Below are 144179 nucleotides of genomic sequence, written 5' to 3' on the forward strand. Positions count from 1 at the left end.
AATATGAAAACTCGGCACGATCACAAGCGCGTACATTGCAGCGAATATTACAGCAGATACGATTTTCTGAACATTACGCTATTTTATATTTTGCTCTCTACATAAAAAACTCCTCTACTTCTCGCACGTCCATACTTTAACATGATATCAAGCATGGCCAGTATTACATCATTAATTTTCTATGCCTACTTGAAGTACTAGTATAGGACAGAACCAAGCAAGTAGGTGGAATTTCTAGTACAGTGGTATCTAAAGTTCACTGTATTCTTCGTCAATAAGCAACAGATATAGAGTACCCAAGTAATGACGTCACAGTCTTTTGTTATAGCTTGGTTTGGAACCAGATGCGAGCATATAACACTTGGGCCAGGTGAGGTTGTCCAAGGAACCTCCTTGGCTTGTCTAAAACCAAGTTTCCATGGCAATTACAGGGGCATTCCAGACGGTTTTCATAATGTCATATCATGTACTACATAAATCAACAGCTCCATATATTTATTTGTGGAAGTTATTATGGTCCTTGAGTAGAGAAACCAATACTCTAAAAAAAATCTTAAACAAATTACACTGAACTGTGTTGATGACATAGGAGCCTCATATGATATTTCACAAAAAATGTAGCAATGCAATTCCATTACAAAACTGCTTGCTAAACAAGTTCACCTGTATAAAAGCTATACATGCAATTTTCCTTTGTTAAACTTCATTGAGCCCCAACTCATGCATTCTTATGGTGAGGCTGCCATGTCATCATCCTTGTTCATTGCAATTTGTTATAAATTTTGAAAACATTCTTATTCCTCATCCCAATCACTATAAATTCTGTGACTATGTACTCAGTATACCTAATCTACTGTTGTTCAAATGTAAAAGTCTGAAAATCATCCGGAGGTCTCCTTAAATCATTGATGGCTATGAGATCACACTTTGGTACTCTATACCAGATTCACATTCTACACTGCATAGAAAGAAATCTCTCTTCAAATTCAGTTGAAATACATAGGTGTCAAGTATACACACTATGCACCCGTACATAATTTTTGCACTATTCCTACATGTATATAAGCTGCAGGTATTTATCACGTATGCGTGGATTACACTCTACCCTGTGTGGATATCACACTCATGTAAAGCGTAGATTCCATTGCACATGCGAAAGAATCTTTTAAAAAAAAAAAGAAAAAAGGTGTGAAATATTCATCAAATATGTGCTATACCAATATATGTACAATATATATACCTTTGGATTCCATCTTTGAGAGATATTAGTTGTGTGGTCATAATGTCAAGGATTCATTAGACCTTGAGGAGACAGATTTGTGTCTCCTTAACACTTTCAATTTTATGATATCCCATTCAATACATGCATTATTGCTGACAAAGCTTAGTACACATTTCCAATACACTGTCTCACTAAAGCTGGATCCAGAGTTATATATATTATAAGCATGTTATTTATGGGTCATTATCTCATCAAACATCAATATACAAAATGGAAAACAAAATAAATGAACCAAAACCACTGCAAATACAAAATACTATCATGTGCTATTATTTCCATCGGCTCCTATACAGAAAAGCTGCATCAACACAACTAGCTCACCATTCAGGCGAAATAATGTAGAATTTCTTCAATCTGCTCTTATCGCAAGGATCTGCCTGGCAAACGCACACAATAAAGTCACAAATTATCTAATTATAAAAAACACAGCCTCCACGTTTCTAGTAGGACATTATGCAAGCTCATCCCGATCATGATTGGATGGACTTGTAGAATTTGAAACCTGTGGAAGCTTATGTACACCAACAAGCATAAAAATATATGAGCTTATAGTTTATACTTATAACTGGAATGACTGGATTTTGCATTAAACTTGAAATTTCTGTTGAAGTTTAGTTGAAATCTATATCTTGTCTCTATCTTTTTCTACAACATGCTAAATGCCATCTCCAAGAATATCACTATGAACACAAAGACAATGTAATATACTCTGGTAAAGTTCCCTGAAACTATGGTATACAATGGTTGCAGGGTTATTCAAATAGCAATATGGTCAAGTTCTTCATATGTGAAGCAGTGAATTTTATAGGCTGTAAAGTATGCAAGCAAATGGCCATGAACCCCTAGTTGCTAATTACTAGGTAAGTTCCTCTGACAAGTTATGAAATCATAAATTTGCCCATCATTCAATACAAGTGGAAATGACATGTATTTATGCCCTATTATTACAATGATAAATGTTTATTAAGCTAATTGAATATTCTGCACGGTCACCGGGACAATGTTCATCACAAAGAAAGCAAGAAGGGAAATGCATATAATTGGCTTTAAAAAAGTATCAGCCAAGTTACACCAGAATACTGATTCCCAGATAAATAGTATATATACTATTTACAAAACACGCCTCTATAGAGATACAGTTCTGTGTTTAGACATCAGAACTTAACTATTATGATTGGCACCAATATAATATTAAAAAAATCCCACACACAATACTACAGTATTTTTGCTTTTACCTGTTTTACAGTGGGGTTTTTTCTTTCTCCAAAATACCATTATCAAAATTCTTTCCACAATACTGATGTTGCTTGAATATAGTCCATGTATCGCCCTTCTTCTTTCTGCGATGTTGACAGTCGATAGCAATAGGCTGAGCTGTAGTAGCCATCTTATCATCACACTGCATAATTACATCAACAGCTGTTGAAGGATTAATGATTCATTTGCTGCAAGAAATTATTGCTTTTGTTGCTTCGACATTAAAGACTAATTTGCTGCCTTCATAGTACAATCTCCATGGCTCTCAGGAACCTGAACCACCCCCCCCCCTTGCTTCAATGTGAAAAACAAGCGCATTTATTACTACCCTTAATAGGCCAAGTATTGCTAAGATATAACTATTATCAGTTGTTGCATAATGCTGCCTGAGTAATTTTTTGATGTTAATTGTCAGATATATGTGTATACTTTCAGATATTTAAGTACTTTAGCAACCTATTTTTGAGGGCATTACAACACCTATCATTGAAGAAAATACAAAGTATTCCTATTTTCTATATTTAGACAAATCTAAAATCATTTTTTCTTCCTTGTGTCTTGCATTAAGTGACAAGGATCAGTCTGCACAAAGCATCAACCCCCAGTATTTGCCATGATTCCATGGATGAATGAATGAATGAATGAATGAATGAATGAATGAATGAATGAATGAATGAATGAATGAAAAATGAATGAATAAACAACTAATAAATGCAAGAAGTATCAATGTATTATCTGTAACTAAATAATACAAACTTAAGTTATTGCTGGAGAGTGGATATCCACTCTGCTGCCCTCACCATTTTCCTAGCGTTATTGGTACACTGATTTTGGAGGGAAAGTAACATTGTCAGTCAAATTTAATGACCTTTGACATTTGACCGACATCCTTTGATGGGGAAGAATCAAAGGTCAATCAAGTCTAAAACGATGTTTTTTTTTTACAGGAAAGCAATGACATATTGTAAAATATTAAATGTAAGACATGTTTCAGTTATCTCTTACACACTTTTGCTGCTCTATGAAGAAGCACAGGAGAATATGCAGAATGCAAGTATTTCAATTTTTTCCAGGTTTCACAACATGCCTTGTCATTATCTAGCATGTGATCTAATAGCATGATGTTCTGAACAGCTGCACTCACATTACTACATCAATAGGACAACATTCACCCAATGAGTAGACAAGGGAATACACAGAGAAACATACGAAGAGTTTGTTTGCAAAAACCAATAAGTCCATTTTTGAAGATTTTGAAGTACGGTCTCTGTCATAAAGTACAAAATAATACCTTTTAAATGATATATTGGTCACTACATATAAAGGCATATTTTTGAAGTTATGGTCAAAAGAAGCAAAATTTTCTTATTATTCTCTTTATTTTGCTTGACCTTTAATCGCAAACATCTCCATTTGACAAATATGGACCTATCGATTTGTGCAAACAAATGCTTCATATATATTCATCAAAACAGTTTGCAAGCTACACTGGACAACATATATACAATATACATACAATATTCAACTTTTCATTGCAAGCAAAACAGCAATATGGTATCACTCATAAAATAAACAATTTCACATCCATATACATGTACCTTATCTCCAATATAATTTTTGATCATAGAGAAGAAAAGCATTAAGAATAAACCTCTGATATCTAACTCAGATATAAACTTCTGATGTTGTCTACAGTGTTATGCTTATCATTTTGTGAACTTTGCACGATGCACAGTACCTTACAGGTTCTTCTAAATTTTGGTGCCATCTAGGAATGAACCGAGTTACGTAATATTGCAAACTAATAAAAAAAAGGTCTTCACTCTCCATGCTAATATCTAAGAAGAGAATCTAAACATTGCTACTACGGAAAGCACAACATGTACAATGTATTAACCCTATTTTAACTGGGCTATTTGAGACCAAGATTTCACGGGGGGGGGGGGGGGGGTCAATTTGACCCCCCCTTCAGATCTCGGCCGCCAATCGCGCGATCGCCACGAAATTTTGCCTAAAGATAGAGCCGCATGTCAACTACAAGATTACATGGTCATACAATAGAAAAATATTGCCTTTCTATTTTTAATAAATTAATTATGCAAATTTATGCATGAAATCATATTTTCACCTATAACTCCATTAAAAAGACTGAAGGATTGCTAAATTGTGGTGTCAGAACTCCTCAAGACACATCAAACAATTTTCTTGTAAAAAAATAGCACAATCACAATCAATTTCTTTTGTTTTTTATTGTTTTGTTAATTTCTTATGTATTTTATTGTTTTTTCAACCTTTTGTTTTCTATTGTTTTTTTTTAACCAAAATTTGTTGCAGGCACTATTTCAAGCTTATCTACACTAGAATTGGTTAATTTCAATGGTTAAAAGTTGAAATAATCTAATTTATATCAATAAAAAAAAACACAATTTGCATTGGATTTGCACACGATATCATGAATTAGAGCTGTTTTCGGGTTGACATGCATATGCAAAACATTATGTAACTTCAGAACGGTGTACCTGGACGTTGCATATTTGGTCTCAAAATATGCGGGAGACTTCAATGAAAAAAGCCAGGAAACGATGCAGCAAAATCTTTGCGCGTTGTGGAATCTCGCCACGAAACGTCGAGGGGGGGGTCACTTTGACCCCCCCCCCCCCCCGTTAACTCTTTATGTGCCATGGTGAAAACCCCCTGTGTGCCACGTTATTCCAAAACACGAAGGTGGTCATGCTTTGAGAAAGAATTCTGTTTTTCTAATTTGTATAACCTTTACAAATTTCTGTTAAGATGGGCATAACAGTAGGCAAAGTTAAAGAGGAATGTCAAACTTTGTTTCGATATAAATTTTATGACGAATTTATCTTCAATTTCACTTTCAAATGACCAGTTGCTACATTACTGTAAAGGCATGACTTTTGCACATAAAACCGTGACAGAAACTTAGAATGTACGAGCAAATCTAGTTGGGAACACCGCTTGATAGTCAATCACCACATAGAATGCAAGTCTTTTATGAGAGGAACAAAAGCACGAAAAATGCTTTCATTGAGCCGCGGGGGATTAGCAGTGATTAGCGATTTATCGATCGGTTTTGGCGGCTTTGTTTGTTGAGCAGAATATGCGAAGTTGGCACGCCGTCAGCTGAGCCGGACGTGCGAACGTGGCACATAAAGAGTTAAAATAGGGTTAAATATACTGCTTGCAAGATTAAAATAATACATGATACATATACATAATACATAATACAACAGGGAATTACACTTTTGTACAAAGTCAAAACCATTATAATTATTAGTATTATTGTCATCATTAAAATTACAATAAATACTAATTTTAATCACCATTGCTACTACATTATAGAATCACAGCATAAACAATGTACAAATTCAAGAGATAAAAACTACAAGGATATATTTCTTCTTTTATCAACTCCAACCTTTCCCGTCTATGTAGGCAAAAGACCCTGGGGCTAAAGCAATTCAATAATGAACTTTTATCATGCAAATTTAGCATGTGACCAACACTCCTGAATATGATGATGTACGGTAAATGATGCTAGGGTTTCATATCATATAAAGCCAGGTACCTATTTTCTCTTTAACATAATCAAGTACACAAATAAGTGAATTCTTAGTAAGGATGTATAAATACCAAGTAATTCATTAAAGCTTCTTTTCTCCCTGAAAGAGAAGCAAACATTCACCCATACATTCCTCTAAAATACTGCATGTTCACCTAGGCACGCAGTATACTGTATACATATATTTCGCAGTAGATGGATATATCTTTAATTTCATGAGTCAGCATCACATTCATGATGTAATAACACACTAAAATATTGCCTCCAGTAACACAATGCACTGTATATCACAATGAATGTGTTGAATTGCTGATTTTGCTTCTTAAAACTGATATCTATTTCTGCAGCTGTCTGCTGTGAGTGTAATTTCGCATGAAACCATCTATGTGCAAATAACACTTGTTTAATACATGGCATTCAATATGATTCATGTCACATAAGTGCTACCTATGACTCACACCGCCACAGCCAGCCATACATTCTTCTCCAACTGATGTACCTCATGACACATTGTCTTGCTGTAGTTGTGCCCATGGAACAAGGAATGTACACTATCACTCGGGAACAGTGAAACAATGAGCCACAGAGTAGTCAGAAAATGAGCCTGAAAGCAGATGAACAAGACTTCAAGGTTGGCACTGAATGCATATCTTGAAACATCTATACTAATCATTTGGCTGAGATATTGCTGGTGTAATACTTGATACATGCATAGGACAAGCACTAATGTAATTAGTTCTCGTAATGATAACAGGTTTCTTTTCTTTCACTTCTCATTATTTTGCAACTGCACTAAATTTGTTCTTGGATGACCAGTGGGTTTCAATAACCCATTGAGAATAGACTGATTTTGCTACAGCACTCATTTCGCATAGACACCTGCCCAAGTATTCTTGGGACTTGTCTTCAATGGGTAAAGCACTTGCAAGCAGACCATTGAAGCTCTTTTCACTTAATAACCTGTTCCCTTCACTTAACCCATTCCATATGGGAACCTGGTGACCTGCGTATTAAGTCTATGGACATTTCAGAATTAGGTATGGAATAGGTTAACTGCTTTCGTTCACCACTAACTTTCTCAGGGAGGTATATTCTACCCTTTTAGTGAAGACAAAGATAAATTCATAATATAAAACACTTCAAACTTCTAGACCTCATGATGAACAGGTGGTTTTCTCTGTATAGATGGAATATTTGGAAGATAATGTTATAAAAATGGCGGACGTCGCATCTCTATGAAAGCAAATAAATTCATAGTAATAGCAAAACAATTTCAGAAACCTGATAAAAGAAAATATAAATATGCAGCAACTCTCATTTACAATAAGAATGAAGTATAAATGATATAACATAAAAACAAAAGCATACTGTCTTTGAATATCACCAGAGACACCAGTACAGATATCACTAACATAGTTAGAAACATTACACACACATTAAAAAAAAAAAAAAACTACGTACACCTACTCATTAAAAAATTCTGCTGAAATTACAGTTTGCAGACATTCAATGATATAAAAACTCTAGCATCTGACTTTTTACCCCTACATGACACCAAGATACCAACACAGCACTTGTTACACTTAGAATTTAAGAAACTTGCAAAAAATGGGTTAAAGGAGGAGAATTTCAGAATGCTTTGGCCCTTTTGCTAATTTTGGCAACAGATACAACAAAACAAAAAATCTAATACGAGATCAAATTCACAAAATGTACTGTTAACATAAATCAGCCTACCTGTAGTTGGACCACAGGTGAAATGTGTATGTGACAGATGTACAACGAGGCTGACATTCTAATGCTTTGATAGCACACAGGAATACCTGCTAACATCAGTTTAACCCGTTGAGGACGAGTCCCGAGTATACTCGGGCAGGGGTCTATGGGAAATGCGTGTTGTAGCAAAATCAGTCCGTCCTCAACGGGTTAATGATAATGATTTGTATCTAAAATGCTGTTGACCATGTAAGAGCACACTTTTGGGGGGAGGGAGGATCATGCTAATTAATTGTAAGTTCTGTGTGCATGTGTATTGTATGAATTAGACAGGGGACCAAATTACTATCATGCCCCAAAAATCTTTCTATTATATTATCAACTTTGGTTGCTGGAAACATGTGACTGTCTTAATTCATAATTTTAGACACATGGACATCAGAGCAATTTCTAATAATGAATTCTTTCAAGCAATTTGATGATAAAATGTAAAAAGCATGAAATTTCACCATAAGAACCACATGGCTGTTGACATCAGGGTTATTTCATTGCCCTGATCTTTCCCGGCAATACATATTGAGAGATGAAAAAGACTTTTATGATATGATAGGTCTGCTGCTTTGCTATTTTTAAAGGCTCTTGAGACAGGAATAGTTTTGAGGAGGGATAATTCACTTACAAGTGGGTTTATTGCACGATCAGTAATATTTCAGCCTTGACCTGCATCCTTTCTGACCAAAAGTGAAACTAAACAAATGGCTGGAGCATTATTTCACCCTAAGTGGATGAACCTGTATTCATGTTAAATGGTAGAAATTGATTCACAGTTTGAGGTTGGATCCACAATGACACAGCACAGAAATCATGTCAGTCCCATCCACTGGGACTGATGTAGTTTTCTGATCAGTGACAGGAAACTTAGGCAAAGAGTGGTAATCCCAAAGTTTAATCAACAATCCAAAATTGACACCATTATAAAAAAAAAAAAAAAAAAATATCTCAAAAGCGACTCCTACTACAATATTGCTTATATCATCATTTCTTGTTATGCTGGTGCACTTATAATCATTTTCTTTTCACGATTTTCATCAGTTCTCAGAACTAATTTTGAGGAAAAAAAATACAGCTATGCGAACTTCCTTGTTCAAGACAGCTTGAATATTTAACTCTTCATTCAACAAGGACATAACAATTTAAATAGTGGCATGATTGTATATCCATGTGCATTTTAGAAGAAGCTAAGTATTGCAATATTCAATAACAATCATCATAGTCAACATAACAACTGAAGTAAACAACAAGAATAATTATGTAACAAAACATAGGGACAATGACAGAGCTACACATTTGCTGCTATTTTTGTTGCACACTGATATTTGAATGCAGAGTATTACTCTGACAGCCATTATTGGAGAAAGGTTGCGAGAAATTACTCTTGTCTTAATACATATCAACATGTCGATGCATTAGATAATCCTAACTGTGATAGACTATGTAAAAAACTGTAGCCACCTACATGTTACACCAGAAACCAACAAAGTAGAAAGCTATGAAGGCACTACACTAATGACCTAACCTTTTAATAATCCTCTTTTCTACCAAATCAATGTTTCAATCTTTCCCCCGCAGGCACAAATTGAGCAATGTGTCAATTTTGAAGATTTTACGATACAAAAAGTTGCCTTCAGGGACTGCAACACATTACCCTCTATGGTGCCTTTTTTACATTTGCACAATGTCATGCTTTCTACTTTTTCTATATTGGTGCTAGACACAGATCATCATGAAAATGCAAAAATGCAAACATTATACACCTGTTTTGTCTTATTCTCCTGCAACAACCTCTCCTTTAGAGGTTTGGATGAGAAGAGATATCAGTTGACATGTAGTGCAGCATTTTGGTCCTTTTTAAAATCTGTGTTTGCTTGCTTAAAGCAGGTAAAATATAACACTAGAATCAAAGAATGAAAAGACATGTACCGCGCATTACATGGAGGAAGTAAGCAGCACATTCTATTTCAAAATACAATCATTCACCCTGTCTTGCAGAATTTTGCATGGGTAGCAAGTTTCCATATCATTCAAAGGAAATAAATAAATGAAAAAAAAAGGACTTTCATATAATTCATTTGTATACCTCAATCATGTTTATCTCCCAGTTACTGGGACAGCTTTAAATACACGTAACAACATCATCGCCCAGTTCATATACAGTATCTCCAGTAATAGTATATAGTACACAGTATAATATGTTGGTCATATAACATCTTGACAAAATATAGATAATTTTGCTATCAAAATTCAAATGTTAGTCTTTGCCTATAATGAGTACTATCATAGATATTGCTTTGTATATACAGACAGCATGATCAATATAGAAATTTTAGATTGTGAAGCTATAAGCTCTTCATAGACTTAACACTGATACAGGCATGACTACCACGCATGACTAAAAATAGAAGAATATATGATGTGACGGAATAAAAAAAAAGAGATAAGGTGAATCACAAAACAAGCAAGTGGCTGGATTACCAATGACCTGCACAAAAACAAAATATTTTGCAATATTTTGGCATCATGGAAAGAAAAGAAGGACATTTTTTGTATTTGCTAGTCCAAATAGAATATGAGGATATAAAGACTACTCTACATGGATATAGAAATTATTAGGGGTACAGTCATCAAAGAGCAGAGGATCTCCAACTAAAAAAAAAAAAAAAAATTGTGTTTACAAAATTCATACATCCTGTAGTTGTGGCTACATCAAAGCTGCTATGCCTATGCAAGGCTGACCGGTCTTCACAGCTACAAGACAGTTGATCCTGACAGCCGAAGTTGGGATGGAGTGTGTACGTGGACTTTTCGCTGCTCCCCCGTCACTTGGCTCTCAGTGACATAAAGGCTGCAGCAAGCCCTGCGACTGCCACAGGGAGCAGCCAACTGATGTACCCCCACAATCGACCCTCCGCTGGTGGACGCGACTGCGGCTCGCTGCTCCTCCCTAGTTGATGATGGCCATTCTGGAGTCTGGTGTGACCGTTACCTGTGACAAATCACAGAGACAGTGTTTGGAGAAAGAAAAATATTCAGAGCAATATAATAATACATGATGATAATAAAAAGGTCAAGTTCTGTAGTCTGTGCAGTCTCACCTGAACAGTTCAAGGAACTCTTAATGACCCTTGTGATTAAGCTCACACCCTTCCTCTTATCGTGCACACAAGTCATATTCATCTTCGTGATACGCTGCATTATGTAGCCCTTTGAAGATTACAGAAGAAGGAGAACGTCTTCTTTATCCAGGGTAGCCTCTTCATTGTTGTCACTGCTCTACCAGAGGGCCCTGCCATTATTATTACCCTAGCATTGCCAGGTACCCATTTATACTCCTGGGTCGAGAGGGACAGAGTAAAAACATCAGATTCTTGTCTATGGATGTAAGCACTGGGCGGAAATCGAACTTGGGTCCTCCAATTTGGAGTAAGGAGTCTTATCCACTGTGCCACAGTGCCCCCACTAAAAATTAACGCGACCAGAATGGGAGGAGAGAAAGTTTGTTTGTTGGTTTGTTGGTTTGTTTCACTTCCATCTGAGAGGATGACTGGATAACCCATAATATTCAGCTGCAATAGCTGGTCTTCCATGGGGTCCAGTTAGACATTAGAGGCGGGACCACTTCTCCAAGTTAAACACCCTACTCTTTGCAATGAATAAATGAAGCTGGATCTTTTAAGTGCATGAGTTGTGACTCTCTCAAACATGGGACCTCCATTTTATGTCCTATCCGAGAGACAGAGTGTTTTGTCTGTTACTAGAGGGGATGGTATGATTACATACAACATTGCAAAGTTGGACTCAGGAATGGAAACAGGGTCCTTTGGATCATGAGGCAGACGCGCTATGGACTGAGCTATCTATTTCTGTCACTAGACAGAACTAGAAATGTCGCTTTGGCGACTGGTATGCCTCCGCCATAATGCATGATTTTCCCAATAGGTCTAGATAGTACATGTGGACAATGTGTGATTACATTTTCACACAATTGGCAAAATACTGAAATGACAAGTTTGTCACAAATGTGTTGAATGTTCACCTTCCTTGACCTAGGTTTAATTGGATGAATAGGAGAGCATGTATCTAGGGATTTAAGGACTTTAACTCTACTTTGACCCATTCATACATTTAGGCATTGAGTAATTTTCAAGGTACAGCAGAGGGGTGAAGGTTAAGGTGTGATTTTTTTTTTTTTTTGTATACTTCTACAAATGAAATTTGTAAGGTTGCCATTGCTGATCTATCATAGATCAGCAATTGCGATCGTACAAATTCCATTTGTAGAGGAAGACAAATTGAAGAAAATTCACACCTCAATGAACATACTTGTATTTATTGTTATTGAACATATGTTGCAACAAGGATTGTCGCCCCTGGCTCGGGGCGACAATCCTTGACGGAGTTGACGTCAAGGATTGTCGCCCCATCAAAGATTGTCGTCTGGCAACAATATGTGACGCTTGTGCAGTTCCCAATTTTTGACCTCGATGGCAAAAATCTATGATGACAAAAAAATTGTTACATCATCGCATATAGTGACGAGCCACAGTAAACCTACTGTACAATCACGTCCCATAACAAGATGCTCTCTCCTAATATATCACATGAGTGATGAATGTCACAAAACATGTTAACATTTTACTATCTGGTGCTATGAGCATTTTGTTTTCTTTGGGTTGTGATTAGTTTTGAGGTATTGAGGTGGGGATTCGTGTTTTGAACATTCCTAAGTGAGATAATGAGAAACTTCTTATGAAATATGAAAGAGCATGTAATTTTAAGAAGGATACAATGTTTATTTTATGAAAATTGGTTTTCGAATGGCTGAGATATCAAAAAAAGTGATAATAATAAAAGGCGACAGGCCACGCCTTTTGTTAGGATCTCTTTGTTTCACCTTGTTTTTGGATATCTCAGCCATTTCAAAACCGATTTTCATCAAATAAACTTTTGATACCCCTTAGAACTGCATGCTCTTTGACATCTCATAGAGTGGTTTCTGAATATCTTGCAAAACGTTAAAAGCTAAATCCTTACCTCGACCAGAACTGTACACACCCTTTAAGCCACTTCTGCTGTGAGACTACTTTTGCATTTCAAAATGCTATCATACTCCCAGTGATATAAAAATTACTGCTATGGAAACAATTTATTTAAAGTTATAAGTTATTTCAGTTGAAGCTCTTTTCAATTAATATTATTTCATACTTCAGTTCATTTTGTCCTTCCCAAAACAATTCATCAACCTGCTTAAAATTCAATTTGTCATTATGTCTTATTTCTTTCATTGGTTTTCATTGTGTGACTACTCTGTACTCTAAATTTTCATTAAGTCACTGAAGGATGGGTGGATTGATTGATAGGTGGATTGATTGACTGATTAGTTGGTTACTTTTTTGGTTGGTTGGTTGGATGATTAATTGATAGATAGATAGATAGATAGATAGATAGATAGATAGATAGATAAATAGATAGATAGATAGATAAATAGATGAATAGATAGATTGATTGATTGATTGATTGATTGATTGATTGATTGATGGATGGATGGATGGATGGATGGATGGATGGATGGATGGATTGATTAATTGATTGATTGATTGATGGATTGATCGATCGATTGATTGATTGATGGATGGCTGGATGGATGGATGGATGGATGGATGGATTGATTGATTGATTGATTGATCAATTGTCAAACAGTGGTATACCTATACCATGAAAAAACATGCAGAACTGGACATAACTGTCACAACTATCGTAAATCATGGTATTAGCTCAGCAGCAATAGCCATAGGGCAGTTGGAAATCCTGGAATGACAGGCTACTACTTTCAAAGAATGGACAGAACTACCAACAGACACATGGTGCGCCTACATCCAAGCAGTATTTTGGACCAAAGAGTGTGGGCCAAAGTTTTAATATATGTGAGGTTCATACCAGATGGTCTAGTTGCTCTCATCCATTTCCCTGGTAACACATCATTAGATCATGTTCATCCATTCCACAGTCTCCATGTCCCCCCCCCCCCCCCCACGGTTTATTGTCACCTCGTCTACAGCCACTTTGTCTATTTTCCAATTGGTCTACTGGCATATCGTCTATTACCGATTAGTCCAATACCCATTTGGTCTACATCTCGTTTTGTCCAGTACCCATATTGTCTAATAGCCACTTTGCCCACTACCCGTATTGTCTAATACCCAACTCGTCTAAGAAGCATTTCGTCTACAAATCAATTGATCTAATAGCCAAATCGTCTACACTCACAATGTCTATTTGCCATGTCGTCTAATATTTATTTTGTCTACTACTAGTTAGTCTACTCCCACCTCGTCTACAAGTCATTCAGTCTACATTCACTTTGTCTAGTTATCATATCGTCCAACCCTAGTTTGTCCATACCCAATATGGTCTATACCCATCTCGTCTACTCCCAATTGGTCTACTCCCAATTGGTCTACTCCCAACTGGTCTACTGCCAACTGGTCTACTCCCAACTGGTCTACTCCCAATTGGTCTACTCCCAACTGGTCTACTCCCAATAGGTCTACTCCCAATTGGTCTACTCCCAACTTGTCTACTCCCAATTGGTCTATACTCGTCTATACCCAATTGGTGTACTCCCAACTGATATAGTTTTACTCTCAACAATTTACCCAAACTGATCATTTCCATCTGGTCATGCTAATAATGAATATACCACTTTGTCTAGTGTCCAGTCCGTCTCACTGTCATGAACTATTCATATTAAACCCTGCCCTTGATTAGCACAAAAATCAATATTAGACTATTCTAGTTGTTAATTATTCCGCACATGCTGAATATAAAGACATACTAATCAATATATAGTGAGACATGACTATCCAGTCTACATTCTGGCCGTAAAATAACTAAATAATGATAAACTAGCTCAGTTACAATCCTCCATCACAAACGAATTGTCAGTCATACGAAACAGAATTACATTTCGACCGACCACCCAGTCCACCCGTACCTCCGTGCGCACGCATGCCAGTTTGCAGGCACAAACCCTTGTTGGTCGTAAAGGAGTCTGCGCCAAGACTACTATATGCACCACTTCAGCACTGTCCCATAGGCCCTGTGTTGTAGCTTCTCCCAACAAGGGTTTGTACAACCAGGGAGGTGTTCTTCCACCTCCCTGGTACAACCTTTGGGTCCTTTTCATGTTTATAAGGCGGAGCTTCATTCTGAGAGGATTGTCATGGTAACCGTGATTGACATGTCCTATGGGGGCCTGTCTGGCTGACCCCCACTGAGATAAAGGTCAACCTGAGTAGAAAGCCAGAAGGTGGTTTGAACTGTTATGTAACACCTTGGAATGTAGAGCAAGAAATGCTCCCTTCTGTTCTGTCTGCAATAATGAGTGACCACCTCCTTGCATGAGGAACCAAGGAACATATCCCTGCCATTCCCTTTCTGTTTATTCGTTTTCTTTTCTTCTTTTCTCTCTTTTCAAGCTCTCACTATAGATCTTTTTTCTTTCTGTCCGTCTGTCTACTCTTCATAATTACTGAATCATGTCAAGACCAACATGATTTTTCCCTCTATTTTCACCTTTCTCTCAATAAATCTCTTTATGAAAGAAATACTAAAACAGGCCTAAATCATTAATTCTCTGTTTCTGTACATTGAAAATGCACTCCCCATCATTTGCATTAAAAGCTCAACAAGTTTGTAGGTGTTTTTATGCCTCCGCCACGAAGTGGTGCCGGAGGCATTATGTTTTCGGGTTGTCCGTCCGTCCGTCCTTCCGTCCGTCCGTCCGTCCTTCCGTCCGTCCGTAATGAATTTTGTGGACAAGGTAACTATCAAAACCTGTGGAGGTATCCTAATGAAACTTGGCATGTATGTGTATTAGGGGGTGAAGTTGTGCCTATCAACTTTTGGGTGCACATGCTGAAGGTCAAAGGTCAAAAGGTCAAGGTCAAATACATAAAATTTCACCATTTCCACCATATCTATTGAATGCCTGAAGGTATTTTCTTGAAACTTAGTGTATACATGTATTACCCAATTAAGATTCTCTGGTGATAGTTTGGGTCATGAGGTCAAAGGTCAAAGGTCAAAAGGTCAAGGTCAAATACAGAAAACTTCACTATTTCCACTATATCTATTGAATGCCTGAAGATATTTTCTTGAAACTTAGTGTATACATGTATTACCCAATTAAGATTCTCTGGTGAAAGTTTGGGTTATGAGGTCAAAGGTCAAAGGTCAAAAGGTCAGGGTCAAATACATAAAATTTCACTATTTCCACCATATCTATTGAATGCCTGAAGATATTTTCTTGAAACTTAGTTTATACATGTATTACCCAATTAAGATTCTCTGGTGAAAGTTTGGGTCATGAGGTCAAAGGTCAAAGATCAAAAGGTCAAGTAAAAATATTAAAACTTCTTTTTTTTTCTCCGTACCTTGGAAAATTGTTCAAGGTATCTTCATGGAACATAGTATATACATGTATTGACTGGAAGTGATTATCTAGAGAATGTAGGGTTCACGGGGTCAAAGGTCAGGGGTCAAAGGTCAAGTGCAACACTTCAAAATTTTACTATTTCCCTCATATTTATGCAATGCCAGCAGGGTTATTTTTTTTTTACATTTGGTGTATGCTTGTGTAACCTAATAGAAATTCTCTGGAAAGTTTTTTTTTTCTTCTTTTTTTGCCTCAAAGGTCAAAAGGTCAAAGATCAAGTGAAAGTGCTGAACTAACTTTTTCCTCCATATCTCGGAAGTGGCTCAAGTTCTCTTGAAACTTAGTACATATTATGCATGTTCTACCTGAAAGTGATTATCTTATGAATTTTAGGGTCAAGGGCCAGATGAAAATGGTAACAATTTACTATTCTATTCAGAAATTGCACTTTTTCTCCACACCTGTACCTTGAAAATTACTCAATGCCTAAATGTATGAATGGGTCAAAGTCAAGTTAAAGTCCTTAAATCCCTAGATACATGCTCTCCTATTCACCCAATTAAACCTAGGTCAAGGAAGGTGAACATTCAACACATTTGTGACAAACTTGTCATTTCAATATTTTGCCAATTTTGTGAAAATGTAATCACACATTGTCCACATGTACTATCTACACCTATTAGGAAAATCATTCATTATGGCGGAGGCATACCAGTCGCCAAAGCGACATTTCTAGTTTTTTTTCTATATCAGTCTACCTTACATGTATAGTTTTCTTGGCCTCTGGCGTACCACTTATACAATGTGTCATAATATAACTCCTTCTTTCATATTTCTATAATATTTCATGAAGGGCTATACATGCCTAAGTCGAGATCTTAATCAAGATTGTACCAAACGATAACGAGCCTAAACTTTATCTGTTTAAGAAAAAAGATGATAGCTATAAATAAGCTTTTACATTGTATGTGACATTTAATTGTAAATGCGAGTTTACTTATGCATGTTGCCTGCTTATCACGCATTTCATCAAATTTGCCTTCTTGGAAGTTTGATGATAAATCTACTAGGGCTTATTCATCTACAGTAATAAATGACTATACTTAATGATTGGTGACTTTTCCCTTCAGGCCTACGTAATTTCTTGCTCGTGCTATTGCTAATGTGTTGTACATGTACCAAAACAAAATCTCAACGAAATACTTGCCAATAGGCCCATAACGAGCTGAGATAAAAGATTAGCTAACCTGGATCAATCCATTCAAGTAAAAATCTGACACCAATGTCAAATTTATAATTGTCCTGCATTCAAACTGTTTAGCTGAATTAGTCAATAAATATAGGCGTTCATGTATCTTACAAATATTGTGGATAATATTATAGAGCTTAATAGCAAAGTTATGAATTTTTGAAGTTTAAACTTGCTCTTTATCTAACTTTCCTCAAACGGTCACTGATATGTTTATTGTTCTAATAATGTTGCTGAATTCTCTCAATCCACATGTATTTCATTGTGAACTTGACTTTTACGATTTCATCAAAATATTTCTTGCGATTGTTTGATATTTCAATTAAACAGTGTTATAAAGCCATGACCACATAACTGTAGTATGTTGTAATTTTTTAAAGAGTAACAGAAAAGAGATTAGATATGTTTTGATGATATCATAAAAGTAATATGTACTGCGCAAGTTCACGTTGAAATCATGTGGACTGAGAGAATTCAGCAACATTATTAGAACATATCAGTGACAGTTTGAGCAAAATTAGAAAAAGAAAAAGTTATGAATTTTTGAAGTTTCTATAGCCAGGTCAAAATATCAAGGTCCCACACATACTGTAATGTGGGCTACATTGCCAAGGAATATACGCTTTTTTTTTATTTATTTTTTACAGAGAATATTACAGTTTAAAGAACAATAGCCTACCTACATTTCTTTCAAAAACAACAGAAGTTCATTGAAATGTAAACAAACAAGCAAAAACGTGTTGCTCAGAAAATAATGAGAATGTACCACAGAGGACTGGCAGCAACAATACATGCAATACAGATTAGAACTATCACTACAAAATGTGATTAATACCCCATGGACCTCAACCTGAGGGAGTTAGCTCAATACACAATGTTTTTGTATGCTTTTTATCAGAAATAAAAAGTTGCTACCATGGCAATGCATTATTTAACATTGACAAAGATGTGTTTTTCAATATGCATATCTGTAGTTGTAAGAAAATACTCATGTCATGGCAACAGACAGACTGAAAACCACACACACACACACACACACACACACACACAAATGTCTTGCTAAAATGACATAGTAGGCCCTATTAACATGTAAGTAAGAGTGATCATTATAGTCTCTCAAATTGCAAATCAAATGTTCAAAATATGGGCAGTTTGTTCAACAAAGTTTTGTATGTTTTTTTTTTTTTAATGAAAATGCTGCTACCATGGCAAACACTGTTAACAATGACAAAAGCTAAAATTCTACAATGGCGGCCACAATGTCATGTGCCAAATTTCAAGTCTTTTCTATCGAGGGAGATAGATCAGTTCATGTGATTTTGTATTTATCCATAAAAATATTGTTTAATGGAAAGAGGCATATTGAAAATTCTGTATGTATCATATCTAAGTGTTGTGAAAAATAACATTACTATAGAGTGGTCATAATTCCCAAATTGCAACTAAAATGCTAAAATAAAACTGAGCAAAAAGTTTGATCCACAAAATTGTAAATGAGTAAAAAAAATATGAATGATGTTGTAAATCATGGCAAAACATTGGACGACAGTGCCAAATATTACGTTGTTGCCAACATACTGCAGGCTCATTTCCAAAAAGCACTTAATTAGATTATTACATTTACGGCACAGTAGATTCAACTCATTTTGAGTGAACACATAACAACTAAGTATTAGCTCTTTCAGTGTTTTGCAATCAATAAAGATGGAAAACAATTGATCGCAACCGGCCTTTTTTACGATCAGTGGTGTAACTTTTGTACTGGGGGGGTCAAAATTTCAAACCAAATATTTTTTCATTATTCTGTTTGATTCCTGTTTGAAAGTATTCGAATTTTTGAAAAAATAACGTTTCAGACCTTAAAGCTGAAGGGTTATTCGTGTAATTTAAGGAAAACCCTGGCACCTGAAGTAAATTTAAGCAAAACTTTGCTTTCATGAATTGCACCATATTGACAAAACTCTGAAGTCAAACTTCACCATGCAAAGTTTATATGGTTAACAACAATATATAGTTTGTGAATCAAAACTATTTGGGGGTTGAATATAAAGTGAATTTTTAAAAAAAAATACATGAGATTTATAAATTTTTGCTAAAAATACCAATTGACATGTAATTTTTAAGATTTTAACTATTTATTGGAGGGCAGGCCAGGTCAAACTCTTACTATAACAAGTCTTTAAGTAGGGCTACCTTCCTATGTAGGTTAAATGAAATTCCAATAATTTCTTAAAAACTTGGATTTTTCACACATGGATGTTTCGGAGGTGACAGTTAACATATTAGAATGTTTCGGAGGTGACATTAATATTAACACTCACTTTTTTGAGAATAAGTGACAATAACACAAAAACTTCTTCTTTTTATCAATGTTTTTAATAATTATAACTCGAGAACAAGAAATTAGCCCCTGTTTCAAGCAGATAGACCACACAGAACAAGTGTTTTTTTACACTTCATTAATTAGCATGGGTACCGGTAGTTTCCCTTCCATTTGGACGAAGGATGTAAGCTAAATATTGTAATCTGAAGAAACATGGCATTCCATTTTCTACCTTGAATTGAGATGAGGGTGTAAGATCATTTTAGTAATGTTTCTTTGTTCTCGGAACATTTTATTCCACAACACCAGGGAAGAATCACTTCGTTTCGGAGGTGACATTCAATGTTAACATTGTGTTGAAATGTTCATTTACAGTAAGAATATGATGGACATAAGCTAGATATTGTAACCTGAAGAAACATGGCATTCCATTTTCTACCTTGAATTGAAATGAGGGTGTAAGATCATTTTAGTAATGTTTCTTTGCTCTCAGAACATTTTATTCCACAACACCAGGGAAGAATAACTTTGTTTCGGAGGTGACATTCAATGTTAACATTGTGTTCAAGTATTCATATAGTATGTCCTCCCCCCCCCCCAAAAAAAAAAAAAAGAAACATGGCATTCCATTTTCTACCTTAAATTGAAATGAGGGTGTAAGATCATTTTAGTAATGTTTCTTTGCTCTCAGAACATTTTATTCCACAACACCAGGGACGAATAACTTTGTTTCGGAGGTGACATTCAATGTTAACATTGTGTTCAAGTATTCATATAGTATGTCCCCCCCCCCCAAAAAAAAAAATGCAATTAGACTTTTGCATTGATAGCACCCAATTAAATCAGCTAAATTCTACTTTGTTTTAATTATAACATCTTAGCTCTATTTTGCAGAGAGCCCCAGTCAGTTTTGTTAAGTGATCTTAAAGAAATGTAGATTGTTATAAAGGATGTCAGGAGTCTGATTCTTCCAAGTTCAGCACTTGGATGCTCTTGGAACTGCATATTAATGTGTAAACACAATATACAGAACTTGGAGGGAAGGGATTCCTCACATGCTCTACAAAAATCCTCAATTCTCTTTGACCTCTGAAGCAAATTGAATGGGGTTTTCTGTAAGGTGTGGGCAATGAGTTATAGTTTCAATCCCTCAAATTGTATTTTAGAATGATTCACTATCTTTAAAGTTATCGTTGCGGAGGGTACCACTGTGATTATTTGGTGGGGACATACGGTATGAATAGGAAAAGCAAAAATTTGACTTTTGTACGTTTTTGTTTGCAAATAGTTTTATAACCTAGATTAATTCAAGGATGTTCATGAATTCTTCATTATCCTTGACAACCACCATACAACTGTCATAATACTGGTGAAAGGTGTTTGGTTCATCTGGGATAAATTTTCTATTTACACCAGATTCATTTAAACTGTTGACATTAGTAAAATATATTTTACGTATCTTTCTGAATTGCTTGAAAATTACCTGCAAATCATGCATATTAATCACTTTTGAGAGTAAAAAGTATAAGATAAGTAAAACCATTTTGTTGTTTTTGTGGTGACACAACACAGAGACAACCCAACTTCTCAGGTGTTAACTATTTAGTGAACATTCATGTCTTTCCACATGGCTTTAATTTTCAAATATAAGCTCTTTCTTTCAGTTCTTACTTGTTATTTTGTTTAATTATTCTCTTTCATTATAATGGATACCAGCTCATATTTTGTTTGAGATTGTAGTTCATACTAATCTTTAACAGGTTTTTACAGTTTGGTTAAGACAACAGTTTGTGTTTCCCAGCTGAAGAGAGCAGCATAATGCTTTTCTGTGAACTTGAGGGGAAAATTTGTTTTTGTTCAGTAATTTCCTCCATCAACTTCACGGAAGGTCACGGACACAAACTGGTCTCAAATAAGCCTATAAGGGACCGAAACTGGAAAAGGACAAGTTCACCTCAATAGACATGAGGGCTGAGTAAATACAGCAATATTAGTAAAACACATCAGTGAGAGTTTGAGGAAAGTAAGGCAATCCGTTCCAGAGTTATGGATTTTTTAAGTTTCTGCTCAGTCAATGCTGAATGAGAAGACTTCTATACATGTAGCTTGTGATGTCACATGTGTACGAGGATATAGAGAAAGTATCAAGAAAATTCAACATACTGTATTTTCACTTTTCTTGCATAACAAAAGAACACATGACTTCTCTCTTTTAGAAGGCAGGATGAATAATATTGCCCTAAAATACATCAGTAGCAAGTTGAAGAAATGTGCACTTTTTTCAAAAAGTAAAATTTTGTGAAATTCATTATATTTTCCTTATATCGTTGTATGTGACATCATACACTGTCATAGTCGTCTCATCCAGCAGTGATTGCGAAGATACGTAAAAAACCCATAACTTTTGAATGGATTGTCCAATTTCCCCAAAACTTTCAATAATGTGTTCTACTAATGTTGTGGCATTCACTCAATCCACATGTATATGAAGGTGGACTTGTCCTTTAAGAAACCATTTTCTTTTCCTTGAAATTCCAGTACTAAAAGCCAAATTCTAAGATAAAACATAATAACAAAACAAGGTAAACACCTCATCAAAATTATATTGAGATAGAACTACAAATCTTGTTTTTGGATCTTTCCCTTTCCAGTCCTGGGGACTTGTTCCTCTGTTCACTTTAGTTGTCACATAACTTCAATAATCGTAAAAAATACAACATTTGTCATAAACAGTTGGTTCAACTTGGAAAATGTAATAATTATTGTCATATTAAAAAAAAAAATCACATAATTTTGTTTATGACTATACCACGTTGTACATGGAAAAACAACAACTAAGAATTCAAGAACAAGTGGTGCACCAGCTATAGGCATGTGGCCTTTTTGTGGAGTGTGATTATTTGATAATTTTTTTTTTTTACATTTTTTTTTTAGATTGTGGACTAGGGCATGCATGAACTGCCACATGTATCACTTTGGTATCGAGGGAATTCTGGTGAGCTATGTATACAAAAGTCACTTCTGTTGTGATGATTTTGTAGATATTAAATGTATTAGAAAATATTGATAGATAGTGAAAAGGAACTGAAGTCTTGCCTTTCACTATCATATAACAATATGGTGTTAACAAACAATGTCACCTCCGAAACACAAGAAATAGTAACCTACATGGAAAGCTGTGATTGGTAAATCTTCACAAATAATTTGCTTGTTGGAAATCAAGCTTCTAAGATGAAAGCATCTATATGTTTACTTAACTAAAGCAGGAGAATTGATATTGATTACAATGTTATATATACAACAGATGGGTGTATTTTGTGCATTCTCATTGTTAAAAAGAGTGAAAAAATGTAAATTTGCCCTAAAACGTGCTGTCTAGTAATACAAAAAAGAGTGAGAGTGTGTTAGTTGATTTCTCCACTTTGAGACTTATGTTACTAAAATAAATGAAACCATTGGTGTACATGATAATTATGGTTTCTCTTCAACAGAAATGAGCAAAAAATCTTGTTAACAGTGTTTTGTCACCTCCGAAACAGTAATTCTTAGTTTTTATTAGATCTTTTATTAATCTCTAGATAATTCTCATTTCCTGTTGCCATATTACTATTTTCATCCAAAAGAGATTCCTGTCAATTGGACAGAATCAAACAAAATTGCTTTGTCTTCGAGAAATTATCAAATATAATATGCTTGTTGTTTCGGAGGTGACAATTGTTTCGGAGGTGACAAGTGTTAACGGAAAATTGTAAATTGCTCCGAAATGAAAACAACAGGCTATATTTCTACTACCTTCCTTCAGAGATAATGTGAGGGGATATGTTACATTTTTGCCAATGTAATGTATAACTGATGTCAAGAATAAAAAAATCAAATACATAAATCTGTTGTCTCGGAGGTGACAGAAATGTTAACGGAAAAGTTACATAAATTTATAAATGCTCACCAAAAAATGATAAACTATTTGAATTAAATAATCTTTGGATCAAAGTTAAGTCAGATTGATTACTATTCTGTTTTGATGGAAATTAGCAAAGTTGAATTTCATAATTGTGAACAAGAGCTAACTCAAAAGAGGGGTTAATTGTTAACGGAAAATGTCACCTCCGAAACATAAAGTTTGGACAATTTCAGTCTTTAAAGAAGACAAAGCAGAACCTGGTAAACATAATAGTTCTTAATGTTGGATACCTGTCTATCACAACAACAACAAAAATAATGAAAAGGAATAAACAATTTGATATGCTAGCTCTGACAAAAATACTATGTCAGAGTGAGTACACCAAAAGTGTTGGATTTCAAGCATGTAAGTGCCTGCCACATCTGAAAGAAAAAGAGAGGAAAGTTCATTAAGGTACCCAAGGTAGACACTATGGGTGGTAAGTTTATGAGAAAAAATAATGCATATCTGTCAGTGTATAAGAAAGTTATACACCAATTAGTGCAAACACTGTGTTTTACACCACTGATTGTAAAAATGGCCAACCAGCAAATGATCTTAACTAGTATAGAATAGAGAATTGCAATCAATTGCAAGTTATGATCAACTGCAGCATCCAGGAGATTTTACATTGATATCTATCAGTATCACAAGTTTTAAAAGATGTATGGATACATTCACTTTGGAAATGTATTGTTTTATCAGACCAATAAATAGGGAGGAATTTACCAAGAGTGAATTTGAAACACTGTCGGAACTTGCATAAGGAGAGAGATCAAATTAGGGAGAGAAGTTATACAGAAGACCATCTCTGACTCCACTTATTAAAAATTCCTCATAGAAGTAGAAAACCTCTTAGAAGTAAAATGTGTTTCTGGGACTGGTTCCTGCATAGGCACAAGAACTGTTCTTTGCTTTTCAGCATTGATTTTTCCAAAATTAAGGTTTCATTCAGAACCTACACATAATGATATTAAAGGGTATTAGTTTTAGATTGTCATAGAGGCCTAGGTTGGTACATTTACAATGAACCTAGGTTTGTGTTTACAGTATACCAGCGAGAAAAAGAAAAAATGTAGGTGTTAAAGGATTGTAGTTTTGGTTGAGATGGTGATTCAGCTTTTGACTTTTTGCAAGATAGAAACTACTCGACATACTATTATCAAACAGGAGTTAAAATTCTATTTGATGAAAGTCAGATTTGGAAATATCCAAAAACAAAGTAAAGCAAAATGGTCCATATACAAGAAAATTCCCACATTTCATTAGGACCACTTTGTTTTGGGATATCTCAACCATCTCAAATTTGATTTTCGTCAAACAAAATTTAATTCCTCGTAATACAATAGTATGTAGGCCTATGCTTTTGATAGTCATATAAGGGGAATCTCATTAATTGTTACAAAAAGTTGAAACATGCCTTGAAATCTTGTTCAGAAAATAAATAATGCCCCCAAATATCTCATTACATTTTAGTCATTTCATGGTTTACACGTGAATGAATCCACATTATTATGTCTGCATATGTTACTCCATGGTTTACAGAAGAGCCAGATACTGTATAAGGGGGACAGACGATTGTACTGACTACTGTACTGACTACTGTCACCTTATACACCCCTTGGAATTTGGTGCACTGGTATCCATGGAGGAAGGGTTGTCTGACCAGTGTTGTTTTTATTTCACCCATGGACTGGTGATATCTGCCTAATCTGTTTCCCTAATTATCCAGTTATTGGGTGTTGCCAGGCAAGTCCCAATAGATGGTGATGGACATTGGAAAGCAATTAATCACATGGGTAGAGGGTGGAGTTTGATTTTCACCGTGAGAAACTGTTTTTAGAAGTCTGTAGAAACCTTTGTTGGGAGAGGCTGCAGTGCAGTGGTGCGTGTATTAGTCTTAGCAAATGCAGACTCCTAATACAACCAACAAGGGTTTGTGCCTGCAAACTACATGCATGCAGCGATCTTGGCGGGATCCCGAATGAGGAATTATCGAGTAATTTGATTTTCATTGCGTTTGGTACACTAGTGAAGGTACTAACGATCCGCGCGATGTGGGCGTGTAGTTGGATGGATCAGACACCGGATGCTCGCGTGTACTAGTAATGTGTTCCGTTTGTGTATGTGTGTGTGTGTGCGTGTGTGTGTGTGTGTGTGTGTGTGTGTGTGTTTACGTTTACATGTATGTAGTGCTGGGATGTGGTTACAGTAACTGTGAGAGAGATGCAGTAGGTTGTTTCCTATTTCACTGGGAAAAAAGAAACTGGATGAAGTAGACTTAAATAACAAAATATATATATATAACTAGTAGTAGACCAGTTGGGAGTAGTCTAGTTGGCAGTAGACTAGTTGGTAGTAGATGAGTTGGCAGTAGACGAGTTGGGTGTAGACCAGTTGGGTGTAGACTAGTTGGGAGTAGACGAGTTGGGAGTAGACCACTTGGGTGTAGACGAATTGGGAGTAGACCAATTCGGAGTAGACGAGTTGGGAGTAGACCAATTGGGTGTAGACCAGTTGGGAGTAGACCAATTGGGAGGAGACCAGTTGGCAGTAGACCAGTTGGGAGTAGACTGACTGGTTATTAGACTAATTGACTATTAGACAATGAGTTGTAGACCAATTGGCTATTAGACAAAATGAGCTGTAGACTATTTTATTCATAGACCTTATGATTAATAGACGAAATGGTCAATAGACATAATGGGTGTTAGACGAAATGTGACTTAGACAAATTGGAAATTAGATAAAATGGCTAGTAGACGAAATGACAATTAGACTAATTGGCATATAGACAAAATGGTTGATAGACGAGTTGGTAGTAGACGAAGTGAGTTTAGACAAGATGGCATTAGACTAGGTGGACAGTGGACAGGGTGGGTGTAGACGAGGTGCCAATTTACCCCCCCCCCCCCCACCCTCCCTAGTAAAACACCCTGGTGACTTATGCATGACATGATGTACAATCCAGGTCTCCCTGTTCTAGGTCTAATAATAGCTGCACAAACCTCTTTCCTTTTATTTCATTTTCATTTTCACACACACACACAAACACAAACAGGTAAATGCACAAAAAATATATATATCAGGAAAAAAAAAACATATTCTGCATATGTCAAAATATAGTATAATCACAAAATGTAAAGGGTTGTAAAAGCAAAGATGCATTGTATGGTATCTACTGGAAATAATGTTGAAAATGGGGAGAAGATACAAAGCAGGACTTGTAATAAGCATTCCCCTTAAGAGCAATTATTAATAATCTCTTGAGAAGTCTCATCCTTATTACCCACTCCTATTTATTGACAGGGCATCTTGATTGTTTGTTTTTTCTTTAACCTGGCTGTAGAAACTGATTGGTTTTCACTATCTATAAATTTCATTTAGTGGATAATGATGTTTTCACAACAGCTGGCTCCTCCACTCTTATTTTGACTAAAAAACTGTTGAGGGGTATGACAACACAACCTAATGATATACTTCCTATCCACCCACCGTCTTGCCTCTCGTATCGCCGTACGTTAAAGGGAACGTAAACCCAAAGAGCGATGTGAATTGAGTGAAAGCAGCAACATTAGTAGAACACATCTGTGAAAGTTTGAAGAAATTCAGACAATCGATGCAAAAGTTATGAATTTTTAAAGTTTTGGTGTTGAAATCCGCTAAATGAGGAGACTATTAGAGGTTATGACGTATGAGTGGATAACAATATAAAGAAAATATAAGGAAAATTCCACAAAAATTCATTTTTCATGAAAATTACAAATTCCATCAACTTGATACCGACATATGTTAAGGGTAGCAATTACTCCCCTGCTTTCTGAAAGCGATTAGTCAGGTGCTCTTTCATATTGCTAGAAAAGTGAATTTTTGTTGAATTTCCTTTATATTTTCTTTGTATTGTTGTCCACTCATACGTCATAACCTCTAGTAGTCTCTTCATCCAGCGGTTCCAACACCAAAACTGTAAAAATTCATAACTTTTGCATCGATTGTCCGATTTTCCTTAAACTTTCACTGATGTGTTCTACTAATGTTGCTGCTTTCACTCAATCCACATTGCTCTTTGAGTTTGCGTTCCCTTTAAGCATGTGCATTAGTACTCACGGAAGTGGTATTGGCAACAAAAATTAAACGTTCATTCCAAATGATTTTCATAATTTCACATCATGCAGTACATAAATCGACAGCTCCATGTATAGACTTGTGGAATTCATTGTGGTCTTTGAGCAGAGAAACCAATAATCTGAAAAATCTTAAACAAATTACACTGAACAGTGTCAATGACACAGGAGCCTTACATATTTCAGAAATGTAGCAGCGTAATTCCATTACAATACTTCTTGCTTAACAAGTTCACCTGTGTAGAATCTATGCATGCCTTCTTCTTTTGTTTTGCTTCCTTGAGCCCCAACTCATGCATTCTTATGGCGAGGCTGCCATGTGATCATCCTTGTTCAATGCAATTTGTTTTAAATTTTGAAAACTCTCTTATTCCTCATCTCAATCACTGTGAATTCTGAAACTCTGTACTAAGTATTACTTATTCATAGTTGTTCAAATGTAAAAGTCTGAAAATCATCCCGAGGTCTCCTTTAAAGCAGCTCAATGCAGTTTCAACAAACTGTTTATCTGAAAGAGAGCTGTATGACACTTGCTTTCAGAAAGTGAGTGTGGAAAGGATGTATAGGAGGGGCATATGTTTGCTCAAATCTATATATCTTTATCAATTAACATCAACAGCCTATAGCAGGACAAGACTTCAGGAGAGCTTTTGCATCTCATTGAAGAGATGTTGTTATTCAGATTGCCATCAGATGAGGAAAGGCTGTGCACAGCTGACAAGACCAGGAAGTTTTTGATGTAAGACTAACCTTGAATTAACTCCGAGCGGGACGGTTTCCAGACCTCCTTCCTGGCTGCGTTCTTCTCCCTCATTCTCCGGAGGAAGGCATCCCAGTCTGGTGGGTCTCTTGGCAGAAGAATCTGCACGTGGTTCCAAAACCTGTGGAGGAATGGATATATTTCCTATTTCAATTGAGTCAAAATTCCATCCATGGCTGCAGTATTGTATGCAATGATCCCCAGTCTATGGACGGAACATCTATAAAGTATTGTTCTCATTTCCCAATAAGATACCGCATTATCCATATTTGTTGAGTCTAATATTTCACGAATATTAGGGACAAGTCAGACAATTTCACATGTAGTAGTATTCCTGATTGAGACCTACTTTGAGGAAATGAGAAATAAAGTATTTCTTCAAATGAAAAGTAACTATTAAAATATCCTACCTTGGAGGGTAACATTTTTAAAATCAATTCAAGAAAATAAAAACACCTGGAAAAATCCCAAGAATACAGTCTTACAAATTGCACATAGATAATTGTCACTCATTCCATTCATAGCACACTACATTATGAAACCAGACATTTTCCTATGAATGAAAGTTTCAAGAATTTTGAGAATGGTCACAATTCCTCAAAGTTTTATCTGCACAATCCTGTACATGTAGTACACTGATAATTTCTTCATGGGTAGGAATATGCGAGAGCTTCATGCCATGAAAAGGGCAGTTGGCTGCAATTCCCTAAAGTTTCTGGTTTTACAAACGTTTTCTGAATTTTAGATCGGCAGCTGAAGTTCTTTGCACATGGAATGAAGTGAAAGGTTATACACACACCATTACAGGACGTGACATTGGCAATAATGACTCAAAACGATCACAAGAAAACAATACATGTTATCCTTACTTTTCTCTTCTTAATTATCATCATTTCAGTCATAGTAGCAGTAGTTGCCATATTATTAATACCTAATATGATTATCATTTCAGTGGAAATGTCTGCAGAAAACTTTCATCAGCTGGGGAGATCATACAATAGGAGATTTAGGCTTCCACCAACCTCCAGTGACTTGCTGGCTAGCTTCTGTCCACTCCTGTGGACTTCTTCAGGCCAGCAAGTTAGTAAAGGTTGGTAGAAGCCTAAATCTCCCATTGAAGTGGAAATATCTGTTGCTGCAAAACAGTGCACTGTGAACACAGTCACTGTGGTGAAATGATGCCGGCTCCAAATCATAGGCCTACTGAGTCATCACTGCTATACAGGCAGCTCCTGGTTAACAATTAAGTCCTCATGACCGCCATGTTTTCTTTCATTACACATATTTCTTTATAGCCAAACAAATTGAAGTATGAATTAATGATGATCATTTCAGGCCCTAAATTTTTACTTCATTGTAACAAAATGTTGTTATATAGCCACGTTTGTTTCTGAATTTGTTCATAATTCATATCTCAAAACATTTGTTCAAACATAAAAAAGAAAAACAAAACTTCGTATATATCACATTACAGAGAACATAAAAAGACAAGTACTGCACTATTGTGTATTGCAGTACTGCACTGACTGAATCAGAAAAGTTTGCCTGAGAGTAAAATTAATAATATATAAGAAAAAAAGATCAAGAATTGGAGATAAAATTAGCAATGAACATAAAAAATCATATTCTTTACTCAAACAGAAGCGCACCGCACTGTACTAGAATTTCAATACTCAAATGAGTTCTGCCCTAAGGGTATTGAATTGAATGGAGCTTTCTGGTTAACACAGACAAAGGTCCCTGGAATTTTACCTTGAGGTAAAGTGAGCTTGTTATCAAAATGCATACCAGTCTTACATAGCCAGTCAGCCCCGTGAACACAGTTCTTATTTTTTTTCTGTTTCTCCCTTTGTCATGTTTGTTGCTGTTTATTGGGTCTTGCATAATGGAGACTTACAGATGATGCACATGGCTGTGCTTCAATACTCTTACATTTTATGTACAATGCTTTCATCTGAAAAATATTATTGCGTCATTGAATTCGCATAGCGAGAGCTGGGAAGTGGATTGTACGCGTACATGAGAAAGCTTGTATTCACACATGAATGATTGAATGAGACTTCTTCATGCTAGACTTGGTGTGGAACCAGTTTGAATGCTCTAAATTATCTATTCATTTCAGTTAAAGGCATATATCTACCATTTGCAGATGAAACAAAAACCCAGCATTACTGCTTCAAAATAGTTCTAAGATGTGAGTTAGGGATAGAAACAACCAAAATGTAAAAATTTGAACCAGTATAATCAATATTAAGGATTGTTGAATATAAAAAATGTGAACAATAGATACAGTAAAACTGTTTCTAGACTAAACCATCTACAGTTATGGCTTATTGAGAAAAAACAGTGATATCTCCTTTAACAAGAGGCTCTATTGCAAAATTTTGATATGGTAAAATATTCTGTGTTACAACTGACCTACACATATGCATCGATATGTGATATCTTGAACATTATTTTCAAATCACTGCTCCCCATGGTAAACAATACCTTTGATTAACCCATTGAGGATGAGCTGGTTTTGCCAAAACACACATTTTCCATAGATACCTGACTATGCTCAGGACTAGTCTTCAACGAGTTAATCATGGGGGTGTTACAGAAGGGGTGGAATCTCTTCACAATTTGGGCAAATTTGGGTGCCGGGTTAAAGAGCATGACAATTCTTATGCGAACTATATTTCACTATAGCTTTGATGTTCCATGGTCCAAGTCAATCCTCCCTATAATGTTTGGATGTGGTGACCAAAGTGGTGCTCAATTCTCCCCCCCCCCCCTCCAGATCTCGGCCATCGACCGCGCGATCGCGACAAAAATTGGCACACACATTGCCTATGACGTAATCTACGGTACCACGAAGTTAAATTTTTAAAAAAATCATCACTTATGCTAAATTATGCTAATTTATGCATAATGATGCATGAAATCAGACAATTTGGTATAAATCACTAAATAAAGCTCAAAATGGGCACATTTTATTTTTTGTGTAAATATTCTTTTTAGTGTTCTGAGCAAATATAAGAGAAAAAAATTGCGGCATCAGAATTTTAGTATACATCAGTATTCTATTGTTTTTTTAATTTCTTATCTATTTCTTTATTTTTTCGACTTTATGTTTTTCATTTTTTCTATGAAACTTGTCTGCAACATTGTTCCGCACAAGGAAATATGCTATTAATTGATTTTAATCAATAAAACCCCCAAATAATCATGCTTTTATGAAATTTGCCTGTAAGTACTGCTATGCAGTTTGCATTGAAATTGTACACAAATTCCCGTTTTTGAGCAATTTTTGGTCTGACATGCACGTACATATTTATGCTCAACTTCGGAACCGCGCGCCTGGGCATCGCAAATTTGGTGTCAAAAGATGCGAGAGACTCAAAAAAAAAAAGTCATGAAACGTTGCGGCGATAGCTTTCCGCATTAGCATTAGCCCCCCGGCCTAGTTAGGGTTAACCCTAACTAGGCCGGGCTATTTAGGTAGATCATAGAGCCTCCCAGGCCCCCCCTCCAGATCTCGGCCATCGACCGCGCGATCGCGACAAAAATTGGCACACACACTGCCTATGATGTAATCTAAAGTACCACAAAGTTAAATTTTCAAAAAATTATCATTTATGCTAAATTATGCTAATTTATGCATCATGATGCATCATGATGCATGAAATCAGACAATTTGGTACAAATCACTAAATAAAGCTCAAAATGGGCACTTTTTTTTTCTTTTTCTTTTTTTTTTTTCATGAATTTGAATGGGCACATTTTTTGTGAAAATATTCTTTTTAGTGTCTTGAGCAAATATAAGGACAAAAAATTGTGCCATCACAAAAAAATTCTGAAGTATTTTATTGTTTTTTGAATTTCTTTGTTTTTTCGACTTTATGTTTTTCATTGTTTTTTTGATGAAACTTGTCCGCGACATTGGTCCGAACAAGAAAATATGTTATTAATTGATTTTAATCAATAAAACCCCAAAATCATCATGCTTTTATGAAATTTGCCTGTTAGCACCGTTTGCATTGAAATTGTACACAAATTCACGTTTTTGAGCAATTTTTGGTCTGACATGCACATACATATTTATGCACAACTTCGGAACCACGCACCCGGGTATAGCAAATTTGGTGTCAAAAGATGCGGGCGACTCGAAATAAAAAAGTCATGAAACGTCGCAGAGATAGCTTTTCGCGTTAGCGATATATCGCGCGGAACGTCGGGGGGGGGGGGGGGCCTCAGAGGCCCCCCCCCCCCCCCCCCCCCCCCCCGGCCTAGTTAGGGTTAAAGGGATGGTACAGTATTGGTGGGGATGAGAATTGGGCTCTTAACCTGTTGAGGACGTACGAGTCCCGAGTATACTCAGCAGCAGTCTATGAGAAATGAGTGACTAGTGTTCTAGCAAAATCAGCCCGTCCTCAGTGGGTTAACTTTTTGCGAGATACCACAAAAACACTTATGATATGGTACAGAGCATATCATTTTAACCCGTTGAGGATGAGTCCCGAGTATACTCGGGCAGGTGTCTATGGGAAATGCGTGTTGTAGCAAAATTAGTCTGTCCTCAACGGGTTAAGAGGAATTCAAAATTTATTTGATGAAAATCGGGTTTGGAATGACTGAAACATCCCAAAACAAAGTAAAACAAAGGGATTGTAATAAAGTGTGGGCAGTCCCACACTTTATTGCAATTGCTCTTTTTTGGATATCTCAGACATTTCAAAACCAATTTTCATCAAATAAACATTGAATTCCTCATAGAATTACATGCTCTTTCATATTTCATTAAAGAGTTTTCTCATCATCTCACCAAAAAATGTTAGAAACCTGAAACTAGGTCTCAACCAAAACTATACGATCCCTTCAGCTGTACTTCAGAGGAAACATTGAAATGGTTGTGGAACTTGGTGGTAATAGCGTACAGATCCAATCCTTCAAGATTTCCTTCCTTCTTTAAATGTGCCATGGTTGAAACATCCTCTGTGCTGCATTATTCTGAGATAGCAACATAGTCATGGTTTAGTATGTTCTGTTTTAAAAATCTATGTAACTTTGATAGATTTCTGTTACCATGGACATATAATGAGCAAAGTTGTCAAGAAAATGCCAAGCTTTGCTTTGTATATATTGTATGATAAATCTATGATTATTTTCCTTTAATATGACCAGTAGCTACATTACTGTAAAGGCATGATTTTTACACACAAAGCAGTGACAGAAACTTAGAATTTACTCGCAAATCCAGTATGGAGCACTGCTTGATAGTCAATCACCACATAAAATGCAAGCCGTATGCAAGAGGAAAAAAAGCGTGAGAAACGCTTTTATTGTACCGCAGCATTAGGAGATCTATCAATTGGTATGTGTGGGTTTGTGCATTTGAGCAGAATATATGCGAAGTTGGGGCATCGTCGACTGAGTCCAATGTGCGAACATGGCACATAAAGAGTTAACCCAATGAGATTGGGCTGATTTTGCTCGAACATGCATTTCCCATTGACACCTGCCCGAGTATACTCAGGACTTGTCTTCAACCTAGGATCTCCTTTATATCCTATCCAAGATGTAGAGTATGTGACCTGTATAATCCGTGTTAGAGGCTAACATATCTAGAATGTGTTTAACCCGTTGAGGACGAGTCCCGAGTATACTCGGGCAGTTGTCTATGGGAAATATGTGTTGTAGCAAAATCAATCCGTCCTCAACGGGTTAAACTACCTAGTTGGATGACTCAATAAAGTGAGATACTACGGTGAATTTGAAGTTTCACTTCTAGCTGTTTATTCTGCCATTTTTGTTGTTCACTTACATTTTAGCAACAGGGGGCGCTAGACCACAGTGGTGGTCTACTACATTGCACAAGGGACAGAGTGTTTTGCCTCTTACTAAAGGGGACGGTAGGGCCTATAATTACACACAATATTGTTCAGTTAGACTTAGGAATTGAACCCGGGTCCTTGTGAATCTAGAGGCAGATGCATTAGTGTCTGAGCCAAATTACTGTCCTGTGTCAAGAATGGTTGACAATTTTAACCCGTTGAGGACGAGTCCCGAGTATACTCCAGCAAGTGTGTCTATGGGAAATGTGTGTTGTACCAAATTCAGTCCATCTTCAATGGGTTAAGGAGCAGTTCCAGTCCAGTTAAAAGTTAGTCTGATAAGAAAGAGTAAATCTTAAAAGTACAACACTGAAATCAGATAAAAACTTAACGGGATAGTACAGTATTGGTGGAGATGAGAATTGGGCTTTTAACTTTTTGCGAGATACCAAGAAAACACTTAAGATATAGTACAGAGCATACCATTTTATGAGGAATTCAAAGTTTATTTGATGAAAATCGGGTTTGGAATGACTGAAACATCGAAAAACAAAGTAAAACAAAGCAATTGTCAATAAGTGTGGGTCCCACACTTTATTAGAATCGCTCTTTTTTGGATATGTCGGCCATTTCAAAACCAATTTTCATAAAATAAACGTTGAATTCTTCACAGAATTACATGCTCTATCATATTTCATAAGAGGTTTCTCATTATCTCACCAGAAAAATGTTAGAAACCTGGAATTAGGTCTCAACCAAAACTATACGATCCCTTTAATAGGGAAGTTATGATACCGGTACTGAGAAGTTTCAGTATAAGTTCTGCAAAGCAGTCTTGAATAGTTGATATGAATATATGCAAATGAGTGAGCTAATGATGTCACCAGCTCACAATTTTCCACTGATTGTGCAAAAAAAAAAAAAAAAGCAAATATTCAATGTTTCTGTTTACACAAGTGTAAACCCTTATATAATGTGTTTTTTTTTTTTTGTCATTGGTACCAGTAACTGTTGATAATTCAAATTTGAAGAGTTTGTTCGCAAAAACCGATGAAGATTTTGAAGTACGGTCTCCGTCATAAAGTACAAAATAATATCTTTTAATGATATATTGGTCACTACATAATATATATATATAGGTATATTTTTGAAGAATTTTGAAAAATTTTCTTAATATTCTCTTTATTTTTCTTGACCTTTAATCGCAAATATCTCCATTTGGCAAATATGGACTTATCGGTTTTTGTGAACAAACTCTTGATTTGTTTATATGATGCTTTTTTTCATTTCAGGGAGAGTATATAATGTTCATTAGGCATATACCATTATATCACATATCAGATTATTTTTTGATACATTATTCATATTTCTTGTTGTACTCCCATCAATATTTGTGAACATTCACTACATTGTTCATTTGACTGTTTGTAAACATGTGATCAAATGCAGTTTAAGCATGACGAATGTACTTCTATATAATCAGTAATGCTGTGTGGTGAGGGAATAAGAATTTGTATGTGTCTGCATGTGTTTATGTGTTTGTGTGTGTGTGAGTCAATTATTGGACGTGATGAAGAGATGATTGTGTGTATGTGTTTGTGAGTGTACCTGTGTTTGCACTTGTGTGTAAGTGCGTGTGTGTTTGTGAGAGAGAGGGAGGGGGAAGATGTTAATAGAATGTGAGGAAAGGAAGTAACTGGGTCCCTTTTATTCAGTTTGAGTTTTTTGTCACATACAGTGTGTTGAATGTAGTGAATGTATAGATTCTATAATGAATAATGTTGTAAATGATATCAACTGTTATTTTTTTAACAGTGATGAATAGCTTGAAATTTGTAAATATTTTGTTTTTTAATCAATTTGTATTGTAGTATTAGGTCTATATGAGCAAATGTTGCAATTCAGCCTTTTGGCTGTGAGAACATTTTATCTAATAAATCATAACATACCATAATTCCTGGGTGAATATCTCAAAAATAATCAGAATAGATACATTAGGATTTGAGATTGGGGCATATTTGCTTTTGAATGAAAAGAGAGAAAATGTAACATTTTATGTACAAACAATATGGCAAGGTATGAGGGCATGACCATCATCACTTTACAACTTGCATATACATTCATATTGACTGTTCAAGAACTGATTCCAGAATAATTTGTGAAACTTCAAAATGTCTAACTTCCTATTATTCATTCAATTTTGATCCAATTTTCATTGTTGGTGCTCCAGAAATTTACTCTTTCTTTTCAGAATAACTTTCAAAACTACACTGGAATTCCCCTTTAAGGGAAGTAGGAGAGAGATAAAGAAGATTGAAAAGAATGAAATTCTTGAGACTAACTCACTGGTAGTGGAATGTGTCTGGTTCTCTTGATATTTGATTGTTGAAGCCAATGTACAGGTCGTCCCAAAAGAGGCCTTTAAGCACAGTTTGCCGATGAACGCCGATCCGATTTCGTATCTAGCAGGAAGGGCAGGAATAAATAAAACAGAAAGAAACCAAAACAAGATCATCAAATGTCAGGGATGTTGGGGGGGGGGGGCATGGTCACAATCGCGCCACTGATGGCTGAGATTTCAGGGGGGATGGGGGCAGTGTCAGCCAATTAGACAATCATCATTTGTGAAATTGTAACGTAAGTTTTCCATACATCATGGGGCATATAATGCTTACAAACAGTATTTGTTAGCCCCTGCTTGTTCACAAAATACGGGCAAATATCTATGGTCTAGTGCTATATTCCATGAGGCTGGAGGCCGAATGGAATATGGCACCAGACTGTAGATATTTCCGGTTTTTCATAAGAACAAGCGGGGGTAACAATTTTTTTCTTTTTAAGTGTATAATCTACATTTTTGGGCATTGTGCTAACCTCCTTCTCGCTGATTTCCTCTCGTAAATGATGTTGAAATCGCTGGCTGTCAGCCATGTTGACACACACCTCGCAATCTGATTATGCGTGCATACGTACACGCGCAGCTAGCTGTGTAATATCACAACGTCATATCACGGCATACAGAAAATATTCAGTGGCGGATTTAGCGCATGTGCACAATATGACCTTATTCACGGAATACAAGAAATATTCAGTGTTTGGTCTGATCGAGTAACACACGTCAGGTAATACGGGATTTGATCAATGATGTGATTGACCAATGATTGAGATATCAGAATTCACGATCACTAAAAGATAAAAAGAAATATAGAGTGGAAACTGATAGATAGCTGTGGATTAGTGTGGACTAACTCATAAACCCTTTGGACAGGATGACAGCAGGGGCGGATCATGGAATTAAAAGGGAGGCGCAGCTAATATTTCTGGTGCTACTTCCGGGAATTCATTTCATTTTATTTCTTTTTATTTCTTTTGTTTTCAAAGGAAAATAAAGGGGGGCGTGCGCCGGTTGTGCCCCCCTCTGGATCCGCCACTGTGACAGTATAGTATGTGACCCTGCATAATCTTTACCAAGCCGTGCTAGCTGTGCGATATGAATGGGACAAAACAAAAGATGTAAACTACCGGAGCATCACCAATGAAGACATTATCAAATTAAGCTGAAATTGAGCATGGTCTATCAATACATTCTGTCCATGATTAATGCCAACTTTCAAAGCAGTAGCATCATCTTTTCAAAGTTATAACAGTTGAAAGTGAATGAAGAGTGTGCAAGGGATTTTCAAAAAATGAAAAGGGGCCTCTTAGACATACTTGATCATTTTTACTCTCCCCCCCCCCAAAAAAAAAGGCTGTAGAAAAACTGCTGAGAACAAATTTTGCCTTTCATGTTATGATCCTAAACTTAGGAATAATGTAAAAGGAAGATAGGTTTTTTTTTCAGAAAATATAAAAAAGTCAAAATGTACTCAGTTGACCCATTTCACCTTTTCTGAGTTCTAAAATCAAGGAGTGTGACTTTTTGTTATGGTTTTGTGATGCACGGTCACTCACTATACACATAGGACTTTGTTCAATCTCACATAGATGTAGACTAAGACCCCGTTTACAGTGCGAGGCTCGGCCGCGGCCGAGCCGCGCCCGAGCCCAGCCCCGCTTCAGTGTAAACGCGCAAAAGGCAAAATGCGAGGCCAAAATTGGCCTCGCATTTGGCCTCGCTCTGGAGGTGGTCTCGGCCGCGGCCGAGCCGCGGCCGAGCCCTGCCTCTTCTTGGTGTAAACGCAAACTGGGCCAAATGCGCGGCCAATTGCGCGGCCAATTTTAGTCTGGCTTCCAAACCCTCTGGTTTCAGGATATTAACCCCCTCAATGTCGAAAACTAGTATAGTTTAAGGTGGTTTTGTCCTGCAAAGGATTTTTTCCTTCGGCAAAGGCCTTAGCCCGAACGGCGATCTTCGTCGCCACGGAATTCATTTGGCAAAGGGTCTGAAAACCAGATTATACCAAATTGCGTTTGTTTACAAGCAGAGCGCCACTACGACAAAATATTGAAAGGTTTGAATCAAAAGCGCGACCGAGCCCAGCAGTGTAAACGGACAAAATTGCGAGGCTCGGCCGCGCAATTGAGGCCGGACTCGGCCGCGGCCGAGCCCGGCCCCGCACTGTAAACGGGGTCCTATTCTGTTGGCTGTGAACTTAAAAAAAACATAATTCCAATCCAAACCACTGATCTCTATAGTCACAGGAAGGGAGGCAAGGAACTGTGGAATGTTAGTTCACAGTTTGTGAATTAGAACAAGATTTATAAACTGACTTCATTGTCCAAGTTATTTCTGCGACAGATTACTGTATACGCCAAACATTTCGCGAGGTTTTTATTTTCATGAATTTGGCGAGTCAGCTGCTATTCGCGAAATTGAAAACACGCAAAAATACTGACTCTGATCCCGATATGAATGTGACGTACGCATACACATTTCTCCGTTCAGTACAGGACTCCACAATCGCGAATTTAACCACTCGTGAAATCGTCAGGAAATCTCGATTTGCGAAAATTTAGACTTGCGAAATATATGGCGTATACAGTATCCTGTAGACAGGTGTTTGCAGCATCTGCACAAACTACGGAATATCTACTACATCTGCAGATAGGCCTATGGGTTGATTTGAGGTTACTTTGAAACATCATTATTAGGCATAGCACAGTGGCAGTACAAGTCACAGTTAAAGGGACATTCCACACGATTTTCATAATTTCACATCATGTAGTACATAAATCGACAACTTCTTGTATAGATTTGTGGAATTTATTGTGGTTCTTGATTAGAGAAACAATACTTAAAACCTTTTACAAATTACACTGAACAAGGATAATGACATAGCAGGTTCACATATTTAAGAAATGTAGCAGTGTAATTCCATTACAATACCGCTTGCTTACGAGTTCACCTGTGTATAATCTATGCATGCCTTCTTTTGTTCTGCTTCCTTGAGCCCCAACTCATGCATACTTATGGTGACTCTGCCATGTCATCATCCTTGTTCATTGCAATTTGTTCTAAATTTTGAAAATATTCTTATACTTCATCCCAGTTATCATAAATTCTGAAACTTTTTCCTCAGTATAACTAATTAATAGTTGTTCAAATGCAAAAATCTGAAAATCATCCGGAGGTCTCCTTTAAGTAAGTTTCACTAAGTTTCATGAAAATGCATTCAGGGATTGCTACAAATGTAGGGGGAAACACTGAAATGTAGCATTTTACCCCGACCTATGACCTTGAGTATGTGCAGACAAAATTTGATAATTAATCACAGTTTTGTCCATTCATACATACAACAGTACACCATATGTACAAACACCAAGTTTCACTAGTTAAACCTCAAATAGTTCTTTCATAAGTTACATTGTCTACAAAATCCATCACAGATGGATGGATGGATAGATGGACAAATGAACAGAAAACATGAAGTATTCATGCCTCCAGTGACACTCTGGTATACAAATCGTCTACATAACTCATTGCATGCATCGCATATTGTCGCTACAGCACTGCCCCCCCCCCCCCCACACACCTGGCAGATTGTTGTTAAAGGACAAGTCCACCTTCATATACATAAGGATTGAGAGAGTGCAGCAATATTAGTAGAACACATCAGTGAAAGTTTGAGGAAAATTGGACAATCCGTTCAAAAGTTACGAATATTTTAAGTATCTGCGCAGTCACTGCTGGAAGAGAAGACTACTACAGTGTATGATGTCACATGCATACAACTATATAAGGAAAATAAAAAGAGAATTTCACAAAACTTTACTTTTTGAATAAAGTGCACATTTCTTCGACTTGCTACTGACGTATGTTAAGGGTAATATTATTCCCCCTGCCTTCTGAAAGAGAGAAGTCCAGTATTCTTTTGTTATGCGAGAAAAATGGAAATATGTTGAATTTTCTTTATTCTTTCTTTATATAGTTGTACTCATGTGACATAACAAGCTATAGTAGTCTTTTCATTCAGCCGTGACTGAGCAGAAACTTCAAAAATTCATAACTTTTTAATGGATTGTCCGATTTTGCTCAAACTCTCACTGATGTGTTCTACTAAATATTGCTGCATTCACTCAACCCACATGTCTATGAAGGTGAACTTGTCCTTTAAACCTATGCGCACTCACACACCTAACGACATTCTGCTATGCACAGGGAAGCTCTGTAGCGACAATTTGCCATGCACACAACGAGATACTGTTTGGTGATTGGAAATAATGCAATCATGTGATTACTGCAGCAAAGATCAAAATCATTACAATCATACTCCAGTGCTGAAGTCAAGCTTCATATCACTCCTCTTCAAAGGTAATATTAGCATACTGTACGAGCTGAAATTTTCGCGGTGGTTTTATTTTCGCGAATTTCGCGAATGGCCTTTGAACCGCGAAAATAACAGCACGCGAAAATAACAACGCGCAAATAGTTATGTTCAGTTAGACCGTCGCAACCGCGAAATTAACAACACATGCAAATGTCCTCCAAGTAGCAATTCGCGAAAATATCTGAACGCGAAAAATTCAGCTCGTACAGTAACTTGTTTCCCGTGGTAATGGCATAGGTTTGAAAGTCCCAGATGCGTGGGTACTGGTAGGGGAGAGGCACTCCCAACATGGGGAATAATTGAAACCTACCTCCAAGTAGTTGTGTCGCCTTTCTGGTCTCTGCTTCGGGAATGTTGGCTGGGGTCCGATGAAATCGATCAGGAAGTTGTATCCCCCCTCGACCGTCTGGAAGTCGTCATCAGTCTCAATCATCTGTTGATGTGGAATTATTTTGGAATCGATTGTCTTTTAGGTGCTTTCTAAATGAGCAAACCACGGGAAAACCACAAATGTCTGAAGGTCTAGGCGATGAGGATAAAGTGCTTTACCCCAGGGGTAAAGCATTCAAGCACCATGCCACAAATTATATGTAATTTATTTTCATTTAAGCAGTCTGCTTTTATACACACTAAGAAAAGGAATATTGTAATTAGATGAGAACTAATTTTCAGAAACGTAGTGTAACATACAGCTGTATCATGGGGCCAAACTATGAAATACTCTCTCTGTTATGGAAATAGTGCCATCTGTTGGTGAGCCACGGTAAGTACAATATCAACATATGGAATCCTGCTAATATTCATCTGGAACCCATGTCAAGATTGTAATGCCTCCATTATTTTTGCAATGTGTAGTAGTTCAGCTGGGAATGATAACTGCAAGTGATGCATGAAGATCAACTGAATCATGAAAAATGCCAGAATGACTCTGGCTTTTTTTTCTTTTCTTCTCTTTTCTTTCATTTTGGATAAGTGTACATATGATGTATGTTTTGCCCATTTTCTTTTTTTTTTCCCCTTTCTTTTAAGGCTGTCATATCTTCAAGCTATATGCTTATTTGACAACAGTCTTGCATTCACACTCCCATACATGCCCCATAATTCAGTCAGATCATTTGATTCATTATATCGCAAGTGGTTCCCAATTGATGCCTTCTCTTATCCTTTTTCTTCAATCTGTAAACATATATCTCAATTATGTTTGGATGTACACACTCTACGTTTTATTGTCTTGAAAATAAAAAGAAATGACTGTATTTCATTTGTAATATATATTCAATGCAACTGAATTGAATTGAATAATAAGATATGAACAACACAGCAATATAAAATACTCTCCTCCTTCGCCTCATTCTTTCTCATTGAATTCACCCTACAGTTATACAGTGTACTGTTTCTTTTCATGCTTACACTATCTGATGGACTGAATGGAGCAAGAGGGGTGATGGGAAGAAAAAATACGATAGGATTTAAACAATATTTGCAAGGACTCAATTTACTTACAAGATACTAATTTGTAAGGGCCCCCCACTTTCTTTGCACCTGTACATAGGAATACATAGGGTACGTTTCACCATTCGGGCCTCCCCCCCCCCCATTTTTTTTTTTTACCCCGGAAGTTTGATATCATTTGAATTTTCTATGCCATGGATGGTGAATCTCTGTGTTTCTAACAAACAATAAATGTGACCCGCCACAACAAAAGGATCGGAAAGTCGCTGTGGGCTGAGCTGAGAGTTTGAAATCAGATCATCAAAATCGGTCAGGTCGATCGGATTTCATTTTTTGGCATAATTTTGAAGTCTAATGTATCATCTATCATTTTCCGAAATTTCAAACCTAAATGATCAAAGGATGGGTAAGAAATTAGCATTTTTCCAGGCCATGATTTTTCGTCTTTCAATGGAATAGAAACGTGTCCAAAGATTTGGATATTGCGCTGCAGATAGACTCCTCCCCTACTAACAAGGGAATGATCTTATTGGTCAGTGCGCTGCATTCTAGTTACTGATTGGTCGTGCAAAGACTGCTGGGACTAAGCTTGAATGAACATCGCAGAGGTTGCTAGGAGCATACCTTCTATTGTCAAGAGGTGAAACTGTCTTGTCTCCCCTTGATCACAATTGTGACGGAAGGAAAACCTTGAGGCGGTTTTCTCGAAACACTGGTTTCCTAAACAACTCAACATGCGCGAATAAAAGCATTGATATGTCCGCAACCAAGTATGTTTATGAGTCATGTTAGGTATGAAATAAAAGTTGAAGAGTACGGGAATAATATCATGCCATTTTCAGAAAATCAACCTCTCCCGACATTTAGATCCTCTCATATAAAATCACAAATCTTGAATCTACAGCTACCCATACCACACAGACAAATTCTATGTTTATTTTCGTTGATATAGGGCAATGGTCAACCAGTTGCAAAAAAAAAATAAAAAATAGACATATTGACACTTGCATACTGTAAAAGTAAAATTCATACTGTAAAATTCAGCATATTTTCACTTTTCTCGCATAATAGAAGAACACTTGACTTGCCTCTCAGAAGGACAGGGGAATACCTCGTACATCAGTGACAAGTAGAGGAAATGTGCACTTTTCTAAAAAAACAAAATTTTGTGAAATTTTCCTTATATTTTCCTTATATCGTTCTACACAATGCAGCATCATACACTAGTAGTCTTCTCATCCAGCAGTGACTGCAATTTACCCAAAACTTTCACTGATGTATTCTACTAATGTTGCTGCATTCACTAGATCCACATGCATATGGAGGTGGACCTGTCCTTTTAATGTGAACAGTTTAATGCAGTTCAGATTTTTTTTAAAGAAATTCTGCGAGCACTCTCACACCCTTATTATATTGAACTATTAAAGGTCCTGTTTACCTTTGAGAGCAATGATTTTAAAAAACACATTTGATGCTTATGTGTAGGTCTGTTGTGTCACAAAACATCCTACCACATAAGATTTTGCAATAAAGCCTAAAATATAAGGATATAGTGTTTTTCTCAAAAACCATAGCTGTAGACGGTGATAACTATTGTTCACATTTTGTGTATTTAGCAATACTTAGCATCGATTAAATGGATTCAAATTTTTACAGTGGTTGTTCTATCCCTGACTCATGTTTTATAACTATTTCAAGCACTAATACTGTGTTTTTGTTTCATCTGCAAATGGTAAATTATGCCTTTGATTGAGACTGTCCATGCTCATGGTTTGTTTTTACCAAGAGCAGCTAAAGAGTGAAAAATGAAACAGTACTGTTTCATACTCAAATTATATTCAATGACTCTTGATGCTTGAAGGTGGTCTTACCCGCACAATAAGGTTGTAGCCATGGAAACCGACCCACTTGTAGTATGCCTGGATCCACTCGGGGTAGGAGAAGATTTCATGCTCGATGCTTTCATTGACTGCGTTCACATACTTGGCAAAGTCCCAGCTGAGATAGGGAGAGAGTGCAGTGGGTGATCACAGCAAACAATGTTAACCCTAATAAGGCTGGAGAGGCAATGGACCCACCTCCCCCCCCCCCCCCCTCCCTTGGCCAGAAAAAAAAAAAGGAAAAAAGATGCAACCGTTTTGTCTGTCCATGTTGAATGCACCCACGAGCAATAACTATTGCAGGTCTGCCAGCATTCCCACATCCAAATCAGGGAGATTCCACAAAGCAATCAGAGAGATATCTCTGTGTTACATGCATTCCCAAATAAGGGAGATTTTAATATTCTCTTATTCAGATATGAACAGATTTTAACATTTTCAGGGAGACTCCTGCAGCCACTTGGCAGCACTGCTATTGCTGTTTGCAGTCTCTAGCCCATAGGGTCTGGGAGATACAATCGTCAAGTCTATATAATGGCCTAAAGTTACTCTGTATGGCCAAGGCACGTACCATATTTGCACTATGTTATTATGGCTTTATTCATGAAAAGGAGTAAAAGGATGATTCCAGACCAGTTAAAAGTTAGTTAAAAAGACACAATAAATAAAAATAAAATTCTACAAGCAGGACAGTGAAAATATGATGACTTTCAGATGAAAATTTGGAAAGTTATGAAATTTTTACGTTTTTTAATTTTGACAAAAAAAAAAGTATTTGCAAGCAGGCGATATGAATTATTATGTAAATGAGTGGGCTGATTATGTCATCACCTCACAATATTCAATGGCTTGTGTACACAAAACAGACAAAAATCAAATTTTGTGCTTTAAAACTGTACAACACAATGCTATTCCTGTCTGAATGAATTCAAAATAATGATCAGTCAGATATATTAGAATATGAGGTTGGGGCATAATTACATTTGAACAACAACAACAACAACAAAAAGGAAAGGAAACTTCAAGATTTTGTGGACAAACTATACGGCAAGTTGTGCACCTATGACAGTTAAAAAATCTCTCATTTGTAGGCCTTTAATCTCATGGACTGTTCAAGAACTGTTCTAAAAAAAAAAATCATAATTTCCTTAATTCTTGTTGCACTTTGATCAAATTTTCACTGTTGTGCTTGAAAGATTTTAACTCTCATTTGTCAGAGCATTTAAATATTCTCCTTTAATTCTAACCTTCAAGGAACAATTTACCACTATATTACAGTCTATCCTTGTGGTTTATTGTCACTTGGTCTACTATCAGATGGTCTACTTCCCAGTTCGTCTAACACCACTACGGCTAAACTCACTTGGTCTACTATGAATTTCGCCTAATGCCTGTTTGGTCTACTTTTCACTTGGTCTAGTGCCCAGTTTGGCTACTTATCGCTTCGTCTAATGACCAGATGGTCTAATGTTGCAGTCTTGTCTCCTTGGACTTTTTCCCATTTTGTCTAATAAACTGTGGGTATTAGACAAAGTGGGCATAGCCTATCTGGGAGAAGACCAACTGGTAATAAGGCAAAGTGGCAATTGGACTAAATGGTCATAAGACAAACTGGTTTTAGACGAAACAAGATTAGACCATGTGGGTTGAGACTGAATGGCTATTAGACAAAGTGGGAGCAGACCAAGTGATAGATCACCATCCTTGTGACTCTCTAAATTTGAATACAATCACTTAGAAAAATGGTCTCACATGTCCATGCAAAATATTTTTGTAATGTGTTTTTAATTCTGTACTACAAAGATACACTTTGGTGGCATTGTTTACCTGTCTTTCAGGATTTGTGTGTCCGGTGGTGGCTCCTGAATGTAGTCGCTGTGGTACAATCAAGAAAAATATTAGGTGACCATCTTGCTTTTCACACATGAGAGGCATGTAGGGCCTACGATCTCTGATTATGAGCTTTCAAAAATGGGTTTCAAATATTCACATTAGAATAACGTTGCCGGGGTGACAAGACCTCGTATCTCAAAAATGTCAAAATTTTTTTTTTAGCTTAATGGTCAAATAATGGGTCAAGTGATGTCTTGGCCAAATCCTAACTCTCTTACTCCAAAAATGAAGCCACCATGACATGTCAAAGGCTTTCCCATTCACTATAGTGCTTTGGCCGCCATGTTTTTTCGCTCTCCTGAACATCTGACAATTTTGAGATACGAGGTTTTGTCATCCCAACATTGAAGTGTTTCCCCCCCCCCCCCCGATTTTTTTTTTTTTTTTTTTTTTTTTTGGGGGGGGGGGGGGGGTTTCCCCAAAGCAAGACACACAGGGTCTGGCATTGTCTGCAGAGACAAAGTCAACTCCACTCATCCAAGTCATGAGCACAAATTGGAACCACTGGTAATGCGCACGTAAGTGGTTGTTATTTTAAATCATTTCTAAAGAAGAAAGAATGTTGCCACCAGCCACAAAGCAGGAGGCTCCAATTGTGAGCGATTTGAAAATTGCCATCTTCAATTTACCTCACAATGCAGTAGTCCTTGAATGCCAAAAGGCATTTTAATTCTTGACGTATGAAAGAGCTCATGTTCACCACCTTTTGTGAGAGCAAAGAAAATACCCCAACCACAAAAACCCAGGAATTCCGTAAAGGGGAGGCGCCTGTACAAAATTTAAGGGGGGCGCACAACCCCTATTTTTCTTTTTATTTCTTTTGTTTTAACAAAACATAAAGAGGGGGTGCGCGTCCCGTGTGCCCCCATTGGATCCACCACTGAAAACAGCATTACGAGTTTCATTGCATGCCATTATGTTTTCCTCAGTAAATGCACAAAGAGTTCTGCAAGTTTTTGTGTTTGCTTTAGTTTTGTTTCTTCAGTTGGCATCATGCCAGAGATACAAAAGCAAACCCAGGCTTTTCAATATGGTAGAAAAATAGCGGATCAGACAGAAGAGAAAGATCAAGTACTGACACAAAATTTCGAAAATTCTCTCCAAAACTCTTCAAAATCATGCACCTGGTGCACTTCCACTACATCCAGGTGTCAATAACATAGAGACAGAGCTACCAAGTCTCACACATTTAGGGTCTGTCTCATGATCTCACGCATGGCACCCATTTTTCTCACGCATCAGGACATATAGCTCCAAGGATTATGTGATAGTTGCAATTGAAGGTATAATTCCCCTTTGTCTTTCAAAATAAGTAAGAAATTGTCACTAAGTATGCACCAGATCGCACCATTACAAGCTAAAAATTGAAAAAGCCCCCTACCGTTGCAGGTGGGACACACCCCCTTCCCACACCAGGTCCTCCCCAAGCTCGGTCGCTTGATAACATAGACATGAAGTCTAATTACCGGTAATGAAGATTGTCTTCAATGAGTTTGACTTAACAAAAATAATGTCAAGTATCAAGACCCAACACAATCAACATGTTTGCTTTGTGTTCGCTTTGTTGTTGTGCACCATCCTGGAACAGCCCTGTCGCATTGTCAGTACCAGTATGGTGCTGTAAAATAAGTGGAAATTTTTGCGGTGTTGAAATTTTGGCGCATTTCGCGCAACCCGAAACTAGCACGAAAATAAAAGCACGCAAATATTTTTGCTTGCCATATGTTCCAGTAGTTAATGGCTTGATTCCGCAGAATTAAAAAAACGCGAAACTCTTCTTACCCCGCTGAGCGCGAAAAATTAATCGCGCGAAAATATCCACTTTTACAGTACAGTGGACTCTGGGAACAAAAAAAAATAACAGCAATCCTACAGACAAAGGTATGTTTCTTTTCAGGAGTAGTATATGAACAACATGCCTTTCAACATTCAAGTTCATTCTCACAATACAAAGGCTTGGATGTGTTCCAAGAAAAGACAAGACATCTTATGTTCACTGTACCTGTCTCCTTCTAGGGCTTTTTGAAGGTCCAGGACTGCCCCTGGTCTTGGGGTCCAGGTCTTAATCTCAGGTGAAAATTTCCTGATGAGAGCGTTGAGGTCAGCAGGATCATTTTTTGTGTTTGTTTCACGGATGTAGCTATGGAAACAGGACCATAAAGGATTTGAAATATATACATTGTATACATTAATGCATTGTACCATATGTTCCCCCCCCCCAAAAAAAAAAAAAAAAAAAATACAATGGGACCTTTTGCAATGATAACTTTACAAAATAGTACATCAATCCAAAAACAATTTCAGGGCATGAAGCTAACTCATTGCCCACATCTTACAGAAAGCCCCATTTGCTTCAATGGTCAAAGAAAATTGAGGAGTTTTGTAGAGCATGTCAGGAATCCCTTCCCCCCAAGTTATGTCCATTGTTTTCACACATTAATTATGCAGTTTCAAGGGCATCCAAGTGCTAAACTTGGAAGAATCAGACCCGTGACATGCTTTACAACAATCCACATTTCTCTGTGACAACTTAACCAAACTGAATGGGGTTTCCACAAAATAGAGCTAAGATGTTGTATATTTTAAGACCCTGAAGTAGCACTTAGACAATTTCATCATATTGGGAGGTATCAATGCAAAAATCTGATTGTAATTTTTTGGGGACATACTGTATATTAATTGTTATGAGCAAAACAAAGCATCTTCAAACTGTCCACACGTACATTGTACACTGTTGTGTAAATGTGTCTTTACTGCAGAATGCAGCATCTGCATGTGACAGAACAATTAAAGCTCCATGAATTTCCTGTGATGGAAGCCTTGGATGTTTGTGATCAATGTCTTTTTACCCTCCCCATGAATGATAAATATCTTCAGCACATTATATGATACAGCAAGTCCACTATAGCACAAAACACATATAATCCACATACATTAAAGGCACATAGGCCCGGTGGTTTAGTCGAATGCGTACATGGGCGCACGGCACAAGTTTCCTACAGAGACCTATGCTATCAACTCCTCTTCAGCGCTTACGCTGTGACCCATTTCCACGAATCCGAAGAAGTCTGATCCACTGTAGTCAGTGGTCCGATCACAGCTCGGTTCATGATTCGGCTGATGATGACAGCTTTAGCAAACTTCTTCTGTGACTTCATACTAAGAAGCGTGCACCCCAGCTGGCATCACCACTACAGACTGCATGACGCACAAGAGGCAACGAAGGCAACGTACCTACCTAGCAACACCTACCCACTTTACTCTTGATGTCAGCTCAACTTCAGCAATCTTCGTATCAATGCTAGTGGTGATCGGCGGTATCATCCAACAGCGCCCCCGCAACCACCGGGTCTATTTTGTGCTTTTAAATAAGATTTGCACATCTGCCAGATTACAAAACAATTAAGCAATTTAAGTTGACTTTGACAACAATTTTCAGAGCTTAACCAGGGAAGGTGGCCCATATTCACCTGTCGGAGGGATGAGCCTCCACAAAGTACCCAGCAAAGGGACAGTAGACCACGGGGTTGACGTCACGTACCACCTGTGTCTTGTAGTACAGCAGCTTTTTGCGCTCCCGCTTGATGAACTGTTCTTTCCACTCTTCTGCAGGGTTACACAGCATACATGTAGATTTCATATTTTGATATTCATTTGATATCTATTTATTTCTGCAATTTCATGACCAACATAATATGCAAATACATTTTTCTTTTGTACAAATCATAGGATTTTTGAAGATGAATTAGTAAACTTGATGAATACACAATATTGACAATATTTAAAACAAATTACACAGTACATTAATAATAAAGAAAAATAATTTGACTCGTTGAGGACGAGTCCCAAGTATACTCAAGCAGGTGTCTATGGGAAAGGTATGCTGTAACAAAATCAGTCCGTCCTCAACAGGTTAAAGGTACAATCTAAGGGGAGCAATTGCAGAAAAAGCTAGGCTGTATCCTATAAGCTTATGCCCGAGAGCTGAAACAAGCGAGTTGACAAATGTTTATCAAGGGCAAGTATTGGGATGGGAGCGCAGGGGCTGGGGGGGGGGGGGGGGTGCGAGGTGGATCGCATGTGTTGAATTGTGAGTGCAAGAAAGTGTTGAGGCCTTCAGTGTGTTTTGGAGATTTGAAAGTGTTTCAATGACTATATGACAATATTAGGTGATTCTTAAGCTTTGTCTTAAATGTTCTGACCGACTTGGACTGTTTGATGTGATCCGGTAGGCGATTCCATATATCTGGCAGTGCATCAGAATGTAATTTGACCTTGCATCACAAAGCCAACAAAAAGTCGCACACACTGATTTTATCCGATTGGGTGAGAACTCCAAATAGGTGAAACGGGTCAACCTAGTCAATCTTTAGTTTTCCTTGTTTCCTAAAAGAGCAAGTGTTCTTCTTCATTATGCTAAAGTTTAGGATCGTGAAACGAATTTGGGCATTGTGTTTTTAGCAGTATTTCTAGAACACTTTTTTTTTTTGTAGAATAGTGTGGCAAGCTGTCATTGTCTTATAAAGTCCCATTTTCATTTCTTAAAAACCCTTTGCATACTCTTCACTTTCAACAGCACCTGACTTGCAAAATTTGCAAAAATATAAACCTAAATATCTGGCATGTATACAGTAACCTCCTCCCTGCTTCTCAGTCCCCTTGTTCCATCATTCAATCTCAGCAAACCTATCAACGTCTAGATGCTCCTTCATCTGAGTAAAGCCGGTATCACAGTACAGTATGTCCCAAAAAAAAATTACAACGGGGCCCTCCGCAATGATATCTTTAAAAATAGTGAATCAATTAAAATACAAATTCAGGGTATGAAACTATAACTCATTGCCCACATCTTACAGAAAACCCCATTCGATTTGCTTCAGCGGTCAAAGAGAAATACGGAATTTTGTAGAGGATGTCAGGAACCGCTTTTGTCCAAGTTCTGTCTATTATTCACACACAATATCATCGAAATGCTAAACTCGGAAGAATCCGATTCATGACATGCTTTACAACAATCCACATTTCTCTGTGACCGCTTAACCAAATCGAATGGGGATTTCTGCAAAATAGAGCTAAAATGTTATATTTTAAGACCCTGGAGTAGCATTAAAAAGATTTAATCATATTGGGCATTATCAATGCGAAAATCTGATTGTAATTTTTTGGGGGACATACTGCAGTAAGTCGCCCCAAAATTTACAACCAGATTTTCGAATTGATAACACCTAATATGATCAACCTGTCTAAGTGCTACTTCAGGGTCTTAAAATATAACATCTTAGCTGTATTTTGCAGAAAACCCCATTCAATTTGGTTAAGCAGTCACAGAGAAATGTGGATCGTTGTAAAGCATGTCATGAATCAGATTCTTCCGAGTTTGGCATTTCGATGATATTGTGTGGGAATAATAAACAGAACTTGGACAAAAGAGGTTCCTGACATCCTCTACAAAATTCCGTATTTCTCTTTGACCACTGAAGCAAATCGAGTGCGGTTTCCTGTAAGATGCGGGCAATGAGTTATAGTTTCATACCCTAAATTTGTATTTAGATTGATTCACCATTTTTAAAGATATCATTGCGGAGGGCCCCGTTGTAATTTTTTTTGGGACATACTGTAGAACCTAAAAAGTCAAGATTATTTGTGGTCCTTGATGAAAAATCTGTACACATTATAGGCTTTTTTTTCCAGTAATCAATCATCCCACTTCAAAGAAGTAAGCTGAAGTTTTATCTAAAATGTTGACCTCTCACACGTGTCACTTGCAGCCTATTCTTATCATTAGTTATCTTGCCAAAAATGTGTCTTATGCATAACCATGGGTACAAGACTATATCATAGATAATATCATTATTGATCCTTGATAAGCTCCCTTATCGGGTTTTTATAAAATGCTGATTACACAACGTCAGCCTCAAACCCAGTGCTTACAGACATACTATCAAAGATGCTGTATATCATATGTGTCCATGCATCACAAAACGGACAAAAAGTTGTACCCCTTGATTTTATGTGAGGACTCAAAAAAGGTGAAATGGGTCAACCGAGTCAATATTGAGTTTGTCATACTTTCTGAAAGAGTTGTCCTTCTTCTACATTATTCTTTAGTTTGGGATCATAACATTGATGGGAATGTGTGTTTTCAGCAGTATTTCTACAACCCTTTTATGGGGGAGAATAGAATGATCCGGTATGTCCTAGAGTCCCCTTTTTATTTCTTGAAATCATTTACACACTCTTCACTTTCAAGTTTAATAACTTTTGAAAGGATAACACTACTGATTTGAACATTGGCATTAATCATGGACAGAATGTGTTAATAGATCATGCTCAATTTCAGCTTTATCTGATGTAATCCCTTCATTGTCGTTGCTCTGGTGGTTAACATCATGTTTTTTGTCCCTTTCATTGCACAGCTAGCACGGCTTGGTAAAGATTAAGCGCTTGAATAGACTCTGTACTTCAGAGCCTCTTTTCTCAGTTCACACTTTTCCAGAGTGTGTGCTTTCTTTCTAACATTTAGATAGGTTAGTATAGCCCATTTGAATCGAGTTATACATCATTTTAAAGCTTAGAGTCTGCTCTTTAAGAATCTGCCCTTAACTAAAAATCCATGCTTGGTGACTTTTTGTTGGTTTTGTGATGCAGGGTCACATATAAGGTTTGTGGTAACACCATTATGGCTTTAGCACAAACCTGTCTTCCTTAATCCTATTAAAGGTACAGTTTACCTTTGGGAGCACTGATTTTAAAAATGTTCGAGTTATCACATTTCATGCAAATGTGTAAGTCATTTGTATCACAAAACATTCTACCATATAAAAATTTTGCAATAAAGCCTAAAATGTAGGCAGACATCACCGTGGACAGTAGAAAGTTTAGTCTGGAAACAGTTTTATTATAACTATTGTTCACATGTTGTATCTTTAACAATACTTACCATTGATTATCCTAATTAAAATTTTACAATGTTTGTTTCTATCCCTAACTCACATTCTAGAACTATTTTGCAGCACTAAAGCTGGGTTTTTGTTTCACCTGCACATGGTAAATAATGCCTTTAAATGCAGGGGCGACGCAAAGGGGGAGCCCCCCCCCCCCCTTGCACCAGCCTTGCATTTGATATGATTTTTGCTTTCAAGCCAATGAACCCCAGAAAGGTTTACCAGGAAGTTGTTGTTCAAGGCCTTTTTTGTGTCTTTGTTTGTTTGTTTGGCTTTCTTTTTTTTTGCTTGTCAGCCAATGAAACCCAGAAGTGGCATCAAAAATATAAACTGCCCCCCTCCCCACTTTTAAAAACATGGCCCTGAAATGTACAATGACTTTACGTCATACATCATAAAAGCCATCTCTGAAGAGTAAAACATCAATGGAAACTGTTTGACTGGGCAACCGCACAATTTGGCTCAAAAACTAACCAAATTGGATATCCAACAATGACTCATGTCATATATCATTAAATTTCTTGAAAGTCATCCATAAAGAGCATGACATCATTGGAAATTGTTTGACTGTGCAACATCTGGTGTTGCCAAGGAACAAAAACCAGCTCCCCCCCCCCCCCCGCTTCATAATTAATGACGCATAATTACATGTGCCTTTACTGCATTAGCAATTTGTTGATGAGTTCATTTTTTAAATTAGCAGTCTTGCAGAGGTAAAATGGTAGCCATTAATAGAATTCATGCAACTTGCATCAGACAAATTGATTGATTTTTTCATCAATGGAAAATGAAAGAAAATCATACATTGCCACCATTTTGTACAATGCACTGCTGTGTAATGTTCAGAATTGTAGGTCCCTCCATAATTTCAAAAAAAAAAAAATAATAATATTGAGAAGCATAGAATTTGACTTAATTTGAGCCGAAGGAAATGAGCACATCAGTGTGCATTCAATGAGCTGGGATGAGTTGATTTTTTTTTTCTCAATTTTTCTGCCTTTGTTTATAGTGTGTGCTGGTACGTGGGTTTCTTTCTGCTGCAATGATATTGATGTCTGATAGAGTATTGGCATGATGCATTTACATTGATTGATTTACTCGATAGTTTTCTATAACCTGACTGGTATAATTCATGTTACAAAATGCTCCATGTATTTTCATGATGTATACATACATACATTACTTAAATTGCAGGGCACCTTTGGAAAGCAGTTCTGTACAAGTGAGTAAGCCAACCACGCAGGATAAAACAAAGAGAATAAATAAACGGGTAACAATTAAATGAATATATAACATAATGTCAAACAGAGTAAAATGATGTTTCACTATTATATCAGTGTCTCTCTTGGAATCCAGCAACATAATGTCTGCATTAATTGGAGACAACATTTTTAAATGTCAGTGGCCATAATTTGAGTATATTTGATTTTATCATTCTATAGATAGAGATTCAAAATTATTGAAACGTATACTTTATATATATATTGTCAGCTGAGAGCCAGAAGGGTGCTATCATGTTCCATGATTTGATTGGAAATAAAGACAAAACAATACATTTTCATGACATAAAAAGTTCATTCAATCAAAAGTGGGTAGATTTATAGGCGCTGTTCCAAATGTCAGGTAAAATAGTGCCCATGTGGTTCTAATTTTGAACATTTTACTGAAAGTGAAAATAATTCAAAACTGACACAATAATGCAGAGGAGATCCAGCTCAACAACATGACACCAATATCTCAATATCCCCTAAAATGGCAATAATGCCCTCTTGGTTCTAAGCCCCCGATATTTTAAAATGCTTAAAACAATGTAAACGTTTTCTTTGTGATTTGATGAAATCTAAATTGGATAGTTTGTAATTGTGATAAAACAAATGATCAGACTAAGCATTTAAAAAGATTAAATATTTTAAAACAAGTTCAGTTTGCGACATTTGAAAGACAATGAAGCTGGCGTACACTAGAGACTCTCATAAACAGGTGTAGAAAGTTGTGTGTATACTGTCTTGGCATTATCCCTGGAAAACATAGTTTTTGTGAAATACCCAGTACACAAATTGTTAACCCATTGAGGATGGACTGATTTTGCTACAACATGCATTTCCTATAGACACATGCCCGAGTACTCTCGAGACTCTTCCTCAACAAGTTAATCAACAAGGAGTAAAGTAGCTTAAAGTACCCTGGAAACTCCAGACAAAAGTCCAAGTATGAATAGTTCTACTGCAAAATAATACATTAGAGATTCTGCACGGTTTCTGTGTTATCCCTTACCATAGCTATTTTAGTGTATAAATGAATGAATAGGATGGCATATGAATGTAAGCACTTTTGTGTGTCTTTCAATTGTCTAAAGGCTCATTTTCAGATTGCGTGTTATACGTCTGTATATCAGTGGTACATGCGAGACTATAGGTCCTATAATGCAATGTGGGTACTGTGTGGAAATAAAAGGGCTGACACAGCGGCAGTAATACACGTATGGAGATGTGTGTTCATGTGTAAGCGTGTGTGTGTATGAGTGAATACAATTTCTTTGAATGTACAAAGGAATGTAATCTAGCTGAAAACGAATTAGTTGTTATTATCTGATTTCCTTTGTGTGTGTGTGTGTGTGTGTGTGTGTGTGTGTGTGTGCAACTTGTAGAACTTGTTCCTTTGTGAAAATAATTTCTATCACATCCATGTTGCATGTCACGATCAGAGCACAAAAACTTTTCAGTTCCATCTCTTCCTCATGTCCCATTATTTGTCTCAGATCTTACTACAGAAATTTCTGAGAGTTCTTGCATCAAAAGAAAACAACACTAATAATAAAATAGTGGCAAAGCACTGCTTTGGTATTCCTATTGTGATTTATCTTTTCATGCCCCAAGACACCAAGCTTGTTTTTTTTTTTCATCACTCAGCAGAAATCCTTCTAAACTACACCTAGCTGTAAAGTCAGCAATCCCATGCAGGTCTCAGTGTGCCCATAGTTATGTTCACACACACAGTTGCCAAACTTGAAATTTAGGTCGAAAACTTGTAACTGTCCATATTAGCTCCACTCACAATGCGGGTTCACACACGCTCCTAAACTTTAAGATACAACTTACGATCAAATCTCCCTCGATGATTACTGGAAAAATAGTGTCTTTGCTATGACCTTATGCCCACACAAAATAGTGCAGCCGGAGGTTGACCGAGTTAGAGAAATCCAGGATCAGTTTTCTTATGGTAACTTCATGCAAACCCAAGTGGTTAGACAAGTATTAAATGAATTATGAAAATCACTATTAGATAAGTAGTGTTGATGTAAACAACAGTGTGTATACCACACCTAACAACATATGTACATAGCAAACAAGCTAGTCTGATTTTATTCAATGAAATGTTTTCCTTAAAAACAAAATTACCCTGCAAAAAAAGGAGATCAATAAAAGGCAAAAAATATGCAAATTTATAAATATCCATGACTTTTCCATGATATATCCACAATTCTGCTTTTTCCATGACTTTTCCCGGCCTGGAAAAAAAAATCAAAATTCTATGACTTTTCCAAGTTTCCATAACTGCATGAACCCTGTTGAAAAAAAATAAATAAATAAATAAAAATAAAAAAACAACCTACTCACCAGTGTACTTGCCACCAAAGAAATTCATGGGAAAGCCTGAGGCACCCCCAGCAAAGTCACTGAGCATGATGTCCACATTGACAGGAAGACGTCCACCGTTGGGATTGGTACAGTCCACGGTGTTCAGGATCAGGTGACCTGAGAAGGGGAGGGGCAGGGGTAGGGGGTGTGGCAGGGAGTGTGGCAGGGGGTGTGGCAGGAGGTGTGGTCAAGACAAATGTCAAAGATTAGCAATACACACAAGGATGGTATTGGGGGTTCTTAAGTTTGTTTGTTTGTTTGTTTGTTTGTTTGTTTTTAATTGGAAATCAAAGTATTAAGGTGATTTTCATAAATGGAAATTCACAGAGCAAATTAACATTTTAATTCAAATTTTAATCTACAGAATATCATGCCTGCATTCAGTGCATTCATTCATGAAAAAAAAAAATCCTTGATAGTAACATACAGTATGAAGATCAGACAACCTTGAACCTTCACAAGTGGTTCCCTTTATATTATATGTGACCCTGCATCACAAAACAAACAAAAAATCGCACCCCTTGATTTTACATGAGAACTCAAAAAACTTCTTCATATTTTCTGAAAGAACTATAATCCTTCTTCTACATTAATCTTGAGTTTAGGATCATAACATGAATGGAAAAGTGTGTTTTCAGCAGTTTTTCTACAACCCCTTTTGGGGGGATACCTGATCATTCTACAACCCCCCAAAAGGGGTTGTAGAATGATCAGGTATGTCGTAGAGTCCCCTTTTCATTTCTTGAAATCCTTTACATACTCTTCACTTGCAAGTCTAATAACTTTTGAGAGGATAAAGCTACTGCTTTGAAAGTTGCCATTAATCATGGACAGAATGTGTTAAAAGAACATGCTCAATTTCAGCTTCATCTGATAATCCCTTCATTGTTGTTGCTCCAGAGGTTTACATCCTGTGTTTTGCCACTCTCTTGTACAGCTAGCACAGCTTGGTAAAGAATAAGAGCTTAATAGACCCTGTACTTCAGAGCCTCTTTTCTCAATTCACACTTTCCCAGGGTGTGTGCTTTCTTTCCAATATTTAGATAGGTTAGGGGAGTCCACTTGAATTGAGTTATATTACATAATTTTAGAGCTTAGAGTCTGCTCTTTAAGAATCTACCCTTAACTAACAATCCATGTCTGGCGACTTTTTGTTGGTTTTGTGATACAGGGTCACATTATGACCTGACTATATGCCGCTTCTTCAAAGACAAGAAATGTCATCTGTTCACTCCCATAAAGCCTGTACCAATACTTAAAGAGTTTCTCTCCAAAACGTGCTAAATTCACTTATGATGGTAAAGGAGAAAAACCAAGATTTTTGTTGCACACTGCTTCTAATGGTTTTCATGAAATGACTTTATTTTCCATGATTGTAGCCCATTTGGAATAAAGGAAATGTGCCTTGGAAAAACCTACATATCTCCAGTGATTTTTAAAGAATCAATGTTTTTGAATTTCATCGGTTCAGCACCTTCATAGGAAGAAAAACAATTACCACACTGATGTGCAGGAAGTAAAAATACATCAAGTCACAGAAAACATTGTTTTCTTTACTAGCTTCTGTGACTTGGTGCATTTTTATGGGATATTTTTTTTCATCCCCACACATTCCCTTCCTGTTTCCTTCCAAGTATTCTTATACAGAGAAAGGAACAATTTTTACAGCCAGTGATAACATAAGTGGGTCATCTGGAAACCATCACAGGCAGAAAAGCTAGCCAGTCTGGCATAAGCTGGGATCACAGTACATTGTATACATGGGAGTCATCCCACTAGACCGACACCCACGAGTCATACAGCCCACGAGTTTGACATTGAAAACACGTTCATGAGTCATACAGTTCACGAGTCATACAGCCCATGAGTTTGACACTAGGTAAAAACAGCCCACGAGTTCGACAGATACAACACGGCGCGTAATGTGTCGGTCTCATGGGTCTTGCTATATAGCTTAGTGTCGAACTCATTCATGGGCTGTATGCAGCTGTATGACTCGTGGGCTGTATGACTTGTGAACTGTATGACTTGTGGGCTGTATGACTCGTTGGTGTCATTCTCGTGACGTGCACCCGTATACATGCATACAAGCAGGTTTCTGATTGGTTCCTGCTGGATTTAGCACCTTTTGGAACAATTCTAATTTTTCATTGCCAGATATCTCCATTTTCGCATGAAAATTTCAAAATGTTGAAGAGTTTACTCCATGAAAATAATTCTTCAAATTAATACATCTTTACAGTCATTCTAATTTGATCAAAATGGATTTAACACCTTTTGGTAAGGAACTTTATATATGTCTCACATTTCATTCTATCCCTACATTTTTATACCATCCCAAAGTTTTTGTAGGGGACAAAATGTGACCACCCAGCTAAACCCACAAAATAAAGGCCAAAATTAATTTGCATTTTCTTCACAACTTACGAGAGTAAGCTCTAAGCTTTGAAATGATTTATAACTTGTTAACATTGGACCATCCTAACCCATTCAAAAATTGATTGAGATAAAGAGGTGCAGTTTCATCCTGCAAAGGGAGAATAGTGGATTTTAAGATTAGGGTCACGCAGGCATACTGTGCAGAAGTATCAAGGAAAATGCATTCCATTTTCCAGTGAAAGCAGTGCCTGTTAAAAAACAAAAACAAAAAACTAAAACAAAAACAACATGGTCCATAAAAATTGCTTATATCTTGATTTCATTTTGCCTTAAGTTGCCAAATTTTGACAGTAGGTAAAGAATGATTACTCTCTCAGGTATGACAAACTTTAAAAACAAGAGTCAGAACACCCTCTTGACATATTTTGATCCATTACAAAGAATTCTATTCTGCAACATTTTATGGGTTTTGAGCTAGGCTGTCATAGATCATTATGAGAAGGTAGCCATATTTACATGTATAACAGTGAACATAAAACTGCATCCATGTCTGTACTATACAGGTGAAAATTCTTGCTGGGTGGAATTATTTGCCAATTTTGCATGACATTAAACTAGTGTCAAAATAAAGGAGTGTAAATCTTTTAATAGCTGGTTTGATTTTTTAAATCATTATTTCATACACGTATCTTTGATTTCAAAATAGGGATCAAATTGTATCATCAACATTATAGTGGTTTTTTCTCCTTTTTTGTAGTTGGTACAGCTTTGTTTAAAACAGAAGAATACTTATACACAAATACATAATGTATGATACATTTATAATTACTGTATCAGAATAATTATCTAGCAAAACAGTTTTAAACTTTTGAAAGGTTTTTGCATTGTTTTGTAAGAACAGAATCTATGTTGTATTGTAATTTTTTTGATAGTTTATTTTTTCAATGATTTTTTTAAAGTCAGGTAACCTTTCAAACCATTTTACAACAGCCTTGAACTCATGTTTTTCACAAGAATTGTCACACACACACACACACACACACACACAAAATATATATATATATATGTATATATATATATAAGTTGTCACAAGTAGATTGACCAACACTCCCCTCCACTAAGGCATATTGGCGTTGAATTCGGAAAACAAGTACTTGACTATGTAAATCTATGCAGAATGTTTAACATGTTAATAGAAGGAATTTTGGACCGCTCTCCGTAAAGCCAAGGTTGGGGCTACGTGTGCGGAGGAGCAGCAGTTGGATATCAGGCCGTGAAAGGGACATCAAGTGGTGGTGCTGTCTCCCTAAACACCCAGTGTAAATTATCGCCACTCTGTTACGGTGACGTCACCGGGGCCGCTGCCGTCAAAGTCAATCTTATCTCCAGACACCAACAGATAGTGGTAAGTGAATTGCTTTTGAATTATGTAATTATTGTGATATTCTGTCTGTCTGTGATGGAAATAATGCTTTCCAAAGTGAGAGTGAGTTGTGATAAATGGTTCATTTATTGTTATCAAAATCAAATGGCCATTGTTTGCAATCGCATGAGTTGGAACACATTTATATTTCAAGGCAATATGGACATTAATTAGGATAATGTGCTCTAGTGCTCTGGCTATTGAGTGATTTGATAATTTAAATATTTGAAGGGTTTCCCCAAGGGTTAAAAGGCCCACTGCACAAAGCAGAGATGGGAAGGCGACCCTCGATTGTCGACCAGCTCCAAGACCAGGGAGACTGTCGGCCTGCACCACTGGGTATTCCTGGATGCTGAGGAGATATAGTGAAGACTATGTCGAGAAAGCAACCACATGAATGGGACTCGTGACAACTCGCTGCAACAGATGAACGCGACCGTACCAGCACCAGTGTAATGGGGCCCCATCATCATAATCCATCGCAAACAACCACAAACTGTCGTTTTAGTTGAAGACTTGAATCAAGAGCCAGAAAGCCAATGAGCTAATGAGAATTTATGTTCATTCCTTTGCTTGTTTGTTTGTTTTGTTTTGTTTTTGGCTGTAAGAACAAAAGTTCCCAATTAAAGTATTTAAAGGGGAAATCCAGTCCAAATATAAGTTAGTCTGATAAGAAAGAGTAAAATATCACAAGTTAAATAGAAAAATTTTGATTGGAATTGAGTGAAAAATGAAAGTTATGACATTTTGAAGTTTTGCTAATTTTTCAGGAAACAGTTCTTGAACAGTCAATATAAATATGCAAATGACAAAGTGAGCATGTTATCCCCTCACAACTTACCATAGGGAATATAGTTTGTACATAAGCGTCTCAAATTTCCAGTTTTTCATTCAAACACAATTATGCCCGAGGCTCAAATCTAGCTGGTATGTCTGACTGATCACTATTCTGAAGTTATTCAACCAGGAATAACATCATGTTTCAGACTTCAATGACAGAAACATTGAATTTTCATCATTTCTTTGTACACGATTAAAGGAAAACTGTGAGGTTATGACATGGTTTACTCACTCATTTGCATATTCATATCCACTGTACAAGAATTGTTATTGCGGAAATTACCAAAACTTCAAAATGCCATATCTTCCTTAGTTTTCATCTGATTTCAGTCAAATTTCTACCATTGACTTTTACTCTTTTTTATCAGACTAACTTATATTTGGACTAGATTTCCTCTTTAAGTTCATGTAATACACATTGTTTCCTTCTTTTCTTTCTTGTGTGAATTATAGCCTACCAACAGTTCTTAGAGGGTTAATTGTTTGTTCCATTTTATTTCCATATATAGGATGTAAACTGGGTTAATTCTGTGACATCAGTTTACAAAACGTTCATTTTGTGAAAGACTGGCTACATAAATCTCCACAAATCAAGACACACACTTAACATAGTTGGTTTCCTTGGTTTATCACAGAGTGTTGATACAAGATCCTAGTGGGTGTGTCACACTCACAGTCAGGGGGTGATGAGTGTACGTGTCCCCTCGAGACTCTGATCCATTTCAGATAACTGTTCAATTACAGGATGGGGCAACGATGCCTTTTAACAAGTGTGTTTCATAGTTTCAGGAATCAAAATGTCCACAAATGGAAATAGATATGCAGGCTATTTCTGCTCTCTCTCTCTCTCTCTCTCTCTCTCTCTCTCTCTCTCTCTCTCTATCTCTTTCCATCTTCCCTCCCCTTCTTATTGTATGTATATAATGTATAACAATATAAATATATAGATGTACAAATACATATTGTATACATCCCTGAAGTTATCTTTTTTTAGTTGTCATGGCAACACACACACATAACAATAAATCTTTTCAAATCAGAAGTTACAGAATCAGTATGTTTATAAATAGATATGGAGGCTATCCCTGCCTTATATTTTTCTCCCCCCCCCCTCTTTCTTGTATGTATAATGCCTACAGACGAATACATCCTTTGAGCTATTCTTAGTTGTCATGGTAACAACTTGCCAGACATACACATAACAATTTGTTAATACCTCTTGATAATGCATAGACGATCATGATATCTACCATATGCTTAGTCTCAATCATTCACAGAAATCTTTGCAAGCAATGCACTACTTATGACGTTTGCAACAGACTAGCCAATTGAGAATGACCATGCACCTGAGAGAGTGTCCACTGCCTCCTCTTTAGAATGACAATTAAGGTGATGATGGGTTGGAAACAGGTGCACAAACAATGGGAGCAGGTAAAGTTTCCATGGCGATGAATGGCTACGACATCACACTTTCGTACTCAATGACCTCTCTATACTCTTTGTGCATGACATCAGTAAAACTGAAACAAAAAGCTTCATTCTGGAGAGACATACTATAAATACCTCCTAATTAAACCATTTATTGCCATCCAAAGGGTGTAAAAAAAGACAACTCAAGCCATGAATTAGTAATGAGCTGCCATAAATCTCTGCTAAACCACCAGTGGTCAACTGATTTTACCAACGATCAGGTCACATGCCACATGTATGACTCTGAACACACAGATATGCCATGTCCATCAACAATCTCAAGAAATAATGTATACTATGATATCATGTTGCTTGTGGCCACAAGATTTCCACTCCTGTACACACTTGGCACCTGAATAGCCCTCTAAAAGACACTTTATAGATGATATTGTGGGTGTGACCACCTGTTTCGATGAATCCAGAGCAGGCATAAAACCTCTCTGACTCTGCTATACCATGATTCAAGTAGAGCTAGTTCACTCCCGTTATAACGAGCATGATTATTTATAACAAAATTCCGCAAACAACGAAGTAAAAATTCAGGCCGCAACATTACCTGCTCTATGCTTTTTTAATTGTTTATTTGTTCAGCTATAACGAAATTTTGATATAATGAAAGAAAAGTGCCAGCCCCGAGGAATTTGTTATAAAGGGAGCACACTGTAGACCATTCATACGCCTGACTCAAATCAATCAATTCCATTCCAACAGCCCACATAATCAACCATCAGGCAAAACACTTGGCCGAGTTGTTTTTAATCTATTTTGTCATTAGCTGCCTCCCTTTAATATCCTTCTTGTTTTTTCTCCCCTCTTTTTATCTATTTTTTTTTATTTTTATTTTATTTTTATTTTTTTTTTTTTGGGGGGGGGGGGGGTTGATACTCTCTTGAAGCACCAAACCAAACAGTCACTCATAGTCTTATTTAGCATCAGTATCTAAATCCTACAAACCTTTTCAGCCTAAATCTGAAGTTGGCTGTCATGCCAAATCTGCATAATATAAGCAGTGAAAAACTGCTGCATCCTTTCCAAACAGCTATCACCTCGAATACCCTTAGGCAACTGCATTTGGTTACAAGTAAGCAGACAGGCGTAGTGGGACGAAGATCGAGAAGGAGAGAGTGAGAGCATACATTCCTTAGAAGACAAAAACATCTGTCTTGACTGAGGAACCCATCAAACCTGCCACCTTGTATTACGGGGGAAAGATCCTTTCTCATGTGTAAACACATGAAGATCAAGGGCGAGCTTAATTCACTGAGACCATTTTCACACGTGTCAAGAAACGTCACTTCAATGCTGAATTAGTATGTACAGTATGTTGAAATTACAATTACAATTAATTTTCTTCTTTTTTTTGTACACAGAACCGCAGGAAGGATTCGTGGAATCTGCAGTTTTGGAATTCCAGAGCAAGGCGAGAAAGTGAGGCTTGTTCCAACTCCCTATGAATCATTCTTGAGCAGTATAAAGGTGCCTGGTTTTTCTGCAGAAATGGTTGAAAAACCAGTTAGCTCGACCACCCCCCCCCCAAAAAAAAAACAAAAAAAAAACATGCATGATTCGGAGATTAATACCTTATAAAGAGACTGTACAGTACTGGTTGAGGTGAGGATTCATGTTTTGAACATTCTTAAGTGAGATAATGAGAAACCTCTTATGAAATATGAAAGAGCATGTACTTTTAAGAAGGATTCAACGTTTATTTGATGAAAATTGGTTTTCAAATGGCTGAGATATCAAAAAAAGTGATAATAATAAAAGGCAACAGGCCACAACTTTATTAGGATCTCTTTGTTTCACCTTGTTTTTGGATATCTCAGCCATTTGAAAACCGATTTTCATCAAATAAACTTTTGATACCCCTTAGAATGCATGCTCTTTGCCATCTCATAGAGTGGTTTCTGAATATCTCGCAAAACGTTAGAAGCTAAATCCTCACCTCGACCAGAACTGCACACACCCTTTAACTTAACACTATTGTTCCATGCCGAAATTCTGGAGAATCATCACTAGAAAACATCATTTGAAGTCGTCATTTGAAGTGCAATCTGATTTTTCAAATCATATCAACCTCTGCAATTTCACTTTGCGCACACACATGGCCAAATATGGCATTTGAGTCATGATTCTAGTGATGCATCACTAGAATCATGAGTCAAGTGATGCGTTACAAGAATCAGGATTCAAATAACACACACTCTGTATGTGTGAAAATGACCCACGTTAGCATGTGACCCTAAATCTTAGTAGTAATCATTCTAACAAGTTGAGATCTTATCACCCAATCAGAGAGAGGATTCCTGTCAAGTTTGGCTCATGTCTACATAATCTGTTGATCAATGAATATGAGGCAACGACAACTGTCTCACACATGCCTACTCCCTCAGTGTGACCTACATGTACAGTATGTCCACAAAAAAAAAAAATCGATCAGATTTTCACATTGATAACACCCAATATGATTAAACTGTCTGAATGCTACTTCAATGTCTTAAAATATAACATCGTAGTTATATTTTGCAGAAAACCCCATTCAATTTGGTTACGCGGTCACAGAGAAATGTGGATTGTCGTAAAGCATGTCATGAGTCTGATTCTTCCAAGTTTAGCACTTCGATGCTCTTGTGTGTGAATACAATAGACAAAACTTGGAGGGAAGAGATTCCTGACATCCTCTACAAAATTCCTCATTTCTCTTTGACCACTGAAGCGAATCGAATGGGGTTTTCTGTAAGATGTGGGCAATGAGTTATAGTTTCATACCCTGAATTTGTATTTAGATTGATTCACTATTTTTAAAGATCATTGCGGAGCTCCCGTTGTAATTCTTTGGGGGACATCCTATGGTACTTTGGCCACCACTACCTCCTTGCTTTGACCAGCCATGAACAAGTTTACATTGTTTCATTAGTCAGCATTCAGATGTATAAATTCATCATATAGCCATACCATTTATCATATTTTTTTCCCTTTTTTTTGCATCTGAACACCCTGTACATCTCAGTACTTGCCTTAATTAAACAGGTTTGGATGGAGATGTTAAAAGAAAAGAGCTCTCAATCACCATGAGCAGAAATTATTTGCCCTGTCATTTGCTGTTCCGTGACTCACGGCATGCATTGCTTGAACAATTTGATAATATCCACTCCATCTGAAACTTGTTCCTCTCAAATAGAGCTAACAAAAAGCAAAGGAAAAGCCAAAATATAGTTCTTCAAAAAGGCTCAAAATTCATCTTTCACCATTTGGAATTTGCTTGTTATACACTGAGAGACTGAAACTTGGCTGGTTGACTCCATATGCCAAAACAATGAGTTGTTTTGGAGGATTTTGAGATCAAGAGTAAAACAATCTTGACCCTGTGCGTATGACTTTTATTCCTGCAGAACCATTCAGTAGTGGGTGGGTAGAATGTTAAATGACAATCTGGTAGATCATGCCCTCCAAACTACAGCTATAATACTTAACTTCTCACTTGTATGTAAATTACAGTAGTTGGGGACTATTACTTCTGCATGTTAAAATTCCTTGAAATAAGGACATTGAAAATATCTATCACAATGGCCACCACACCAAACCTGTCTACAGCAACCACCTGTCTATAACCACCATATTTTGTGTTTCCCTTGAGTGGTAGCTGTAGACTGGTTTGGATTTGTCTGCATCTAATTCAATTCTTTGGGTGCATTTATGCTCAACTTTCAACATTAGGCAGAATCAACATTTTGAAACACTGATCCAAAACGCTCATTCATAATGCCACTCACAAGGGTAATGTTAATCTTCTATTTTTTTTTTTTTAGCTCGAGAAAGAGCTGATTTTGCGAACATGCACTGAGCATCAATGAAAAACTATAAATCCCTATTGTAGCAAGCTGTTCAGCATACATGATTCTACATTTATGATTCCCAAGTATGTATGTTTAGAGAGAATCACCCATTTTAACTTGTTAAGGACGAGTCCCAACTATACTCGGGCTAGTGTCTATGGGAAATGTGTGTTGTAGCAAGATAAGTCTGTCCTCAACAGGTTTATTACGTGGCTTGCATTTATATTTCTCCAGTAAATCTGATTAGAGAGAATCATCGACTGCAAACACACCTACTCTTACATTTTGAATTATTTAAATTTTTAGTTTTGAAACAGTTGGCCCTATCTAAACTACAGCGAGTTGAACCACAACCATATTTTGCACTGATCGTGTCTCAAAACGATAATCATGGTCCTAAAATGTTCAAGGCTTATCAAACTATCTAACTTGAGAGAGAGAATTACGTTTCAAAATGCATTTCGAATGGTGTTTGCGAACGTGATTTAAAACCTGATTCCCGTGGTACAGCATTTACATGTATCTATCCATCATACAATCATGATTCCAGTGTTGACACTGCGCAGCTGTTTGCGCCGTTCGACCCAGGAAGTAAAGGTCAACTGCATACCACCATACATGCCTCATCATTCACACACAAATAAAAAGTAGAAAATACAACCAAAAACAGCTGGAAGTTGACCTTGAGGTACAATGCGTTTCAAAACAGCATTGCATTTATCTACTTGCAGAAAGGCAATCGTGGTCTCAAATGTGTTTCAAAATGAAGTTTCTCAATGCGTTTGTAACACGGTTGCATTTATCTAACCCTGCCAAATACCTCAAACGCGTTTAGGATGGTGATTCTGCCTCAGAATATTTTTAGATAAACGCACCCTGAAAGGGATAAATGCACCCTTTTCTGACACAGAATCCCTGCAGCTTGATCCCTTTAGGGGTAAAACAGTCCCAACTAGAAATGTCGCTACAGCGACTGGTTATACCCCCGCCAAACAACATTTCATAAGCTTTGGTCAAAACAACATTTCATAAGCTTTGGTCAAAAAACTGAGGAAGTAGTTAAATCCGCAAGATCTTTCCTTGATCTTCTGCCATTAATATGCCGTTACCATGGCAACGTACTTTCGGGTACTGTCGAAAAATGCGTCTTGCACATCTACAACCAAAGGCACACATCTGTACCAAGTTTCATGGAAATTGGGCAAAAACTGAGGAAGTAGTTTGCAACACAAAATTTTCCATCATTTTGGCTCATAATATGTGAGCTGTTACCATGGCAACATACTTTTTGTCACTGTCAAGAAATGTGTCATGCTGACCTATATCCTAAGACAAACATTCAATATGAATTCCATGAGAATTGGAAGAACACTGATGAAGCAGTTTTGCCATGAAGCATTTTGCCCTATATTTTAACAATAACATGCCGTTACCATGGCAACGCACTTTTTGCCACTGCGGAAATATGTGTCTTGCACATTAACATATTCAGATGAACATCTGTACCTAATTTCAAAAAATTGATCAAAAACTGTGGGAGGAGTTCGCGACGCAAGATTTGTACCCATTTTTGCCCATAATATGCCGTTACCACGGCAACGTACTTTTGGGTACTGTCAAAAAATACGTCTTGCACATCTACAACCCAAGGCACACATCTGTGCCAAGTTTTATGGGAATCGGTTGAAAACTGAGGAAGTAGTTCGCGACGCAAGATTTGCAACGGACCAACCGCCCGACCGCCCGACAGCCCGACCGCCCGACCGCCCGACCGTCCGCTGATTCCTATATACCCCCTTCAAACTTCGTTTGGCGGGGGTATAATGAGGAACAGATCCTACTCCATCCTCCCCCCCCCCCTCCAATCCCCAGACACTACTCTTTCCTCCTCCCCTATTCCCCATCCCCATAGAGGAAAGATGTTTGTCTGAAATCTGCCAGTATACATCGACAGGACCAAGGATGACATCATGAGATAGTTCACAAACAGACACGAACCAGATCATGTCCAATTTATGCCAGACAGTAAGAAATTGCATTGAAGGACACGTTCACACAAATATATGCATTAAGTGAATACAGCAATACATGTATTAGGGTACAGCACATCAGTGACAGAGCATGGAACATCGGACTTCCATTCTAGATTTATGAATTTTTAAAGTTTTTGTGCAGCCATCGCTGAATGAGAAGTCAAAAGTTGATACACAACTTCACCCCCTAATACACATACATGCCAAGTTTCATTAGGATACCTCAAAAGGTGTTTTTAGTTATGCTGTCCACAAAATTCATTATGGATGGACGGAAGGACGGACGGAAGGACGGACGGACGGACGGACGGAAGGACGAACAACCCGAAAACATAATGCCTCTGCCACCACTTCGTGGCGGAGGCATAAAAAGTGGGGGGCCCAAACCTCACCGCTCCCTGAAAGGTATGCACAATATGCAAAATTGAGCACTCAAAAGTAGGCTTGAGGGCAAATTGTCTTTCATTGTTTTTTCCACATGAACTTGCAAACATAAGAAAAAAGGACAAATCTAATACAGCAGAGAAGCCTGAAACCTTTATCTTTGTGCAGTATTCAAGGTGATCAAAGGAATGAAACCTTGTATCACACATCCAAAAAAAATAATAATAACTACATTCTGACTAGTTGAACATGCAAGAGCTGCAACCACACTGAACACAGATGATAAAGAGTTCCTTAATCCATAAAGTATGGGCCTACTTACAGATATTTGTGTAGGAAAAGGAGTGGAAAAATCTAATAAAGATGCATAAAAACTGTCTACACAATCAGCAGTATGCTTGGCCTTTATCAAAAAGCAGGTGAGTTTCGTAAAAACAGACACACTCACTCATATTATACCCTTCATGTAATCTTGTGCCACACAATGTTCATGGTCTTGAAAAAAGTAGGCCGACACATTTTTCTTCATACCCTGACATGACCAGGTGTACGTATACCCTGCGAAATTAATCTACTGAATTTCATTGCAAAAGTATTCTTTAATCCATGTTTGATCAAAGTCTACAACTTGCTTCTCATAGCTCCAACTCTTCTTCATCTAAAAATTCATGATGTTTCATGAAATTTGTGATGTCAGACCTTTTTTTACCTTATAGGTCTACAAAAAGACTCCATGATATGGCTTTTCAGTCATATGCTGCGTAATGATATCATTACACCTTTGAACCTGATTGACAAATTGCCCTACATCGACGTAAATAAGCACTGAATTGATCAGAGTTTTAATAGTAGCCATGTTAAAAAAATCATGGGCGTACATACTCGAGCAGGATTCGAACCAACGACCTCCTGATCTCCGGACAGGAGGTCGTAGGTTCGAATCCTGATCGAGTATCATGTACACCCATGATTTTTTATCATGGCTACTAGTAAAACACTGATCAATGCAGTGCATATTTATGTTGATATAGGGCAATTTGTCAATAACATCTTGACGGAATAATTTCATGAATTCGAATCATCACACCTGTTTCTCGGAATTCACTCTTCATGCCTTATAAACAATATCTGAGCTTGACTTGCTAGCTGGAAGCTCACTAATCAATTGCCAAATGTGACCAGCTAAACACAGTCACCCAAATTTGTCTGAAATGGATATTTAGTCATGGGCAGAATCTGAAATAGTAGACTCTAAGCTTGAACTTGATTGAGGTATGATTCAATACAAATGGACTTTCATTTAAATTTATGCTTACTTAGAACAGAGGCTTTAAAGTTCAGCATCTTTTCAAGTGCTAAGGTCATGTAATCTCACCAAATTGTGCTTTGTACAATGGATGGGACAAATTTAACACACAATATAAAACTCTATAGCAACAACAATAAAGGGATTATCAGATTAACCCGTTGAGGACCAGTCCCGAGTATACTCGGGCAGGTGTCTATGGGAAATGTGTGTTGTAGTAAAATCAGTTCGTCCTCAATGGGTTAGTAAGCTGAAATTTTGCACCCACTATTAGTACATTCTATTCATGACTGAAACTAAATAACAATGCACGAGCATCTGTCATCTTTCAAAAAATCATGAGAGTTGAAAGCTAAATTGTACACACAAAAGAGTGAGTAACGGGTTTTAAGAAATGAAAATAGATTTCTCAGAGACACCTAAATACACTATTTCACTAAAAAGTGCTCTAGAAAAGCTATAAAAAAACCCACACAATTTCCCATTTGTTTTATGATCCAAAGCTTTAGAATTACATAGAAGTATTGCTCTTTCAGAAAATACAAGAAAAAAAGAAGACTGACAAAGTTAACCCATTAGTTGTTTTTAGTCCTCACGTTAAATCAGGGAGCACAACTTTTCTTTTCTTTTCTTTTTTTGGGTGGGGGGGGAGGGGGGTTGTGACACAGGGTCACCACTATAAATGGTCTTACTTTGTGATCCATTAATTGCATTGACCTCAGTGGAGTTGACTTTGTATCCAAAAGCAAAGCTAGACGTGTTCATGCTTCATGCTTCATTGTGCAGTGTTCGTTGTTAAAGTTTAAAGTGTTTTTTGTGTGTATTAGATATTATTTCAGTAATTTTGTGTTTTATCCTATTGTTTGTTAATAATAATTTACTTTAAGATATTTATACTTTAAGTTTTGATGGAAATGTAATTCTATTTTTGGTAAATTGATAGCCTTGCCTATTTTGTGTCTTGCCTATGATATGTAATATACATTTGTGTAGTTTTATGCAGTTTTTATTTTGCTTCATATCTCTGATGATGTATCATGTTATGTATACTATTTTTTATTGCACGGACTAAATGAAAAACAGCCATGGCTGATGTTAGTACCATGATTACACAAAATGAATGAAATAAAATGAATGAATTCCACAAGTTAAAACTCAAGCAGGAAAAAAATCGTTTTCACACTATGCATCATGTATTTGGAATCAGCTCCCCGCTGAAGTCCGAAACGCCACCTCTCTTCAAGCGTTCGTAAGAGCATACATACAAGCGTATCTCACTTGGGGTAGAATTCAGGTATTTTTGATATTCCTGTTTAATGTTAAGGTATCATTTTTTTTTCTCAAATAATATGAGTTTGTGTTATTATTATCGAAAAGGATTAATTTTGCATTTCTTCATTTATATAGAGTATTGATATTGTGTTGATGTTATGATGTAAAAAGGAATGTCCTTGATTTGTTATTTTGTGTTTGTTGAACTGTTATATTTTGTCATTCTGTTGCAGGGCCCCCTAGGATAACAGTGTTTAAACCACTGATGGGGCTACCCTGGGTAAAGAAAACTGAATAAATAAATAAATAAATAAAAATTACAAGAAAAAGTGGTCACTCATCTGTTTTCCACTATTCAGGCTGGTTTCACCCTTACTAGCAAACCCGACTAGCTCTGGTTTTTTTCAAAGGGGTGTGGCTGCAAAACGGTATCCCTGGGAAAATTGGTTTTCAAATGACTGAGATATCAAAAAAAGTGATAATAATAAAAGGCGACAGGCCACACCTTTTATTAGGATCTCTTTGTTTCACCTTGTTTTTGGATTTCTCAACCATTTCAAAACTGGTTTTCATCAAATAAACTTTTGATACCCCTTAGAATTGCATGCTCTTTGACATCTCATAGAGTGGTTTCTGAATATCTCGCAAAACGTTAAAAGCTAAATCCTCACCTCAACCAGAACTGTACACACCCTTTAAAGCCAATATTTTTATCTGTTGTGAGTTGTGAACATGCACAAAGTTTAAGCAAATATGTGCGATTAAACCTATTTTTCATCTCTCGCAACAGAAATGAAAACCTGGACTGCCAAATAATGTGAACCCTGTGAAAACAGAATGCAGTACCAATGTAATTTTGCATCAAATGTGACTTCTGTTTACTTGAGTCCTGCACAGAAATGTCGAAGAAAAGTTGGAGGGCTTGGTCTTAGCCCTTCTGCTGATATGCATACCACAATTGTGAAAGAAAAACTAAAACAAAATAAAATAAAATAAAAAAATATCAGGCTCCCGCCTAAGTCAGCATAAGAAAAAAATACATAAGTTGCTAGATAGACACTGCAGTCTTTTTAAAAGCAGACCAAGGTTAAAGGCATTATTGACCATTTGTAGATGAAACAAAAACTCAGGTTTAGTGCTTCAAAATAGTTTTAGAAATGTAATTCAGGGAAAGAGACAACCAATGTAAAAATGTTAATAAGCATAATTAATGCTTGGTATTGTTGAATATACAAAATGTAAATTACAGTTATATTAAAATTGTTTCTAGAATTATCCATCTGCATTATGGTTTAGTGAGAAAAGTACTGATATCTCATTACTGTATCTATGCAGGGAGGTGATCTATTTGAAACCAGCTGAATAAGAAAAAGAATTAATATGAATTAATATATGTATATATATATATATATATATACATATATATATATATATATATATATGAAGAGTTTGTTTGCAAAAACCGATAAGTCCATTTTTGAAGATTTTGAAGTACGGTCTCTGTCATAAAGTACAAAATAATAACTTTTAAATGATATATTGGTCACTACATATAAAGGTACATTTTTGAAGTTATGATCAAAAGAAGCAAAAATTTTCTCATTATTCTCTTTATTTTTCTTGACCTTTAATCGCAAATATCTCCATTTGACAAATATGGACTTATCGGTTTTTGCAAACAAACTCTTCATATATATATATATATATATATATATATAGAGAGAGAGAGAGAGAGAGAGAGAGAACATGCTATTGGAAAAGAAAGAAAATGATAATTATGTAATCATGGCAAAGAAACAGGCACATATTAGCATTAATCAAAAGTTGTACATGACTGAGACAGATACACTCTTAGCAGCATCTGAAAAATGCTATTAAAGAGATTTTGGGTGATTTTGGATGAGCCCATATCAGGGGCAGATCCAGGAATTCTGTAAAGGGGAGGGGGTGCAAACAATATTTCTGGTGCTACTTCCAGGTTTCATTTAATTTTTTTCTTTTTATTTCTTTTGTTTTAATAACAAATAAAGAGGGGGCGCACCTGGTGCACCCCCCTCTGATTCCGCCACTGTACATGTTTACCTTTGTAGTCTACGAGGATACATGTGTCCATGTCTGGATGCACACCATCCATCATGATCATGAAGCGAGTGTCTTTGTTGATCTGCAGATAAAAAGAAACATATATGTATATGTATATATATATACATATATATATATATATATATATATATATATATATATATATATATATATATATATAAAACCCTGCATCACAAAACCAACAAAACATCACCAGACATGAATTTTCAGTTAAGAACATATTCTGAAAGAGCAGAATTTAAGCTTTGAAATGATGTATAACTCAAATCAAAAGGACTCTCCTAACCTATCTAAATTTTAGAAAGAGAGTAAACACTCTGGAATTGTGTGAACTGAAAAAAAAAAGGGGGGGGGGTTCTGGAACAGAGAGTCTTTTCAAGCGCTTAATCTTTTTAGAACCAAGCCGCACTAGCTGTGCGATGAATGGAACAACAAACAAGATGTTAACCACTGTAGCAACAACAATGAAGGGATTATCAGATCAAGCTGAAATTGAGCATGCTTTATTAGCACATTCTGTCCATGATTAATGCCAACTTTCAAAGCAGCAGCATCATTGTTTCTAAAGTTATTGGAGTTGAAAGTGAAGAGTGTGTACAGGGTTTTTAAGAAATAACTAGAAATGTCGCTTTGGCGACTGGTATGCCTCCGCCATAATGCATGATTTTCCCAATAGGTCTAGATAGTACATGTGGACACTGTGTGATTACATTTTCACAAAATTGGCAAAATATTGGAATGACAAGTTTGTCACAAATGTGTTGAATGTTCACCTTCCTTGACGTAGGTTTAATTGGATGAATAGGAGAGCATGTATCTAGGGATTTAAGGACTTTAACTTGACTTTGACCCATTCATACATTTAGGCATTGAGTAATTTTCAAGGTACAGGTGTGGAGAAAAAGTGCAATTTCTGAATTGAATAGTAAATTGTTACCATTTTCATCTGGCCCTTGACCCTAAAATTCATAAGATAATTACTTTCAGGTAGAACATGCATAATATGTACTAAGTTTCAAGGTAACTTGAGCCACTTCCGAGATATGGAGGAAAAAGTTAGTTCAGCACTTTCACTTGATCTTTGAGGCAAAAAGAGAAAAAAAAAAACTTTCCAGAGAATTTCTATTAGGTTACACACGCATACACCAATTGTAAAAAAATAACCCTGCTGGCATTGCATAAATGTGAGGGTAATAGTAAAATTTTGAAGTCTTGCACTTGACCTTTGATCCCTGACCTTTGACCCCATGAACCCTACATTCTCTAGATAATCACTTCCAGTCAGTACATGTATATACTATATTCCATGAAGATACCTTGAACAATTTTCCAAGGTACGGAGAAAAAAAAAGAAGTTTTAATATTTTTACTTGACCTTTTGACCTTTGACCTCATGACCCAAACTTTCACCAGAGAATCTTAATTGGGTAATACATGTATACACTAAGTTTCAAGAAAATATCTTCAGGCATTCAATAGATATGGTGGAAATAGTAAAATTTTATGTATTTGACCCTGACCTTTTGACCTTTGACCTTTGACCTCATGACCCAAACTTTCACCAGAGAATCTTCATTGGGTAATACATGTATACACTAAGTTTCAAGAAAATCTCTTCAGGCATTCAATAGATATGGTGGAAATAGTGAAATTTTATTTATTTTACCCTGACCTTTTGACCTTTGACCTTTGACCTCATGACCCAAACTTTCACCAGAGAATCTTAATTGAGTAATACATGTATACACTAAGTTTCAAGAAAATATATTCAGGCATTCAATAGATATGGTGGAAATAGTGAAATTTTATGTATTTGACCTTGACCTTTTGACCTTTGACCTTGAGCATGTGCATCCAAAAGTTGATAGGCACAACTTCACCCCCTAATACACATACATGCCAAGTTTCATTAGGATACCTCAACAGGTTTCGATAGTTACCTTGTCCACAAAATTCATTACGGACGGACGGAAGGACGGACGGACGGACGGACGGACGGACGGACGGACGGAAGGACGGACAGACGGACGGACAGACAACCCGAAAACATAATGCCTCCGGCACCACTTTGTGGCGGAGGCATAAAAAGGGGACTCTTAACAGACACAGCTAATCACACTATTCTTTAAAAAAAGTGTTTGAGATAAAATGCTAAAAAAACACACTTTCCTGTTCGTTTTCCGATCCCAAATTTTAGCATAATGTAGAAGAAGAATTGCTCTTTCAGAAAATATGAAAAAGTCAAGATTGGCTAGGCTGACCCATTTCACCTATTTTTAGTCCTCACACAAAATCAGTGCATGCGATTTTTTGTTCGTTTTGTCATGCACGGTCACATATATACAAGTATATCAATCTTAATAAGACAAAGCACAAACAGTGTACATTAATTTGAGGCATTAAAAGGAACTCTAACGAGAAAAGTTGCTTGATATTCATAAATAACTCAAAGGCAAATTTTACATTTTTGGAAAGCTTTAATAGCCCTGTTGGAATACAAACAATGATGTTTAAAATCTCTCCCAAAAGATTGAGAGATGGCATCTTGATATCCCTTTGTACTGAACGCCGGAACCCGAAATGACGGCAATTCTAGTTTGTGGGACTGAAATTATAATGTCATTCTAGAGACTTGTTGTTCAGCTGCAGAACCGATACATTCAATTCCACATCAACATCGTGCAGGGAGGTGATGTATGCTTGTGATGTTGCAAGCTGTGATCTTGAAGTCGATTGAATATCTTCTTCACAGATTCAGGTAAATAAAAATTGTTCTTTTATTATACCACATTTGCCCGTGTAACAACCCCCCTCCCCTCCCCCCCCCCAAAAAAAAACAAACAAACAAACAAACAAACAAATGGGCATGCGATTTTATACATGGTTCAAGGGAAAAATCCAACATTTTTTCATGTATGGATAGTAAAGTTTGCAAGGAACCAAGGTGGTATTGATTGCATGCTATCTTTAGAACATCCATCTTGATAATTGTTTACTCTTGAACAGAAGTCGTGCATGCGAAGTTTCGGAACAGTATCACTTCATAGTGGTTTGTGTGTGTGCAAGGGAAGTGTTATTTTAACTTGCCATACAAGTTTTTCCCTAGTCCAATTTCTAGTTGTTGTTATCTTTTTTTTAACTCTCCTTTGCTTCTGATTCTCAATATGAATCTAGGTTTGTGCTAATCATAAAGGGCTCTTTTGTTTGAATTTTTAATGTACAGTTTTTCTAGATTCCTGTTCCTCCATATATCTTACAAATCATCTTTCTTCAAGATATCCGAACGATTTGTATACTGAGTATTGGAGGGCATTTTACACTCTATATAATCCCAAATTCTGTTAAAACCCATTGAGGACATGCTGATTTTGCTATAACATGCATTCCCCATAAACACCTGCCTGAGTATCCTTGGGTCTAGTCTTTTAGGGGTTAAATTACATTAAAGTCTCCTCCTAACTTAAGACAATATAATGTACATTTGTAAAAGAGCAAAGGTCTGTATTACATGCATATATCTCTTCCAAGAACTCTATTGATTTCTTTATTCTAACTCTCGTTGGAAAATGGTCATTTATTCACCTAATGACTGGGAATCAAACATACTCCCCTAAAGTATGAAAAATTTAGCACTCTTCATCTCCCTACTTGTGTGTGATTGATTTTGATCTTAGTGCTGGGGGGGGGGGGGCAGCAGCTCCCTTTTACCCCTCCACAAATGCAAGGAATTTCCAATGAATTTCTTTTCAGCTTTCTCTTTCAATAGAAATTCAATGTAAGGAATTTCACATTTTTTTCAGCTTTTTGTTCTCATAGAAACTGAAAAGAAAAGACAAAGTGGAAAAATGACAAACACACACACACACAAAAAGAAATGCCTTAAAAAGGCATTGTGGAAAAGCAATGCAACAGGAAGACTTGAATAGACCCCTGGGTGGGAATGAGATTTCGAAACTGTCCCTACGTATATGGAAGGAAAAAAAAAATGAAATGGCATGGATACGACATATAGAGGATTAGTGCGTTTGAGCGGAATATGTGAAGTTGGCATGCCATCGACTGAGTAGGACGTGCGAACATGGCACATAAGGGTGGAATTTCACGGAGCACGCGAATGATTTGCGAAGGATGCGAATGACAAAATCCAACATTTGGAGAAGTTTTTCTCCGAATGTTTTCCGACAATGAAGCCGAAAACTATTCTTGCGCAATTTGTGCGAAGTTTCCACGACGTATGTGCGAATGTCGTGTGTATCATTGCTAAAGTACAGCATGTTACGTACACGAAGAACACGCGAAGGAAATGCGAACAACGAAAAATTTTCAATAATCATGGGAGAAAATGTACCCAAGGAGAGGTGGAAGCTGTCTTGAGTTGATTTTTTTTTTCTTTCCTCTATTTCTCCTTTCTTTTTCTCTCATTTTTCTATTGTGTGCTTGCCTACATTTTTTTCCTAGGACGTATCTCCACTAGTAAAGCATATGATCTTTTTTTGTTTTGCAGTTCCTACAACACATAATCTCTATACTTCAAATGAAATTTTACATACTTTAGATTAATTTTAACTGTATTCTGCGATTTTTTTTAATATCAAACATTTCTTTCTCTTTGCTAGTCTTTATTTTTTTTTTGTTACTATAGTTGTTAGTAATTGTTTGATGTTTAGGTGTATGCTACGATTTTTATTTGTAGAAAACGTATAGGTCATACATCCCCCAAACGTGCGCTAAACGATCGCGAGAATGTCTCAAAAGGTACGCGAACAGTTTGCGATTACGTTGTAAAATGATCGGAAAAACTTCGCAGATTTCGCGTAACATACGCGAGACATTCTCCAAAGTTTCGGAGTCTGTTTGGGTTTCACGAACATTTTGCGAACATCGCGCGTGTCTTGCGAAGGTCTTGCGCATATGACAAGGCTTTAAAGACACTTTCGAGAACAATTCACGACCAAATCACGACCAAGTGTGCGGAAAAGGTTCGCAGAAAATTTCAAACTTTTTTGAAATTCTCGCCGAAGTAAAAACGACATTCGCGAACAATTGACGACGCTTCCGAACCCTCACGTTCGTTTGGCGATCTTTTGCAGACCAAAATGCGAATACTGGATTTTGCCATTCGCGTCCTTCGCAAATCGTTCGCGTGCTCCGTGAAATCCCACCCTAAAGAGTTAAGCGCTTGAATAGACCCTGTACTTCAGAGCCTGTTTTCTCAGTTCACACTTTCCAGAGTATGTCCTTTCTCTCCAATTTTTAGATAGGTTAGGAGTTACACCTCATTTTAAAGCTTAGAGTCTGCTCTTTCAGAATCTGCCCTTAACTAAATATCCATGTCTGGCGACTTTTTGTTGGTTTTGTGATGCAGGGTCACATATGAAAGGAAAAACTGAATATGGTGGTACGTAATAAAGAAAGAATAGCATATAATATGTGACCATGCATCCCACAATCGACAAAAAGGTGCATACCCCGATTTTATGTGAGGACTTGAAAAAAAGGTGAAACAGGTCAACTTAGTCAATCTCGAGTTTTTCATATTTTCTGAAAGAGCAAATTTTCTTCTACATTACTCTAAAGTTTGGAATCATAAAACGAATTGGAAATTGTGTTTTCAGCAGTTTTTCACAAACACTTGTTTTTTAGAATAGTGCACATGTGATTAGATCTGTCTTTGAGTCCACTTTTCATTCCCTAAAAACTCTTCACACACTCTTCACTTTAAACTCATTCAAATTACCTTTGACAGTATGATGCTATATGAAATTGAAAGTTGGTATTAGTAATGGATAGAATGTGCTACATACAGCATGTTTAATTTCAGCATAATCTAACAATCTCTTCATTGTTGTTGCAATTGAGTTTTACATCCTGGGTTTTTGGTGTTTTTTTTTTTTTTTTTTGTCCAATTCATTTCACAGAACATGGTTTGGTGAGATTGAGTACTTGAATACACCCTAAAATTCAAAGCCTCTTTTCTCAGTATGCACTTTGACAGAGTGTGTGTTTTCTTTCCAATACTTAGGTTATAGTAGGAGAGTCTATTTGAATTAAGTTATACATCATTTTAAAGCTTAAAGTCTGCTCTTTCAGAATCTGTCCTTAACTAAAAATCCATGTCTGGTGACTTTAAGTTGGTCTTGTGATTTAGGGTCGCATATGTACAAAATTAATTCTGAAGAATACACAGCAAAAATTATTGTACTGTACAGGGCAGGAGGAACATAGCATGTTGCCAAGGGTCATAAACACTACACTTGAAAAGATGAAGTAAATAGTGTAAGTGTCCCTTTGGACCAAAAGTGTCAAACAATTTACTTTGCAAGTTCGCACGTGGAAAGCTCTGTCAATTTGACTAGTTACTGTAATATCTTACATGGGAATTTATACTGTCCTTGTTTGATTATTCATTGTAATAATTGAGGTAATTCTAAAAAGGCATCATATTACACCATGTACTATCAAACTTAGATTGTTTATACTTCACATGTCGCCACAATGTGCTGGATTTTGTTTCCTCATATTGTTTTATATGTGTCATGTCTAATGTAACATTTAAATACCCCCCCCCCCCCCATCATTTAAAGTTTGTACGGACAGATGTTCCAACACGAGACAAAAATCCTGAAAATACTGAAACTGTTCATAAAAAGTTCACATCTCTGATTTACAAGCATATTTCATGTGTTTTCTGTCGTTTTCATGTTTTTGTTTTTCTTTCTTTCTTTCTTTCCTTACCTCATGCCAGACGCCGAACTGAAGGACATGAATGTTGTTGAGTCGGACACCGCTTTGGCTGAGCTTGCAGAAGACAGGCATAGATGTATCACCAACGTAAATGGGAATGTCAGGATTCCTGGCCGACAAGAGCTCTAGCGTGGGATAGCTGGAGAGCAAGGGATGAGGTGACAGCATTACATAGGTCAAGGTCCCTGCACCTTCTTCAAAAAATAAACTCCATGCCTACCAGGAAAAAAAGAGTCTTTCCAAGGGGAAACAAGTCAAACAGAGATTTGCTGATTTCCAGATGATATCACAAACCAGAAAAAAAAAAAAAAAAAGAATTTTCATGACTTTTCAATGCATGTCTTGTTACTCTTGAATTCATAAGTATAACAGGTCTGGCTTTCTAAACTCTTTTTGATAATTTCCAGGATGTCTTGAGGTTTGCCATGACAACTGGAATCCCCACTGGGTACTTGGCTCCAAACACAGAGTGAAGTCACGCTGGTTTCCATCTTACAGCTCTCCCGCTGGTGTTCTTGTTAAAGGTGCATCCAATCAAACACAGACAGGATGAATCATTTGGGATTTGTTCTGGAAGCTTTGTTGAGACAAGACAAATGATAATGATACTCACATGGCAATCATGCTTTACTTGCTTACTTCCTGGAGTTTTGAAACAATCTTCACTCTGGGAACATTCTCCACTGGATAAATCTTTTGCAGGGATCATGCAAATAAGGAAATTCCTATTCTTTCTTCGTAACCATTGTACTACATGATACCTTCACGTTTGTACAGTTTTGGTCCTATTCATTTAAAAGAAAAAAAAACTCTCTTCTTTCTTCGTTTCTATTTTTATAAATTCCACCAGATAATTACATTTATTTAGCCAGCATTATTTTTTTCTGCATCACTTTATACTACAAAATGATCATAGAAAATATGCACACACTTGAAGTATATAACATTTACGTAAAAGCCATGGTAAAGGTACCTGTTCTGCTAGTCTCAAGAACTATCTGGCAGGACTTCTATCAATCCTAACTTTCACACTTTATTATCCTGATTTTCATCCTGATCATCATTTTCAGCTGACCTTTAAGTATGGCTAGAACTGGACATAACTTCAAGGAATTTAGTCAAATTCTCCCTTTTGGAACATTTATGTGTCCATATACAGCTCTGATGAGGCCGATGCACATGTAACAATATTGCCCACTATGCTTCCAATATAGGGCCTACATGTAGTCATCAACAGTTTCGCTCACAGAAGATTGCACACACTCAAGAGAGGGATAATTTACAGCATCAATTCAGAACATGAGATGGAGGATATACGCAACTAAAATAAAATATTTCTAGATCCAATTAGGGCCTAGAAAAGGAGGAAGAAGAAAGACGTACACAGATAAAGCATCAGATGACTCAGGAGGAGGAGCTAACTCGGAGCATTGCCATCAACTGAGCTGTGACACGCAAATATCTACAGAAACTGCGACTTGTTGGCAATTATGGCATATACTTCAAAGTTTGCTAGTTGCTCATAAAATGGGCCAAAAACTTGGACCTCCATCACCACTTGAATATATAACATAAAGTGTTTCACTTTTCTCTGCCTGCAGAATTAATCAGAAACTAACTTTAGATGTATTTTATATTGACAGCTGGGATCATAAATCAAAAGTATATTGGTTACTAAACACACTCCTATATCATGCTTAACTTGGCTTGAATCATTTTTGTTTAATTACGGAGGAAGTAAAGTTAAGAATATGCCAGAAGTTTCATTAAAGCCGGATCTTAATTTAAAGCTCATGGAATTTATGACTGTCATATTTTTCACGCAACAGTTTGAGTAGCAACCACATCATGTAAACCACCCTAAATGATGATTATATGGACCAGCAAGTCTCCTGTTAGCCTGTAAGACAATAGACATACAAGATCTTCCCTAACCTTCCTCTTTTGATGAGTACCAGAAATAAAAAGCAAAAAAAAAAAAGGAAAAACATTTGTCCTTAACATCAAGTCTCTGTTATGTTAAGATGATTTAGAAATGACTGGGGGGAGGGGGAGTATGCAGCTGATATTGACTGGGCCAAAAACATTGCTTTTTAGGATGTCTTTATGGTGGGTGGTGTTCCTTATTCTACAGGTTCAAAAATAATCTAAAAATGAAATAAGGTTTGTTATTCCAAAGGTTTATTACTTTGAAACACACAAATTCCTGGCAGGCTATAGACTGTTCTCTAAAATCATGTCTGTTGATAAAGGCCTACATGTATGTATTTAACCGAATGGATACTCGGAAAAATAAGAGTTTATAGGTCTACAGTGAACAAAGTCTTTATGGTAACACTTATCAAAGGAGAAAATCATCAAAAGTATAATGTACAAAATTATTGTGCTTAGCACATATCATTTATGATTTTTTTCTTTCTTTTTTTGACGAGAGACCTGGGGGCCTCTTGAGTATTGGATGTTCACCTTCTTAAATTCTGGGCACTGAAAGAAATAAGCCCTATATCATGGTCTTTGTAGAAAAGTGTCATTAACAAATCTGAAATGAAGTTTCTGACTAGGCAGGCATGGCATGCATGCTCACAGGTCCACCGACACAGGAAATGCCAAAGAAGAAGTGTCTGCAAACTGAAAACATTGTGTGGGAATTTCCATGAAACAAGAATATCTTGAGGCCAATGCACACATTCCAGCGAGCCAAAACTATCAGGCCAAGTATAAAAAAAAAAGGAAGAAAGTAGTTTCTCATTCTTGCGTGCATGCATCCAATTTTGTTAGGCTTCTTTTACTATTTACTTTTTTTTTCAAAATCCCAATATAAAAAATACGCAAACTTTGCATTTCTCATCCCCGTCCACATTCTTTTGCTAATTTGATATTCACTACTTGTTTTGCTGCAAAAAAAATAAAAAAATAAAAAAAATCAGAAATTCACCTACCATCATGACATACGTAATGCACAAATTGTATGAGAATCTCCTCTAGTAATATAGCGCATATTCACTGTTAATCCACTGAGCAAGAAAGGTCTACAAACCAGGCATTGTACTGTAATGGGCCTAGATGCTGTGCATTGTTGAGAAAGCATCAGCATGTACTTCGTGAATGGACAAGTTATTTCCATACATTTATGTAGGGCCCTATGCATGAGCCTGTATTAAAGAGGAAATATACCCCCAAAATAAATAAACTCTAAAAGAATTTTTTGGGGAAAAAAATCCCTACACAATGTTTCAAAAATTACAAACATCAGATAAGAAATGACAAGATATGACATTTTGAAATTTCACATTTTTTTTTAAATATTTCTTGACCAGTCCTTATGAATATTCACATGAGCAAGTTGATGATGTCATGCTCACACAATTTTTCATTTATGTTATATATAATATCAAATGCAAACAAATTGTTATTTGCAGCTAATGCAGGCAAAAGCATATTCCCATACCAGATTATCAGAGTTAATACTTATTCTTATTTATTTTGGGTGGTTTTAGAACAAGTTTTATATATATATAGCTGAATTATGACTTTTTTGTCATGTCTATATAATTAAATGCATAAGAAATTGTCCGAACATGACATCATCAACTTGCTGATTTGAATATTCATAAGGACTCTTCAAGAAGTATTTTCTGAAGAAAAAAAATTGAAATTTAAGAATGTCATAGCTTCCTTATCCAATTTTGATCATTTTTGGCACTGTTTTTTTTTTCTTTCTTATGACAGTGATAACACTTGGGAGTGGATTCATTCATTAACATTGGTTTCACAGATTATGTGGATGCCCAAGCCAGCTATTGCCCTGGGATGCTTAACCTATTGAGGATGGACTGATTGTGGTATAACACATATTTCCCATAGACACCTGCCTGAGTATTCTTTGGACTCTTCTTCAATGGGTTAACTACACTGACCAGCACCTCACTTTAGATTGGAAAAAATGGTAGGATATCAAATAGTAAGGACCAGCATGAAAAATCACCTTCCTTCAAAAAAGAAACTACTTTCTGTTTTTTGACTAGGCATTATGGATACATTTACTGACAGCCATTAAAACACCATTATGAAAACAATATATCAATTTTAATACAAAAATCATATGATGCCACTTTTATCACTACAAACACACACACAGTCATATGCATTATGTTTCTTTATCATTGCAGGGAACCAGTACAGAAATGCACAAATTTTGGATTGACGGAAAGCAAAAAATGTAGCAGAATACAAACAAGTTTGACGAAAATCAGACAATCCTTTCAAAAGTTATCAGTTTTTTTAAAGTTTCGGTGCCAACATTGCTTGTTGAGATGAATACCACAGTTTGCAGTATCACTGGAAAACATGAAAATAAAAAGATAAAAAACATAAAGAGAATTCCATCCATTTTCATTTATCAGGCATAATTAAAGAGTACATGACTTATCTTTTCAGAAAGCAGGGAGGATAATATTACCCATAACATGTGTCGGTAACACGTCAGGAAATGTGTCGGGTTTTTTATGAAAAATGAAATTTTGTGAAATTCTTTTGATATTTTCTTATTGTTGTCCAGCAGTGACATCACAAATTCTTGTAGTCTTCTCACCCAGCAATGGTGGCATCAAAACTTTAAAAATTTGTAACTACACTCTGTACAGATGGCCAGATTTTCCTCAAACTTCACTGATGAGCCATACTAACATAGCTGCATTCACTAAATCCACATTTTGTGCATTAAGTTTAGAATACCACTACACTTTAATTATAAAGAAACATTATGTGTATGAATGTTTGTGTGTGTGTGTGTGTGTGTGTGTGTGTGTGTGTGTATGTAGTGACAAAAATGGCATTATGAAATTTGTTGCAATGTCTTGTTTTCACAATGGTGCGTAAATGGCTGTCTGTAATGTACCCATTAGGGTAAGTAAAAATAAAGGAACTCAGTTTCTCGTCTGGACTTCCCGATGTAAGTGATGCAGGATGCAGGTCCATTTCCCTTGAAGTCCATTCCTCTTCAATGCCATTTGCTTCACACAATGTTTTCTTTTTCAAACATGATCAATTTCAATGCAAACAATTTGTCTCCAGGCTGGTACATGGTCAACCACTTATCCAGCCTCTCAGCAGTTTTATGATCTTGTACAAATATGTTGGTAGACTGAAAACTAAAACAACATGGGGCTCAAATATTATATTAAAGCAAGGCTCTTTTTATCTTGTGCTGATATAAATGTTCCTCACACAGATGAACTGATTCACAGAAGATGACTGCACTCAATATCACATCCCAATATGACATTTGAATGTCATTGGAACTATTTTCCTTATAAACTGAATTAAAATACACATCTTCGCTTCAGTCTTTTACAATGAAAATGACTTTTTTTTTCTTAACTGTGCTGCTGAACTGTTTTACTACTTTTAAAAAGGATTTGTAACAAAGCTACTTCCTTGTTCTTTAGGCCAGAGTTCACAAGGCAATTAGGCCTATGCAAGTAGCCTCAGTGCTATCAAGAGATTTACAAAGACAAAACACTTCAAGTTCAAGATGACTCAGGCAAGATGTGCAGAACTGTTTCATCTTAAAGTGGTGATCAGGAATGCTAACCTCATGAATAGCATTGCAATATTTTGAAAGCTGTAAAGGTACACTTTTTGAAGAAAAACAGAAACAAAAGTAGACAACACAACAGTAGACATTAAAAAAAAGGAAAAACAAAACAAAACGACAGGTTCAGTGGGAACTGCCAATTTGAAAATACTTGCATGTTCTTCTACACTTAATTTAATAATTTATTTAAATCAATATTTGGGCTGGTATTGTGAGGTCTCAATGAAGTGTGCAATTAACTTTGCAATCAAATCGGGAAGTTGATAGCACCTTAATGTTGCACAAAATCGGTATTCTGATAACTTAAGTACATATGAATAAGTCCCTTAAAATTGTCCTAAGTTTCTCCTATCTAACTCCTATCTAACTGTTATTCCATGCTATCAGGCAGTTTCTATGCACGAATACTATGATTACACTTACATTATGCCCCCTGTGCACACTCCTCCCCACCCCTGTATACAACCACAGAACTCTGCATCCATAAGTCTTTGACTACAAACCTGCCCCTGTGCACACAAAGTTCTCATCCTCTTTAAGCATCTCTCATAAATTGATTAAATTCCTTGAATGGGGCCAGTAGATACCATTTAATTTTTGATTAATTTTTACCACTAATCATGTACTCAGAAATACCAATTTGCCATTATCTCTGTCCTCTGTTGAATGGGGCCAGTAGATACCATTTAATTTTTGATTAATTTTTACCACTAATCATGCACTCAGAAATACCAATTTGCCATTATCTCTGTCCTCTCAGTGGTAAATGGGCATTGATAAAAGCAAGTGCGCAAGACCTTCCCTCCGAAATACTTGTTGTCATGGTTGTTAATGAACCTCCTCGTACTTAATTGAGCTCTCAGAAAAGGATATCACTGGCTGAGTGCTGATTTAACTCTACTTATCTCTCAGAATACCCCCCTCAGGACGAATAACACTTATATACAAAAAGGAAAAGATTCATACAAGAACAAAAATCAACAACCATTTACTAGTGCGAGCACATTTGCACACATGTTGTGATTGGTCATACTATACCCTTCATGGAGTATGTTTTTACCCTTTAAACTCATCAAGAATCATATCTGCCATATAAGGATTGGGTAATTATGAATTCTTCAGGAGATAAATCAAAAATAAATTTTGGCTAATTCTTAACTGAAAATGAGAGGAAAATTAGCCTCAAACTTCAATACCGATAACTCTCAGAATGCGCATAACATATCGATATCAACAAAATTCCCTAAAAATACAATCTATGAAGATTGATATGGTATCTTAGTTGCAGTTGACGATTTTGACATTTTGATGTTAACGTTTACAATTTAACGAAATAGCCCATTTTTTTTTTTACATTTTTTTTAATAACATAAAAAAATCAACTTTGTCACAGATGTGATTTTTGATGAGTGAGAAGGGAAAAACATAGTCCATGAAGCATATAATAGTTTGTATTATTTTAAAAAAGCATTTTTAATGAAAAATTGTCATAATGACTAGAATCTTGAATCTTAATTGATCTTGCTTGAAGTGGAAGGAGTCACTTTATTTACCTGAGGTGGTCTGAATGGACATGGCTGATGTAAATGAAGTCAGCTTTGGACAAGCGGTCAAGCCAGTCAGCTGGAGGTTCATGCAGTAGCCACCAGCCTCTGGCAAAGGCTGGGCCGGTCAGCCACGGGTCGGTGAACATGATTGTGCCGCCAAGATTGAGCTCCATGCAGGCATGGGTGAAATATGTAAGCTGATAAAAACAAATGAAAAAAGTGCACGTCATAACAATAATCCGGAGAAATACACAACAAACAAACAAATAAACAGAAATCAACAACAATGCTGAAATCCCTCCCCCTTAAAAAAAAAAAGAAGAAAATAAAATCAATCAATCAATCCAATGAAAAAAAAGAAATCACTGGTAAAATATTATGCATATCACCCCTGATCTCTCTGATTCAATTTTACACTCTTACACTCACAGGAAAGAAGTTACTTTCAAAGCTTGTGATTATGTGTTAAAGGGGCATGACTTCAGGTAAAAACAAAGTCTTTTAGGTAAATCCTCTCTGTGACGTACATCTTGTCTTTATATAAAACTGGTGGCTAATGAAGTGCAAAAATGGCTAAGAGAGAATGAACAAGAAGTGAGACAGTTGGCATTTGTTCAAACATTATCTGGTTCCAGGTTTAAGAAAAATGTATGAAAAAATATTATTCATGATGTTATTTTGAATCGAAATATAATGGAAAATGCAGAAATAAAACTCAACAAACAAAGAAAATCTATAGACTGTAAAACTACATGTTCATGTTCTTTAGTAAAATACATTTAATATTGATTCCTCATTAATAAATACTAATATCTATGAAAGAAAAAAATCAAAATCATTTGATATCACCTTAATATAAGCAATGGGAAAAAAGAGAAAGGAAAAAAATGTTTTAGTTGTAATGACTGGGATAACTTTAAAAGATCAGTTAGGTAAAGAAAATACCGGTTTTTCAAGCAAGAAAAAGAGGAGATTGATGACAAATAGCTCATGGCATACTGTAAAATTTGCTTAGGACTTTAATATGTTGACTTTCCTACATTCTCAGCTTTGCTTGGAACTTCAATATGTTGACTTTTTTGCATTCTCAGATTTCTGTTTTAAACTCTAATGCTTTCACATCTATCGAGTATTAACTTGAGAAAAGGTGGAGAATGAAAATCAAAACTAATCAATTTACATTTGGGTTAAAAACTGATTGCAACTGCTAATAAATGATACTGGCTACCTACTGAAAATACAGTACCAGATGTCTCAAAATAAACATACTGACAAATTCTCACAAAGAAATAGCTTACATGAGGGGATTGTATTGACCCTAACTTTGAAACTACAGACGCTGAAAGGTGACAAAAATTCCAGAACAACTTGTTTCCAACTGAAATTTGAACCAGGCTTTTGTATTGACGTGCATATCATACTTTAAACCGTAAGTGTGCTTTGTTTGCAGTCTGACAAAAGTGTCTAGAAAACTATAATGGTCAATAAATAGAGATTATCTAATCCCCATAATCCCTGTTCTGTAGCCATGGCCTGCCCTGTTCAGGGGCAGATCCAAGAATTTCCATGAAGGGGAGGCGCCTTCGCAAAATTAAAGGGGGTGCACGGACTGTCCCCTCATTTTTTCTTTTGTTTTAACCAACAATAAAGAGGGGCGCGCATCTGCTCCCACTGCCTGATGGTCGCAGGAATGACTGAGGAAAAAGTTTGCCAGGATACATGAGGGGTCAATCCTTACCATATTTTCCTCAATATGAGAGCAAGAATGGTGTCTTGGCTGAAAACATATCTAACATGGGATTTAATTAATGTAACTAACTCAAACTGAAGATTTAAAAAAAAGTACTTTAACAAGCATGAGCAATAAAAATTGAGCTACAGATGTAATCTGTAGAAAAAAAAAGTTGAAAGATGAGTAACATATTAAACAACCACTTTTTCATAAAAACAAAAGAGTATGAAGAAAAACAACCAGTGCCATCGTGTAACACCTGTCATTCAAACATGAGACTGGATGATATTGATTTTCAACATTCTCAAATATCGGTTTTGAAAAAAAAAAAATAAATAAATAATGTTAATACTTTCAGACTTCCAGACCTGAGAAAGGGTGGAGAATGTAAGCCAAAACTAATCAATCTCAAGTTTGGGTTAAAAGCTAATTGGAACTGTGAATCAATGACATATACGGGCTACCTACTGTAACAGAGCTACAGTATCAGATGTCATACAATACAACAGACTGAGGAATTCTCATCATGAAGTGAGAGTCTCGTTTTCTGACGTACATGCCTTGACTGTTGCCTACAGCCCATCCATTGCTTTTTTCCCTATTTCTCTTTGAACAGCAATGTATAGTATGTCACCCTTCCCCCCCCCCCAAAAAAAAAAAAAAAATACAACCAGATTTCTGCATTGAAAACTTTTAATATAATTAAACTGTCCAAATGCTATTTCAGGGTCTAAAAACGTAACATCTTACCAGTATCTATATTTTGCAGAAAACCCCATTCAATTTGGTTAAGTGGCCACAGAGAAATATGGATCGTTGTGAAGCATGTCATAGGTTTATTTCTTCAGAGTTTACTGCTTGGATACTCTTGGAACTGCATATATTGGTGTGTAAACACAATGGACAGAACTTTGAGGGAAGGGATTCCTGACATGCTCTACAAAGATCCTCATTTCTCTTTGACCACTGAAGCAAATTGGATGGGGTTTTCTGTAAGATGTGGATAATAAGTTATAGTTCCATAACCTGAAATTGTATTTGGATTGATTCACTATTTTTAAAGTTATCATTGAAGAGGGTCCTGTTGTATTTTTTTTTCTTTTTTCTTTTTCTTTTTTTTTTTTTTTTTGGGGGGGGGGGGACATACGGTGTAGGATTGTGAAAGACTCATTTTCAGGGAATTCTGTAGGCCTACTCATTGAAGGAGCATAACTTCTAAGTTTTATACCCAATGAAGACCGAAACCATACTATCTGAGATTTAAAGGCATTATTTACCATTTGCACATGAAACAAAAACCCAGCAATAGCACTTTGAAATAGTAATTAGATATGAGTTATGTATAGAAACAACCACTGTAAAAATATTAAGCATTGTTAAATTTATATAAAATGTGAACAATAGTTATAATCAAAATGTTTCCAGACTAAACCATCTACAGTTACAGTTTACTGAGAAATATACTCACATCTCCTTATATTTGAGGCTTTATTGCAAAATGTTTACATGGTAGGATGATTTGTGATACAGCTGACCTACACATATGCATCAAATGTGATATCTTGAACATTTTTAAAATCACTGCTCCCAAAGGTAAACAGGACCTTTAACATGCCCGAGTCTATACCATTGTTATGTTGGTTTCTATAAGGTATATACCTTCATTCAGACAAACAAAACACTGTACATCTTAAGCTTTCTAACAAAGTGGAGCCATGTCTTGAGACATTTATTCCAAATTGAAAGAATTTTATTTGAATAATATGCAGATTTTGAGTGGATTTGTCAGAATCTGGCAAGTTTTTAGGAATTATTTTTCGCATTTGACCCATCCAATATCTAATCATGATGCAGTGTCAACAATCATTGGTACAGGGGGAAAAATAAGAAGAACTTTTGAACTTCAGCCAAAATTAAAACATTACCTCTTTCTGTACCAGGACTTCGAAGTGTATGCAAAACTATAATGGGTTTTCTGTGCCCATCAACACACACAAAGGGTTAACAAAACACTTGTAGAATTTTCCCATCTTGACAATTTCTAGATTCTGGACTCCATCTACTCAGCATGTTACTCTGACAGCTTGATATTGCATTAGATCCAATAAAAGAACATTAAACATTTTTCTAGGCAACTCCAGAAAAAAGAAAGTAATTGTAATGTGACCTACGACAAATGCTTTTGGCAGATGTTTCCTGATTTCTACTCAGTAAACTAGAGTATCAAGGAAAGTCCCTTGAAATTCAGTTGTTCACTTCAATCAGGAAACAATTTTGACAGATGTCTTTCCTGCCATACTTTTAAGGTGAAATCGTTTTTTTCTTTTTTCTAAAACATATCGTCGCTGGGGCAAAAAGACCTTGTATAGACCTACAAAATGTGAAACGTTCAGGAGAGAAAAAAAATGGCAGCCAAAGCACTGTAACAAATGGCATAGTCTTTCCTTTGACATGCTGTCATGTCTTCGTCTTTGGGGTAAGACAGCTCGCCAAACCAGTGACGATATACTTCTTTCACAATTTACACTTGAAACTACGTACCGGTATACACTCAGCAAGAAAAAAAAAGAGAGTTCTTAAGGCAAACACTTTTTCAAGCTTATATTTCTCATAGACTATTTGGTTAAAAGTTAATGTATCATATACCATAATAAAGGTAATATAATTGAATATCAGCCTGGTAAGTCAATAAAAAGGGAGACATTACACAAGAGTGAACACCTTTGTTTTTCTCTTCCAAGGCACAAAAGTAAAAATTGCAAAATTAATGAACAAGTTGTCATTCATGTGTAAGTGCGCGTCCATATAACAATAGGAACAAAATACTAATTTAACACAATTACAAATTGTCAATACATAATCTAAGTTGCAAAAATAAAACTTTGATCTCTATAATATCTTTTAAGCCCAAAATATCAATAAAGGCAAAAAATAAGGAAAAAATGAAGAATCTTGGGTCAAACCCAAATTCAAATGAAATAAGAGAAGAAGCAATATAAAAATAGTAGAAATTTCAATTTTTTTTCAAATTAGGAAAATTCTAAATAATATTTGGTTCTCAAATTTATCTCATGAATTCTTAAATTATTAAATAAAAAGAGTGAAATATAGAAATTATGTTTATTTAATCATCTTTATGCCATTATTTCCTATGTCATTTAAAGTTTAAGCTGACAGAAATTTCTTATTTTCCCCTTTAGTTTAACACTTTCTTTTTGTTTGAGGTTATAAAGGGCTAAAGAGAACAAAAACTTGTTTTTGCCATTTCATTCATGTCTCTTATCATGTTAAACTACAGGAATGTAGCTTTTTGTTGTCATTGTTATCTTGACTGGCATTGCCAAATGAAAGACAGCATGTCAAATTTGCAATTTTAACTTTTGTGCCTTGGAGGGCAAAAATTAATGTGTTCACCCATGCATAAAGTTTCCCTCTGTGTTAACCTACTAGCTTAATAGCCAATTAAATTACCTTTGATATGGTATATGTGACCCTGCACCTCAAAACAAACAAAAAGTTGCCAGACATGAATTTTTAGTTAAGACCATATTCTGAAAGAGCAGACTTTAAGCTTTAAAATGATGTATAACTCAAATCAAATGGACTCTCCTAACCTATCTAAATATTGGAAAGAAGGCACACACTCAGGAAAAGTGTGAACTGAGAAAAGAGGCTCTGAAGTACCATGTCTTATTCAAGCGCTTAATCTTTACCAAACCGTGCTGGCTGTGCGATAAATGGGACAAAAAAAACAGGATGTAAACCACCAGAGTAACAACAATGAAGGGATTATCAAATTAATTGAAATTAAGCATGCCTCATTAACACATTCTGTCCATAATTAATGCCAACTTTCAAAGCAGTAGCACTATCCTTTCAAAAGTTATTAGAGATGAAAGTGAAGAGTGTCGACAAGGTTTTTCAGAAATGAAAAAGGGATTCTAAAGACACACCTAATCACACTATTCTACCAAAAAGGTTCGCGATAAACTGCTGTCACATATAACACATTGATTTTCATTAACTTGAAAAGTGTTTGTTTTCATTTTTTGGCTGAGTATATAAAACAAAATGAAAAGTTTGTTGCAAAAATAGGAACCAGATAAAATACCCCTCAACATGAATTGGTGTTACCAAAATTATACAGTAGAAGTGGTGTTGCAACAATTTTCTGTGTAATTTATAATCTGAAACCATTTCTTTTCTTATCCTTGGTTCAATATTGTTAGGAATTATGATGAGGCCAAAAATTCCATTAATGTGGATGCCATGTGAATGACATGTAGATGCCATTTTACAGATGGCTTCTTTCTGGAAGAGTAATGCATTACAATGATTATATTGCCCCTTTCAGTAATATCATGCCATGCATTATATGTGACCCTGCACCACAAAACAAACAAAAAGTCGCCAGACACGGATATTCAGTTAAGGGCAGATTCTGAATGAGCAGACTCTAAGCTTTAAAATGATGTATGACTAAATTCAAATGGATTCCCCTAACCTATTTAAATATTGGAAAGAAAGCACACACTCTGCAAAGTGTGAACTGAGAAAAGATGCTCTGAAGTACAGGGTCTATTCAAGTGCTTAATCTTTACTAAGCCATGCTACCTGTGCCACGAATGGGACAAATAGCTGATGTTAACCCCTGTAGCACCAATAATTAAGGGATTATCAGATTAAGCTGAAATAGAGCATGGTCTGTTATCACATTCTGACCATGATAGATGTCAACTTTCAGAGCAGTAGCATCAGCCTTTCAAAAGTTATTTATGTTGAAAGTGCAAAGGGTGCAAAAGGCTTTTCAGGAAATGAAAGGGGCCTCTAAGAAGAACCTGGGGGGTGTTTCATCAATGTTTGCTTGTCAGTGCTGACAATTTCAGCAAAATCCTTGGTTTTGATTGGCTGAGATGCTCTGGTCACTGACTGTTACTATGGTGATTCAAGTTGTCAGCGCTGACAAACGTTGATGAAACACCCCCCTGATCACAATACTCTGACTACCATAAAAGGGCTTGTAGAAAAACTGCTGAAAACCCACTTTCCCATTCAATTTATGATCCCAAACTCAAGAATAATGTAGAAGAAGACTAGCTCTTTCAGAAAATATGGAAAACTCAAAATCGACTGGTTGACCCATTTTACCTTTCTTGAGTCGTCACGTAAAATCAAGGGGTGCGACTTTTTGTTTGTTTTGTGATGCACAGTCACATTTACAATCATGGGGGTACTGAAGTGTGTCAACAAATGAAAATATATATCAAATGGCACCAAGTTTTGGCATATACTTTGGTTGATCATAGGAGTGCAGTGTTGCATGTTACCCCACAGCCTAAGGGTAAACCTGTAGTGCCAAATCCCACTGAACTGAGTTGAAAAAAGGGGCCAAACTATTAAACTATACCAGCATTCATGAGCAAGCCATTCAAGGTTATGCTCATTATTGCCTCCTCCAAGGAAGGGTGAAGTTGAATGATCATCAGGGTTGGTTTGTCTGTCAAAAAGTTGTAAACGGATTTGGATGAAACTTGTATAAAAAGTTGATATTGATGCAAGGTACACCTTATTCAATCTTGATAGTGATCCATGAATTTTTATTGATTTTTGAATGATTTTTCATCTTTTGGCATATAGGGTCAACAAACTTGGGTTCATGCTGCGCGTACTGGAGGTTTACATACGCGCACAAAAGCGCGTGCTCTGCTCAGGCAAGGGGCCATGCAATGACACAAAACAAAAGCCTTTTATTTTGGGAAAGTGCATGCATGTAAGGGTGGGAATGAGTTGCTGGCTTGACAGAGGTCTGCGCTCTCTGAGTGCTTTTCTAGTTTGTAAAAGCAAGTCCACCCAGTAACGAGTTGTAACAATAGTTATGTTCATACAACATTCCCAAACTTAAAAGATAAGCCACTTGGGATTTAAGCACTTGTAGTTTAAAGCCATGTGAACAATACTTATGATAATCATCGAAAATGAAAGATGTTAGCATGAACTCTTGGTTTTCCCCCTCAGCTTTCAGGCATAAACCTCCAGTGAAAGTTGTGCACTACTGTGCTGTTACACATTATGAGATTTATCACAAGTGCTGTGCGTATGTATTTCTCCTATTTCTGTGTGTAGTTTGATCACCGAGAGATTTTCGATCAAGAATTCAATCTTTAAAGGGGATGGCTAGTACCTGATCAGTGGGAATCAGTGGGAATGCTGGAGGATGATTGTTCCAATCCTTTAAGAGTACATCATTATATCTATTGTTGTGTGAAAATTATTTGCTTCAGAATGGTCTCATATACTCAAGTAATGTGCAGTTTAATGTTTCCAGGTTAGCATGCCTGACAGGCCATTAACGATCGCCCTGTCACTGTACATATACAGGTGTATAGGCCCTACAGATGTGATCTAATACTTGTTTGTTTGTATATTTATGCTGTAACCAAATCTACATCCATAGAAATTAGTGCTGGTTATTTGGGCCTATGTGACATGGACAGCAAATTTATAGGCAAATAAAAATAGAAATTATTGGGCAATAAAAAATTTGTCATGAGAAAGAATTGCAGGCAGGTTTTCAAGGGAAATAAAACCCAAATATGTGGATTGAGTGACTTCACCACAACACGACAGGAAATTTAAAAAAAAAAATCTTTAAAAAAAGAAAAAATACTCATTTAAGTAATTTCTTTCACTTGTTACTGGCATACATCAAGGGTGATATTATTCCCCTTGCCTTCTGAGAGATGAAAGTCACATGCTCTTTCATTATAGAAAAATTGCACATATGTTGAATTCTCGTTATCACTAACTGTTAATAGTAGAGCAGATAAGCCCTCAAAATCACGTGAATTGTGCAAAATTTGACTAAAGCATGAAACTTTCACCAGTGTTAGTACATACCATAAGATTTATTTTAAGATTGGGAGGTAAGTCTGATTTGACCTCTGATGACCTCCAGAGGTCAATGTACTTTAGATATCAGAAAATCGATGTTTTTAGACATTTGCAAATGATATATGTGTTATGTTGCACTAAACATGCATTTATACCACGGAGAAATCATTTCCAGATTCAACAGAGCACTGACAGGTTTTTACCTTTGACCTCTGATGACCTCCAGAGGTCAATGAACTTTAAATATCAAAATATCGATGTTTTTAGACATTTGTGAATGATACATGTGGTTATGATGCACTAAACATGCATCTATACTTCAGGGAAACCATTTTCTGATTCCACAGAGCATTGACAGGTTTTAACCTTTGACCTCTGATGACCTTTGGAGGTCAATGACCTCAAAATATTATATTGATCTGTGATGTCATTGGTTAATGGTAACCATTGTTAAGATGTACAAAACAAGCATAATTATCTGTCTTACAATGAAAAGTTGTCTTCATATTCTAAAGAGCAGACAGGTTTCTACCTTTGACCTCTGATGACCTTGAGAGGTCAATGACCTCAGAATATCAGAATATTGAAGTATGACGTCATTGGGAAAGGTCAAACATGGTACGGATGTACAAAACAAGCATATCTGTGTACAATGACATCGTCTTCATATTCCAAGGCACACAGACGAGTTTCTGCCTTTGACCTCTGATGATCTCGAGAGGTCAATGACCTCAAAGTATCAGAATAGTTTGGCATCATCAATGGTAAACATGATCATGTTTTAGAGAGCACTCGTAGGCCCTGTTTATTAACGAGCCATTACCGTTCACCTATGAAAATCACACAAGGTCAAATACCTCGAATGAAATGTGAGGATGTTAATATTGATATTGCGATAGTTAATAGTTAATAATTGTTTATAATGTAGGGCTTACAAACCATGCATTTCTGTTACCAAAAAAGTGGCTACTCATTCCGCAGAACTTTTCAGGTAATTATCTAAGTCGGGTATGTGCACAGAGCAAGGGGTGTCGATCTGTTTTCGCGTGGGGGGGGAACTTGGAAAATATGTAAAAGCATAAGTTCATGGTGCAAAGGAATGAAGCGGAGGGGGAGGGGGAGGATGTGGGTGGGGGATTGGATTTTTGCAGGTTTAGACCTGAAATCAGTGATTCAGTGTAGCTATTGTTTAATGTGTGCGTCATCACTTACACGGAAGTTGATGGGGTGTGGGCGCATCTCACCTACCCTCCTCCCAAAGACGATTTTTTTTTTGAGAATCTGATGCATACGTTTTGGGGAATATTTGGAAAATTATGGATCACCAAGGTGTACCAAGTCTATATGGATGGGAACCCAGGAAGCGCAGCGTTGGCGAGGGTAGGGTATTCCACTCCCATTCGACAGAGCTCTTGTATTTTGAGAAATGAGATTCAACGACCTGGCACACAGGCACTTTTGAAGGAATACCTCGAAATTTGTATCAAAAAGGTGTAGTAAGTCAGCCATCTATGGAGGAAGACCAATCGACAGAAGGATGTGAGTGGAGGTATCCCCCTCCCACATTATGGAGCTTTTGCATTCTTTTGTTTGCAATTCAATGATCTCGTGCCACTCTTGGTTGAACTACCATTTTGAAAAAAAAAAAAGTCCATACCCAAATGTGTAGCCATAATCAATGCATTGAGGAGAGGTTGATACAGCGAGAAGAGGGTATGAAAGGGGCTGTCCCCAAATCCTTCCCATGCGAGGGAGCCTTTGCAGTAAGAATAGAAATGTTAAAAAAAAAAAAATCTAGTATACACATTTATGATGGAATATTTGGGAAATTATCAGTAAAAGGAGTGTACCAAATCTAAGGGTAGAAACCGAGGAAGGATTGTTAATTGAAAGATACACTACCCCCTCCAACAAGAGGGATTTTCTTTAATATGTCGGAACTGAAATTAAAGATCTAGTACATACTTTGTGATGATATAGAACAAAAATGGGACAAAAGCACTGAGCGTATATGGAAGGGGACATAACGAAAGATAGTGTGGGGGAGGGGTTATGCAAAGGAGATTCTGCCTTTTAATCTGGTGCATACTATAGCTAAAATGTTCAGTGACAATTCATTTTCTGTCAAAAAAGTGAAGAAAAAAAATCTCAATCTCAGGAAATACTTGGAGGCAAAGTTTTATGTCCCAACCATTCCCCCTCCCATATTTTCTCGGGAGGTGGGGCAAATGCCTCTTGCCCTCCAAAATGAACAATCGTGCATATATAGGAAATCATTTTCATCTTTGGAATTCAAATAAAAATATCTCTTAAAAACATTTTTCATAGAATAAGGGAAATTATCATTCCCCAAAGTATATTATATCTGTGGAAGGAACCAAGCAGGGGGAAGGAGTCTATCGAAAGGAGAAATCCCCTCTCACAGAAGGGAGATTTTGCATTTCAGAATTAAATTTTAACAATCCGATGCACACTTAAAGTGAAAAACTTGGGCAGTTTTCTGTCTAAAAAGCAAAAAAACAAAAAGCAACAACAAAAACTAACAACAACAAAACATAGTCCACATCTCAGAATTTAATGGGGTGGGGGTCAACTATCCCTGCCACCACCCCACCCCTCCTCCAAACTAATGCCCCGGTATGTGCATGTGTTTTATTCCACTTGTTGAAAAGAAGAGAGAGTTTTAAGAAACAATATTGTTCAGTGGTCGCTATCCCAGTCAAGTAAATTGTTTATCAATAAGGTGATTTCCTTCACCTGTATACCTTAAGATGATGTAGGCCTGGTATTTGCCCTGCACGTTATTACATCTATTTCTTTTTTAGTATTCTCGTTTATATTTTGATGTGAAAGTTGTTTACTTTGCCACGATTTTATTTGTACATAGAAAAAATAATCCAAGACTGAAAATGAAACTGATACAATATTTAATGATTGACATGATGCACATATTGTGTATTTCTATAGCAATAAAAGTGAGCAATTCAAAAGGCGTGTACTCATTTCACATGAACATTAGCGATGATCCTCTGACCTCTGGAGGATATTGAAAGATATGCATCAAAATGTAAGAATATTGATGTCTGGTCTCATTGGTTTGTAATGGCCTGCTGCTTATGAAATAATAATTATATTTAAAAAAAAATGCATTTTGTGTGTGTGTGTGTGTGTGTGTGTGTGTGTGTGTCCAAAATTGTATGCAGAGTATTCCACACACAGTTCAATTTTGACTTCCATCTAGGACAATGAGCGGTTACTTTTTTCTCAACTACACTGTAATATCAAAATCTATTGAAAAAACACGGTGGCGGCTGGGTCTAACACATTAGCATTCCTTTTCGTTGGAGATCCATGCGGGATGGTCAAAACAAACATAAAAAATAGATATCTCAGACCTAATTGTTATAACAAAGCATCATATCCTCATATACCCAACCCAACCCTCTATGCCCAGACAATGCAAACCACCCCATGGACTTACTTGGAGCTTTAGAATATCCTTTGTCAACAGAGAGAGAGACATCCAAACCTTTGCAGTGCCGACTAAGATCTGCCATGGAACTGATTGGTATTGGCTCTGCATCATTGACAGCAGATCTCGTTTCATATTCTCCTTCTTCTTCTTCTTCTTCTTCTTCTTCTTCTTCTTCTTCTTCTTCTTCTTCATTATACTGTGTAATCTTGTAATATTGTGCCATGGAGCCTTTTCTTAATTGGTTAAAGAAGGTATTCAAAGAGCTATATGAAGCAAAAAACAACAAACAAATTGCAAAAACAAAAAGAGAGACATATGTATCTTTAATAACAGAGCTGAATATTGAGTATCTCTCTCCTGAAGTGTTTCAAAGAGATACAAGAGACAGTGGCCGAGAGTAGCCGCCACCTTGTTTGGGAGTAGGCCTACTTTGTGTTCTTGCAAATGATGCCTGACATTTTTGGTCATTTGCCCTTTTTGAAGAATGCAGCAATAGAGCCACAACTTCCTGCGGAGTGGATATTGTGGGGTTCTTGATGCAGAACATCATCGCTGAATTTGCCTGAGCTGTACTTTCTTACAGGGATTGCCATTGTAGTTTTGTTTTGTTTTGCTTTGTTTTGTTTTTCAAGTGTGGCTGTAACACTGCTTGTTTTGCATATGATGGTCATTGCAGCTAAAGAGTGCATATCTTTTCTGGATCATTCCAAACTTCATGATGTTTCACCTGGGTGAATGGATCCCAGATGATGCATGCATATTCCAGGACAGTCCTGTGCGGCATGGAGTAGCAAAACACCTGAACTTTATGATACTCGTATCTTCGTCTGGAGAGAGTCTTTGGTTGAAGTATAACCTTTTTAAGCTGCTGTGGCGATTTGATTCCAGCTGAGCCTCCTATTGGAACTCCAAAATATTTTGCACAATCCGCTTTCTCCATGGTTTGCCATGAATGCTTATCTATTCCCTGGGTAGGTCTCGGATGGCAATAGCTAGTTGCAATACACAGGATTGCTTCATGTGGAATGCATGTTGGGCCTCACAGTATGTCGAAGTTTTCAAGATGGTCCATGATGTCGCAGCTGTGGACTGTATACTCCAGGACCATGAGTCATTCATCGCAGTCGTATACTGTAACAACCCACCAGCTTTACACTGGCCAATACAGGCCCACCAGCTGGAAACTATGCAAATATTGCCCATGAGCTTGACACTTAGGCAAACCAGTCCCATAATGAGTCCGACAAATGGGGGAAAAGATCTATGAGACTTACACTGAATAGATTAAACACTCTGTATATCAGTCTCGTGGGCCTTGTTTTCCTCGAGTGTCGAGATAATGGCCATATTTGCTAGTCTACATAACTAACCCAAACATAACAGTTGTATTTGAGGTCACTGCCATCACTCAAGAAACTTAAGCTTTATTTCTGATTACGACCTCTCACATTTCAGAGACCTGTTATTATAAACCAATGCTCTGTGGAATATGCATACATACTTTGATCAAAACATCAATGCGTGATTTGTACATGATTAAGCATTTACGATTACACCAATGAAGCCAAACATCAATACAGGTAAGCCTACACATGTGACCTCAGTGACCTCTCATTGTCCTGAGAGGTCAAAGTTGGATATAATACACAGGCTAATGACCAATGTTCCATGGAATGACAACATTCTTCTATTATAGCATAAAATAATGATTGTACATCGGGTATTACAAAGTTGACCATTGACTATACATAGAATATCAATATTCTGATATTTTGAGGTCATTGACCTGTCACCTTCCTCAGAGGTCAAAGGTAGAGACACGTGAGTAATTTCTCTTGCTCTGTGGAATAGGAAAACAATTCAATTGTAATACAAATGAATATAACATCTAAATCATGTTTGTCATCAACCAATTGCACCAAATATCAATGTTCTGACATTTTGAGGTCATTGGCCTCATCATAGGTCATCTGAGGTCATCAGAGGTCAAAGGTAGAAATCTGACTCGAAAGGCTCAGTGGAACATTGAGGCAATTCCTCTTATAAAAATTAGTTTTTAGTACATAATTATCGTGTTTCAGTTATGAGTGACGCATTAAAATATCAATTTTCTGACATTTTGAGGTCATTGACCTCTGAAGGTCATCAGAGGTCAAAGATAGAAACCTGTCAGGGCTCTGTGGAATATAAAGACAATTTCACAGTGACAAAAATTAAGTTTTAGTACATCATTACTGTGTTTTATCATTAACCAATGATGCAAAATATCAATTTTCTGACATTTTGAGGTCATTGACCTCTGGAGGTCATCAGAGGTCAAAGGTAGAAACCTGTCAGGGCTCTGTGGAACATAAAGACAATTTCACTGTGACAAATATTAAGTTTTAGTACATCATTACTGTGTTTATCATTAACCAATGACGCAAAATATCAATTTTCTTAGATTTTGAGGTCATTGACCTCTAAAGGTCAGCAGAGGTCAATTCAGACTTACCTCCCGATCTTAAAATTAATCTTATAGCATGTACTAACAATGGTGAAATTTTCATGCTTTAGTCAAATTTTGCACAATTCTTCGGCTTATCTGCTCTACTATAAGAGTCTTCTCGACGGGTGATAGGTGGCACCAAAACTTGAAAAATGTATAACTTTTGAATAAATTGTCTAATTATCTTCAAACTTCACCAATGTCCTGTTCTAATATTGCTGCAATCACTCAATTCATATCTTGGTCTGGAGTATAACCTCCTTGAACACATGTATGGCATATCAATAACGTTCTGGTGCGACTTATACCCATCAACATCATGAAACACATTTTATTGGTTTTGTCTATCTTTGTTAACAAGAATTTTTACACTACGCTTTCAGTATTTCTGATCACAGTATGAAAATCTTGCCTTTCCATCCTATATTTGTTTATTTTGGCTGCAAAATTATCAAAAGCCCCTACATGGCACAATTAAAGTAAAGTGATCTTAAAATTACCAGCATACTGTGAGGGTCCTACTAAAAGAAAAAACAATCAAAGTTGATGTTTCTGTTTCAAATGGACTTGATATGTTAAAGCACAGGTGACCCTGGACAGTGCTATGACATGAAAGGTTCCCTATGTCCATATTATCTGACTCAATATTGTACATAATTGAACAGTTTAATTGCAAAACGAGTTAAATAAATCTTGTTGAGATATCTGTGATTAAAGCTGCTAAATAACTAAGAAAATGAGAAGTTCAGGATATTCTGATCATAACTTCACAAATCTGCCTTGTTATTGTTACAAGTGGGGTGTCACTGGAATGGTTCCATTTTGCCTTATGCAATAACAGACTTAAAATGTTCACGAATGACATTTAATCTATTTTCCCAAAAAAAAAAGGAAACTCTTTAATTTGACTAAATGATTGCAAAGTTATTTGGTCCAGGAGGGTCTTGCAGGCTAATTATAGCAGTGGTTATGGATTAAAGATGGAAAAAATGTGCATTACTTACTAAAGTTTCCACTCTCAAAAGTAAAATGATAATCAAATGTAATAATTATTATATTGATTGAGTGAATGAAGCAATATTTACAGGACACATCAGTGAAGTTTGAAGAAAATCGAACAAATTCATTCAAAAACTATCATTTTTTTGAACTTTCAGTGTTGGCATCACTGAATTTGAGAAGACTACAAGAGTTTATGATATCACTGCAGGACAACGGTATGAAGAAAATAATTTATAGTAAAAATCCTACTTTTTTTTTCCATTTTTCTTGCATGATAAAATTACAGCAACTGCCTTTATTACCTTATTTTAGAAGGCAAGGGAACAATATTACCCTTAACTTATGTCAGTTACATGTTAAAGGTGTAGTACAGTTTTGGTTGAGATGGGGATCAAGGTTTTCAATGTTTTTTGTTGGTTTTTTTTATTATTGTTTTTTTTTTTTTAGATAATGAGGGAATATGAAATAGCATATAATTCTATTAAGAATTCAAAGTTCATTTGATGAAAATTGGTTTTGAAATGGCAGAGATACCAATACAAAGTGATTCTAATAAAATGTGGGACCCACCCTTTATTAGGAGTGCTTTGTTTTACTTTGTTTTTGGATATTTCAGCCATTTCAAAATAGATTTTATCAAATAACCTTCAAAATTTCTTTTAGAATTGTATGCTTTTCAACTCTTTCTACAAATGTGATTTCTTAGTATCTAGCAAAAAGGAAAAAGCTGAATTTTTATCTCAAACAAATACCATACAATCCTTTTAACCCGTTCCTTCCGCAATTCTCTGAGTGCCTTTATAGTCCAGTCAAAATACGACAAAAAGTGGGTTAACCCACAACTAATTGCAACAGAAACGATTCCACTTGCATTTGACCCGGAAGAGCTATTGAAATAACGTATTAAATGTTCCCTAAAATTCGTGTAGTGGATCAGTGTCTAATTTGCATAAATTCAAAATGGCCGCCATACAACCTGTTTATGCCTATATCTCGGGATACGTAACCAATAGAAAGTAAATTCCGGTGTCTAAACCTATGTTTTTTAGGTCAAGGAATACAATTATGTTATCTGTAGCAACTTTCAAGCATCCCTTTATATAGTTTTTGCATATATTTGCATATAATTACATGCAAAATGGCCGCCATATTGCCTGTGCAAGCCCGTATCTTCGTATACCATTAATGTAGTACACTCAGGAATAAGTCGCTATATATCTGGACATAAAACCCACAAAAAATATATTCTGGTGTCTAAACCTATGTTTTTTTAGGTCAGGGAATACAATTATGATATTAGCAGTAACTTTCAAGCTTCCCTTTATACATTTTTTTGCATATATTTGCATTCAATAAATGCAAAATGGCCACCATAATTCCTCTACATGCTTATAATCTCTACCTGTAAAAGGTACCCAGTGGTGGTGTCTATGGTCTTAATTTTACTACTGAAAGTCACTGTTGTAGAAAACGTTCCAATCAGGAATAATTACCTATATTTCACTAAAAATTTGTATATATTTATACATAAATCTATTCAAATTAAGAGTAGCTTATATCCATAAGCTACTCTACAAAAGTTTCATGAGTTTGGACATTTGTTTAGAGAATGTTCTTGTCATATCAGGATACCATGTCACTCACTCACTTTCTGAATAAAAGACCCAGGGGTCCAGCCCTCACTCGAGTATCTCAAGTTCACCTTCCATGCATTCTTACAGACTATTACTTGGGAGAGAGGAAATTGGAAGATTTTGGGAACTTCTAGGGCCATATCTACAAGCCTTTAGGGACCTCCATGGCCCAGGGAGGCATGATGTTCATATATTCATGACACTAGCGATAAATGCACCTACAGTACTAAGTTTGTTGAAAATTTGACCATATGTTTTCAAATAGAGGATCAAAAATCAAAAGTGGCCCCCAATAATTTGGTCCCAGCCCCAAGGCGTCCACACCTATAGGTAATATTTAAGGTGTCTTTGGGCATCCTGTGGCATGGGGTGGAGGGGGGGGGGGGTTGGGGTAGATGGTACCCGTAATAATATATATATAATAGATGACGAAGTATGGTGGTAATGCATTTCAGTTCAACAGTGCTATTTATTCAGACCAAATTTTCGACGGATACATTCATCTTCCTCAGGATCGACAATGACAATTGTGGAGAAAGATGAATGGATTACAAGTATCATATATATGAAGAGTTTGTTTGAAAAAACCGATAAGTCCATTTTAGAAGATTTTGAAGTACGGTTTCTGTCATAAAGTACAAAATAATACCTTTTAAATGATATATTGGTCATTATATATAAAGGTATATTTTTGAAGTTATGGTCAAAAGAAGCAAAAGTTTTCTTATTATTCTCTTTATTTTTCTTGACCTTTAATCGCACATATCTCCATTTGACAAATATGGACTTATCGGTTTTTGCAAACAAACTCTTCATATATATATATATATATATATATATATATATATACATATTGTGTCATATTTCGAAAACAAGTTAAACTGCGAAAGTAAACTTAAATCTATATGCAATCTCCAAGATATTCAACTTTGTACATTATACCTAGCTCTATTACACTTGGTTCTACTTGTGTGTGTGTGTGTGTGTGTGTGTGTGTGTGTGTGAGGGGAGTTTTTTTTTTTATAATAGATTCCTTAATTTCGGGGTTCTGGGACCTTTTGGAATATGGTGTCTATTTGAACACCTTGAAAGTCTATCATCCTTGGGATGCTACCTGCCTAGTTTGTTGAAAATCTGTCATTACATGGGGTTTTTTTAAAGAGAACCTGGAAATGGTTTTTATGCCTCCGCCACGAAGTGGTGCCGGAGGCATTATGTTTTCGGGTTGTCCGTCCGTCCGTCCGTACGTCCGTACGTACGTCCGTCCGCTTTCGTTTACGCGATAACTTGAGTAATATTTACTGGAATTTTACCAAACTTGGTCCAAGTATGAAGTATGATAGGGCAATTATTTGTTTAAATTTGGGGTGAAATCGGCTAACGGTCAAAGGTCAAAGGTCAAGGTCAAATCATGAAATTGTATCCGTTTACCCGATAACTCAAGACTGGATGGAGCAAATTTCACCCAACTTTGTTGGAGGATGATGTATGATAGGACAATTACTTGATTAGTTTTTCAGTGAAATCAGACAGAGGTCAAAGGTCAAAGATCAAGGTCAAATCCTAAAATTTATCTGTTTATGTGATAACTCAAAACTGGATGAAGCAGCTTTCACCAAACTTGGTCCAAGTGTGATGTATGATGGGACAATAAGTTGAGTAGATTTTAGTGACATTGGCAAGAGGTTAAAAGGTCAAAAGGTCAAGGTCAAATGCTACAAATGTTGCAATTTCCCCCATATCTATGCAATGCCCAAAGGTATTTTCTTGAAACTTGGTGTGGACATGTACTACTGCGTAAAGATTCTCCAGACAGAGTTTCATGTCATAAGGTCAAAGGTCAAAAGGTGAAAGGTTAGATGAAAATGTTGCAATATCACTTTTCTCGCAAATGGTTCAATGTATATTTGTGGAACTTGGTACATACGCATGTACTGACTAGCAGGGATTATCTAGGGAATTTAGGGGTCATGGGTCAATAGTCAGGGGTCAAAGGTCACGGTCAACTCCTCAAAATGTTACTATTTCCCTCATATACTAGTATATGCAATGCTTGCATTATTAGTTTCAAACTTTCTCAAAAAGTGGGGGCGCTGTGGCATAGTGGATAAGACTCCCGACTCCCGATAGGAGGACCCGAGTTCGAATCCCGCCCAGTGCTTATGTCCTTGGACAAGATGATTTTACCCACTGTGTCCCTCTCGACCCAGGTGTATAAATGGGTACCTGGCAACGCTAGGGTAATAATAATAGCAGGGCCCTCTGGTAGAGCAGTGGCAACACTGAAGAGGCTACCCTGGGTAAATAAGACCTTATTATTATTATTATTAAACTTGATACATGCATTACCTAATGGAGATTCTCCGGGATATTTCGAGCCAGAAGGTCAATGGTTAAGGGTCAAAGGCCAGGTTTCAATGCCCCTCCCCCCCCCCCCCCCCCAAAAAAAAAGTCTATTTTGTACCGTCATTAACACTCTTTCTTCATACCTTGGAAATTACCCAGTGCATAAACTTACAAAAAGGGTCCGTCAGAATTCAAGCAAAAATTCTCAATTCCCCAAATATGTGTGCCTGCACTCTTAGAAAATTATAAAAAATCCACAAGACATTTCTGATAAACCTGTCATTTCAATATTTTGCCAGTTATGTGAAACTGTCATGGATCACACATTGTGAAGACATTGTACTATACGCCTATTGGGAGAATCATGCATTATGGCGGAGGCATCAGTCGCCATAGCGACATTTCTAGTTGAAAATGTATGCATGACCGACGACCGGACAGTAGAATATAAATGATGGCTATTTGCAATATTAGCTTGAACCTTTTTTGCTGTCTTGAACCTTTGGCTAAGATGAGTGTAAAATCTAATGGATCAAAGTCACTTGATTTCAAGAAAACTTTCGTTTCCTGTACATCATTTTCATTTTCTAGCTTGTGATAATACAGATACTAAGGTATGTAATGTGATCTCTCAAAATAGAGATCAATGATAAAAGTGAAAAAAGAGTATACAAAACTATAGCTTACACTCACAGTGTTTTATGTGTTTACCACAAATTCTGGACTAGGATGGTGTGAAATTGCAGTTGATTAATTTAAAGCAAACAGGATCTCGGCTCCATTTCATACTGAAGCGTGGTAAGTCTCACGTTTGTTGTAAACTGTGTCGATGTCTTTCGAGAATGCTTCTTATTCCTAGTCACCAATTAGAACAGCATAATCTCACTCCTCACATATTTTAGAAACATTGCAAGTGTCTGCAGTATAATGGCCCGCATCTGACACTGGTGTGGGTTGTGTGCAGTCAAATCTGCTTGCCCTGCAACTATACACTGCCAGTTGCTAACATCCTGTCTTGCAGTTGCATCAGACTTTCTTCAGGAGTTCCTTAATAGCTGCAGCTTTGTCTGTAGTGATCAGAACATAGTTTTGATTAAACATCTTCCTCAAATCGTCCCAATTCCAATGATTGTATGTCATTTTCCTTCCACTGTTTAACTTGAAGAAAAGCTGCTACCGAGGTAGAGGGAAGGGACCTTTTGGAAGGGTTAGGAACAGAAAATGATGTTATGTATTTTGTTTTTTATCTGACTTATGCTGCTCGCATTTCTAAAAAACAACAACTGTGTGTTGGTGAAAATGTTATTAGTGCGAAGCCTCAATGCAATAGGAAACATTTCGTTTAATAAAGCTGCAGATACAACACGAAAAATGGTGAAAGTAAGACTTATAAGAATTTATATGTGTTGTATGAGCTTGAAGCCAATGAGAAGGATGCTGTTTGTATTGATCAACTGATGAATCCAGAGTACTAGTAATAGAAATGTTAAGGCATTTCCTTTTTTTTTTCCTTTTCTTTGTATCTGGCTGTAAATCACAATGTTTTACATTTTCAGTGAGTCACTGGGTGAAACCGTGCAAAAATATGACTAAATCCACTTCCATACAAATTATCACAGTCATATGTTGCTCATTGATAAACATGCCTTTACCAAAAACTTTTGCAACAAAGGACACAAGTATCAACTAAACATGGATGTAAATCATCGCAGGTAAGAAAAAAGATGTTTGGAAAAAAAAAAAACCTGCTGAATGATTTAAGACCAATTTTTGTGTACCGTAAGCACACTTTGAAAGCTATATGAGATATGTCCAAACTCATTAAACTTTTGTAGAGTAGCTTATCTATAATCATGAACTTAATGACATGCCCCCCCCCCCCCCTTTGGCAAAAAAAAAAAGAGAAGAAATAAAGAATTGCAACATAGACACAAGTAATAAGCAGTGAACATGAGGGCAAATTACAAAACATAATACATTAAATATCATGCAATCATGAAATATTTTAACAATTCCTACTACATGATTTTAGACTTTAATATTTGTGTACCTATTGAGCACACTTTGGAAGATAAGTTTAATTTACAGTTGAATAAAGATACAAATTCTATTTGATGCTACTTACAGTTGTTTTCTGTTTTGAGGCTGTATCTCAAGAAAATGTGAGTACAATGTAATACAATACTTTTAATAAATGCAAGAATATACACACTAGGTGTAGGATAATCATCAAGGGTTTAAATGGTATTTACAATTTTCCCTTGGTATCTTAGATGAGACATTACAGTGCAAATAACGTTCTGCAGCTTGTATTCGTATATCTGAAATCATATTCACGGTAATTTGAATAGATTTATGTATAAATATATGCAAATTTTTAGTGAAATATACATGTAGGTAACTATTCCTGAGTGGAACGTATTCTACATCAGTGATTCTCAGTAGTAAAATTAAGACCACAGACACCATCACTAGGTACCTTTTACAGATAGAAATATAACGTCGCTGGGGTGACAAGACCTTGTATCTCAAATTTTGGTGAAAATGACTTTTTTGCATTAGTGGTCAAATAATCGGTTAAGTGATGTCCTGTCCAAATCCCAGCTGTCTTACCCCCAAAATGAAGCCACCACGGCATGTCAAAGGAACGGCTATCCCATTCAGTATAGTGCTTTGGCCGCCATGTTTTTTGGCTCTCCTGAACATTTGACATTTTTGAGATACGAGGTCTTGTCGCCCCAGCGACGATAAGCCTGTAGTGGCACTACGGCGGTCATTTTGCATTTAATTGAATGCAAATATATGCAAAAAATGTATAAAGGGAAGTTTGAAAGTTACTGCTTATATTATAATTGTATTCCCTGACCTAAAAAACATCTATGTTTAGACACCAGAATCTATTTTCTGCGGGTTTTATGTCCAGATATATAGCGACTTATTCCTGAGTGTACTACATTAATGATATACGAAGATACGGGCTTGCGCAGGCAATATGGCGGACATTTTGCATGTAATTATATGCAAATATATGCAAAAACTATATAAAAGGATGTTTGAAAGTTGCTATACATAACATAATTGTATTCCTTGACCTAAAAAACATAGGATTAGACACCGGAATTTACTTTCTGTGGGTTACATATCCCCAGATATAGGCATAGGTTGTATGGCGGCCATTTTGAATTTATGCAAATTAGACACTGATCCACCACTCGAATTTTAGGGAACTTTTAATATGTTATTTTGATAGCTCTTCTGGGTCAAATGCAAGTGGAATCGTTTCTGTTGCAATTAGTTGTGGGTCATTTCATATTTTGACTGGACTATTAATGCCCCCAAACGAGATTCTTTTCGCTCGTCGACAGAGAGGCACACAGGTTGGTAATACAGCTGTTTGAAGGCAGTCAAGTGGTTCATTGTGTCCCCCTTTCTACGGTCAACTACATGTGCCCGTGAACAATGGAAATATCGATCGGGTGCGAGGTATAAATAGAGCGTGCGCTGATGAGCTCTCAGAATCTTTTGTTCTACGCAAAACCAGGTACCTGAATGAGGTGACTGGGGTCAGCGAACCCGCATTTCTAACTGATCTCAGCCTTGATCATTATGTACATGTTCGTACGAGTTTACAGCAGAACAAGCAAAACACTAAATCAGGAAAAGGTACATAATACTGTAAAACCCCCTTTTTTAAACAGCAGGAGAACAAATCCTGATAGAATAAACTCTGATCTTTTCATCAAACCCACTTTTCTGAGCATTTTAACACAAAGAAACGTGGATTTAGGTCACTGAAGCAGGCACCCTTGTCTTCATTTTGGGAACCTGGTAAACCAGGTTCCCGTATATCAGTTGCTCCCACGGGAACCTGGTAAACCAGGTTCCCGTAAGGAACAGGTTAAGAGAATGTGTACTCTTCATTTTAAAAAAATGAAATTTTGTGGAATTCTCTCTATTTGGTGTAGATATTGTCCTGCAGTGATGTCTCAAAGTGTTGTAGTCTTCCCATCCAGCAATGGCACAGTGAAACTTTAAAATCTCAACAAATTGTCAAATTTTCCTCAAATTGATGTATTCTAGCAATATTGCAGCATTCACTCAATACCCATGTACAGTCAAACCTGCCTTGGAGGCCACTATTCATAGTGACTGTTATATGTATATATTTGAGTATAATTCCCCTTTAAATGGGAAATCCAGTCCAAAAACAAGCTAGTCTGATAAAAAAGAGTAGAATCTTACAAATTCAATGGAAAACATTTGACTGAAATCGGATGAAAAATTTATAAGGAAGTTATGAAATTTTGAAATTTTGCTTATTTCAGAGAAAAAGTTCTTGTACAGTGAATATGAATATGCAAATGAGTGAGCTGACCATGCCATAACCTCACAATTTTCCATTGATCGTGTACAAACCATGACAAAAATTCAATGTTTCTGTAATTTAAGTCTAAAATATAATGTTATTCCTGGTTGAATAACTTCAGAATAGTGATCAGTTAGAGATATCAGGATTTGAGCCTCGGGCATATTTGTGTTTGAATGAAAAACTGGAAATTTCAAAATTGTATGTACAAACTATATGGCAATTTGGGAGGGTATGACAGGTTCACTTTGCTATTTGCATATTCATATTGACCATTCAAGAACTGTTTCCTGAAAAATTAGCAAAACTTCAAAATGTCATAACCTCCTTATTTTTCACCCAATTTCAAGCAAAAATTTTACCATTGAACTCGTAATATTTTACTCTTTCTTATAAGACTAACTTATATTTGGACTGGATTTCACCTTTAATAAAGTGGGCGAGACAAGAATGAACAAAAGCAGACATGAACTTAAGAAAATTTCGATATACACAGAGTCTGTTTGTCTGCCCAGCTGTTACTATATTTTCTCTTCTGTTCTTGAATAGCACTTTGGTGGCATTTTGATATTCCCCATGATGGCACTTGACATCAAAAGTAATCTTAAACAGATCGCTACTTGTCCATTCAAAGATCAAGACCGTATAGTTAAGGGTAGATCAGGAGTCTGGTGTTTCCTACAGAACTTGGAATTGATATGTAAATTAATATTCTCAAAAGAGGTAGGCTTCATGTCATAGGCATAATTGACTTCTCTACCAAGACATTCTAATCACAAAGGTATTCTAGCGAAATCCAAATGACTTTCTTTTATGATGTCAGGGTACACTGCATGCATTTTCACATAAAGTGAAACAATATTATACAGATTTATGTATGAACTTTTTGTTGACACAAATAGGTATGATTAACAAAACCATTCAATTCAATTCAATTCAATTCAGAATACTTTATCAAAACATCTTCAATTCAGTTCCATTCCATTAATTTCAAGTTGGTTTATCAAAATAATAGAAAATAGCAAGTTGGATTTAATACAAAATCTTCAGTTCAATCCAATTCAATTCAATTCAATTCAATTCAATTTGGTTTATCAAAATACTTCCATGGCAGCAAGAGGCTGAATAGTGGAGTAGCAATGCAAATCTACAAGTTTGAAACATTCACATCAGTACGCACAGTATACAAACAAATTGCAAATGAATCAAAAGCATGATTAAAAAAACAAGCAAGTCCAGTATATATACCAAGAACACTGATAATTAGAATCAATTCAAAAGAGTAAAATTAAATATTATCTTTAAAAAAATATGTAAGTTGAGAGTTAATACCAAAAAAAAAGATTTATTTGAAATTGTGTTAGAATCAACGAAGATTTTGTAAAGTACTCACATCACGATAAGCCTTGCTTATATTTAGTCCCCTTTACCCGGAGAACCTCTGGAAGACATGTCAGATGTAAAAGCATGGTAGAACTGACTAAGAAGTAACCTAGCATGGGTGAGAGAGACCCCCATTTAGACGATCTGGTCATGTACACTGTAGCTTTGAGTCAGAACACATTTCTATGGCAACCCTTGGCCATGTGTTTCCCCTTGAGAGGAGTGGACAGTTATAGTGCACGCATATCAATGCATACTTGCCCAGCTGTCATTTATCTCCACAAACTCACTCCAGAATCATGCTTTGAGTTTTGTGCTGTGTCCATTTAGAGTCCCAGGTGTCTGAGGTAAACATGCATGATCTTCGGAAGTTGCGCTGTGTTTCAGGAGGACTCTTAAACAGGGTACAAAAGGGTCACTCACCTTAACTTCACCAGGACGGAGGGGCTCCTTTGCTCTGGCATCGGTCTCCCACGGCTGGGGAGGTTTTAGCTCCACTAGCGCCATGTTCCCATCATCATCCACTTCGGGAACTTGGCAGAAAGGAAAAACAAAAATAATCTGAAGTCAGCCCTCAATGTCCCCATGCACTTGATCAAACTTGGAAAGCTTCTGCACTCATATTGGTAAAATAAATTAAAGGCATAATTTACCATTTGCAGATGAAACAAAAACCAAGCATTAGTGCTTTAAAATAGTTCTAACATTAGAGTTAGGGATAGATTAATAGAAACAACCACTGTAAAAATTTGAATCTGTATAATCGATGTTAAGCATTGTTGAATATACAAACCATCTACAAGTTATGGTTTATTGAGAAAAATACCGATATCTCCTTATATTTCAGGCTTTATTGCAAAAAAAAAATAAATAAATAAATGGTAGGATGTTTTGTAACACAACAGACCTACACATACAGTGTATGCATAAATTTGATATCTTGACAAAATTTTTGAAATCATTGCTCCCAAAAGTGAACAGGACCTTTAACCATTTGTTCCTTCTTAAAACAAGTATACAGACAATCTGAGCCAAATATAGATACAGAGACACATACAAATGGGTAAAGTTCATTATTCTGAAGGTTCATTATTCCTAAACATGCAAATTCCCCATACCTAGATGTTCTTTGATCAAAAAAATGAAATAAGGTGTGTTACTCCACAAATGAAAAGAAGGTGTGTAATAAAAAAAAATCTACAGAATAACAAACCTGATTTTGTTTTAGGATTGATGAACCTTTGAAATAACAAACTGCAACTCATAAAAACAGCAAAAATATATGTTCACAGACAAGAACAGAAAAAGTAAAATATGACAAGCAATGAGCAATGAATGTCATCACCTCACAATTTTCCATTAATATATAATAAAAGGCCACAATTCAATATTTAGAAAAGTATAAAACAGAATGTTTAACTTCAAAATAATGATCAGTAAGATATAGCATGATTTGAGACTGGGGCATAATTACATTTCAAATCTAAAAACTGGAAATTTCATGATTCTACATGTATACATGTAGGCCTACATACAGTATCTTGACAAAGTGTGACGGAATGATATCACCAATTTACTATTTGCCTATTCATATTGACTGTTCAAGAATTGTTTCTAGAAAATTAGCTGAACTTCACAATTTCATAACTTCCTAAATTTTCATCCAATTCTACCCAAACTTTCACTGTTGTGCTTGTAAGATATTACTCTTTCTCTTTAGTCTACCAGTAAATTTTATTTCCTCTGATATGCCTTTTATGGGAAAAATCAAACATGAGGTTGGGGAGGCAATGTATTGGAAGAAATGACTCCTATATACTCTGAGAAGGAGTTCACAAAAATGCTAATCTGTGAATAATTCACAGTAACCCATGCTTTACAAGCAAATTCTTGAAGGAAAGTTATACAGTGGACTCCCGTTATAACAAAGTCCTTGGGACCGGCAATTTTCTTTCGCTATATCGAAATTTCGTTAAAACCGGATGAATAAACAATGAAAATACATAGAGTTGACAATGTTACGGCCCTAAATTTTACTTCGTTGTAACCGGAATTTCGTCATAACTGTGTTCGTTATAACGGGAGTGCACTGTACCAATATATGTATAGAATTTATTCAAGAAAAAAAAAATACATAAAACTGAATAAAATTTCAAAGAAGTATTGGAATAAAGGTACATTGTACCAAATACTTAAACAATATTAAATAAAAATGTGTTCTCTGCTGCTTTGTCAAAAAAAAAAAAATGATGAAAACTTTACAAAATTTGTGGAAACTATGGCAACAGATGGGAGGAAGGCAGTTAATATTGACTGACTGCACAGGATACAATTACAGTCAATGTAACAGTAAGTCAATGATTATGACAAAATATCGATCAAAAGAATGAGAACAACATGTGAACAAAGAGAGGGTTTGTCAACTCATTCCATTAGTATGTAATATTCACGAGAGGGAAAAGTAAATGAAAGTAACAATCACGTCATCAGTTTGGAAAATACAAACTGATGGGGTTCAATTTTGAGTGAGATAAACTGAAGCACCTGCTAATATATGACAGTGTTACAGTGACTTTGTTTGTTTCCATAGATATGTGTTGATCCATCAAAGGCAGAGAGATTTGTCAAACATTCAATGGAAATTTAGGAAACAAAGACATTCCCTTCAAAAGTTTATGAATTTTTACAGTTAAATGTCTTGCTCTCTCTACATATGGGGATTCCAGAACTTGTTATCAGAGTAGTCAAATGATATTCCAAAATTATCAAAAAGATTTCACAATGTTATGACCAAAAAAGTGGTATGCACTGTCTTGACTTGTTACAGTAATAACTGTCAAAGTCAACAGCCTTCCTGGAATAGCTAGGTCAAGCCTTCCTTTGGTGTAGACCAAAAAAAAAAAAGGAATTTGGTTAAATTCTGTATGTTTTCTCTTGATATCATTGTACTATTGTGATAGCATAACGCCATACTGTGACATCCTATAATACTCTTACTTATCAAAGACTTAACCTAAAATTCATCTACAAGTACTAAGAAGAAAATTCAGTAAACCTATGACAAAATGCAGCATTGAATATCAATTTCAAAAAAGAATAATCAGTCGCACTGACAACTTGTATGAAGCCATATTCAGCAGCAATCTAGTATTTATTGTCAAATAGTGCATTGTGTTTCAAGACTTAGATCAAAAACAAATTTGATGATTTTAGATGAATATCTTTTACTTGTCCTATTTACATGATAAGATCTTATTCTGATTTATGCAGACTATATGCAGGCTATGTTTCTTGTACGAATATGAACTTATTTAACATATTCCTTGTCAGAAATAAATAACTGAAGTCTCTGGCTACAATACAATATCAATCAATCTTAAATCAAGAAAAATCATAGTTGACATGACCACGTTGAGGTTGTGATTTATTCTCAAAACAATATCAGCTAAGTGAAGCGAACACGCAGCGAACTTGAAGTGACATTTCCCCAGCATACTGAGCAAGCCTTGCCCCAGGCTCAGGCCGGTCACATCTAATAAAACTCTGACCTCATTCACTCCGGACTGGGGGTTCCTCATCATTCCAATCAAGCAGTGCTCAAAGCAGCAAGCTAGAACTATAGGCCTACATACTTTGTAATATTGTTGGGAATGAAATTGAAGTGGACTGATTAAGAACGCCACAGATGAAATGTGTCCAGCTGTATGAGCTATATACTTACTGAGCTCTTCTTGCCTGAAGCTGTCGGGAGGATTGGTGTATCTCATCGTCTTGGTGTCCAGTTTCCAGCCATGCTTTGTACATTTTATTACACTGGATATGGAAAAACAAAGATCATATCATATATCAAGAACACTTATCCTGTGTGACACCATAACAACAGCGATGGCTTTAAAGTAATAGATAGAGTGGGCCTAATCAACAGTGAAACATATATCAGTGGGTAAAGCAAAACACATCAGAAATTTTATTATATCAAGATATTTTTGCAGTAATATGTAATTTGTGTTTTTAGTGATTCATCTCAGATCACTATGAAAATGAAAATCATATTGGAAATGGCTTAGTATGTGAATTTCATATCTATGCAAAGACTGAGACACATGCAAATAATATTACTTAGTAGACTTTTACCATAAATAAGGTAGCTTGGGGAAATGACAGTTTGCATGGAACATTGGAAATACACTTGCAAACACAGAGCATTACAAATTTCACAGCCAGAAATGAATGGTGCCATAATATGAAGAGATAGTGCTTAGCAAGAGGCTCTGGCAAGTCACTTTAGTTGGATGCATGCATGCATCATGATCATGTGCTGCACCCCAAGTGATCGGGTGTGCAATATAATTCAATGGAGTCATGATTCTTGCTCACCCAACTCACAGTTTAGGTACACAAATGTATGTGGAGGTTCAACCATACATTCGTGTGGAGATTTTAAATTAATTTGCAAGAAAAGAAGAAAAAGTGGAAACTTTTGAATGTTCAGACATTAAGTCAGTCTGTCAGTCTTTTTACCTGTTATCACAGTTCATGGACCCATTTCATAAAACAAATAATGCACATTAATACACACATCCAAATTTGTGATGTTGGTGAAAACGAAGTGCTCATAATCTCGGGCACTCACAATGTTGTGCACCATGCCACTTAATACGGTCCTTGTGTGCACTGCATCTTCACTTTAAGGCACTCTCCTCTTTGCATTATTTGAATATCAGCATACCTGTTTCACTTTACTATGATGCTAAATTCAGATGTTACAAATCAATGAATAGGGAAATGGATCTCATTATCACAATATTTGCCCACTGATGTCAGCCCCATCATATCATTGAGGGCAAAGTTTTGATTAGCAAGGACACATCTTTTTTCTTTCTTGAAATCTGACCCAACCATTAGCGTCATGCACTGTTAATAAAATTCCATTCCGTGCAGTATGTACAATCAGCCCTTACTAAAGCACGCTTTTAGTACCGGTATTCAATTTGTGCATCAAGGCATCAGTCATACAGCAACATGTCTGCTCATAGATTAAGAACAAAGCAGAAGTTGACTCAAGATTGCAAACGAATTGAAAAGCCTATTAAAATGGTTTCAAAATTATGGAGTATCAGCACAAAAAGTCTTTTACTTGATATTGATTGTCCACTTAGGGAGGTTTTTCTATGTCTTCTGAAGCTATATATATATATATTTATATATATGTGTGTGTGTGTGTGTGTGTGTGTGTGTAAGGTCAAATAAGAAATGTTTATTGAAAATTTGTTGCTTTTCAACTAAATGGCTTCATATTGATTAGAAAAGGTAATAACAGCCATTTAATTCTATTAAACATTGTGCGACGAAAATGCGATTCCTTCAATGGCAATGTAGAGCAAGAAATAAGTGGCCCCCACATGTACCCCGTCACGACTGTAGCATGTGAATGCATGATATAGCTAGTATATATCTACTATACCTACAAATATGGCAGATGTTAGTCAACCCAATAAATGAAAAGAAATAAGAATTGAGCAAAAACAGGTCATTAAAATGAACAAACACATAAAAGTCATTCACAAAATTTATACTCAATAAATTCTGTCAAAGCCATCGTAATTTATAATTCTTGGTTTTCTCTTCACAGGAGTCACAACCATGCTAATATATCATTGGCTTGTTCTAAAGGGATTGTATAGTTTTGGATGAGACTTAAAACTTCACATTTCTAAATTTTGTGTACGTGTGTGACAGAGAAATTAATGAGAAACCTCCTTGAAATGTGAAAGAGCATGTACTTCCATGAGGGATTCAACGTTTATTTGATGAAAATTAGTTTTGAAATGGCTGAGATATCCAAAACAGAGCAATCCTACTAAAAGGTGGGACTCAACTTTTATTATGATCACTTTGTTTTACGTTGTTTTTGGATGTCTCAGCTATTCTAAAACAGATTTTCATCAAATAAACTTGAAATCCTCTTAGAATGGTAATCTATGCTCTGTACTATTTCATAATTGGTTTCTTGGTATCTTGCGAAAAGTTAAAATCTCCAGTCTTTATCTCCACCAATACTGTACCATCCCTCTAAAGGGAAAAATAAGAAAAAAAAAACACTCCTCCATGATCTCCCTGAATTCTGATTGGCAGGGGTGTGGAATAAAAGAAAGGCATACTAGAGAAGTCAGTAACAAAAAGGAATTTTTGTCTGAAAAGTGGCCAGTAACAGAGGGCTCATCAGTACTGCATAGGGTAGTAATTTGATTGAAGAAGAGAAAAAGATCACTTCCTACAAAAGATAATTCAATTATGTTGCAGCCCACAAAAGCCATATTCATCAGTCATTAAAACACCATGGGGTGGTAAAATTATCATGGATCTCCCCCCAAAAAATAGTTCAGGTAGAGTTCACAGTCTGACACTAGCAAAAAAGATACCTTTTGTGGTCATGTAATCAGTGCGAGAGAAGCACGTTATTTTTGTGTGTGGCAAGTGTACATGAGGATGGGACAAAATTAATTCTCATGGAGTATGTGGAAGGTGAAAAAAAAATCTAAGATAGGCGTGGTTAAGTTCTTGAAAAGGAGAAAGGAAGTATTAATTTCGTTTGTGGTTGTATAGGTGGGAAATGAGGAGTTCAATTAAAGGGTTAAGTTGCGGGGGAAAAAAAGAGGAGACTCAAGAAGGTCAAGTTCTATCTAGAGTGTCTAGACAGGATGTAGGCCAAACTGATGTAGACTCACCACTTTCCAGTATCTTCAATATCCTTGATGAAGGTCCCACCTTGGTGTTTGCACTTGTTCCTGCACGCTCTGTACTCCTCCTTGCCTGGTTCTTTATAGATGACATACTTCTCGTTTTCTGAGCGGGTCACCAGATTGACGCCATCTTTGAGTGTCAAGGTCTCCTCGTAAGGGAGCTTTAAGACTGTCACATGCTCTTGTTCCATCGGGTTCTTTTAGCGGTGCTGATTGCTAGTCTAAATTTCCTCCGCTTGTATCAACAGTCCTGGAATAGAAGAAACAAAATTGAACATGCCAAAAAAAAAATGTACCTCGAGCAGTTCGCTGACAAAATCAATGAAATTAACCTGTTCCATACTGAATTCTGAAATGCCCATCAATACACAGGCCACCAGGTTCCTGTACGGAACAGGTTAAGTGCTCAAAGAGTCTTACCTGTATTCAGAAATTGTTTGAACATTTAACAATACCATGTGAAGAAATAAGTGAACAGGAATTTTAGGGTGTAGCCATTTTGTATTTGCACATTACACAGTTCTAAAGTATCCAAGTGCCAAACTTGGAAGAATCAGACCATGGCATGCTTTACAACGATCTACATTTCTTTGTGACCACTTAACCACATTGAATGGGATTTTCTGTAAAATATAGCTAAGATGTTATATCTTAGGACTCTCAAGTAGCATTTAGACAGTTAAAACATACTGGAAGTTACCAATGAAAAAATCCAATTGAAGAGTTTGTTTGCAAAAACCGATAAGTCCATATATGCCAAATGGAGATATTTGCGATTAAAGGTCAAGAAAAATAAAGAGAATAATAAGAAAATTTTTGCTTCTTTTGACCATAACTTCAAAAATATACCTTTATATGTAATGACCAATATATCATCTAAAAGGTATTATTTTGTACTTTATGACAGAGATCGTACTTCAAAATCTTCAAAAATGGACTTATCGGTTTTTGCAAACAAACCCTTCAATTGTACTTTTTTTTTTGGGGGGGGGGGGCATACTGTACAGTGATGCTGCTCTCACATGCACATCAGTGCACTTTTCAGATATTGTTCTTCACTAATTGCATCCAAACAGCAAGACACCTGCTCCTCACAGATATCAATATCATGCCAGTGAGGTGGAAGGAACTCCAATAGTCAAATTAGCTTCCTTTGTGCAAATGAATTACGGCGCACATACAGCTCAATGCAGTCGAGAATGTGGTAGACAGAATGCTCCGACTTCTCCACTGTGTACAATGGCCAGCAATAAGATGGTGCATGCATTCGCTCTCGCTAAAGGCAGATCAACCCACTTGAGTATAATACTACATAATAAATGACTATGATTGATACATGCTTTTCCAATTAACAATGAGGGGGTTCACACAGCAGTGTGGGAGTTTGATTTTGATCATGAGATCAAAATAATCTCACTAATTTGCTTGTGAATGTAAGGAGAAGAAAAAGAATGGCACCTTGCAAGCCCAAAAATCACAATTAGGATTGCGCTTCAAATTGTGATCCTAATCTTACTATTTCTGTGATTTTTCAAAATAATGATGACACTTAGTCCCATCAGAATAGTGACTTGAACATATGTTTTTAAGCCCACAGTCCTTCCACCTGATCAGTGGGTTGTTGAGATTTGGGCCATCATGTGAACGCCTCCCAAAGAGAGAAAATGGATGTTTTGATCACAATTATTAGGTAGAATTTCTGATGTCTTTGAACAGTGATTTGAAAAGTGAGAACACGATCACGGATCATGATCCAAATCCCCCTCCCTGTATGCCATTGAAAGGCACCCTTATACATACATGTATATTGTGTTACTTTCTAAGGTTCAGAAAATACACAATGACTGCACTACAAAAGCTCTGTGTTTCACATCATTGTTGGAGATCACTCACCACCCACAGCAGGTGATGCAGAAATGATTAAGAACGACATAGAATACTGGGAAATCCATTTCATAAATTAACACATACACACACAAACACATGCAAGCTCGAGTATAGTCATATTTAAAGGGACAATATTCTGGCCATTTAAAGGAACTATATGATGCAAATGCATGTTGACTAGTATTGATTCATGATACCCTAAATATCACTCATGAGGCCAAATGACTACCTAAATATGTGTCATATGCTTCATAATAATATTTTTCCTATTTTCCTTGAAATTATTAGCATATGCCCTCAGGAAAAAAAAAAAAATCAAACCAAGACTCTGCTGGTGATATCATCTGTCAATGATTTCAAACAGAAGACAGTGGAATGCACCATCCCTAGCCTGAGAAAAGCTTTCAGGCTTCTATGTTTCTAAATTATGATAAAGAAAAGACACTGCACGGACTCAACAAATATCAGTAACAAATGAAGAGTTTGTTTGCAAAAACCGATAAGTCCATATTTGCCAAATGGAGATATTTGCGATTAAAGGTCAAGAAAAATATAGAGAATGATAAGAAAATTTTTGCTTCTTTTGACCATAACTTAAGAAATATACCTGTATATGTAGTGACCAATATATCATTTAAAAGGTATTATTTTGTACTTTATGACAGAGATCGTACTTCAAAATCTTCAAAAATGGACTTATCGGTTCTTGCAAACAAACCCTTCAAATACTGATGCTGCTGGTCAATAAAGATTGAGTTCTATCGCACACAAAATAGCATTTTTTAGGAAAAGTATGCATATGTCACAAACTGTAGTAAGTATATCATTCAATGAAGATGGGACCAAAACCGGCAAACATAACTTGTAACTTTAGAAAGGATCTTCAAAGTTTCCTCAAACTTTCACTGTTTGCTGTTTTCACTCCATTCACATCTTTATTTCTTTTACATACCCCATAACTTGAAATTTTCTTACCGTTGTGGTATTATCCTTGCTAAAGAGAGGGCAAAGTTTTACAAATGCAGATTTATCTTCTTGAAGTATTGCCAATACTTTCACCTCTTTTCATGCTATGAAACTGTTCAAAATTATTATTATTATCATTATCATTATTATTATCATTATTATCATTACTATTACTATTATTATTATTATTATTATCATTATCATTATTATTATCATTATTATTATTATTATTATTATTATTATTATTATTATTATTATTATTATTATTATTTCATTTTATTTAAACAGGGTGGCCCTGTCAGTAATCAAGTACTGTTTTCCAGGGGGCCCTGTAAACATATACATGAAGAGTTTGTTCGCAAAAACCGATAAGTCCATTTTTGAAGATTTTGAAGTACGGTCTCTGTCATAAAGTACAAATTAATACCTTTTAAATGATATATTGGTCACTACATATAAAGCTATATTTTTCAAGTTATGGTCGAAAGAAGCAAAAATTGTCTTATTATTCTCTTTATTTTTCTTGACCTTTAATCGCAAATATCTCCATTTGACAAATATGGACTTATCGGTTTTTGCAAATTAACTCTTCAACTCTTTGATTATCATCACAATGTCTTTTGTCAGTCTATCTTATAAACACATAAACATATGGTAACCAATCCTTTCCATCATCAGCTCCCACTCTTTGAAACTCACTACCCTTTTCAAATAAGGAGCATAATATATCTTCCCTTGATTCTTTCAAGAAGACACTAAAAACCTACTTTTTCAAGCATTGATGATTGTATGTTATGTCAAGTGCATATGAAATTAATGGTAATTACTATGCTTATTATTATTATTATTACTATTATTATTACTGTCTTCATTATTATTGTTATCATTAATATCATTATTGTTATCATCATCATCATTATCACTATTGCTATTATCATTATAACTATTACTATTACTATTACTATTACTATTACTATTACTATTACTATTACTATTACTATTACTACTATAACTGATTACTATTACTATTATTGAAGGGATTGCCTGAATACTTATTGAGCAGGGTGCAAAGTGCTATTGGTATCAGCCTGGTAGGCCACTGAAGTTTACGTCCACTGTAAAAACGATGCAAATTATTTTTTTTTTCTTTTAAAGATATATTGCAGGGATATCAAACAAATATAACATCATGCACTGTTTTGAGAAACTAGTAAAATTATGGACTCCTCAGTGACATAAAATGGCAGGATTTTCTTCAGGGCTATATAATATGGTACCAAGAAAATGGTGCTACTCCTATCACCTCAGACTCGGAAGTTCAACTTAAGTCTCTTATGGCATTGGTACATTTGTTGACTATATTGAGTATGTTGAAAGTTTTTCCAAAATGGCTTCCAGGGCACGCAAAGGGGGTGACGTTTTATTGCATAAGACATGTCATGCTATTGGGAGCTGCAGTACCTGGTTTAAATGGCAAGCTAGGCCTACGGACATTTTTATGATAAGACCTACTAGTATGTGGATAGGCCTACTATGGATCAGGAAAGCTGGCCCAACTGGGGTATATTCAAGAAGCCCTATTAAAGTGATAGTACAGTTTTGGTTGAGATGGGGTTCGAGGTTTCCAACATTTTCTGATGATGATTCTCTTTTTTTAGAAAATGAGAAACCTCTTATGAAATATGAAAGAGCATATGATTCTAAGAGGAATTCAAAGTCTATTTGATGAAAATTGGTTTGGAAAAACTGAGACATGCAAAACAAAGCAGTCCTATTAAAGTGTGTTTTGTGTTTGGATATCTCAGCCATTTCAAAACCGATTTTCAGCAAATGGACTTCGTATTCCTCTTATAATTGTATGCTTTTTGACATTCCATGGAGTGATTTCCAAGTATCTCACAAAAAGTTAAAAGCTGAATTCTCGCCTCAACCAGTAGTATACCATCTATTTAAAGGTCCAGTTTACCTTTGGGAGCAGTGATTTCAAAAATGTTCAAGATATCACATTTGATGCATATCGGTAGGTCTGTTGTATCATAAAACATCCTACCATATGAAATATTTGCAATAAAACCTAAAATATAAGGAGATATCAGGGTTTTTTCTCAATAAACCGTAACTGTATACGGTTTAGTCTGGAAACATTTTTATTATAACTATTGTTCACATTTTGTGTATTTAACAACACTTATCGTCGATTATACGGATTCAAATTTTAACAGTGGTTGTTTCTATCCCTAACTCTCATTTTAGAACTATTTTTAAGCACTAATACCGGGTTTTTGTTTCATCTGCAAATGGTAAATTATGCCTTTAAGCACTGTGTGCAGCTTTGTTTCTGATTTCTGTGTGAGTATACAGGCAGCTGGAGGGCCATTCATGGATCCCCACAATATAGGCATGATCTTTGTGAGAACAGAGCTTGGTGGGTGATGAAGTTTCTATTTTAGTCATGATGTCATGTCCGCATCCAAGTCATTTCAGTTTTCCTCAATCAGGTTGAGAATGTGCTGTTGTGTGAGTTTGTTCAACGACAACTATAACATGCCCCCACTCAGGGAATGCTGCAGCTCATTACACTTGGGTATCAGTATGGAACCAAAAGGATGCACAAAATGTTAATACAATTAAAATATTGTTTTCAAAATGACTGTGGTGATTGTGGTTTAAACATTCAAGGCAGAGAGCAATGTGAAGTATCTAAGCTAACAATTTTTTTAGGACCACAAAACATTCTACAGAATCTCTATGGGTGAATGAATACAAATAGGCCTATTTGCCTTCAGAATTTCTGATTTTGGCAAATAACAATTAAAGAATCTAGTTATTACAGTAGCTTACCTTTTCAATATCGATGAATAGCCAGCAAAATGTCTTATCTTTTTGCACAAAAAGTCACATTCAATCATTCAAAACATTCAATCAGAACTATGAAACAGATCATTGATTTTGAATGTTAAAAGTACAAAAGCTCCAAAGTGTGGGAGGATATATTCCCTATTCTTCCCACAGGCCAATGCACTTTTGTCATGAGGGAGCTTTAGATTTTTGCGACGGGGAAGTTCAGAGGAAAAAAATATGCTCTGAGCATGCGCAAATATGCGCGTCAAGCACTGGCGGACCGGGGATTTGCGAGGCGGAAAAAAAAAATGCGTGTATACTGTATGCATGCACATGAAGCGGGTCTCCTTTTCAACCTTTCATCAAATAAGATCATAATTTTTGGAATATTTCACTCAAAGTGTGCACCAGATCGTTGAATTTCAGTTCAAAATATGCAAAATCTCTCGTGCTTGGGAGGGGGATACCCCCTCCCAGACCCTCCCCCTCTGTGCCTCTTTCCCTAGCCTTAGTACACTTTTTAGATTTACAAAAAATTATGAAAAATTCTGAGTGAACATGACGTATCACTTATATTCCGAAAACTCAATGTTCCCTCATGTACAAGGGGAATTTCCCCTCTTTATCGACGCTTTCCTCCCTACGCCCCCCCCCCAACATCATTGTTTTTTTTTTTATGATTTCCCATATATTCCATCAAATATGCGTATACGAGATATCTCAATTTCAACCTTAAAAAAGGCAAAAGCTCCATCGTACGAGAAGGGTGGAGATAACACTCGCCCACACCTTTTTCCTGCTCGCCCGCCCCTCCCCCCCCCCCCATGCATGTAGACTGTGGCTACACTTTGAACATAAACAGTTTTCCAAATATGACACAAAATGTGTGCACCAAAACGTTTAACTGCAATCAGAAAATTATATAGAATCTCCTTCCACAGACTTGCTACACTTCTCTTCTGATTGAATAATTTCCAGATATTCCAACAAAAGTGTACGCCAGATTGTTGAATTTCACTTCTAAAAGCTTAAAACTGAAAAGAGGCTCCCTTGAATATGGGAGAGGTATCTTGCCACCATTCCGTTGCTTGTTACCCACTTTAGACCTAGTACATTTTTGGGAATGACAATTTCCGAATTTTCCACAAAAAGTGTGCTCTAGATCGCTTTATTTCAATTCTTTAAACACAAAAGATTCGCCGAGCGGGAGGGGGAATCCCCCTTCCCCTTTGAAGCTCTTCCTCATTAGACTTTGTACATATACACACAGATGATGCACATTCGGAATAAGAGCTAAATTCCGTGATTTTAACACTTCGATGAAAAAGTATTGCACCAAAAATTTGCACCAGATCGCTGAAATTAAGGTCTGAAAATGCAAAATCATCTTCGTTTGGGAGGGAAAATGCCCCTCGTGTGCATGCTTTTTCTGTTTGATTGCTGAACAGACAGCGTTTATGATATTCAGTGTAAGAATTAATACAAGACGTTTATTTGAATAATATCATTTTATAGCCATAATGTTCAATAATAATCGACATGAAAATATATTGCTACCTTAAACAAATGGGACTGTTTCAAGTCGATAAAACACGCAAAAACACGCAAAAACATGCATCAAATTGCACCATTTGCAACATCAAAATGCAAAAAGTTCTCACCGTGGGAGGGGGGACACCCCCCTCCCACACCCTCCCTTTCCCCCTTGCTCACTCCGCTTGCTCGGGTTCAGTTGCGTTCATGATATTAAGAATAAGAATTAATACAAAAAGTTTAATTTAATGATACTATTTTATATATATTATTGGTAAATTATGCAATAATAATCTACACTAGAATATACAGCAACCTTAAACAAGTGGGACTGTTTCAACTCGTTAAAACATGCAAAAACATGCATCAATTTGCACCATTTGCAACATCAAAATGCAAAAAGATCTCACCGTGGGAGGGGGACACCCCCTCCCACACCCTCCCCTCCCCCTCGCTCGCTCCGCTCGCTCGGGTTCAGTCGCGTTCATGATATTCAGTGAAAAGAATTAATACAAGAAGTGTATTTAAATCATACCATTTTATAGGAAAATTGTTCAATAATAATCTATATCAAAATATACTGCTACCTTAAACAAGTGGGACTGTTTCACGTCGATAAAGCGCGCAAAAGCCTGCATCAAATCGCACCGTTTACAACATCAAAAAAAAAATAGAGATCAACAATGTGGTGCACACTCAAGTGGTATATTTTGAAAATTTTCAATCAAAAAAGTATGGTGAGATGTCAGTTATTTATTTGAATTCACAAACTGAATTCTGTAATTGTTATGTGATCTTTGCAGTTATTGATTAAATCAGTTGAAAATCTTATATCTCAGCACAGCAAATGAGCAGGGGGAAAGGGTGCCCCTCTCACATGAGGGAGCTTGGAATTCTTTAGAATAGAATTGAAATTCAATGGTCCCTTGCACACTTCTTGTGGAATTATGGGAAATTTTAAATTGAATAATAAAAGTTAGATGAGACATGGTTAGTCACTCAAGTTGCGAGAAAAGCACCAAACAAACTGAATTTTTAGTTATTTTGTGGTTCTCTCATTTTACTTATAGAGGGCTGGTAAAGTGTTGGTTGAGGTGGGGATTTGGCTTTTAACTTTTAACAAGACAGACCTACTAGAAACCACTGTATGAAGTGTTAAAAAAGAGCATACAATTCTAAGTTTATTTGATGAAAATCAGTTTTGAAATGGCTGAGTTATCCAAGAACAAAGTAAAACAAAGCAACCCCAATAAAAGGTGGGTCCCACCTTTTACTAGGATTGCTTTGTTTTGGCTATCTCAGCCATTTCAAAACCAATTCTCATCAAATATTGATTTCTCATAGAATTATGTGATCTTCCATCTTTCATGAGAGGTTTATCATTGTCTAAAAAAAAAATCATAAAAAAAAACACAAACAAACACTGGAAACCTGGGGCCTGTTTCATAAAACTTGTCATCAGCGACAAGTTGTCATAGATGTGACAAGCTACTGAAATCCTTGCATCTGATTGGCTGAGACCAAATTTGTCATAGAAATGTGGCAGTTGTCACTGATGACAAGTTTTATGAAACGGGCCCCTGAAGCCCCATCCCAAATGAAACACTGTATCATCCCTTTAACAATTAATAGGGAGCTTTAGATTTGCTGTGCGGACGTTTGAGACGACGAGTGCTTTATTCTCCTCTCTCCCTGCATCGTATTGAAAAGTACACATAGTTTTAGATTATGCTGGGACGCAGCCTTCAAAAAATAAAATGGCGCCCCATATGATCTGTGCATGTAGTAGCTCTGTACGTCGTGAATTGAGCGGACGTATAATAGCCCAGAACACGTAGTGAAAAACTCAGACGACGCAAGCTATGAATAGATTGACTTGACACCAACGGCGTAGCCAGGATTTGATCTTTATAGGGGGGGCGGTTAGTCTGCGAGGGAGCGAAGCGACCAAGCCCGAGCGAGCAGAGCGACCATTGAATTTCAATTCTATTCTAAAGAATTCCAAGCTCCCTCATGTGAGAGGGGCACCCTTTCCCCCTGCTCATTTGCTGTGCTGAGATATAAGATTTTCAACTGATTTAATCAATAACTGCAAAGATCACATAACAATTACAGAATTCAGTTTGTGAATTCAAATAAATAACTGACATCTCACCATACTTTTTTGATTGAAAATTTTCAAAATATACCACTTGAGTGTGCACCACATTGTTGATCTCTATTTTTTTTTTGATGTTGTAAACGGTGCGATTTGATGCAGGCTTTTGCGCGCTTTATCGACGTGAAACAGTCCCACTTGTTTAAGGTAGCACATTGTTGAATTTAAATTCTAAATAAAATACAAAAGATCCTTCATGTGGAAGGGGATACCTTCTCTTAAACCCTCCTACTACTCAGCTGCTATGGGCCCTCCCGTACCCATTTCCCCCCAAGAAGGAACATATTCTTGATCCCCCCCCCCCCCCGACAAAAAAAAAAGACCGTATATGAAGCAATGCCTCCCCCAGGCCCTATACCTGCTCCTTCACTTCGTTCTCTCAGAAAATGTCCAAGAATAGAGATTCCAAATTTTGACCCCCTGCTCTCCCCTAATAAATCCAAGTAATGGACTTGATTGACCTACTTTTCTCTCCCTTTATTTGTTTTACTTCAATATCTTTTCATTTAGCATCATCACTTTCTTTGACATTTTTGGATAATTTCTAGTGCTCTCTCGATCTCTACTAATTATTTCCTAGTTTGCTAAATCCCTATAAGGGTTTTTTTTTTTTTTTTTCATTTAGCATCATCACTTTCTTTGACATTTTTGGATAATTTCTATTGCTCTCTCGATCTCTACTAATTATTTCCTAGTTTGCTAAATCCCTATAAGGGTCTTTTTTCTTTTCATTGTGTAAAATTATTTATATCTTCTTTTCTTAAGTTTATTAATTTTATTTCTTTGCTTTTTATTTCTGTATTCTCTTCTCTTTCATTTTGTATCTGTTTTTCTTTGCATTTCATTCTCTACATCCTCCTTCCTTTTTTCTTCTATTTCATTTTTTTTTTTTTTTTTTTTTTTGGGGGGGGGGGCCTTTTTGCAATGTGTTTCTTTGGTGATTCATTTCTTCCTGTGTTACTTTCTTCTTTATTTATTTGAGTTTGAGTTTGAGTTTATTTATTTATACCAACAACATATGTACAAGAAAATTTTGATACATGATGGTAATTTGAATACAAATGGTGACACTCTTGTGTTGACATCAATATCAATACATATCACAGATAACAGTCTAAACAATCTAAAAAAAAAAAAACATGTCAAATACATAATAAATGATTAAGTAAACTAAAACTATCTATCAAAAAAGAGCTTCATTGAACATACAATTGAGGGTAATATATCTAATGTACACAATGAGGTTGCTAAAAGAACCAAGAGATAGCACAAGTGCTAGTAGGTGTTGGTCTTTTATTACATATTGCATTATATAATGAAAAAATAAATATGTATCAAAATGCTTTAACTTCCTCTTCTTTTTCTTTTTCTCCATTTCTAGCACTACACCCTGCTCCCTTTCCTTACATACCCGTTTTACATTCATCTACTTAATTTCCATCATTCAACAAGGATAAAAAGCACATACATAGATAGCATACAAATCAAAACAACGTTAATACAAAGTATTGATACGTGTACTATACAAATCAGCACAAAGTACACATTTGTACATGAGAGTAATCACAAAATATGGAATGTACATAAAAATTATGAGAAGGTCTTTACATGGCTTGTAAGACTGTACATATCAAATAGTGTAAAGAAAAAGATTTGAACTGAAAAAAAAAAAAATCATTTCTATCAGGTATTCTCTTGTACGCTATAGAGTAGCCCTATACACTCCATAGTCTAAATATTGGGGGTTTTTAATCATCCTCCCCCCCCCCCCCCATGATTTAACAGTCCATGTTAAGATATCACATTTGATGCATGTGTGTAGGTCTGTTGTATCACAAAACGTCCTTCCACATAAAATTTTCACAATAAACCTAAAATATAAGGAGATATCAGCATTTTTCTTAATAAACCATAACTATAGACTGTTTAGTCTGGAATCATTTTATTATAACTATTGTTCACATTTTGTGTATTTAACTCTTTATGTGCCATGGTGGAAACCCCCTGTGTGCCACGTTATTTTGAGAAAGAATTCTGTTTTTCCAATTTGTATAACTTCTACAAATTTCTGCTAAGATGGGAATAATAGTAGGCAAAGTTAAAGAGGAATGCCAAGCTTTGTTTCGATATAAATTGTATGACGAATCTATGTTAAATTTTTCTTTTGAATGACCAGTTGCTACATTACTGTAAAGGCATGACTTTTGCACATAAAACTGTGACAAAAACTTAGAATGTTCGATTAAATCTAGTTGGGAACACCGCTTGACAGTCAATCACCACATAAACGGCAAGCCGTATACGAGAGGAACAAAAGCACGAGAAACGCTTTCATTGTGCCGCCGGATTAGCAGTGATTAGGAATTTATCGATCGGTTTTGGCGGCTTTGTTTGTTGAGCAGAATATGCGAAGTTGGCACGCCGTCGACTGAGTCGGACGTGCGAACGTGGCACATAAAGAGTTAACAGAACATTGGAATACGGATTCAAAGTTTCCCATGGTTGTTTCTATCCCTAACTCACGGTTTAGAACTATTCTAAAGCACTAATGCTGGGTTTTTGTTTCATCTGCAAATGGTAAATTATGCTTTTAACCATTTGAAGTGATAATCCCTTTTGTTGAGCTGCTCCTTTTGTCAGAGCTTATCAGAGAACTTCTATAACCCTTTCTATGTCAGTGAGTCAAATTTGTACAAATTTCACACATATCTATGATCAGGAAATCAAGGAAACACTAAGAGGGTTAATGGAATACAACACAGACACACACATATGTACAAACATTTTTGGCTCCTCAAAAATAATAACAAATAATCACAATACTAATTCATGACCCTTTCCAAGGAGCAAAGGGGGGGGGGGGAAGATTGACCTTTCTTTCTTCCTCCCCCTCCCCCCTTAAAGGTATAATTTACCATTTGCAGATGAAACAAAAACCCAGCATTAGTGCTTTAAACTAGTTATAAAATGCGAGTTAGTGGATAGAAACAACCACTGTAAAAAACTGAATCCATATAATCGATGTTAAGTATTGTTAAATACAAAAAATGTGAACAATAGTTCTCATAAGAATACAGTTACTGTTTATTGAGAAAAATACTGATATCTCCTTATATTTTATGCTTTATTGCAAAAATTTTATGTAGTAGGTCGTTTTGTGATACAACAGACCTACACGTATGCATCAAATGTGATATCTTGAACATTTTTAAAATAACTGCTCCCAAAGGTAAACTGGACCTTTAAAGGGCCCCTGAAATCCAAATGCATGTTGATTTGTGTTGATTTATGATACCCTCAGCATCACTTTTGCGGTAAAACGAATATCTAGAAACGTTCCATATATTTTTAACAATTGTTTTTTCTTCTATTTTTCTTCAGATTACTTGGGAATGTCCACAAAAAATCCTTCCAAACCAATATTCCTCTTGTCACCTCATCATTGCTAAAGTACTGAATGTTTAACAAAAGACATTGGAATGCACCTTTCCCTTGACACAGCATAACTTGCATGTTTCTGTGACATTAAAGACATGGCGAGGGAACATGAAAGTTATGCTGAGTCGAGGGGAAGGTGCATTCCAATGTCTTTTGTTAAACATATTCAGTACTTTATAAGTTTTTGTCCAGCACAGCAAGATTTATGAAAGAGAACGGTCTAATTACGGGGGAATTATTCTCATTTTCTGTAGGGTTTTGTTTATGCAGATGTAGATATTTATTAGATTACCATTATCAGATCTACCAATAACAGGGCCATTCTCAGATTAAGTGTTCAATTCCATGTGAGTAAAACTGAAAAATCAACCACAAAGTAATACATTCAAAGATGTGTTTTCGGAAACTTCAAAACCGGTCAAATACGAAACAAAAAGTGGAACATTCTAAATGATGGCCATTCATTGAGTAAAAATGAATTGAAATAGAGCATCATATACGATTTTTGATCACCAATCAGATACGTTACCGCAAATTTACATGTTGTAATGGACTCCTAACTCTGAATTAAATTTATTGTTTTGATCCAATTTCTGTTTAGGAAAAGACATCTGTCCCCCCTAAAGATATTGGGGTTTTTCAAGAGGTAAAGATGTTGTCATCCCTTGCTAATTGGTAGAAATTATTTCTGTGTGGTAGGTTGAAATATGCTTTTTGCTGAAATGAAATATAACCTTAAGATTCACTTTGTATTTTTAGCAAATTTCGCTTACAAATAAAGTTTCGAATCCCACAAATCATGCAAAGGGAACGATCCAATTTGGAATTTCACAGGAAACAAATATGAATTGCTTTCCTAGGGAAATAACTATTAAAAAACATCGAATCACCTTTGGTAACGTATCTGGTAAAATATAAGTAATAATTTTAGTTGTGTATGAATTAATAAATATCACCTGTTTAATTATTTACCTCATGAATTGATGTAAAAATGAATGATGTAAGCCCAAATTAACCATTTTAAACATTGTACGTAATATTTAAACTATCAAATGTAGTGGAAAAGAGCCCTAAATGTGTAAGCTGATTTCTTCATTCACAGAATATTCTCATCTTACGTCTGAATGTATTTATCCATCTGACTATATATATTCATTAAGTTTTGATGGATAATGCAAACAAGGTTTAAAAAATATATTTTGCAGGCATTAAGAAGGAAGTAGGTACAGTCTCTATGAACTCGATATGCTAAACAGTTGTTTGACCTATGGTAACGTATTTGGCTCATCCCTTTTAATGAAAATGAATAAATAATTGTTCAACTTATCAATGAATCTTGAGTAGTTCTTCATATGTTGAAAAACACTAGAATAAATATGCAACAGAACACTGAAACTTTTCTCGGAAGCGTTTCATAAACTACTTTTTACTCTTTCAAAGTTTGGTAACGTATCTGGCGTACCGTAAATGAATCTGTCGGTGAAGTTACAAAGCAATTTCTACTGAATATTCTTCATTTGAACATAACTTTAATTTTTTATGGAAGCGTCATTCTATGCAGAATTGTTTTATGAACACTTTGTTTTACATAACATTATTTGCCACCGTGGGTGCCCTGAATTATACGTAACGTATCTGTTAAATCTGAAAAGCAAAAAACTGATATGCTGAATCTTAGCTTCGTCCAGTAAAATAAACGTTCAAAGTTGTTCCATAGAATATGAAAGTGACTGGGTTTTATAGAATAGAACTTTGGAGTTTATGAGCACACAACGATTTGTTTGTAAAAACATTTACAATTTCTTTTCAGCATTTTGATTATGTGGTAACGTATCTGTCGGAAAACTTGGCATTAAGTTGTGAGACACTGACGCAGCAAGAAAAATCATGTGGAATTGTTGATCTTTTCACCTCTCTGTCCTTTTGGTGTAAGAATATAATCCTGAGGTCCAACAAAACGAAGCATGTAATGTGTAGGGATGAATTTTGACCAGATTTGATCCCCAGAAAGCACAAGACCAATCATCAAAATTCGGTCACGTATCTGGGGTAAGGTATCTGTGGTAACGTATATGGTCGATCATATTATTATGAGAGCGATATCTACCAAATATTTCTCACTTGTACTAAACTTTAATGTTGAATCGATGCGTCATTCCGAGGAGTAATGTATAATATACAATTTGTCTGACATTGCAATATCTGTCGCAGTGGGTGGCGTGAAAAGTATGTCACGTATCTGTCCAAATAAAAGTGTAGAAAACCGATATTTGAAACATTGTACCGTATTCTCGAAAAAGAGCTGTTGCACAAAAAATCTAAGTACTTGCAATGTATGAAGTATATCCTCAGGGTTTCATATACACAGGGTCATTGCATAGTCTTGTTATTTTCGCAATGCTGTAACACGAAAGAAACTGGTAACGTATCCGGCGGTGAATTTGGCGACAGGTTTCAAAAGGCTATAAAAAAAGAAGTCAATAAAAATTTTGGAACTTTTTGAGTATTGTGATTAGCACATATGATATGCTCATCGTCCATGAAAATAATATTTGGAAAGTGTGTTTGTGGACGGAGAGGAGCAATAAAACACGAGACATGAAACTCGTCACTTTAAAGACGAGTTAGGTGATACGCTTGGGGTCATTAGATATCGGTCACCAGTGATCGACAACGAAACAATAAAATATAGCTACTTTAAGTTATATTTCTGCAATAATATTTTAGCAAAGTCGATTTTTTTGGACTTTTATTATTCAGAACAAATTGTTAATAACAATGCAAACCACATGGAAAGTCCTGTACGTGTGTCTGCGTGTGCAAGTAAATAGGCCCAAGTAGATAAACAGGTTTTCTTAGTACAGTGTATCTGTACGATGACGAACAAATATAAACACGAACAAATTGAAACACGTCAATACAGAGTTTCAAAGATCGTCTTGACTTTAAAGGTAGGGGATACCTTTTACAGACCTCCCAAAATGCAGCAAAACATTAAATATGAACCTCAGGGGACTTGTTTAGGCCACTGCTGAGAATTTTGGAAGTCAACAGTTATCTACAATTTGAATAATGCACAAAACTCAACTACTCAGTACTTCTGTGTGTCAGCCACACTTAAGCCTTTTTGTTGCAGTCTTCTGTATTTTTTATCTATAAACACAAATCTATAAATATAAGAGCTAATGTAATAACATATAGAGTGTGTGGCAAGAATGTAATAGAAATGTTTGTAAGTTTTGATGAACTTTCTTCACAAAATATACATGATGGACACACATGCAGTGCATGGGTCTGCAAAGGTAGCCTAGTAATGTACTGGAATTTACGGTGAGCCCCGAAAAAAAAAAAAAAAAAAACTCAATTCAAAATCTAACAGTCAATAAAAGTGTACTAAATGTTACCTTCCACTTTCAATACTTTATGGGAGTTGCTAAAAATATACTCTCTTCAACATACCACTGTATTTATACAACTCTTCATTTAAGGCATGCAAATGGGATTCCCTACCTTTAGTATTGGTCTTTTAGATATATGAACTTTAGCCCTTATTTCCATAACCAAAACTGCTATATCGAATCTTGTCATTAATGTGATCAGTTAGGAGAGCGCTTACAGCTACAAGCCTGTAAAATTTTCCAGCAGTTAAGCAATGAATTGTCCAATACAAAACAAAGGAAAATACAGCGAGTGTGTGTCTTTACATGACAATGGGATTTATACCCGGACGAAATATGGTGCTATATTGTAACTACTTACTGACTTATTTTAAGGGCTCTGCTGCTTGAGGATCCGTGTTCAGCTAAATGAATTGTAATTTGGCGATAACCAAAAATTCCCACAAGCAATAGAAACACTCTAACCTCCGATACAAAAGAAGGGAAATTGCGTGTTTGTGTTCGTGGGGATGCGTATACTTGAGGAAATAGCAAAATAAATGACATAGGAGTGAAGCTGAACTGCCTAAGAAAAAAAGGAAAAATAAAAAAAAAACCCTTACAGCTACAAGCCTGTGAAACTTTCCAGCAGTAAAAGCAATGAAACGTCCAAATACAAAACTGAGGCAAATAGAGAGAGTGTGTGTTTGTTTACATGACAATATGATTTGTACCTAGACGAAAGCGGCATTACCTCAACTAAAATAAAGAAAGAGACATAGCTTCTAACCACGTAACTAAATGGTAAGTCTTTTCGAACCAAGAGTGTGGAACGTAAGATGAATCACGACGATCACCCGTGACCGACACATCTTCAAAGGGAACAGTTAGAAGTGGAAGGAGTGTCAAGCATATTGTCTCAACAAAGCAATGACACAATAACATTAAGGCATTCCATAATTTCGCTCTGAAATCAATGGTATTAATCATGTAGGCCTACCATTGCTTGCATAGTCCATACACTTTGCTTTACAAACTTTCAGTGAAACGTGTCATAGCATAACTATGTAACTCCATTACCCATGACTACTACATAATCAAAGATATATCAAAATGAACGCTTAGCACATGTAACTCAGGGGGATTATAACCTGATACTCTGGTCTTCACTGCCCAGATGGCAACAACACTCGTCACCTACGGCTACGTATAGAGAAACAGTCATTAATAAAATAATACATTTGCGTTTTATCTGGCAGATCGACACACAACCTCATTTAACACACTGTAATTGGCACGGAGGGAAATGAAAGAGCTCTTCACTAATACTAAACAACATAAACTATGCATTCCACTCATGTAGCGCAAGATACACTTGTACCTCTAAAGCAACATAAAGCCTGTCTACAACTCCGTTATTGGGTCAAACAATATAGTCTGAAATGTCAAAGATACGAGCGAGTCCGCATACACCTGGCTTAGAGTAAATTAATTCAGTTCTTATTCCCACTCAAGTTGGTGTTATGCAAAATGCACAAATCCCCACCTTCAGTATAACAAAAACAAACGTAGCGAAAAGGAAAAGAAGACGAGAGCTGGCAAAAATTAAACTCCACAACTGCAATTTATAACCTTTTAGGAGACAAGTGAAGCAAATGTATTAGATGTTATAGCAGTGTTTTTTTAAGCATAAACAGACAAAATAATAGAGGACAGACAATGTCAAATAAAAAAAAAAAACCATAAACTTAATGTCATAGAAGATACTTGACAAGATGCATTAAAACCGTAACTTAAATCGCTGTTCTACTTCTCGGCCACGGAATATCCACACACACACACAGAAAAAAAAAAAACCTTAGGGGAAAGAAACAACTTTAAGTATAACATTCTTGAATCCAAAAAGATAAGAAAAACAAAAATTGTAATGTCCACGTCAGGATAACAAAAGCGCCCGCATGAACATGCATTATACTTAAGATGGGAATACGATTTTGATACAAATGATTGTCTCATTAATTTCAAAGTAATGACTCCTTTACCACCTGCAGTACCACACCACTATGACGTCTCTGAAATCAATCTATGGTAGCACTCATGCACATGTGATTGCATCGTGCATAAATCCCCTTTTCCTAAACTATCAGTGGCATGAAATAACTCATATAATATAAAGCAATATGAAGCCCATTCCTTCCCTTCCTGTCTTTTACTCTGTTGTTGGGTCAAACAATAACAACCTGGAATTTCTACAGCCCCGGTGCTACGGTGCAATTAACTCACTGATAAGAGGCCAAAGCTTTTGAATTCTTAACGGTCATCGAAGCGCTGTGCGGAGGGAAGGACAAAAAATCTCGAAAGTTCACCTCCTCGTATCTCCCTTATTTTACCACCAAATCCCTTGAAACTTCACACATATATCAAATATGAATATATCATCCTTCATATGATTTTTGGGCGAAAACGCTGATGTATCTTTCGAGATATGTGTATTTTTCTGCTTGAGTCGACTGTGGGAAAGGGTTACGATTTTTTCCCGACACAAGTCTGCGCCTGCATGAATATGCATTTGATCAACATATTACTAGTCTGTATACACCAGACTCACTACCTGCGAAGTCTCGTGTTTGTGCAATTAGTAGTTAGGTAAAAATAAGAGCAAAAAGACAACCAACTTTAAGAGAAGATACTGGACATGCACAACTAGATCATCCTCCTGCGCATGCGTTTTCTACTGGTGAGTGCACGCTTAGCCAATCAGCGGTGTCAGGCTCGGCGCAATGCGACAGAGGTCGATTTTCGGTCAGCAGGGTGGTGAGTGGGCAAGAGAGGAACCCTGCTTTGTGCTTCAACTGTTTCAAGCAGCACAAAAACCAATACATCGGACTGCGTATTCCTTACGCCATGGATTTTACGTGGGTCACAAGTGACAGTGATCTCGATTTTTTCCAGACATAGCTGTGCGCCAAATGATACAGAAAAGATATTTGGAGAGCAGCATGGATATACTACCATAAGTCACATACCGAAGTTTCATTTTTGTGCAATGAAGGAAAATGTGAGAAAATAACACTTGTTTTGAGACCAAATTTTCTGTTTTGGAAGCTAAGTTTCGACATTATTTTCACACGTTTATCCTCAATAAAACCCCAAATAAATAACATTACGAGTTAGAGAATAGTTTCTTCTTCAGTTTGCTGTATAGATTTAATCATTTGATGGCTTTGAGGTGAGATATTGCGATTGTCCTGCAACACTTCCCCAGCGGTTTTACGCACACAAGCTGTCTACTTTTTGCAACTGAGGCTTCGAGGTCATAAGCTTTTGGCGAGTTAATTGCACCCTAGCGCCGCGCCTGTCTAAGAGATGAGCAAGACGCTATACACCTGGACTAAGTTAATTAATTCAGTTCCAATCCCTGCTAGTTACGTACACGTTCCTAACTATCCTGTTACATTATAACAAGAACAAATGAAGAGAAAAGGAACGAGAAAACAAAAGGTGGCCAGCGGCGCACTGTTTCAAGGGACAATTCATAACATTACGTGTGAGAAAATTAATGAAGCAAGCCCAACCTCCAAATCCCATGCAAAACAAGGGACGTAGAGAAGCTGTTTTCAGGGGGTTGCATATACTGAGTACTTGATGAAATTGTACGATGAAAGAAAATGACACCAGGGTAAAGCTGAACTGCCAAAGAAAAAAAAAAGAAAAGAAAGAAAGCTCCTATGGAACTTTCAAGCAGTAAAATCAATAAAGCGTCCAGTACAAAACACTTAAAGGCAAATAGAGAGAGTGTGTGGTTGTTTAGATGACGATGTGATTTGTACCTGGACGAAAGCGGCATTACCTCCTTCCAAATAAATAAAGAGATATCGCTACTAACCACGTAATTAAATGGTAAGTCATCTCGAACCAAGAGTGTGGAACGTAAGCTTCTACGTAAAATATGAATAATGACGATCACCCGTGACCGACGCATTTTCAAAGGGAACAATTAGAAGTGGCAGGAGTGCCAAGCATATTGTCTCAAAAAAGCAATGACACAATGATATTTAGGTAATCCATAATATCGCTCTGAAATCAATGATATTAATAATGTAGGCCTACCATTGCTTGCATAGTCCATAAACTTTACTTTACAAACTTTTAGTGAAACGTGTCATAACATAATTCTGTAACACCATTAGCAGTGACTACTACATAAACATAGATATATATCAAAATGAACGCTTAGCACAGGTATAACTCAGGGGGATTATAACCTGATACTCTGCTCTTCACTGCTCAGATGACAACAACACTCATCACCTACGGCTACGTATAGAGAAACAGCCATGACTAGAATAACAGTTTTGCCTTTTATTTGGCAGATCGACACACAACCCCTTAAAACACACTGTAATTGGCACGGAGGGACATGAATGATGAAAGAACTCTTCACTAATACTAAACAGCATATGCATTCCACTCATGTGGCGCAAGATACCTCTAAAGCAACATAAAACCTGTCTACAACTCCGTTATTGGGTCAAACAATACAGTCTGAAATATCACAGAGATGAGCGAGACGGTATACACCTGGCTTAGAGTAAATCAATTCAGTTCTTTTTCCCACTCAAGTTGAAGTATGTATATAAATGCATAAATCCCCACCTTCAGTATAACAAAAACAAACGTAGCGAAAGGGAAGAGAAGACGAGAGCTGGCAAAAATAAACTGCACAACTGCAATTTATAACCTTTTGTGTGCCAAGTGAAGCAAATGTGATTAGATGTTATAGCAGTGGGGTTTTTTTTTAGCATAAACAGACAAATAGAGGACAGACAGTGTCAAATCTAAAAACCATCAACTTAATGTCAGAGAAGATACTTGATACTTGATGCAAATGATTGTCTCATTAAATTAAAAGCAATTATTCCTTTACCACCACCAGTACCACACCACAATGACGTCTCTGATGTCAATGGCAGCACTCACCCAAATCGTGTATTAACTTCCTTTTCCCGAAACTACCAGTGGAACGTGCCATTATATTGTGCAATTCGATCAGTAGTGATTGACTTTAAAGAAGAAAGAGAAAGCAACAAATTGAACGCTTACCATGTTGCTTAGGGTTGTTCCAGTTTGAAACTGATCTGTTCTATTCTCCCAGATGCCAACAACACATATCACCTATGGCTAAACTCGTGAAACAGCCATGACGAAAATAAACGACAGAGAACCCCGTCATAATCACTATACACTTGGCAGGGTGTGTCCCGAAATTCCTCATATAATGTAAAGCGATATCAAGCCAATTCCTTCCCTGCCTGTCTTTAAGTCCGGTTCGGGTCAAACAATAATAACAACCTGGAATTTCAAAGAGATGAGCGAGACGCCAGACACCTGGACAAGAGTGAATTTATTCAGTTCCCATTCCTGTTAGTTATGTAAACGTACACTTTCCTAAATATCCTGCTACAGTATAACAAGAACAAATGAAGAGAAAAGGAAAGAGGAAACGAATGGTGGCAAGCGGGGTACTGTTTCAAGGGGCAATTTACAACATAACGTGTGACAAAATTAAAGAAGCAAACCCAACCTCCAAACTCCAATACAAAACAAGGGAAATAGAGTAGCTGTGTTCATGACATCAGAGTGAAGCTGAACTGCAGAAAAAAAAGAAAAAAGAAATAAAAGGAAAAAGTCCTGCGGGACTCGACTAACTTCTCTCCTTCCGGTCGGGCATTATAAACACGCAGCGTGCTAAGCGATTCTGCCTCACGGAAGATCCGAAGATCTTCTGCGAAACTTAAATCTATCTATGTATGCTATACACAACACAAATTTACATTGATATTCAGTTTTTTTGGCGATATACGTCAAGTGACTGATAGCGCTATTCAACTTCCCAACAGTGGCCGCGTGGATTCGATCAAAATACAGTTGCAAAGATAAATCGGGAATCGTTTCGACCAGATTCCATTCTCATTTTCAGTGATCGACAACGAAAATAATGTTAAGTAGCGACTTGAAGTAATATTGAGAAATATTCGTGAAGTCCAATTCTTTATACAGTCCTACATAATTCAGATGAAATTGTTTCTGTCATGCAACCAATTGAAAATTTCGTGTGGTGTCGGCGTGTCCAAGTAAGCTGATTGGAAAGGATATGTGAATGAGTATTTACCAATAGGTCTTTATATTGTAAAAGAAAATCAAACATGGCCATGCGGTCTTTTAAGAGTCATCTTCACTTTAACATTTGTAATTTCAAGTCCAAGTTGCCTGTCAAAGCAATGTGGTCTCCAACACAAAACAAAGGGATATTGTATGTGTTTGTGTGTGTGTGTGTGTGTACCTCTGTGTGTGTGTACGTTTACATGAAAACGTGATTTCTACATGGACGAAGGTGAATACTCCATAAAAGAAAAAAAGCAAAAGATGTAAGTATTTTGTTTTGTGCTCTTATGGGGTTCGAACCCTTACGTATGCAACCTCACATCTCTTGTGACGTCGCCTTTATCCTCTCGGCCATGTACGTCTTGACGAGAAAATATGAGGAACGTAAGCTTATATGTGAAAGATGATTCAGGAATCGTTTGGTCCACATTCCATTCTCATTTTCAGTTTTTAGTTGCAAAATTATCAACCTGATGAGGAGATTTGAAAAAAAATAAAATGCATGATTACTGCAGCTTATTGTCTGAGCTACCACATACTTAAGTTTCAGAGGAAATGGAGCAAAATCAGCTGAAATAAAGGTGCTTAAACGTTGTCAAGTCAATGCATGGTTTTAAAAAAATCACCTCCCATAGACATAACACGTCAACTTGTCTGATTTTGAGTCTTTACCTTTAATCATAATTTGAAGTATGATGGTAAGTCTTCTCGAACTAAGAGTGTGGAACGGAAGCTTCTACGTGAAAGATGAATTATGACGATCACCCGTGACTGACACATCTTCAAAGGGATCAGTTATTAGAGGTGGAAGCCCTCGTGCCAAGATATTGTCTCAGCAATTCCAAAGCAATGATACCCTTACATTTAGGTATACCATAATTTCCCTCTGAAATCAGTGGTATTATTCATGTACAATTGCCTGCCTTGTCCATAAACTTTGCTTTACAAACTTTCAGTGAAAGGTGTCATAACATAATTCTGTAACTCCATTAGCAGTGATTGACTACATAAATAAAGATATATCAAATTGAACGCTTAGCGCGTATAACTAAGGGGGATTTTAGCCTGATGCTGTGTTATTCACTGCGCAGATACCAACAACACTCATCACCTACGGTTACGTATAGAGAAATAGCCATGACGAAAATAAGGTTTTCCTTTTCTTTGGCAGATAGACACACAACCCCTTTGAACACACTATAATTGACATGGAGGGACATGAAAAAGTTCATTACTACTACTAAACAGTGATGCCTTCTACTCATGTGGCACAAGATACCTCTATATAGTCCATGGGCCAAGACCCGAAAAATGGGTTGTTGGTACCATCTGAGGTGGCACAACCTTTTTGGTGTCAGTTTGTTTGTCGGGCATAGATATGCTTATCAAGCTATGATAGCATTTCCAAATGAGTAGCTTAGTCATAATAAATGAATTTTTAACCAATTTGGTCTCGTTTTTATATCCCTATACTTCTGAATCGAAACTAAACCGCTATACAAAGAAGAGCACTGCCTTCTGTATGTCCACAGGTGTTCTGTTGTAAACGCGGTGCGCTTAGTTTTTATTCAAGGCAGCGAAGGGAATATCCAAAAGGTTATGATGTCCACAGCTGTCACGCGGTGCGCTTAGTCTTTATCTAGACCAATGTACCGTTATCATATCTAAAGTTCCTCATAAAAGGGATTATCTATACTGCTTTT

The 144179-nt window shown here is 36.4% G+C and overlaps 1 protein-coding gene across 1 annotated transcript; it reads right to left on the reverse strand.

Moving 5' to 3' along the window:
• Positions 1–10714: 10714 nt before the first annotated feature.
• On the reverse strand, positions 10715–120302 carry LOC140243984 (cytidine monophosphate-N-acetylneuraminic acid hydroxylase-like). The gene is made up of 15 exons (XM_072323646.1): positions 120097–120302; positions 117090–117181; positions 113792–113901; positions 88058–88248; positions 80900–81047; positions 74144–74225; positions 57098–57235; positions 50007–50142; positions 48539–48676; positions 46471–46518; positions 44635–44761; positions 41622–41744; positions 36891–37006; positions 28719–28849; positions 10715–10881 (listed from the first exon to the last, which is right to left on the reverse strand). The coding sequence occupies exons 1-15, from the start codon at positions 120300–120302 to the stop codon at positions 10715–10717; spliced, it is 1953 nt and encodes a 650-aa protein (XP_072179747.1).
• Between the last annotated feature and the right edge of the window lie 23877 nt (positions 120303–144179).

This window comes from Diadema setosum, chromosome 20 (genome assembly GCF_964275005.1).
Source record: "Diadema setosum chromosome 20, eeDiaSeto1, whole genome shotgun sequence".
NCBI classification, from domain to species: Eukaryota; Metazoa; Echinodermata; class Echinoidea; order Diadematoida; family Diadematidae; genus Diadema; species Diadema setosum.

Bases quoted from the DNA above. Each gene is read 5' to 3' on its own strand.
- LOC140243984 (XM_072323646.1), bottom strand. From the start codon at position 120,302: ATGGAACAAGAGCATGTGACAGTCTTAAAGCTCCCTTACGAGGAGACC. The intron at 113,902-117,089 runs GTAAGTATATAG...CTTTCTGCCAAG, and splicing joins CTTCAGGCAAGAAGAGCTCA to TTCCCGAAGTGGATGATGAT. The intron at 48,677-50,006 runs GTGAATATGGGC...CTGTTTCCATAG, and splicing joins GAGGCTCATCCCTCCGACAG to CTACATCCGTGAAACAAACA.